We start from the raw sequence: 144179 nt of genomic DNA on the forward strand, positions 1-144179 counted from the left end.
ATGTAACAAGTGCGTCAGACACTTTTTGTCTTATGCGGGCGTTGCCTACCGCAGTGACGTGTTCTGCCTGTTTATGTACCTCTGTATTTGAATACGCTTGCCTATACAAGTTTCTTAGGCGCTTCAGTGTATAAACCATTTATGCAGGGTTCCGAGGAGGAATAGACAATATTCAGGGATATTCGAAGCAAAAATTCTAATAAAGATGGCCTGTAGAATGCATACTTTAAAGCTAAGAGCACTTTTTCATCTTCGATAATGTGAAACAAATCTGTTCTATTGCCAGCTGTTTGCTTTCGTTAGTTTGGTAGAAGGTAGTGTGGGGCAAAACAAGAAAAAATAGTCTAGTAAACATAGGCTCTAAACTGCATAGTTTAAGAGCCATGAATCCTGGGACAGTAGGAGAGATGTGTTTCACAGTATCGTAAATAAAAAATAGGCCGTAGCTCAGAAGGTATGGCATTCTAGAACCATGATTACTAGAAGAAGTGCTCATGTCCCTTAAGGTACGCATTTTAGAGCCAATGTTTCCTGGAACTATTTTTCGAATTATCATTCGTGTCATATATCTGAATATTGACCTTTACTCCTTGGATAGGACATTTGTAAATATGTGGTAAGATTCTGTGGCACCAAACTGCTGAGGTTGTCGGTCCCTAGGTTTACACACTACTTAATCTAACTTAAGCTAATTTACGCTAAGGAGAACAAACACACTCATGCCTTAGGGAGGACTCGAACCTCCGCTATCCGTGCAAGGCGCCCGAGACAGCGCGGCTACCCCTCCTGGCACTCCTGGGATATGCAGACATATAATGTACTCTATGAAAATATAGTATGGCTGCTACTCCACGTATAGGGTCGATAGAATTGAAACTAAAGGATCTCAAAAGCTGGAGGCAAATCCCTCTGTGTTTAGGAGGCAAACATGCGCCGATGGAAAAGGTGGAAAGAGTGTGGAGAGCGCGCCAACTGAACTCAAAGCGCCAGTCAGTACTCAGTCGTCAAAGCGAACATACCTCTGACCGTACACGAGGCTAAAATCTATACAATTCCATGGAAATACCTTCTTGTGTGGTCGCTGGCTCCGGTATTGTAGGTGTGGAACGTTTCAACAGCGCTCCTTGTAATGTGTTAATTAGAAGTGCTATGTGTGAGCCTTGTAAAGGCTGATGCTGAAACTACACAATACTCGACAAAGCCGACATATTAATTTCACATCAATGCCTCCAGCCAACGCACTGGTTTCTTTAGTATTGCAAACAATGTGGGCTAGTATTTATTGTGTATTCTTCTATCTATATAGTGCAATTTGTATTTGCATACAGGCTGTTATTGGCCAAAGTTATACTGCCTGCAGTAGGTTCCTGGCCCAAGTCGTAAAAGTTATCTTAGTGTCATAATGTTAAAGAAAAATTGTCTTACTTTCGTAATGAAGACTGTCAGAAATTTGATTTATAATGAAAAACAACTTAAAGGTTCAGTCTGCTTTAAAAAAATCACAAATTTTATCTGTTGCGTCATGCTGTAATAGGATCAATAACCCTACAGTAAATTAATTGCGACAGTTTTATTCAAAAAATAGTCAAGATAAAAGAATATTTCCTACTGCTTAATGTTTCATTATTGCAGCAACGTTGGGACAAGCATTTTCCGTTTATTTGTACTTGTGTTTAAGAGGCATATATGTAAAGTAACGTGGGCTGCAGCGACCGTTAAAGTGTGGGGAGATTTGCTGAATAGTGTTTCACAGTAAAGCACATAATCAACATTACACGTAAAAGTTGGTTCAGGACCTTCCTTAGTAAATAGTTAATGCCTACAATTAACTATTAATTGATGATTTGGTTTTAATTATTGCTATTTCTTTTACTTGCTGTAAAGTACGTCAGAATAGGACCGGCGACCATTATTTTAAGTTGCTGCAACACGTAATTACAGCTTTGTGTGACATAAAATTAACGATTTGCAATCCGCATTGTTTTGTACAATATTTGTAGTGACTTTTGGAGAAGAAAACTTAGTCTTGAATGTGGTAAATGAGCCATTGTCAATACGATCACAGTCATACTTCAGTAAAATAAGAGCTCACGCGATTTATAAAATGTTTTCTGTGAATGTGGCTGTTGTGCCACGATGTGAACCTCGTATTCTCGTGTTACGTCTGTTGACAGTTCAAGAACTGTGAAATGTGTCTTCACTGGAGGACACAATGTTCCAGAGAAAGTTCTGTGATAGCCATTTGTCCTTTTGACATCCTTGTGTTGGTTTGAGATAAACGCTTCAAACGCTCTTTGCAACTCTGTGGTTGACGAAAACTCGGCATGTTGGTGTACGGTTTGTGATTGTTCTTGTAAATATCCAGTCTTCGTAACACACTTCGTAGGTTGGCCAACGCCACAGAAACGTAACAAAACAAGCGCAAACACACATAACAGATCTATTTGTTTCAATGATTGTTTATACGGTGGCTGGTAGTGATGTGAAGCGTGTAAATTACTCACATACCTGTTAACATTCATAATTAAATAACGCTCATTCACACGAACAAGCACGCACCCGCACACACACACACACACACACACACACACACACACACACACACACATACAAACACACACACACTCACACACTCACTCACAATCACACACACACAAACACACACACACACACACACACACACATACACACACAAGCGCGTGCGCGCACACACATGCAGACCGTTTCCTTACCTCATTCTCGTTTTATCCTTACACAAACCGGCCTCTAGTTAAATCGTCTTATTGACATAATATTATTTATTCGTTATTTCCTTCTGAGTTAGTTAGTTAAATGATTCACGGCTCATTTGAACGATTCTTTTATCAAAATGATCTAGAACGAGCCACTTTAGTGGATATGTACACATGTTTAGTGTTAACATTAACGAACTAAATACTTTTAATCCCACTCGCTCACCTTTTAGCAGTAGAATCAAAGTTAACTCTACACAGATTAAATCTTTTTATTTCTACGGCATTTGCTACTTGCCTCTCCCCCAAGATTCCGTGACAACTGGAGTTACGTTGAACAGACCTTGATCAGAGTCAGAAGGACCTTTCGGGCTGTGCATTAACTCACCTTTTAATCACAAAAGCGTACAGCATGAGCGGAAGTACTGTCACTGTTCTTATCCGTGTTAGGGTGTAGGCCAGTGATTTTGAAACAGTTTTTTTGTTGTTTTTTTCTGTACTTGATAAGTGGTGCAGAATGTAATGGAGAGTTCTGCGGTATCACATATCCATACCACTCCACAGGTGTCAAAGTTGGCAATAGAATTTCAAGTTTCCATCAGACGCCGATGGCGGTCGTGCGGGTTCTGGCGGACCCAATGGAGCACGCCGCCTCACCCACACCTCCACCGCTCCGTACTATGAGCGCCCTCTGCCGCCAGTGGCAGCCATACGGTCCAGTCTCACTTGTATCCTCCTCGCTACGTGACGCTATGCTAACGCCACCCAGTGACGGCTCGAATGCCATGCTTCATGCTTTGGTTCAGAGAGCCTCATTCTTGTTGACATTGAGAGCTAGACTTTATTTCTTGCTCCATTATTTGTAATGAGTACTTACACACTTGGAGAAACACAAGTTATGTAAATCTTCTGTTTACTGTGATAACTTGTTCTATAATCACTTCTACTGCAGTCCAGCTTCCCTCGATGACAGTTGCCACACCACTCTGTGGCCTGCCTCTCCTTATCGCTGTGTAAGAAACCGTTCACAACACGTCCGACGTTGAAAGTCACTCTGGTCGACATCGGCTGTATTTCAGTAGTACAGAGGGACACACATTGTAGTATCTAATTCACTGCAGACATGGAAGAAAATGAAGCCTACCATTAGTGGGTATTCAGATGAAGAAGAATCTTGTCACTGCCGAGGGAACTTCTCTACACAGGAGTGAGACACTCATGGACCTGTTTCTCCATCTGGCACACCAAAGTACTGACCTTACCTTCCTGGTGCACATTAACAGTTTGGACTTCCTGCCAAATGTAAGACAAAAGAGCATGTTCCACCCAACACGCATAAAAATTGTAATTCTTGACTCCATCAAAGAACTAGTATAACGTGTACCTAGCATTCTTTAATCATATTGTCTGTGGCGGGACGTTAATATCTAATGTTCTTTCCCTCCTTTGTCTGAAAATCACATCATATTACACCTTGAACGCGACTGTTATCTCGGCTTCACCATATACTCTATTCATAATGTTCTTCACGTCCGTTAAACCTTCCCTGTCCTACACTTCTTTTAGTTGTTGAACGTAATTCATCATAACATCCCTACCAAATACAATACCATTATTGCGATTGAAAATGTTACTATAGGAACATACAGTAGCAGTTTAGCGTCACGGATTTTGTCGTATTCAGAAGAAGTATCCGTTTGCACCAAAAGCGTTAAACTGCTTTACTGTTTAGCGAATCTCTTAGTTCCATTTCCTTATTGCATGAAAATGTTATTTTAAATTGCGGGAAACCGCAGCCGAATTTTCACATTTTGAATGAAATGGTCCGCTCTGGCTGTAAAATACTTTTTATTAAAAGTCACGAACTGTTTCGCGTCAACTGAAGATGCATCCACAGGCGATCTGTACAAAATAATAAGGAAAGGAAAAAATTGCAAACAATTTTTAAAAATAGTCCTAAGAATAAAGGGATGCTGGAAAGTAGTATTATGAACAAATGTTTTACGAGTACTCACAGAGATCCTTTTTATCAAGTCATGCCGGAAAGGCCTTAGAGTCACTCTCCATCATTCACGTCAAGTTGTAACAAACACTGCGCTAAAAGCGGTAGCCCACAGTTAATATAAAGGGGACAGCGTAAATTATAGAAATGAAACTTGCATAAAAACCAAGCGGGCCAAATAAAGCTATTGACTAGTAACGCACCCAGACATTTTCAGGGTATGAACCCAATAAACGAAAAGAGCATTATCGTGTCACGAGCGGGAAGATGGTTGAGGGGCAGCATTGAAGACAGTTTTGGCCGTTCTGCAATGCAAGAGGCGTTTACTGGTTGCGTCAGAGTCAACGGTAACAAAACCGTCACTACAAAAGGCGTGATGCTACACATGTGTTGATCTACTAAAAACCATGTAGCACAGTATACAAACGATTGAGCGTATTTCAGAGATATACTAAATGTCGACATTTAAAATGTAAAATATTAATAGAGCCTGGGTGATAATAAAAATTCCCTCTTTCACAAATACAACTCAAAAAAATACTGTTAGTGGACAATTAAAATATAAAACATAAATGAAGCCCAAGTGGTAAATACCAATTTCTAGAGTGAGATTTTCACTCTGCAGCCGAGTGAAAATCTCGTTCTGGAAACATCCCACAGGCTGTGGTTAAGCCATGTCTCCACAACAGCCTTTCTTCTAGGAGCGCTGGTGTGAAGTTTGAAAGGTAGGAGACGAGGTATTGGCAGAGTTGAGACTTTGAAGACAGGTCGTGAGTCGTACATGGGTAGCTCAGATGATCACCGGCACGGTAGCTCAGCGTGTTCGGTGAGAGGGTTTACCTACCCTCTGTAATAAAAAAAACTGAGTGAACGGATTAACGAACATCTGAACGAGTGTCATCGGACGTCCGCCAAGAAACAAATAAAAAAAAAAAAGATGGTAGAGCACTTGCCCACGAAAGGCACTGGTCCTGAGTTCGAATCTCGGTCCAGCACACAGTTTTAATTTTCCAGTTAGTTTCAGTATAAATTTCGTTTTTCCCAAAAACAATGCCATATTAGTGGACAAACGCAAAAGGCTAATCTGGGAAGCTACAACATGTAATGATAAATAGTGGGCTATAGAAGTACTGCTTATCTGATCAAACAGTCGAAATTTGCTACGCGCTTCGTGCCAATTACGAGCTGGAATCATTGATGTGCTGTATATTTAGTATTACAGTTATCATAAGTGATACTACATATTTACGTCAAGTTGTAGTCCCCCTATGCCTTGATTTCTGCCTATTATTATTTGGGATGCAAATAGCCTGAGTTGTATATTTAGAGGTGAAAAATTTGCCAATTTAGCTGGATATATTACCACAGAACTGGTAACCTATGGAATTTATTATCAGCAAATGATCTTCTTACAAAGGTGAGGAGTGTTAAAGCCAGGCATGAGCGGTAGTGTGCTTTGCAAGCAACTTTTGTATACATACACTAAGTGATCAAAAGTATCCGGAACCTGGCTGAAAATTACTTACAAGATCGTGGCGCCCTCCATCGGTAATGCTGGAATTCAGTATGGCGTTGGCCCACCCTTAGCTTTGATGACAGCTTCCACTCCCGCAGGCATACGTTCAATCAGGTGCTGGAAGGTTTCTTGGGGAATGGCAGCCCATTCCTCACGGAGTGCTGCACTGAGGGGAGGTATCGATGTCGGTCGGTGAGGCCTGGCAAGGAGGTCGAAGCTCCAAAACATTCCAAAAGTGTTTTGCAGGATTCAGGTCAGGACTCTGTCCAGGATACTCCATTACAGGGATGTTATTGTTGTGTAAACAATCCGCCACAGACCGTGCATTATGAACAGGTGCTCGATCGTGTTGAAAGATGCAATCGCCAGCCCCGAATTGCTCTTCAACAGTGGAAAGCAAGATCGTGATTAAAACATCAATGTAACCCTGTGGTGATAGTGCCACGCGAATCAACAAGGGGTGCAAACCCCTCCATGAAAAATACGACCACAGCATAACACCACAGCCTCCGAAATTTACTGTAGGCACTAAACACGCTAGCAGATGACAGATAACGTTAACCGGGCATTCGCCATACCCACACCCTATCACCGGATCGCCACATTATGTGCTATGATTCGTCACTCCACACAATGTTTTTATACTGTTCAATCGTCCAATGTTTACGCTCCTTACACCAAGCGAAGCGTCGTTTGGCATTTACCGGCGTGATGTGTGGCTAATGAGCAGCCACTCGACCATGATATCCTAGTTTTCTCATCTCCCACCTAACTGCCATAGAACTTACAGTGGATCTTGATGCATTTTGGAATTCCTGTGTGATGGTCTGGATAGATGTCTGCGTATTACACATTACGCCCTTCTTTATCTTTCGGCGGTCTCTGTCAGTCAACAGACGAGGTCTGCCTGTACGCTTTTGTGCTATATGTGCCCCTTCACGTTTCTACTCACTATCACCTCCGAAACAGTGGACATAGTGACGTTTAGGAGTGTGGATACCTCGCAACACCCAATCGCCTGACCACGTTCGAAGTCTGTGAGTTCCGTGAAGCACCCCATTCTGCTCTCTCACGATGTCTAATGACTATTGAGGTCGCTGATATGAAATACCTGACAGTAGATGGCATCACAATGTACCTAAAGTAAGAAACGTATGTTTTTGGGGTTGTTTGTATATTTTTGACCACATAGTGTATATTCATTCCAAACAAACAGTCATTGCATGATTCTGTTTGTATAATATGCAGATACCTTCTTAAAGGACTCATCTTCCTTTCTGACAGTGCAGAACACATTCATAGGAAGGCTCAAAATACGATTACGATTAGCAACGTTTGAAACTTCCCCTTAGAAAAATTATTGAATATCTGTGCTGATAAACCCCTTACGTTATTTGCTTTTCAAACAGCTGAGCAAAACTGAACGTTCTTAGACATTACTCTCTTTACTTATTCTGATCAACATTAAACTGACACACAATATTTTTTTAGCGCAACGCAATCTGAATTTCAGTAATCCCTACAAGAGAATGGCCCTGACTAACATTAACCTATACCTTTCACAAATCACTTACCTCACAAAAATCTTCGTTCCTCGAACTACTGCAATACAGCGAGCGCCACTACTGCCAGCTAAATAAAAGATTCTAACTACGGAAGGCACTAACTACTGATAGGCATAGTTAGCAAATGAAAGATTTTAGTAGAGAACAAACAATGTATTTACCTTAATAGTCATAATATATATAGCAGTTCATGACATCCATTCTTACAAATGTACTGTCTCTGATGGACACACCTCCAGATTATCCATTCTCAAAAATCCGCCATCTCACTTCCCCACATCCACCAGTGCTGGCGGCTCGCCTCCAACTGCGCTATGCTACGCGCTGTTAACATTCAGCTGCCCAACACTACAATGGCAGAGAACAATGCAAACTAGCCACAGACTGCACACAGCACAGCCAGTGATTTTCATACAGAGCGCTACGTGGCGTTACCAATAAGAAAACCTAAATAGCCTACTTGCACGTTCTTTGAGCCAATTTCTTCTGAGGGTTACAAGATATTACCTTTGTTGAGCGATTGTTATTATTAAGAAGAACAAGTTACCACGAATGATTAGAAGAAGTGTAAGTTGAATTAGGTTGTTACCCGCCTATTGAGCAAGCCTAATACAAATGGACACGGTAGGTGCCGCAGAAGTTTCCTGCTAACAATTGTTTTCCTCTAACAGATATACGTCCCATGAGCAAGTAGCACACCTTGAAATTCTCTCTAGAGTTACGTACTATTCGTACAACAGTGAAACCAAGACATCTGTTCTCTGACAGAAAGTTCCACAGTCATACCCTACGGTGCTTACTGAAATATGAGCAGAACTATCGGATGTAAACAACCTTCCCGTGATCATGGAACAAACTTTTGGGGATGATGAAGAATAGCAAATGTATAAATTCGAGGCAATAAACTGAGTCGAAAGCCACGAAGCCAAACGCAAGAAACTTTTGTTCGTAGGATAGAATTAGTTGATTTATTATGCAGATAGTTAATCACTTCGAAGTTTAGGCAAACCCGATCAAGAATTAGGCGTACAACATGAGGATGTGGGACAGGATACTCCAACTCGTTCACCGGATAGGACCCCACTTTAATCTGTTCTTGTGGCTTCAAATGAAAAGTGTTGTGATAAAGACCAGTGTCGAGACTTGGGATTCTTAAAACGGGCTCGAGAAAAAAGAGTGGCGATAATATGGCTACACTGAAGTGAGGGGACGCCGATTTGTAGCTTTGTTGACCATGAAACACCTTGTAAACTTGTTATAATAATCTGTCTTCTCTAAATTTTATCATAGTCAAAGGCCAACGGCATTTCAGAAATTTCTTCGTTCTTGGTTAGAGTCGTTTCCAGGCCAGGGACGTCTGTCTGAACATCGTTGTTCAGGTTGGCAACTGAGGGTTCACTGATCATACACCCAGCCAAGTCTGGCTAACGTCACTGAGGTGCACGCGATTTGCTGTTACCGACGAGTGGCATGTAGCTTATCGAATGGCATGGATTACTAACTCCTTTCGAAGTAAACCGAGTAGCCTCACTGCTTGGTGGTGCAGTTGCACATTTCAGAAAATGACTCATCGTTAATAAACTATCTTAATTTATTTACTTCAACGAAGAATTTTCGAATATAAATTTTTTGCAAGATAGAACAAAATATTTCTTTCGATAAAAAGCAGTTGACGAATAGACCACTTATGACCATTAAAACGTTATGTTATCTCTCTACTTTAGTTAAAAAGTAAAAAATGAATATATTTTTCTTGGTATGGTGTAGCTGTATTTTTTTTCTAACAGCCGTTTTAATTAATAGTGTGGTCTGTTAGCAATATAATATTTCATTAACAATATTTTATATCTGTACTATGAAGTAAAGTGTAAATTAAAGTTCGTGATATTTATACAGAGTGGTCCATTGATCGTGACCGGGCCAAATATCTCACGAAATAAGCATCAAACGAAAGAACTACAAGGAACGAAACTTGACTAGCTTGAAGGGGGAAACCAGATGGCGCCACGATTGGCCCACTAGATGGCGCTGCCACAGGTCAAACGGATATCAACTGCGTTTTTAAAAATAGGAACCCCCATTTTTATTACATATTCGTGTAGTACGTAAAGAAATATGAATGCTTTAGTTGGACCACTTTTTTCGCCTTGTGATAAATGGCGCTGTAATAGTCACAAACACATTGCTCACAATTTTAGACGAACAGTTGGTAACAGGTAGGTTTTTTACATTAAAATACAGAACGTAGGTACGTTTGAACATGTTATTTCGGTTGTTCCAATGTGATACATGTACCTTTGTGAACTTATGATTTCTGAGAACGCATGCTGTTACAGCGTGATTACCTGTAAATACCACATTAATGCAATAAATGCACAAAATGATGTCGTCAACCTCAATACATTTGGCAATACGTGTAACGACATTCCTCTCAACAACGAGTAGTTCGCCTACCGTAATGTTCACAAATGCATTGACAAGGCGCTGACGTATGTTGTCAGGCGTTGTCGGTGGATCAAGATAGCAAATACCCTTCAACTTTTCCCACAGAAAGAAATCTGGGAACGTCAGATCCGGATAACGTGCAGGCCATGGTATGGTGCTTCGACGACCAATCCACCTGTCATGAAATATGCTATTCAGTACCGCTTCAACCGCACGCGAGCTATGTGCCGGACGTCCATCATGTTGGAAGTACATCGCCATTCTGTCATGCAGTGAAACATCTTGTAGTAACATCGGTAGAACAGTACGCTAATCATTTCTTTTCGATCACTGCATTTGTGCCTACTTTAATTACTGCAGCTGCATGCCCAAAAGACAATAATGAAATAAGAAATGGGAATGTGAATGTTTGAAAAGAAGAACGACTTATTCCATATTAAGTTATTCTCTAAAATCCGATATCCCTTGCAGCGAAACGTTAGTTAGTAAAGTGTAGGGGGACAATGTTCAAAACATGACTGAAAATACGTTCACTAAATAGAGATAAGAACGTCGAAGATTGACATATCTAAAGTCGACGTACAATTTTAAAATGTTAGAAATGACGAATATTTACAGGGTCACAGAGAAAGCATCCTAGGTTTTGGAGGGAAAAGCCGTAATTATAATGATCTGCACTACAACAGAAACAACAAGCACAACTTAAGGAAAAATAATGTAATGTGTGTTTCAGCTCAAAAGCAACATTGAAGGAGATACTTCCTGTGACTTAGTATGGGCAGAGGTTATATTTGACAACCGAAATAAATTAATAACTGGCTCCTTTTACCGACCCCCAGTCTCAGATGAAACAGTGGCTGAACAGTTCAAAGATAACTTGAGTCTCATTACAAATACGTACGCTACTCATACAACTATAGTTGGCAGTGACTTCAATCTACCTTCCGTATGTTGATAAAAATACAATATCAGACCATATTGTAGATAGAAAACAACTTCCGTAATTGTTCTAAATGCTTTTTAAAAAAAATTATTTTGAACAATTATTCTACGAGGGCATTCAAATTTTAAATGTTTACGAAAACACACCTGACCTCTTAGCCGCAAATAATCCTGATCATCACGACTAATACAGGGATTATTGAACACACAGTCGTAGCGAGGCTCAATTCCGTAGCAAAGAAATCCAGCAAAACCAAACACGAAATATATCTATTTATAAAAGCAGCTAAAAATTCGGTTGACGTCTTTCTAAGAGACAGTCTCCAATCCTTCCAAACTATGTAAGTGAAGACCATATGTGGCTTAAGTTCAAAGAAATAGTATCAACAGTACTCGAGAGATCCATATCAAATAAATTAATAAGAGACGGAACTGATCCCCCATGGTACACAAAACACGACAGAAAGCTGCTGCAGGAGCACCGAAAAAGTCACGTATAATTTAGACGGACGCAGAATCTCCACGCTTGGCGAAGTTTTACTGAGGTTCGAAATTTGGGGCGGATTTCAATGTGCGATGCATTTAATAATTCCCACAACGAAAGTCTCTCTAGAAATGTGGCGGAAAATCCAAAGAGATTCTGGTCCTATGTGAAGTAAACCAGCGGCAAGGCTCAGTAATTACCTTTACTGCGCGACAGTGATGAGGAGGAGGGGGAGACAAGGGACCCAACCCCTCGGAGCAGGTAAAATCGTGGCAAATGTCCGGCGTGGCAAATGTCCGGTATTCCCGTTAGTATACGTCGGACCCGCGTATCGCCACTATCAGTGATTGCAGACCGAGCGCCGCCACACGACAGGTCTAGTCTAGAGACTCCCTAGCACTCACCCAGTTGTACAGCCGACTTTGCTAGCGATGTTTCACTGGCTACATACGACGACAGTTTAGCATAGCCTTCAGCTACATCATTTTCTACGACCTAGCAAGGCACCATATTCAGTTACTATTGATATTGATATTGTGAATCATGTACCTTCAAGAGCGACGTTCATTATTAATGGATTAAAGTTAAGTATCAAACTAATTAAGTCCGCTTTCTGAATTCTGATTCCTTGTCATATTCCAGACCTCACGTCAGTATAGTTCTTCCCTCCTCACGCCAGCCTGCGTGAGCTAAAACACGTGCATTTCGGCCTCCTCTAATAACACGGTGTTGGCTCTTCTGCCAACACACAACAACCAGTGTGAGCTAACATCCCAAAGATGTTCGGGTTCACATGCGGTTCCCCTTCGTCGAAATGTCTTGGCTCAAACTCGTCTACGGGTTGAGCCGCTCGTGTCACGTTACACGCCATACATTAGACACTTGTGAGCTTTGGTTAAGTTGTCTGTCTGATGGCAAGTTTGAGAAATACAAAGTTAAAATAACATATAACAACAGTAATAGTAATATCCGGAGCTAAATTAACGACCCATAAATGATTTAGGCCACATAGTGGCGATCTGGTTAGAATAATGTTTATTCAGAAAGAAAACTAATAGCGAAAGTGGTCGTATTTAGAATTACTATTACACTCGATCGCATATCCATTTGACACAGTTCGATCATTCACAATCTAATCGCGAAATACGGGTCTAATATTCCACCTCGTTATCTTCAAGAAAAGTTAGAGCTCACACCAGGTGCGCGGCTGCTCACCGCTCAGAGACTAAGTCCTGCGATACCACACGACGCGAAATTTTCTAAGTCGTTTCACTTCCTAGCTACCTAAAGACAGACCGTCCGCTTTCGCGTCTCTACAAGCACTGCCTCTGCCCGCCCCTGGCCGCGTTTTGCCGCGTGCCGAACATCTTCAAAACAAAAATGTGTGTGAAATCTCATGGGACTTAACTGCTAAGGTCATCAGTCCCTAATTATCCTAAGGACAAACACACACACATCCATGCCCGAGGGAGGACTGGAACCTCCGAACATCTTCGCTCAACCGACTAGAGCAGTTACCTTTCCTGAGGCCGTACATCTGATTGGCTACAGCTTATTCTACATTATTTTACATTTTAACATATTTAAATAATCAATGCTTGACCACTTTCGCGTTCTAAATAACGTAACAATAATATCCATTACATAATAAACGTTAAATTCTTTTCATAAAACAATACAATTTTCTGATTAACTAAATTCTTTTACATAAAACCAATACAATTTCTTGTTAACTTTGAATGCCACCGCCAGTAGCATTGTACCAATGTGCTTTCTGATAAATAAATAAAGAACAAAAGTAACTATTATGCACTAAACTTTACAACAAATATTCTATTACCTAATGATTCAATAAGGCGTCATGCCGTCATCGTTCAATGTGTTTTGTGTGGAGTAAATGATGAGTTGATGCTTCACTGTAAATACTGATAATTTAAAATTACTCTATCTTTTAAACAAATAATGTTACAAAATGGTAGTGGTTGTTTTGGGGGAAGAGACCAAACTGCGAGGTCATCGGTCTCACCGGATTAGGGAAGGACGGGGAAGGAAGTCGGCCGCGCCCTTTCCGAGGAACCATCCCGGCATTTGCCTGGAGTGATTTAGGGAAATCACGGAAAACCTAAATCAGGATGGCCGGACGCGAGATTGAACCGTCGTCCTCCCGAATGCGAGTCCAGTGTGCTAACCACTGCGCCACCTCGCTCGGTACAAAATGGTTCAAATGGCTCTGAGCACTATGGGACTTAACTTCTGAGGTCATCAGTCCCCTATGACCTAGAACTACTTAAACCTAACTAACCTAAGGACATCACACACACCCATGGCCGAGGCAGGATTCGAACCTGCGACCGTAGCGGTCGCGCGGTTCCAGACTGTAGCGCCTAGAACCGCTCGGCCACCCCGGCCGGCAAATAAAGTTACAGACTTGGTATTTACAACGTTTGTCATTTTAATGATGCGCCTCTATATGAAATGCCAATCGTTAAAATCGACCAAAGCGATTTTAGCATTCAGGTCTTTGTTAAAAAACTTGTTAATTTCAGAATAACAGTAAATCCTAACTATTATAGATATGATTAATATTCAAGTTTTATTGGGATCACCATGAAATTTGATGAAGGATAGTAGATTAAAATTACTGTGGCTTTATTCCCTGCACTACTACAGAATTAAATATTTTTCGTAAATGTTTCCCTTTATATCCGATGTTAGGTCCCCCATATTTAATACTGCTACGTCTCCTTGGCCACAAAAGCCTTCTACTGGAAGTCCCTATGACGTAGGTTCTCGTCTGTCTCACTCGCACAATACAGCACTTAGGCCTCAATAGACAATAGACGCATATGAATTTCCCCATCTCGTGGAGAATCTGCGCCATTTGTGGCACTCGGTCCTGGACGACAAGGTTCGTTTCACAATTCCTGAAGGCTAACCATTTCAGCCTTATACTTAAATGAGAGCTATGGGACTTAACATCTGAGGTCATCAGTCCCCTAGAACTTAGAACTACTTAAATCTAACCAACCTAAGGACATCACACACATCCATGCCCGAGGCAGGATTCGAACTTGCGACCGTAGCGAACGCGCAGTTCCGCATTGTAGCGCCTAGAAACTCTCGGCCACAACGGCCGGCTAAATGAGAGCAAAATGATCTATTGCGAATGGTCGCAGACACTTTTACGAAGTCAATATGGACCTTTCATACTGAGCTAATTGCACGGACGCTTGTCTGTTGCTACTTTCAGTTAGACTGGTAATTAGGACCGCTTTTGACAGTTTTCGTAAACACCATACTATTTCTTTGTTTATTTAATATGCACCCACCGATGAAGATGACAAAGTGACAAGACACTAGACACGTATTCCGGATGACTGAGGTTAGAATCCCTATCCGACCATCCAAATTGAGATTTTCCTTGATGTTTCTAAATCAATTAAAGTGAATTGTGGGAAAGTTCCTTTGAAAGGCAGTGGCTGATTTCCTCCGGATCCTTCCCAAATACTCGCTAGTGCCCCGTCCACAATGGCTTCGTCGTCGACGGATATTATGTCTTAATCTTCTTTCCTTATGTTCTACATAAGCAAAATGACTACAAATGTTGTGGGTTTAATGTATAGCGTTCTAAGATCAATGGTTGATATAGATGATCGATCCTGTAAAGTGTAACGAATGTACAATGGTCAGACACAAACTGCGTGAGAATGAGCTTGCCTAGAGGAAGGAACAATATAAAAATGACACCTAAAAACTGTTGGGTTGAAAGATATTATTTGGAAATTTTAAACTCATTACAACGAAAAATTCTGTTGTAAGCGACTTTTACAAAGGACAGATTGTAACTGGGTGATGACTGCGATCGCTTATCCGGAAACTGACGATGTTTGTCATATATTCTGTAGCTGCCGTCATTACTACCTATCGATAGTGCACATATTAAGATGATGTCGCTAGTGGACTAGTGTGCGTTGGATCTAACAACCTCGATCATGAATATGTATTACAGTAACTTACCTTCAGTGTTGTATTAGACTATGTTGTACAACGCTGAAGAGGAGACGTGTGTTTCGAAGCGTCGTTTTTACAGTAGTCTCAAATGGGCTTTCGCACCACATGACCCATAGGGATGTTCTTACTGAATGAATATGGTCAGGTTACGAACGCTTCTTGTTGGGCTACGTTAAACATCTTGCGAGGATATGGTGTCTTTCAAGAGAGCAGCTACTCAAGACGTACACTGCCAGAAGTAGAGGTCGGTGATGGCAGGACATCTCTAATGTTACATTCACTTTAAACTGCTTGTCATGAGAGTATTAATAATAATTTCTTGTGGCTCAAAAGCCTGGTGCAGATATTTTAATTGGACACCACTTCGGCAACTTGCCTGACACTTATCTACCCCTGTTAGGCAACAGGGGAAACGGAAGTTACTATTAAACGTGGATTCCGAACCAAGTGTCTTTTCTGGCAAATCTTCATATTATTGAGTGATGAAGTGTAGGTTAAAGGCAGACCAAAAAATCCATGGACCGGAATTCGCTACCATAACTTTTCACTTTTCAGGCATGCACTCTATTGCTAGACGACGAGGTCCGACGTAAATGCTTTATACGGACTGAGTTACCTAAAACTTGCACTGCAAGTGTTTCCGTAATAGAAGGAGCCATTGATATGCAGATTTCACAGATAGAAATGCAAGGCAGGGGTCCGCCTATGCTGCCCATACACAGAGTGTTATGAGTTTCACAGGTATGTTTACTTGAAGCAGGTACAAATATTTCAATGGAACAGTGCCTGTTGACAGTACCTAAATAGAAGAAGTCTAAATTAGAACGTCAATGGTTTTTCTTGTACGAGTCAAGTGCAAGTAGCTTACGAGATATCGTAGTTTGAACACTGTAAACACTGACGGTTGTTTTTTACATTTTGTAACACAGACGAATGTGAATTCCACATTGGTGCGTTTGTGCAGCCATACACAAATGTTAATAAGTCCTCCGGAGGTATCGTATTATAAAATGGGACACTACCTATGACGAACGAAAGACAGAACTTAAGTCCGCAGCTCGTGGTCGTGTGGTAGAGTTCTCGCTTCTCATGCCCGGGTTCCCGGGTTCGGTTCCCGGCGGGGTCAGGGATTTTCTCTGCCTCGTGATGACTGGGTGTTGTGTGCCGTCCTTAGGTTAGTTAGGTTTAAGCAGTTCTAGGGGACTGATGACCATAGATGTCAAGTCCCATAGTGCTCAGAGCCATTTTTGACAGAACTAAAGACCTACTTCACATTTCTATTGTACCTCTGCGAGGTCTGACACGTCAAGAACCAATGTACCCTCAAAGCCTGTGCTCAAAATGATCACCACCAGCGTCAGTACAAGCTCGTAGTCTGCCACGTTCTAGCATTTCAGCGGTAACTATGTGATCAAAAGTATACGTAAGTCATAAACATACGTTTTTCATATTAGGTGCATTGTGCTGCTACTTACTGCCAGGTACTCCATATCAGCGACCTAAGTAGTCATCAGACATCGTGGGCGAGAAGAATGGGGCGCTCCGCGCAACTCACGGACTTAAAACGTGGTCATGTGATTGAGTGTCACTTGTGTCATACATCTGTAAGCGAGATTTCCACACTCCTTAAAATCCGTAGGTCCACTGTTTCCGAGGTGATAGTAAGTGGAAACGTGAAGGGACACGTACAGCACAAAAGCGTACAGGCCGGCCTCGTCTGTAAACTGACAGAGACCGCCGACAGTTGAAGAGGGCTGTATTGCGTAATAGGCAGACATCTATCCAGGCCATCACACATGAATTCCAAACTGCATCAGGATCGACTGCAAGTACTACGACAGTTAGGCAGGAGGTAAAAAAACTTGGATTTCATGGTCGAACTGCTAAAAAAAAAAAAATGGCTTAACATCTGAGATCATCAGTCCCCTAGACTTAGAACTACTTAAACCTAACTAACCTAAGGACATCACACACATCCACGCCCGAGGCAGGATTCGAACCTGTGACCGTAGCAGCAGCGCGGTTCCGGACTTAAGCGCCTAGAACCGCTCGGCCAGAACGGCCGGCTGTCGAGCGGCTGCTCATAAGCCACACATCACGCCGGTAAATGTCAATCGACAGGTCGATTGGTGTAAGGTGCGTAAACATTGGATGATTGAACAATGGAAAAACGTATTGTGAAGTGACGAATCACGGTAACACAATGTGGTGATCCGATGGACGGGTGTGGGTATGGTGAATGTCCGGTGAACGTCATCTGCCAGCGTATGTATTGCCAACAGTAAAATTCGGAGGCTGTTGTGTTATAATGTGGTTGTATTTTTCATGGAAATGCTTGCACCCCTTGATGATTTGCCTGTCGCTATCACCACAGGCTTACATTGATGTTTTAATCACCTTCTTTTTTTCCACTGTTGAAGAGCAATTCGGGGATGGCGATTGCGTCTTTCAACACGATCGAGCACCTGTTCATAACGCACGGCCTGTGGCGGAGTGGTTAAATGACAATGACGTCCCTGTAATAGACTGGCCTGCACAGAGTCCTGATCGTATCTCTATAGAACACCTCTGGGATGTTTTGGAACGCCGATGTCGTGCCAGGCCTTACCGACCGACATCGATACCTCTCCACAGTGCAGCACTCCCTGAAGAATGGGCTGCCATTCCCAAGAAACCTTCCAGCACCTGATTGAACGTATGCCTGCGAGAGTGGAAGCTGTGATCAAGGCTAAGGGTGGACCAACAACGTATTCAGTTCCAGCATTACCGTTGGAGGGCGCCACGAACTTGTAAGTCATTTTCATCCAGGTGTCTGGATGCTTTTGATCACATTCTGTACATTCAATATGGCGACCCAAGTGAGCGAACGTTAGGACAATTTTGAGACTATCCCTGTCAGTGTTGCTTAAGTCCAAGATTATGATCCAAGATAGCACAGCACTACTATGGCATAATGCAAAACGGTGGACCTTTGCAAAACATGTCAGCATGCATGGTAACCAGGTCGACTGTTCTAAGTCTACAATACAAGATGGCAGATGAGGAGATTTCAGGGACGCCACATTTCCTCCCGCCCTGTGACACCAAAATCCAAGACGGCGATCCTATAAGGCGCACTTGAAGATATGAGGCAATCCTGTATGATGACAGAATGAAATATAATTTTCTACCATACTGTGTTCTTAGTTAAGAATCCTATGCTAAGTGCAAAATGCAACGTAAGTTTAAGTTCACTATTGCCACGCGTATGTTTTGTGTTAAAACAACTGTCATGAGTGCTGGGATAAGATCAGAATGTTTGTCTTCATGTAACAAAATGGGGGTAGAGAGCTCCTTTCCGTGGTCGGAGCATCTGTGCATGCAGCCATCCCATTGTACCGCCCTCCAGGTCTTGCATCGCACCACTTATGCCTCTGCAGACCACACTGCCTCCACCAGCTGGCTACATGCTTGGAGATTGGTCCGACTGCTCTGGTGCTGGAAGTGTTAATGAGCGGTGTGCACATACACCACTACAGCATCGATGTCACACCAAGACTAAAGTGCAATAGCTCTTGCTGCCACTGCCTCCATGGGTGCCCGAGGACTGGGACCGCGTGCTGGTGCTGTGATGGTCACGGCACAATGCGGACCGACTCAACAGTGCTAGTGCTCCCCTCCACTTGGCGCCACGCACCGTGTGGTGTCACAGCAAGGACCAGCGAGCCACATGGTTTGAGAGACACGTCTCTCTAGCAGGCACCAATTGCAAATTATCCTGCACGGCGCTGGCTGGGGCCACCGGGCTTAGACAGCAGGCATTCACATATGCAACCTGCTAGGCAAGAGGTAGTCAGGTCACGTTTATAGTCATGTAGGGGCCTACGTTATTCATAACTGAGACAAAGATGTTTTACCATGCAGTTGTAAGCCTGTTCTTACGTGTCTGTCAAGTATTCGTATTTCTAGGTACTCATTTAGGCGACGTAAAGATGTTATTCACTCATAAGGAATGTAACATAGAGACTAAGATGAGCTGTTTCTGGTCCACCTTTCTAATCATGCCTTTTCATTCATCAAGAATGTAACATAGAAACTAAGACATGCTATTTCTCGTCTACCCTTTTAAACGTGCCGGGTATTTGTAGCCACTGACTTATGGGACGTGAGTATGTTCTTCAGTCACCAAGAATGTAACACAGAAAATCACTACCTGTCTAAAACTGCCAACTATTTATAGGAACCCAGTAAGGGAAAATATACAAATTAGTCGTTCATCAAGAAAACCACTCAGGTGTGGTACTTTGGTACTAACTTGAATGAACATACACTGTATATATAGCTGATCTACTTTCCGCAAAAGGAAAAACCTCTTAGCAGACGTAAACATGTTTTCCCCCTTACAGATAGAACCCTATTATTCACTCACCAAGAAAAGCACTTAGATATGTAATTTTGGTACTAATCTGCCAGGACTTGCAGCACTATTTATAAAATAACCATGAACATTCGTTCATTAGTAATGTGAATTCGTAGCTTCAGTTTACGCCATACACATGCATTATGGATAGGTTTGGTAAACGTCAACGCAAGGAAGTTCGCCAGATAATAAACGAAGGTCGCACACCTTCTAATTTTATATCTAAAGAATATATAGATTCTAAATTGGTGGGACTCAACCAACAAAATTAAGAAACATGAAAATGATAATTGTACAGTTGTAGTTGGTATAGCTGCAGTTGTATGTTCCTTCCATAGACTGAAACAGTAGGTCACACAATCTTCCATCCTACTGAAGATTCAGTTGGAAGTGGGACTCATTTCTGAAGACAATTCTTCTCTAGTCAATGAGATTAAAGGCCGGAGACGAGCGTGGAGTCGCCCTCAACAGCAGTGGGATACCAACATGACCGTCACCTGCCCTGCGGCCTGACTACCAGGAGTTAAGGTATGGGGTGCCATTTCATACCAGGACCCTTTGGTTGTCATCAGCTGCTACTTTGCAGACCAGTGGTACGTCGACGATATTCTACTTTCGATTTTGTTGCCCTTTATGGCAAGCCATTATGGATTTGTATTTCAGTAAGGTAATGCCCGCTCGCACGTTGTGAGCGTTGCTACCGCTTGTCTTCGTGCTCCCATACCCTGCCTTGCGTAGCAAGAGAGCTGGCTCTCTCTCCAATTGAGAACGTTTGGAGCAGTATGGGCAGAGCCCCTTAATCATCTCGTGATTTTGACGCTGTAACTCGCCAATTGGACAGAATTAGTCACGATATCCCTCAGAAGAACATCCAACAACTCTGTCGGACGGCCCTATGTTTTACCAACGTGTGTTCTTTACCTATGAATCAACATTTACCAACAAGGGGAACGTAAATTTTGCGTAACATGCATTACTGAGCAGCCGAAAATCCACATTGTTTTCGTCATGTGCAACATCAACAACCATGGAGCGTAAACATATAGTGGAGCATCATAGGAAATTACATTGTGGGACCTTACTTCATCTCAGGCTTTCTAAATGGACTTTCATACGCATACTTTCTGATGAACATACTACCGGCTCTTCTGGAAAAACACGGCGGATATTCATCTCACTCGTTCCGTATTGCAACGCAAATACTGAAGAGAACTTTCCTGGACGTTGGATAGGACGAAATTCTGTTGTCAAATTACCTTCGTGGTCTCCTGATTTGACTCTTCTTGATGTCTTTCTTTGGGGAGCGCCCAAAGTTGGAGTCTATGGCGAGGTTCCAACTACGCCAGACGATATTGGTCTTGGAATCGCCAGTGCATGCTTTACCATACCATATGCTTTAACTTCATTTTTTCATCGTGCTTTCAAACGGAATGTGTCTTTCAGTCCATCGTCAACAGCTAGAACACAGAATGAAATAATTTTTTTGGAAAACAAAATTTATGTTACGTGAATTGGGTGGTTACCAAATCATTGTTAGTAAATTGTTTATTTCATTGCAATATGAAATAAGTCAACAGCGTGTACTGCACGTACCTGGTAACATTGTCATTACGCGCTTACGTTCAGCATGATATGACATCTCGTTGAGAAGAACATTTATTTTGCGGTTTACAGGCGGTCACCGACGTAATTTTAGTAAAATGTTTAGTTCAAGGAACGCATCTCACATGATACAACTTAGAGCGGTGTAGGTAGAAACAGTTGTCCAACAGCAGGTATTTCACCTCACACAGCCACATACAGGAAAAGATGGGTCACATCTTTCTTCTGACATTTAGATATTTAAGACAGTAGTTGCTTTTTGCAACGTGTAAGTCCTCTTTATTTTTGAAGAATGGGCTGTTGATTTCTCTGTTTCAGTTCACGTAAATCTGGCAGGATACGCTAATGTGAAATAGTATTCCTAAACTTTTTGTGATACGCTAGATTCTAGCCTGTGTCTTATTTCCATATGCAGCATTCGTAGGTGAACCTGCATCTAGATCGTAAGTTGGTTCAAGAGGGAATAAAGCTTTATTCTTGTAGCGCCGGTCTACCTTCCGGTATATGATTGCGCAGCCTGGCCTGAGATGCCTGCGTAGCAGTGTTTTCACCGCAAATGCTGTTCCCGGCCACCGTGCTCTCACGTTCTAGGACATTTTTTACGACAGGTTTCAACGCCAACATTAACAAACGCTTTATCACTGTTACTTTCTTCTCAAAAGCTATAAACGCCGGTATAAAAGGTATACGGCTTCATTTTAAAAAATCGTACTTACTTCAGTATCTCAGTTGATATCAGCGCTAAAAAAAATTAACCAAAGAGAAACACACGTGCCCCTCGACGCTCTAAAATTTGCCTAAAATCACGTCTCCGTATGCGTAACCGTTCCCGAAATAAAAGGTGTGTTACGTCTTACGTGAGTAGCCCTGTATATTCAGAGTGGTCAGAAACAGCCTGAAAAGGTTGATCGGATTGATTTGCACTGGTGGTTGTGCTGAGGAATACTTGTTAAAAAAAATCCATATGTTGTGCCGTTTTTGTGTTACTTAACACTGAATTTAGCTAAACAATCGTTGTGTGGGAAAATTGAAGCACTTGCTTTCCTTAAAATGCGGTAATGCATAGACATTTGAGGGTCTATGACATACCATTTGTTCATATATTCATTACTAGTTGTAATGTGTTTTTGTTTCGGAAGTGATAATTTGTAGCTAGATGAGCTAAGGCTACGTTTGTTCGCTTTAAGGACACCGAACGAAAAATAAGCTCGGAGACAATGTTTCAGGTAGGATGCTTGAATCTGCACTCTACGCTGATTGGCTAACTTCAATGCTAAATAACTCGAAAACAGCGCAACCCACCCAATTTATTTCTTAACAATTATCTCTCAGCACAGTTCCTTCTGCGACACCCTAAGTAATTTTTCAGCCTATTTTTGACCACTGTGTGTATACGGGGTCTTAGACGTATAGGCTATGGGCAGATTTTTTGTGTTTGTGACTAAGAACAGAGTTTTCAACAAGATTACATCACTGTTTACTTAATTTGCAGACTAATAATTGTGCGTTGATTAGCACCTTCAAGAGCACATGGCACAGCAAGTCATTAATGTTCATTTTCCCCTCGGCAGCACATTAGATACTGAAGTGTGGATGAGTGAACCCAAACAAATAATCTATACTGACTGGCATAAATCACTTCACAAAGCAGCTATGACCATGTAGAAATCATCAGGTAGTAAATTAGTAATGTGTTTGTGGGAAGACTATTATATGTACATCTACACTCCTGGAAATGGAAAAAAGAACACATTGACACTGGTGTGTCAGACCCACCATACTTGCTCCGGACACTGCGAGAGAGCTGTACAAGCAATGATCACACGCACGGCACAGCGGACACACCAGGAACCGCGGTGTTGGCCGTCGAATGGCGCTAGCTGCGCAGCATTTGTGCACCGCCGCCGTCAGTGTCAGCCAGTTTGCCGTGGCATACGGAGCTCCATCGCAGTCTTTAACACTGGTAGCATGCCGCGACAGCGTGGACGTGAACCATATGTGCAGTTGACGGACTTTGAGCGAGGGCGTATAGTGGGCATGCGGGAGGCCGGGTGGACGTACCGCCGAATTGCTCAACACGTGGGGCGTGAGGTCTCCACAGTACATCGATGTTACCGCCAGTGGTCGGCGGAAGGTGCACGTGCCCGTCGACCTGGCACCGGACCGCAGCGACGCACGGATGCAGGCCAAGACCGTAGGATCCTACGCAGTGCCATAGGGGACCGCACCGCTACTTCCCAGCAGATTAGGGACACTGTTGCTCCTGGGGTATCGGCGAGGACCATTCGCAACCGTCTCCATGAAGCTGGGCTACGGTCCCGCACACCGTTAGGCCGTCTTCCGCTCACGCCCCAACATCGTGCAGCCCGCCTCCAATGGTGTCGCGACAGGCGTGAATGGAGGGACGAATGGAGACGTGTCGTCTTCAGCGATGAGAGTCGCTTCTGCCTTGGTGCCAATGATGGTCGTATGCGTGTTTGGCGCCGTGCAGGTGAGCGCCACAATCAGGACTGCATACGACCGAGGCACACAGGGCCAACACCCGGCATCATGGTGTAGGGAGCGATCTCCTACACTGGCCGTACACCACTGGTGATCGTCGAGGTGACACTGAATAGTGCACGGTACATCCAAACCGTCATCGAACCCATCGTTCTACCATTCCTAGACCGGCAAGGGAACTTGCTGTTCCAACAGGACAATGCACGTCCGCATGTATCCCGTGCCACCCAACGTGCTCTAGAAGGTGTAAGTCAACTACCCTGGCCAGCAAGATCTCCGGATCTGTCCCCCATTGAGCATGTTTGGGACTGGATGAAGCGTCGTCTCACGCGGTCTGCACGTCCAGCACGAACGCTGGTCCAACTGAGGCGCCAGGTGGAAATGGCATGGCAAGCCGTTCCACAGGACTACATCCAGCATCTCTACGATCGTCTCCATGGGAGAATAGCAGCCTGCATTGCTGCGAAAGGTGGATATACACTGTACTAGTGCCGACATTGTGCATGCTCTGTTGCCTGTGTCTATGTGCCTGTGGTTCTGTCAGTGTGATCATGTGATGTATCTGACCCCAGGAATGTGTCAGTAAAGTTTCCCCTTCCTGGGACAATGAATTCACGGTGTTCTTATTTCAATTTCCAGGAGTGTACAAAGATACTCTGCAAACCTACATCTACAACTACATCTACGTGAGTACGCTACCATTCACAATAAAGTGGCTGGCAGAGGGTTCAATGAACCACCTTAAAACCTTCCAGCTGTGTCTTGTGTCTCTACCGTTCCACTCTTGTACGTAGACGGGGGACGAGAAATTAAATTTTTCTGTGCGAGCCCTGATTTCTTTTATTTTATCCTGATGACCATTTTTCCCTATGTAGGTGGGTGCCAACAGAATGTTTTCGCAACCGGAGGAGAAAACTGGTGATTGAAATTTAATGTGAAGATCCCGTCGCAACGAAAACCGACTTCGTTTTAATGAATGACACTCCAATTCACGTATCATGTCTGTGGCACTATCTCCCCTATTTCGGGATAGTACAAAACGAGCCCCCCTTCTTTGAACTTTTCCAATGTCATCCGTCAGTCCCATTTGATGCGGATTCCAAACCGCACAGCAATACTCCAGAATAGAGCGGGCAAGAGTGGTGTAAGCACCCTCTTTAGTAAACCTGTTGCACCTTCTAAATGTTCTGCCAGTGAATCGCAGTCTTCGGTTTGCTGTACCCACAACATTATCTATGTGAGCGTTCTAATTTAAGTTATTTGGAATTGTAATCCCTTAGTGTTTAGTTGAATTTACAGCCTTAAGATTTGTGTTTCTTATCGCGTAATCGAAATTTAGCGGATTTCTTTTAGCACTCATGTGAATAACTTCACACTTTTCTTTATTCAGGGTCAACTGCCACTTTTCACGCCATACAGATATCTTATCTAAGACTTTTTGCGATTCGTTTTGCTCATCTGATGACTTTACGAGACGGTAAATGACAGCATCATCTGCAAACAATCTAAGACGGCCTCTCAGATTGTCTCCTATATCGTTAATCCATTACTACGAACTGTGAACTTTCTGACAGGAAATCACGAACCCAAAAAAATTTCAAATGTGTGTGAAATCTTATGGGACTTAACTGCTAACGTCATCAGTCCATAAGCTTACACACTACTTAACCTAAATTATCCTAAGGACAAACACACACACACCCATGCCCGAGGGAGGACTCGAACCTCCGCCGGGACCAGCTGCACAGCCCGTGGCTACTCCCGCGCGGCTCACGAATCCAGTCGCACAACCGAGGCGATATTCCATAGGCATGCAGTTTGGTTAGAAGACGCTTGTGAGGAGGGGTGTTGAAAACCTTAATGAGAATGGCAGAGTGTTCATCGAACCACCGTCACAATAATCCTCTGTTATTACGATCTCGAACAGCGTGCGGAGAAAACGAACACCTATATCTTTCCGTGCGAGCTCTGATTTCCCTTATTTTATTATGGTGATCGTTTCTCCCTATGTAGGTCGGCGTCAACAAAATATTATCGTATTCGGAGGAGAAAGTTGGTGATCGAAATTTTCGTGAGGAGATTCCGACACAACGAAAAACGCCTTTGTTTTAATGATATCCACCCCAAATCCTGTATCGTGTCAGTGACACTCCTCCCCTATTTCGCGATAATACATAATGTGCTGCCGTTCTCTGAAATTTTTCGATGTACTCCGTTAATCATATATGGTAAAGATCCCATACGGCGCAACAGTACTCTGAAAGAGGACGGGCAAGTGTAGTGTAGGCAGTCTCCTTAGTAGCTCTGTTACATTTTCTAAGTGTCCTGCCAATAAAACGCAGTCTTTGGTTTGCCTTGTCAACAACATTTTCTATGTGTTTTTTCCAATCTAAGTTGTTCGTAATTGTAATTTCTAGCTATTTAGTTGAATTTACGGCTGTTAGACTTTACTGATTTTCTTTCAGTTCTCATGTGGATGACCTCACAAATTTCATTACTTACGGTCAATTGCCAATTTTCACACTATAAAAACGTCTTTTCTAAATCGTTTTGGAATTTGTTTTGATCTTTTGATGACTTTACTATACCATAAACGACAGCATCATCTGCAAACAGCGTACAACGGCTGTTCAGATTGTCTCCTAAATCTTGTCTTGGGGAACGCCAGAAATCACTTCTGATTTACTCGATGACTTCCAGTCAGCTACTATGAACTATGACCTCTCTGACAGCAAACCACGAATCCAGTCACACAACTGGGACAATATTCCATATGAACGGACTTTCACTACAAGCCGCTTGTGTAGTACAGTGTCAAAGACCTTCTGGAAATTCAGAAATACGGAATCAATCTGAAATCCCTTGTCAACAGCACTCAACACTTCGTGTGTGTAAAGAGCTAGTTGTGTTTCACAAGAACGATGTTTTCGAAATACGTGTTGACTCTATGACAATAGACCGCTCTCTTCGAGGTAATTCATAATGTTAGAACACAGTATATATTCCTAAATCGTGCGGCATATCGAAGTTACTGATAAATAAAATGCCGTGTGACTAGGGCCTCCCGTCGGTTCAAAAATGGTTCAAATGGCTCTGAGCACTATGGGACTTAACTTCTGAGGTTATCAGCCCCCTAGAACTTACAACTACTGAAACCTACCTAACCTAAGGACTTCACACACATCCATGCCCGAAGCAGGATTCGAAACTGCGACGGTTGCGGTCGCGCGGTTCCAGACTGTAGCGCCCAGAACCGTTCGGCCACTCCAGCCGGCCCTCCCGTCGGGTAGACCGTTCGCCAGGTGCAAGTCTTTCGATTGGACGCCACTTCGGCGACTTGCGCGTCGATTGGGATGAACTGATGATGATTACAACACAACACCCAGTCCCTGAGCGGAGAAAATCTCCGACCCAGCCGGGATTCGGACCCGGGCCCTTAGGATTGACATTCTGTTGCGCTGACCACTCAGCTACCGGGAGCGGACGAAGTTACTGATGTGGGCCTGCAATTTAGTGGATTACTCCCATACCTTTCTTGAAATTCGTGTGACGTGATCAACTTTCGATTGTTGGGTACCGATCTTTCGTCGCGCGAGAGGTTGTATATGATACTTAAGTATGAAGCTTGCAACCTAACTACTTTCATTTGAAAATCATCACTTTAATAAAAAAAGGCAAGGAACTGTTAATCAGAACACTGGGAGAAGTTGCGATCTAAATGACACTAGATTTATTCATCCTCAACACCGCAAGACAACAAAAATGACTAAACAAACGTCACACAAACATTTTTATTTGACAAACGCTTTCACTAACATGGACAAAGTGATCAGCTGCGGATCGACCCACGACACTAGCCGGAACACTAATCGTTTTATCTCACTTCATGCACGTGAATCCTGGTTATGGCACAAAAACTACGCCACCATCAACCATCTATAGTCTACTATTTCAAAAAAAGAAACATACGGTTCGAAAGAACAGGGTGCTGAGAAACATATATTGGAGCAATACGCCGTAGCAGCGAATACTTGACCCTCCTGTGGGTCAGGGCGGCACATCACGATGCATTCAGCGACTGAAGTCATGGACGGCCGCAGTCTGTGGTTAATGGCTCATACCCTTAAGGAACCTAACTGGTATACAACCTGAACTGGAACACTTGCTTTTATTAACTCATTTAAGTTGCTTCTCTACTCCAAGGATGTATTTCTAAGATATTCAATTTGGCAGCTGTTCTTGATACGATTTCTGGAATATTTGCTTCGCATTTTTTGGTGAAGGAATTTCGGAAGGCTGTGTTTTGTAATTCTGCTTTAGCATCACTGTCGTGGGTAGTATTTCCTTGCTATATTGCAGAGAAGGCAGTGACTGTGTCTTTCCTCTAGCATACTTAACAAAAGACCAGAACCTCTTTGGAATTCCTGCCTGGTTTCGAGACAAAGTTTCGTTGTGGAGACTATTATAAACATCTCGCATTGCTGTCTGCGATAAATTTCGAGCTTCTGTAAAGGATCGCCAGTCTCGGACATTTTGCGTTCGTTACAATTTGGCATGCTTTTTTCATTGTTTGTGCAACAGTGTTCTGACCTTTTTTGTGTATCATGGGGGTTCACCTCTGTCTCCTGTTAATTTATTTGGTATAAATCTCTCAACTGCTGCCGATCCGGTTTCTTTGAATTCAAGAAACATCTGGTCTACACTAACATTGTCAATTTGGAAGGAATGGAGTTTGTCTCTCAGCTAACAAAGCGTCAGGCAGATTATTGTCAGCTGTTTTCGAATAGGTATATTTTTCGTTTATTTTTGGCGGATTTGGGGGTTACCATACTCTATCTCGCTACCACAAGCCTGTGTTCACTAACCCCTGTATCCGTTTTAATGCTCGTTATTAGCTCAGGATTATTTGTTGCTAAGAAGTGAAGTGTATTTTCACAACCGTGTACTATCGGCATGAACTCATGAACTAACTTCTCGAAATAATTTTCAGAGTGTGCGTTTAGTACAATTTCCGATGATTTTTTACTCGTACCTCCGAATTTAAACATGTATTTGCGCCAACATTGCCAACTCAGCTTAGCCTATCCTTTCGGAACACCGGTAGGTTCTTCGCAAAAATTTTGTCTGAACTTATCTGTGGCTTTAGCCAGTTTTCAGTGCCTATAACGATTTGAGCATCAATACTTTCTATTAGGGCTTGGAGCTCTGGTACTTTTCCAACAGAGCTGCGACAGTTTCCAAGTGTTATACCTATGGTTTTTGTATCTACGTTCTTCCTGTGTTTTGCCTGCACCCTTTGAAACTGAAGCCGTTTTTGTGTTTTGCCGAGACCCTCTAACCTAAAAAACCGCCCAGGCCCCGCGACACAGCCCCTGCTACCCGTGCAGCCGCCTCCTGGGTGTAGTGGACTCCTGGCCTATTCAGCGTAACCCAAAACCAACAACCCTATTGTTCAAGTCGACGAATCTGCAGCCTACACGGTCGCAGAACGGTCTGCGCCTCTGATTCAGACCCTCAACTCGGCTCTGTACCAGAGGTCCACAATCAGTCCTGTCGACTATGCTGCAGATGTGGTGTCCTGCCCATTCGTCGACTATAGGGCGCCTATGAAACCTGCTTTTTCGGATCGCTAGACAACAATTCAGGCAAATCATATTAATAAAGTATATTGCAAAAAGTGAATGACAGTACTTAACTTTGACAATTTACAATGGTGTCACAAGCAAATGGCGACAGACAAATAAGAAGTCACTTCAGTATATAAAGTTCCAATACAGTGAAACAATACATTTTCTAAGTCGCTGCTGTAGCGTTCGTAGAACGACTCGTCTTCAACTTGGCCGCAGCCAGGTGGCGCGGTGCTTATGTCCTCTTCGTGTAGATGCCGCTGCTGTCTTGATGTCGTCCTTGAGAGGGGTCGGTGAGCTCGGCATTGGCTGACGTCGTCTCACAGCCTTCTCTGCTCTAACATTCTTGCCCGTCGTGCCGGTGCTTGACTTTACGCCGGAACAGCAAATGCTGAACTCTGCTTTCATCTCGCAAGCAAGACGGGCAGCCTTTACCACTTCTGTCAGCCGCTCTAAACCAGACAGAACCTCTTCCGATCCAAAGTGGCGCACATCATTGGTACCGACGTGAGTCACCACCTGAAGTTGGCTGCACCCTGTGCTCTTCATGGCATCCGCAAGTAACTGTTCCACGTCTGGAATGACTCCTCCCGGTATGCACACGGAATGCACATTAGCTTTCTTCCTCTGCTTGGCAGCCATGTCCCTAAGGGGTCCCATAATGCCCATAACATTGGAGCTCCCAACTACCACCAGTCCCACGCTCTGTGACTGCACACATCTTGCAGGCTAAGAGGTTTCCTCTGAAACAGGACAGCCGACTGCATCTGGCTGAGCGACAGTGTTAGCCTCATACAGCACCTGGAACCTGTTTGTTAGATTAACTGGAGAGGACTTACGTTTGGCCCCCTGCGAAATCTTTCGCCGCCAGCCACGCCCCGAGGCAATCTCCTACTCGACCACGGGTGAGGGGTCAACCTCAGTGCGAGCAGTAACTGGTACGGACCGATCGGAGGACTCAGACGTGCTGTACGACCATTGGATCCCAACGGCTGGCCCACAACAGTGATGCCCATCTACTGCAGCTTCAAGCTGTACAACCGAACTCATCACAGTCTGGAGTTGAGAGTGAAGTGTCACCAACTCTGCTCGCATCCGCACACAGCAATAACAGTCCCTAATCGTACTAAAGACCGTGGAAAACTACACTAAACAGACAAACGGACTATTGACACGTGCTGCGGAACCCTGCTGTGGACGCTGATGAAAACGCAAGAACTGTGTCTAATAAATTAGATTAACACGCAGAGATTCAAAAACTGAATTACCAAAGCACTCACATGAGACTAAATAATTCGCACCTGATTAGGAACTTGCAATATGTCACAAAAGCGATGAAAAAGAAAACGAAAGAACTGTGTCTATTAATTATTAAATTAACACGCAGAAACTGAAGAAACTAAACTATCAATGCACACGGAATAAACTATACAATTCAGCAATTCACTCCTGGTTAGGAACTTGGTAAATATCGCAAAATCGATTACTTCCCTGTTGCTGCCCTTGTCTCGGCCGGCTGCTGCTGGCTGATCGTAGAGAAAAAACAACTAACACACTCAAGTGGGTACGTGTTAAAGTACCAGTTCCCACAATATCTGTACCTATCCCCTAACACTAAATAAATAGACGTGTGTGTGTCTAGTGTCTCTCAAAAGAGTCGTCACAAGCAGTTTCTCTTTGTTTCGACGGATATTTGCAGTTTCCTTTCTCCAGTATATACACGGTATCAGCTGAAACAAATACTGCTCATCACATCTTTCATGCGATGCCCAATGTCGACGGAAAGCATTCGTTTGCTTCACGTTACAAAGAAAATTATTTTCAAAGTGGAATTTTAGATGCCCATTCGATAGAGAAATACCATTTTAATGTAGACCAATGTCGTTTTATCGATAAGTATTAAGAGAGACAGTAAGACACAAAGAATAACAAGCAATCCAACAGCAACAGTACTACCATGGCCAACGCCGACTGCTACCGCCAAGCACGCAACACTACTGTGTCACTGCTGGGATGTTGTTTATTCTTAGATGTTTAGTGTTCAAAATGCTCTGAGTACTATGGGACGTAACATCTGTGGTCATCAGTCCCCGAGAACTTAGAACTACTTAAACCTAACTAACGTAAGGATATCACACACGTCCAGGCCCGAGGCAGGATTCGAACCTGAAGCGCCTAGAACCGCACGGCTACACCGGCCGTCTAGATGTTTACTGTCCCTGTTAATACGTATCGATACAGCTAATATCGACCTAGAGTAATTTGGAAGCCTTCTATTCAATGGATACGTAAAATTCCGAATTAAAGGTACTTTTTTTTTAATGGGAAACAAATTGACGCTTTCTGTTGTCACTGGGCGTCGCATGAAACATGTGATGAGCAGTACTTGTTTGAGCTGACTCCAGCTACACAATGAAAAAACTAAATTTCAGATATCCGCCAAAACACCGGAGAAAATGCCCCTGATGACCCGTCCACCCACAGTTAGTTTGAGATAGGTAGTCAGAACATTCGTCTGTACGTTGACACCAAATTCATACACTCGATGATAGTATAAAATATCATACTGTTAAACTTGAAGCACACGGAAAAAGCATCATGGAACCAATTCCCATACGCGGGTCATTTTGAGGTTCACCAATGAATCAGATCCAAAGGTTGATGGAACTGAAAAGAAAACAAACAAGAGTCTCTTCTATGTAAGTAGTATATTGTTCCAAAGTCTGCTTAGTACATAACGAGTACACAACAAGTATATCGGAGACAAACTGTTATTTCTGTGGTTAGGGCATTTGGAGACAAGCCCATCAGTCAGGCCTGTTACAGAGTCTCCTGAATGACACTCAAAGTCGGAAGATGCTGTTGCAGGTTTCAATAAAAAAAGCATACAGTGAGAGTCAGACAGATAAAAACATGGAGTAAGCAGAGAGAAAGCATGTGTTTCAGGTACTCATCCTAAAACTTTTACCAAGGATGCAATGAAGATCGGTGATAGAGAATCTGGAAGCACATCTGGTTTACTGGTTCTAATATTCTTAAGAACTGCAAAACTCGATAACTATTCATCGAAAGATATACGAATGGTTGACGAGATAATATGTATGACAAAAGTACGCAGAAGAGCCAAAGAAACAGGTACACCTGCCTAATATCGCGCAGGGCCCCCGCGAGCACGCAGAAGTGCAGCAGCACGAACTGCCACGGTCTCTACTAATGTCTGAAGTAGTGCTGCAGGGATTTGACACACTGAATCCAGGAGGACTGTCCATAAATCCGTAACAGCAGGAGGGGGTGGAGATCTCTTCTGAACAGCATGTTGCGAGGCATTCCAGATATGCTCAATAATGTTCATGTCTGTGAGTTTGGTGGCCGGCGGATATGTTTAACCCCAGAAGAGTGTTCCTGGGGCCACTCTGTAACAATTCTGGACGAGTTGGGTGTCGCGTTGTCCTGCTGGGATTGCTCAAGTCCATTATAATATACATTGGACGTGAAAGGATGCAGGTGATCAAACAGGATACTTATGTACGTGTCACCTGCCAGAGTCGTATCTAGGTGTACCAGAGATCGCATATCACTCCAAGTGCACACGCCCCACACCATTAAAGAGCTTCCAGCAGCTTGAACAGTCCCTTCTGACATGCAGGGTCCATGGATTTATGAGGTTATCTCTGTACACGCACACATCCATCCGCTCGATACAATTTGAAACAAGACTCGTCCCACCAGACAACATGTTTCCCAGTCATCAGCAGTCCAATGTCGGTGCTGACGGGTCCAGGCGAAGCTTAAACCTTTGTGTCGTGTAATTACTTAGGGTACACGAGTGGACCTTCGGCTCCTAAAGCCAATATAAGCCCATATCGTTCATGTCTCGTTGAATGGTTCGCACTCTGACACTAGTTATTGGTCCAGCATTGAAATCTGCAGTGATTTGCACTTCTGTCACGTTGTCGATTGTCATCAGTCGTCGGTGGTCCTATTCTTACAGGATCTTTCTCCCGCTGCAGCGATATCGGAGATTTCATGTTTCGCCGGATTCCTGGTATTCAAGGAACACTCGTGAAATCTTCGTAGGGGAAAATCCCCACTTCATCGCTACTTCGGAAATTCTGTGTTCCATCGCTCGTACGCCTACTGTATCACCACTTTCAGACTCTCTTAAATCTTGATAATCTGCAATTGTAGCACCAGTAGCCGATCTAACAACTGCGCCAGACACTTGTTATCTCATATAGACGTTGACGACTGCAGCTCCGTATTCTGCCTGTTTGCATATCTCTGTATTTTAATACGCATGCCTATACCAGTTTTTTCGCCGCTTAGTGCATATACGATAGCTAAGACAATGTATTCAGATGTCACTGATGGCAGTTAAAAGAGCTTCAAAAGGAAAACTGATTAAACTGCATAAGGTATTATCAGTGACTAGAACATCAAGCAAAATCTTCCCATTCATAATTACAGCTCGGGAGGAGAGGGCTTTCCATGATTGGGTCTTTAGTAAGTAGCACTGCAGCTGTTGCCAGAACAGTAAAAAACGCGGAAAACGTGCTCAGCATCTTGAGGAAGTGAAAATACATACAACTTTAATGGATTCTATGGGTACTAAGTCTAAAACTATACAGCAGAGGGATTGGCTTCTTCCTTAAAAAATAGCTACTACGTATACTGCCGCATAAACTGCTTACGTAAATCAATCTCCTTAAACTCCTCAAAAACTTCTCTATTTCAGGATTTAGTGGATTACTTACACGGGAGACACTACCTAAGACTAACTGGAGATATAAGAGGTAGTCACGTGAAACCGAGACAAATGTAAAAATGTAAACCTTTTGTTATTTCAAACGTAATCGCTATAAATCTTAATACGTTTATACCACTATGAGACAAGAATGTAAATGCTTTCATGGAAAAGTGTCTTCGGTTGACTACAGAACCATGATTCTACCTAGGCGTGCACCTCTTCGTCCGAGGCAAATTGGTGGTCACAAATGACAGTGCTCCAAAAATGATAAACAGTTTACTTACTTTTGCTCCATTTGTCTTGTTTTGATTTGACTACCTCTTGTATAATGAATGCACAATTATAAATTGAAATGTTGAAGGAGAACCTGGAACTTACTAAATGATATATGTTAGAATGAGAAACTGAAGTCGCGTCTACTACTTTCATTCATTCGATGCCTAATAGCCACCGGAAGAATTACGCAATTACTTTACCGGTAACCAAGTATTCTACAACGTTCAGTGCTACCAGAAGTTCAGCACAAGCCTTTATGGACACTGTAAGTTGGTCTTACACGTCCACCAACTCAAATGTATTAGAATTTCGTTACCAGGATGGAGAGTGTGGTCTGAGACTGGTGTTGGGAGCTGCGCAACAGAGGATGTGGACCAAATGAACTTTAGGAAATGTAATTTGCATATCACGATTTGGTAACAATTTGGTAGCAGCTATATGCTCTATGATTGATTTGAAAAAAAAAAAAAAAAAAAAAAAAAAAAAAGACCTCGGACTTCTTTTCTGAATTATTGCAGGTTCCGCACATATAAGGAATAACAATGGACATTATAAGTTAGTAATAAAATCACATCAATGGCAGATTGGTAGCACACCGAAGCTTTGCGCCTTCCCTGCTAGAAATGCTGAAAACTGAAACTCTTGACACAATCAATAATGAAATTAAACATGTGTACTGGAGAATTTATAATAAAACAGCACCGAAGTAAAGCAAGACGAGCTAGTATATTTCGAAATCACTACATGTACAGCACACGGTGCTTACATTACGAAGGTAGACAGCAAAAGACAAGGGTGAACGGTGAGGCTTCTCCTACTTGCCCTCAAAAAATTTGAAGGCTGAGCCTGCTTTTATTACACAGATAACACAAAACTGAACGTGGACTCTGTGGTCATAACCTTTATACAACTGTCTTACACGAAACACAGTTTTTTAGAAAAGTGTTATTACAATGCCCCCTGAATGAGTACGACAGTTGGTTACTGTGTTGTGAGTAGTCATTCAGCCTCTACACATCGGAAGGAAATGTTGATATGTACATTTGTTTTTCTTGTTCGATAAAAATAGTTTCAATGAATGTTAAGTTTAATCATTGTTAAGTCCTTGGCACAGACTTACCCTTTATCAACATCACATATGAACGACACAATGCTTTGGGGGTGAGCGTCGATTCCAGATACTTGTCGACTGGCTACGAGTCTGTCGGAGAAGTAACATCAGTCGAGGAATGTGACGTCTCCAGGTGGTGCCAGGCCGGCAAGTACAATTTCTCTTCGAACGTTCGCAAAGCACGCACACAGTATTATGCTCTTGATTCTCACCCTAGTGTTTGCTCCCATACGTTACCAGTGGCGAGGCTCCATGATTCATGAAACATTTGTACACAGACGTAAGTCTTTTGAAATGATGGACTTCTATGGTGCATATACAATTAATATAGACAGAGAAATAGATTCACGATTGATAAATATCTCAGATTCATTTCTTTACAATAGGTAACAACATAGCATTATAATATATAGCTTTTCATCTTGTACATATTTTGTCTGCTGGAAAGACCTGGACATTCTTCATGGCCTAGGAATAGCATGACTTCATAAAAATTGAGACAAAGCTGAAAGTCCGTTGTTTGGAGAATGAATCGCTTATCTACAAGAGTTAAAAGTTGTTGAGTTCACACGAATATCAAGTGTCCATCAGTTTTGTTTTCTCGTACTCTTATTAATGTATACATTTTACACTGAAGTGGAGAAGAAAGTTGTATAGGCATGCGTATTCAAATACAGAGATATGAAAACAGGCAGAATACGGCGCTACGGTCGGCAACGCCTACATAAGACAACAAGTATCTGGCGCCGTTATTAGATTGATTACTGTAGCTACAATGGCAGGTTATCAAGACTTACGTAAGTTTGAACGTGGCGTTGTAGTCAATATATAAGCGATGGGCCACAGCAGCTCCGAAGTAACGATAAAGTGACATTTTCCCGAACGACATTTTCATGAGTGTACCGTGAATATCGGGAATCCGGTGAAACACCAAATCTCCGACATCGCTGCCGCCGGAAAAAGATCCTGCAAGAATGGGACCACCGACGACTTGAAGACAATCGTTCAGCGTGACAGAAGTGCAACCCTCCCGCAAATTGAGGCAGATTCCAATGCTGGGCCATCAACAAGTGTCAGCGTGCGAACCATTCAACGAAATATCATTGTATGGGCTTTCGGAGCCGAAGGCCCACTCGTGTACCCTTGATGACTACACGACACAAAGGTTTCCAACCCGCCTGGGCCCATCAACCCCGACATCGGACTGTTGACGAGTGGAAACATGTTGCCTCGTCGGACGAGTCTCGTTTCAAATTCTATCGAGTGGATGAACGTGGACGGTATGTAGACAGCCTCATGAACCAATGGACCTTGCATGTGAACAGGGGACATCCCTGCAGGATTCATGGTGCCAATTCCCTCCAGCAATACTTCAGACATTAGTCGAATCCATGGCACGTCGTGTTGCGGCACTTGTGCATGCTCGTGGGGGCACTACACGATATTAGGCAGGTGTACCAGTATCTTTGGCTCTTCAGTTGTCATGGTCAATAATGCACACTGCGGAGAAGTAAGTTTTACTGCTGGCTCGCTGCGGCGTAGTTCAGTCGTGACCGTTGGACGCGTCACATCGTGTTTACGTAATGTGGAGCATTTTCAGCGAGAACTCGTGTTGGAGATGCATTTGGAGTTGCTACGCATGGAAATCCGCCGACACCCTTTCAGTAGCTCACCCTCTTGAAGGAAGCAGCTTCATTTCGTTATATCCGGCAGGAATGGTGTTTTGTTATTATGTTCGTTAAACACCCCACCAGGCATCGATATTACACACGAAGCACCCAACATACGAGTGGTCATTGTTCATCCGACACACACCGCTAGTTTGTTTTTCACTACAATTAAAGTCTGGGTACCTCCGTACATAATTTCTTATATACTGTGTGATTTTATCTTTACAGTTTCTCTGTCCAAGTCATTTTATCTGCTAATATTATTGTAATTACCTATTCACACGTTTTTACAAAGTTCTAACATATTTCCAGCCTTTTAAAGTTTCTGGGTTCAGTATTTACATATCGCGAAATTAGAACTTCAAGTAATTATGTTCACGTAAAAGTCAGGTTAGAGAAAAGTCACTACAACACATCAACATCGAAAGTACAGAGTGCAAAATAGCAAATTACCTACCGTGAAAAACAATTCAATTGCAAGACAAATAGCCCACAAAAAAAGAAGCATAAAAAAGAACCTCTAATTACAAGTTTTTCGTGAGCAGTACACTATCATTGATGTTATGTAGCCATTCTTTGTAAGTGTAGTCCAGTACATTACGTACATGTGTGTGACATGTAACACATATACGTATACGTGTCTGTATGAATGTTTTCATTTACTGACAGGACGTCATGGACAGGCTTTTACTAATACACAGTTTTTTTTATCGGTTCACGACCATCATTTCTTCCTTCTCAAGGTACCTGTCATAGTATTCAAAGGCGTTAAGCATACGATGTATTCAGCAAAGTGACTCTGGACACAGAGAAAATAATATTATGACTACACACGTGAAAATACATTACATTCTAACAAATCATAAAAAAATATAGATAAACGCTAGTTGGTGCTACTGCATATCTTCTTCAAATCAATGCGTGGGTATGTATACAAACAGATAAACACGGTACCAACTAATGTAGTCCACGTATCACTGACACATATGCGTGCTGAAAATGTAATGCTTGCTCTAAAACAAGGTCAGGAGGAGTGATGTTCCATGCTTTCCAGTTTATTTGGCTCTCATTACGACGAATATTCTCGTACTTATTACTTATCTTCCATATTTTTTATTTATTGGTTTTGCGTAAGATGAAACTTCTTCAACTCTTTGTGTCGGTACAAACCTTGAATTTTATTGGTTGTAGAATTTGTGAGCAAATAACAACCTGGGTGAGGAATGGGTGTGAATGACATACGGTCCTTCATAAAGTAGTGCCCACTTACAGTTTTTTTCGTTTTAGTATTCTATACAGACAGTCGACAAGATTACAGTTTTATGAGATAGTACGGTGATTCTGGTAGTCCGTTCAAGTTCCACTTGGTGAGATACTACGGTGAGTTCTATATGAATGAGAATTTCTTTTAATCCCTAGTGAATTTTCAGTTACCTCGTACACTATGGACACATATTGCCCTCTCTTCATGTCCATCTCCTGAGGAAAGTTTCCCCAATTGTTTTCAGTACGCTTTCTTAATTAGTCTTACTACTATTGTGTAGACTGACAATTATTGAAATCGTCATAACTTCGAAACTGTTTGCGTTTTCAAACTGCATGGCTGGCCGCTGGGCATGATGAGAATTCGAATGCGCAGTCGTGGTATCGTTTAGCGATAAGGCCCACTTTCACTAGAATGGGTTCGTCAATAAGATAAATTTGCGCGTTTGGGGGCTGAAAATATGCTTTTCGCGATCGAGAAGTCTCTTCACGCTCAACGGATGACTCTGTGGTGTGCAATTTCCACTCACGGTACAATTGTTGTGATATTCCTTGATCGCAGGGTGACTACCAAACGGTACGTGAAGGTTTTGGAAGATGATTTCATCACCATTATCCAAAGTGACCCTGATTTCGACAAGATGTGATTTATGCAAGACGGAACTCGACCCTGTCGAAGCAGGAGAGTGTTTGATGGCCTGGAGGAGCCCTTTGGGGACCGCATTCTAGCTCAGTGGTACTCAGAGGCCACTGGCATGGGCCTCGATTTGCCACCACATTCTCTGAATCTGAACACATTTGACTCCTCTTTGCGAGCCTGTATTAAAGATAAGTCGTAAAGCAGTAACCATAAAACCACTGCTGAGCTGAAAACAGCCATTCAGGAGGTCATCGACCGCATCGATGTTCCTACACCTCAGTGAGTCATGCAGAATTTCTATATTCGCCTGCGCCACATCATCGCCAATGATGACAGGTATTTCGAATATGTCATAACCTAAATCCGAATATATATAATGACGTCTACATGTTGAATAAAGTGTGTGCATGCCGTAGTTCGTAACTAATTAAATTTTTTTCGTATAATTCACTATTTATCAACCTGTATGTTCGCCTGTGGGTGCATAGGTACGGTATTACTATCTTCATTATGATGACACTTTAATTCAAACATTCTTTTGCTGTGTAGACCATGGGAGTGAATGTGTTCCTTCATACACTACATAATTAGGGGAACTAACTTTCATATACTGTGTAGTGTATGTTGAGATGATACTAATTCCTTTTATTGGTTGAATAGGTGTTAGATAACAGTAGCTGTCGTTATTACTTGCTATGAGGATTTTGACTGATGGAGGTAGAATTGAGTGTAGTATTTAAATTCAGTTTGTTTAGGTCAATTTCCGTGTTATACACGGGTGAGCAATGATTGTAAACCGAACGAGGGGGCGCAGTGGTTAGCACACTGGACTCGCATTCGGGAGGATGGTGGTTCAATCCGGTGTCCGGCCATCCTGATTTAGGTTTTCCGTGATTTCCCTCAATTACCTCAGGCAAATGCCGGGATGGTTCCTTTGGAAGGAGACGACCGACTTCCTTCCCCATCCTTCCCTTATTCTGATAAGACCGATGACCTCACTGTTTGAAACCTGCCCCCAACTCAACCAACTACCAATCAATGATTGTAAGTGCTTCACTTGCAGGTATTAATCATGTCCTCACATTTTATGTCAGTTTATGCTGTATTGGTTTGCTACCTTGGCCTTATTCATCACAATTTCCTCGCTATCTGTAGTCGAGTAGGGGTTTCTTCCGAGGAGAAGTCGTCTGTTACGTCCTACACTCTACTTACACAATAGTTAGTATTCAAGTACTAGGAAAGAGCATTTTCTTTTACTCCGTTTTCCTGGTTACCTTTCACTAAAGGTATACCCCAACCTTGTGAAACTAACCTAACAGCACTGATATTGCAGTATTCCTAACCAGGCTATCTTAGTTCGGCATTAATCCTGAATCTGTGGCACAAAAATGTACATTATAATATATCATAATTATAATAATTTACTTCTGTAAAATATCTTGGACTATGCGTGCGGAACGATTTTAAGTGGAATGATCATATAAAATTAACTGTTGGTAAGGCGGGTACCAGGTTGAGATTCATTGGGAGAGTCCTTAGAAAATGTAGTCCATCAACAAAGGAGGTGGCTTACAAAACACTCGTTCGACCTATACTTGAGTATTGCTCGTAACTGTGGGATCCGTACCAGGTCGGGTTGACAGAGGAGATAGAGGTGATCCAAAGAAGACCGGAACGTTTCGTCACTGTGTTATTTGGTAAGTGTGATAGCGTCACGGAGATGTTTAGCAAACTCAAGTGGCAGACTCTGCAAGAGAGGCGCTCTGCATCGCGGTGTAGCTTGCTGTCCAGGTTTCGAGAGGGTGCGTTTCTGGATGAGGTGTCGAATATATTGCTTCCCCCTACTTATACCTCCCGAGGCGATCACAAATGTAAAATTAGAGAGATTCGAGCGCGCACGGAGTCTTTCCGGCAGTCGTTCTTCCCGCGAACTATACGCGACTGGAACAGGAAAGGGAGGTAATGACAGTGGCACGTAAAGTGCCCTCCGGCACACACAGTTGGGTGGCTTGCGGAGTATAAATGTAGATGTAGATGTAGATGTAAAATGATTTATGTAGCTCTACTCAAAACTGCTCGTGTCATGGCTTAAACTGGTTTACTTGAGAATTCACTACACTTCGTTTTTTCCTTAGCTAAAACGTGACATAGATATGTGTCATCGGTTCAGTTCAATATACTTACATACCTTACTATATCATAATTTCTCTAGTTCGTTTCACTTTAGCACATCCAGATATGTTGTTGCCCCCGTCAGGTCCTTGGTAAAAACTCATGTTATACTGGACCCATTTAGTGTTGTTTATTTGTTATTAACTGGAGATTGGCGACTTTGTCTGCTGCATATCGGTGTGTCGTATGGGTATCATGTGGTTGCTACTTTTGTTTATACGTTACCTATGACATTGCTAAGTCGTCGTAAGACCCCTAATGCAGGCAGTTATTTTTTTCTTTCTTCTCTTGTAGTTATAGTTTCGCTACGACTGCAGAATCCTTTGGCAATAAAATTCATTGAATAATGCCTCTGATCTGAATAATGAGCTGTTCGTGTTTGAGAAAAAAATCGCAGAACATGAAAATATGTGATATTTTCACTACCACTAGCGTATTATACAATAGGTGGTAGGACAATGCCTTGCTGTGCATTGTGTCTGCATATTACTACGCTGCCTCACGTTTTGCACACCGTTGTCAGAACATGAAGTTACTGGAAAAACAAGCGCTGCACCCAAATTGTAGTGCTGCTGTGACAAGATACCTTTCTGTACAGTATATTACTACACTGTTTAGTTTCAAAACGGTCGTTCGTTTTTGGTACAACATCACTGAAATTTGTATAGACGTTGTCGAACAGACGTTAGTGAGGAGTTGTACTAAATGGGACAAAATTCAATTCAAGTTGCGTCGTGTTCATGCTTGGCGTGATATTTTAAGGCCATTTCGGTGTCTTTTTTTGTGTAAGCTCTTCTAACTACCCTTGCAAGAGTGACACAGCACACATATCTAACAAAACTATTATCTGGCAGTCCTTCACTTGCTTACTGTTTGACTACGGATACTGAGTCAACATTTTCACTTGCGCTGAGAAAATCGTCGTCTGCAAATGGCAAGAAGGAAAAGCAGTTTCCTAATTTGCCTGCATTATTGCAATAATCGATCATTCTGGTGTGTCAAAGGGTGGTTAGAAAAGTCGTTTCTATTATTTTCTACGTTATGTTCATCTCGTTGTACAACATTTGCAAATGATAATAAAGAGAAATCGTATTCTGTAGTTTCTTTCTACTTGCAAACGTTTGAAATCTACGATGTTTTTTCTTTTGTTCACAGAACACTGAAATCATATTATCAACTTTAGTTCTCATTACATTTTTGATTTCATATGTGAAAGTGGACATTTGGGTGGTTATCATACTAGTTAATATTTTCTGCAATATTTGTTTCATATCGAGTCCGAAAAAAACTTGAATTGGCTGAAATGCAAGGTCGGATGAAGGTCGAACCGCTGCGTTCGTGGTTTGTTTTTTGCTAGTGAATGGTTGCACATCTTGTAGTCCTGTGGCATTTTCGAAAAGCAGCGTTAATATCCTCCATATTTACGTTCATTTCGACCTCGTTACTTCCTTCGTCTGACGATGATGCACTAAAATTGGTCTCTGACGTTTTCCGTTTCCTGCAGTTTAAACCATAATAACAAAAGACTGATTAATCTCAATAAAGCGTGTTTTTGTTCATGATACGGTACATTTGAAGCGAAATGAACAAACGGTTTCAAACCAGCACAGCCAACCAACAGCACATTGCTATAAGCCGACTTACGGTAACTTAACAGCAAAGAACCATCAATTCCTGTCGTCGTTGGGCTTGAAACTGCCCACGAACAATGTCATCTCTCAACACAACGACCTCGATCGAATAAGAGGAACAAATAATTCACGAGGAATACTTCTCACACAAACCTTTTGCCTCAGTGATGTTCGACAATGACAACTATATCCAGGTTATAATCCACCACCAAGATTCTTTGGCGATTCCAAGCCGGAGTTTTCTATACCAGAACGGGATATTCATGAAAAAGAGCGATATACCATCTTACACATAATACATTCACTTTCTTATATCAGGAAATAAGATAGGATCTGGATTGTATTGTAATTGACTGCTATCATAATACTGTATCACATCAAGCTTAAAAACATATACTTCAGTGTCAAAACATGACATCTGACTTGAACAGATTATAAAATGCAGGAAGGTTTGTAAAACTTTTAGAACCACTTGGTGTTAGCATTCAGTTGTCTATAAATTTCAAATCATGGGAGCTGTTTCAATATTCTCTACTATAAAGCTCATCCTGACAATCATGTACTATTAAAACACTACTTCGATCAGAAAGAATACCATCTATCATACTTGCATTTCTAACCAGTTGTGGTTAAGTCGAAAATTCAATGCATTTCTTTGGGATGAAGTTGGATTGACTTTAAACGACATGGTCGCAGTACTTCTAAGATTTGATCTGATTAACTCGAATGTTTACATGAAAAGCTGTGAAAGATTATTGTAGATACATGATATTTACACAAATGTCACAGTTACAGATCTAGAAATAAATGGCTGTCTATTGATGCTTTTCCTCAGGTTGAAGAGGATAATGATGATGAAGAAGTGTTTTGTGTGTTAGATAGTGTAGGGCTGCCATTGAATTTGGTGACAAATAGATTAAAAAAAAACGGTGTCTTGTATCTTCTTATATCAAGAAGGTGTTCAGAGTTTTCACCACTAGGAGCCGCAGCAGCATGTGTTCACCCACAGTGGAATTTGCACCACTACTGGCTATAATCTAGCCCAACCACCACTCCCCTTACCATGGCTCTATTACATGGGCAAGTACTCAGTGTTTTACTGCAGTCTGTTGATAGCATTCCTGCGTGTTTTTGGTATTGGCAGCAGCAGTGTTAGTAGCAATGGTAGTAAACACCCTCATTTTAATGAGGACAGGGTGCCAAGACATGTTTGTAGTTTTAGTGGAGCATGTTTCAGAGGAAGATCTTCCATATAAGTGCCAGTTATTCTCTCTCTCTCTCTCTCTGTGTGTGTGTCTGTCTGTGTGTGTGTGTGTGTGTGTGTGTGTGTGTGTGCCTGTGTGTGTGCGTGTGTAGGTATTTTTTTTTCACATTTTACTTGCCCAGTGCCATTATTACCTTATTGATGAATGATGGTTGTATACCAAGCCTGGTCGGAACTTCACCAGCATCAGAGGGATGGCACCCTGACATGAATCTGTGTGCAGATATGCTGGCCACACCATCTCAGGGTGAGTATTATGTGTATGCGTATGTGAGTGTCTGTATTTTCTTGCATTTTACTTATCCACTGTCACTGTTGTTTCCGAATCAGTGAAGGCTGGCACCCTGACGTGAAGAGATATATAACAATGTTGGTCAAACCATCCTATGACCCTTATAACGATGATGGTATATAATATACATACATATGTGAGCACTGTTATTTTAATGTACACTTAACATATGATGATTCTTTTTGTTCTAGTGAGTCAGGCACAAGGCATATGATACGTCATGGGTCATTACATCCCAGTGCTGCAGTTCACACTGTCTCAGAACCCTAATGATGATGATCAAGTTTTGTTAGATGGTAGCACTGAAGAGTGTATGCACATGCTAGAGGAGAAACATGAGGATGGATGTGCACTTCTCCCTTCATAGATTTGGGTGAAGCAGAGATTGTGTGTATCTATCTGTCTGTCTCTCTGCTTGAGAATTGGTGTATGAATTTTTCCCTTGATACTTACTGACTGTTGTGCAGTATCAGAAATGCTGGATGAATTGCCTGTACCTTGGCCTTCATCATTAGTCATGCTTGCGTTGGCACCACCAACGGCATCACTGACACCTGCACAGACAGCCTCAGTGCCAGTGGTCACAACACGGCTCATGTCCATACTACAGCAGCTGGAATCACCACCAGCTCAGTGATGGTCTGGATTGTTAGGAGTGTGAGTTCTGTCATGTGCACCATTGATGTCTACACGACCATCACCAACAGCTGGACCCTCATGAGCAGCATTACCATCACTGTCAAATGGGCCATCTGGGTGGAGTCTTTGTAGTTTTAGTTATGGTCAGCTATTGGACAGCAGCAGCCTTTTTTCCTGTTATGATAGTCAAAATGAGGATGATCGGTATGTCACACAGAATTACCATATTCAGCGTTTGGATGTGCACTTGGGAATACGATATTGATTATACAGCCAGGTATCAAGAGTCAATCCTTTTCATAAACATGCGCCTACTCATTTTTGAAAGAGAAATTTCCAAGGTCGTGAGTGATTTGCAGTTCTTTACTAATAAGTGTAGTGGTATGATATGCTGTGAGTTCACTCTACAGTCTACAACCAAGGGAGTGTGTGTCAGGAAACAGTGTTGTACAAAAGCAGAGTAATAATGGTGTGATATTGTGGGGCACGTCAGTTGCTGACTGATTTTAGGACTTTATCCTTAACCACCCATATACTCTGCTCTCTCAGTTTCAAGAAAGAGAGTCAGAGAAACCTGTTAGAAGAGGCCTGTGTTTGGATATTCACATGTTTGTGTGTCATTCTATATATTGGGTCTTCATAAATCCCTCATCCAGAGGATGTAGCACGAAATGGGCCGTTGTTAATGTTAAAAATAGTGACAAATACCGCATTTTATAGTCACTTCTTGCTTGTGAATTAAATTATAAGAAATATACAGAGCATAGAAGTGAATATAAAATGTATAATATTCAAAATTATTATAAATGCAATAGTACCGAATTCCTGACTAGCAAATTTGAGACCCCGAATCACCATACATTTACTCACGTATATGGCCAGATGAAATGCTAGTCAGTGATGGCATGCATAAAGTCGTTGATCCCCTACACTTCCCCGCATTTGCTGGTCGGAGTGTGACGCATGCACAGTTGTTGTTAACGTGTCAGGGTGAGGAAAACAAAAACATTACTGCCGTATCAAAAACATGTCCAGCCTTCTTCCCCCCCATTTCTCAAAACATGATGGTGCACTGCATTTTTGGCCAAGGTACTTCAACGCATGTGAAATGAGCAAGTGATTAATAGAGCAAACATTGGATTGCTCTGTACAGGACCCAGCAGTGTAGAAAGGCTTACAGAGGTGAATAAATTTTTAACGTTTACGAATTTTCCTTGCAAGGAGCAAGCATCCTTCTTTATATGCCAACACTCAATACCTTCTCTCTCCTTCAGCTGGTTGTGTGGGTGACCTCACTACCTCACATATTACTCTCGCATAATTGCATCTATCTTGTTATGTAGCATATCAACTTGTATGTGCATACAACTTGCATTGCAGTCATTTTGACTTGCACATTGGGGAAGATCCTTGCAAGGAAAGTTGATGTGGTTTATTGCCCCAACATTGCTGAGACGAATGCGCAGGTAGGAAGTTTACTAAATTGCGGTGGATTGCTATGTTTGCGGACAGCTATAAGCAAATAAAGCTGATTCACTGCATAGGGATCATTTCCATTTAACCAGCAAATAGTGCATCGGTGCACACAATTCAAACAACTTGAATTATAAGCTCCCATGACACATACACTATTTCATGCAGAATTTAAGTGAGTATGATTCGCACTTCTTTATTGGGCCACTGGCTGATTTCTGTCTGTGCCATGATCAGGTTAGTGTCCTGCTTCCTTTTTAAAGACAATAACGTGGAATATTACGCTGCACTTGTAGACTCACTGAGAGTCATGTTAGAACCACTCCACAAACTTGCTGCACTCTAAGACAAAACAGAGAGAAACAAGAAGAAATTTTCAGAATGAGATAGAAATTGGTAGATATAACGCACATGTACAAACAAGCTAATGATTCCAGCTGAAGAAAAACTGGATGATTTAATGAAGAGAAAGAACTTCACAAATTGGGCATGTCAGTAACGCTTTCGTCGATCTGTGGCCCTTGTGCAAACAATTATTCTGCTTGTCACAGATTAATCAAGTTTTTAAGTGTCCTTCTGAGAGATATCGTGCCAAATTCTCACTGACTGGCACATTACATCGTCAAAATCCATAGCTGGCTGGAGGGATCAGCCCATAATGTTCCAAACTTCCTCAGTTGAGAAGAGATCCGGTGACCTTGTTGACCTAGGCAGGGAATAGTGAGCACAAGGACAAGCAGTAGAAACTCTCCCCGTGTGCAGACAGGCATTATCTTGCTGAAATGTAAGCCCAGAATTTCTTGCCGTGAAGAGCAAGGAAACTGTGTGTGACAGACCGCTGTACTGTAAGAGTGACATGGATGACAATCAAAGGAGTCGTGTTATGAAAAGAAGTGGCTTTCCAGACCATCACTCCTGACTGTCGGGCCATACAGCAGACCACAATCAGACAGGTACCCCACTGCTATCTGGGACGTCTCCATACATGCCTTTGGCCTGGAATCTCAATGACTGGAGTAGATTTGGAGTAGAGCTGCCATATGGGATGCAGTATTGAGCATGTAGTTACTTATTTAATTGTATGGCTCAGGCACCCCATCAGGCAGACCGTTCGCCGAATGCTGGTCTTTCATTTTGACGCCACTTCTGCGACCTGCAGTAAAGGAGGATGATAGGATGTGGATGAGGACAGCACAACACCCAGTCCCTGAGCAGAGAAAATTCCCCGATCGAGCCTGGAATCGAACCCAGGCCCAGAGGATTGTCGATCCATCATGCTTACCATTCAGCTACTGGGGGCAGACAGCATATAGTGAGAGCTTGGCGAAAGTTATACATTTCTAGTTTAAGGGACATGTGAGTCATTATTAGGACGCAGATATATGGTCACTTGCCTACATTTTCGAACGATTTCCGAGTGTATGCTGGGAAACATACATTCCAGATCATTCAACCATATAGTTCCAGGCTTTTTGTGGGTTGCTGTGCTCAAACTCACATGTATCAATACTGAACTCTTAACCGGTAATGACAGTGTGCTATTTTTTGGGCGTAGGACTCACTTTTGGCTTTGTGATTGTGTACACAGACACACTAAGGCAAATATTCGGCAAATGCACGAAGTGCAATAAAGCATTCGGTGATTTAAGTTTCATTGTGTCCTTTGATGTAATCAAATTATACAGGCATACCATGCAAAAATTTCTACCTAATGGAGGGATTTAGATAGCTGTCACATGACAAAATCGTCGGATTCGACATTTGCTCGTCTCTGCCTGCATTTTCTGAAACATGATACGTTTTATAAGTAGATTTAACGTACTCTATTAGTTTGCATGGCATGGAGAACGATATGTCATTATGTCCAGAATGTCGAATTCAGCACAGTTGTTCCCACTCCAAGCTGTTGACAATGCTGGAGAGAGAAACAAGTTACGTAATAAATTATCATTACCTCTAGCAATGTCTCTAATTGGGGCTCAAACTAGTTAGATTCATCTGTGTAATTTACCTCAGGCAGTGCTCCTGGTTAAAGTAATATATAGATGTAAACACCGAAAGAAAGGCTTCTGTCACGTGTGATTTTGAAAGATTTTTATAAACTTACTAACAATGCAGTTTTCGGCAAATGCATGGAAACTGTTAGAGATAACCACTAAATTCACCTAATCACCCACTGTGAGAAGCGTTATGGCTCAGAAAAGTATACTGCCAGTTCAAATTTTAAGTGGTCTGCAATCCTCGACAAAGTATTCATCTATCTGAAAATGGAGAATGTTTCGGTAAAGTTCATGAAATCTTTTTATGTAGATACATGTGTATTATACCTGTATAAACTCCATATGCACCTGTTTCGTTATGATTTTGCAAGAACTCATTTTTCTAAACTGAAATTACTGTATATGACACAGACAGCTTCATGGATTGGATGAGAGTTGCATTCCATATGAAGTAATGAAGTGCCACCATGATGCATTAACACACCTAGATATGCAGCCGACAATCCTTACAACACAAAACTGATTAACATTAAGGTTATCAGCTTTACGAAAGGTGGTACGACTGGGTGGCCAATAAGAGAGTCGGTAGGTCTTCGCTCAAAAATGTATGCATACTGTACACATATTGCATGCTGATGCTGTGCAATGTGTGGCGTAAACTGCTCTCACAGTTGAGAATGATTTGAAGTTCCTGTGCAGCGGTATTGTTAGTGCTCTAAATCCTCCTCTGTATATGATGCACCAAGTCAGTATTCAGTCTTGACACTAAGTGCAAGCGGTATCATAACTGAGAATTGACTGTCACTTCGTGATGACAAGCATGTCATTTCTATTGATGCAGCCAAGCCCTATCATACACACAGAACTTACTTTTGTGATAGAGTGTATTCATGTAAGTATGCATTGTATGTATAGTGCATGTATATAGAATTGTATGACCAAATTATCAAAGGACATATGTAGGTGTGGATATACTCATATGTATATTATTGTGGGTGTATACATGAATGCATTTGTGTGTATGTGTATATGACAACCCACAATGCATATGCAAGTCATGTTGTTTGCATATGATGTGTGCGAATGCATACTCTGTGTGCTAGGCAGACTATATATTTTCTGTACACTATGTGTGAGCTAGAGTGCATATATTTTCTGCACACTATCTGGGTTAAGTTTCACTGTTGCTGGTCATGTAAAATGTATAGATCATTAAATGTCACACATATATTTTGAAATATTAAGTTTCTAAATTAGTCCAACACATGGAATATATATTTTGTGAAAAAGCGAATTATTAGCTGAACTATGAGTGCCAATCAAATGTAAACCTAACACCTGCAAAAATGCGACAATGGAATAGCTCCAGTCAAAAGTAATCACCACACACGTTAAGAAATTTTTACCACTGTGAGACGAGATGATCAGTTCCATTTTCTGTAGATCACAGTCAGCTGCTGGCGGGTTCAGATCATACCCATTCATGTGCTTCCTTGCCCAATTGACACACATGTCCATCCGCATCTTTCTTCAGATCGCCAAAGATATGAAAATAACACATTGGAAGACCTGGACTGTATGGAAGATGTTGCAGTGTTTCCCAATCAAATCGCTGAAACTTAGACTTCATCTGATTGGTAATGTGCAGCAACAGGGTGATCCCACCCGACAGCATAACTGGGCATTTTTACTTTATGGTGTGTCACTGTCTCTTCACTGTGTCTTCACAGAATTATGCACTGATTGTGATTCCATTCTTGAGTAATTCGATGAGCAAGGGAAGCATCTTGATGCACGATAACATCCATCCCTACACTGCCAGCTGGACTAAGGCTACGCTTCAGTGATATGGTTGGGAAGCATTGCAACCTCCTCCATCTTTCACCATGTGATTTTCACATGCTTAACAACCTGAAGGAAGACATACGTGGACATCACTTTCAATTACAAAAGTAAGTGCAAAAGCGGGTGCGGTTGTGGATCTGTCAGTGGCCGACCGCTTACATAAAGTAGCTGAAATGTTATGTGTAAGCCGGCCGGAGTTGCCGAGCGGTTCTAGGCGCTACAGTCTGGAGCCGCGCGACCGCTACGGTCGCAGGCTCGGAACCTGCCTCGGGCATGGATGTGTGTGACGTCCTTAGGTTAGTTAGGTTTAAGTAGTTCTAAGTTCTGAGGGACTGATGGCCTTAGCAGTTAAGTCCAATAGTGCTCAGAGCCATTTGAACCACTTTTTTGTTATGTGTATAATAAATACTTGGGAACAAAAATGATAGAACAGGTATATCTAATATCTTAGGTTGTATCAGTTGTTTTCTTTCTTTCTACCTTAACCCTGTGAAATAAAGGTTTACTACATGACGTTGCTAGACCATATAGCATGCAGTTACATTTGGACTCCACATGTCTTTCTCTACAAGAACAGACACATTTTATCTTCATTCATAGTGTTCACTTCAACGGTGGACAGGTACAACTGCTTGCATTTTTTTATAAGAAGAGTTTCATTTACGCTGGAAGTTTCTGACAGAAATAACATAAGAATGATGTGTCAGGCTGTGCATGCTATGCAATATACACCATGTAGACCCTATGTAGTGCATGCATACTGGTCTGCAGCAGGTGGTATTGGTCTGATTAAACCCATATTTTCATGGTGGTTGCAGCAATGTTGCATGCAATTGGCGACGAGGCTTGTTGGCATTATAGCTAGTACTAGACTACATGCAAGGTACATCTCTCAGACACAAGCATTCGCCTGGCACCACTCATTTCCTGCCGGCCGCGGTGGTCTCGCGGTTCTAGGCGCTCAGTCCGGAACCGCGCAACTGCTACGCTCGCAGGTTCGAATCCTGCCTCGGGCATGGATGTGTGTGATGTCCTTAGGTTAGTTAGGTTTAAGTAGTTCTAAGTTCTAGGGGACTGATGACCACAGATGTTAAGTCCCATAGTGCTCAGAGCCATTTTGAACTCATTTCCATGCAGCAGCCCCCTGATAGACCTCACAACTCAGCACTTCTTCCTGCTTCCATGGCAAGTCCTTCAGTGCACCATGTACATCCACCGATTTGGTGGACAGCCACCAAACCGAACGCTGTCAACTATGGGCTACATTGCTTCCATTTTTACTGGTGGACATGGAAATTCTTCCTCTAACGGGCAAAAATATGTGACATGCTGGAGACACTCCTTCAGTTCCAAACTAGCAGTTAGACAGTTCAGTTCACTACCTGCGGCCAGCATAGGACAGATCCGACTTATCAGTCGCTAATAAACAAGATTGTTTGCATCATTAATATCAGTTAGAGTGACCAATTCTTCACTGTTAAGCTGAAGTGTATAGATATTGCTCAACAAAGCATAGTACATCAAGTGACATGTATGAAGATACACCAAAGTTGAACAGCATTTTGTAACTTATTTCTTGTTGCATTCCCACATTTCTGTTGTTGTGCCATCCTATCAAGCGAGTGATTACGTCGATAATTAGTAAGTGCACAATCAGCCACTTTTAGACAACTGCAGCAGTAAAACCACTCTTCTGCTACAGACTGAAACAATAGTAGAATTCACTTTCAAAATTACCGATACATTACTATCCTACCCTGGAAATAATAAAGGTTACTTAAATATAAGCCTAGCACAAGTGGATTTAAAGTTAGATTGAATTTTACACTTAGGATTTGATGTTAAATTTAGAAGAAAAGAAATCGGTCAACCATACTGAATTCTGACACTGTAGAGAAGGGCCTTGTACCTCCATATTGGGGAACTATCTGGGATTATGACGTCATAGGACTGAAGGGAAATCTGACAACCATGCCAGCTGGCCACACATCCTCAGGTCAACGATATTGTGTTTGATATTTAGGACAAGCCACCCGCCAGCCATACATGTTAGTCTTATATACACAAATCCGCCATACTGCATTGTGACTTCTTTATTTTTATTTACGCGTCAAGTTCCGTAGGACCTAATTCAGGAACAAATCTCCAAGGTTATGGAACTTGTCAGAACAAGAAATTACAATATAAAAGTAGTAACAGATAAAAATAAAATGTTTATGAACCCAAAAATGTCAGTCCATCAGTTTAAGTAAACGCAGTCAGCAATACAACAAGAATCAGCTTAATTTTCCAAGGAACTCGTCGACAGAATAGAAGGAGTGACCTATGAGGAAATTCTTCAGTTTAGATTTGAAAGGGCGTGGAATATTGCTAAGATTTCTGAATTCGAGTGGTAGCGTACTGAAAATGGATGCAGCACGTACTACACACCTCCCTGCACAAGAGCTAAGAAAAGTCCGATTCAGACGCAGGTTTGATTTCTGCCGAGTATTAACTGAGTGAAAGGTGCTTATTCTTGGGAATAAGCTAATATTGTTAACAAGAAATTGTAGTAAGGAATATATATATCGAGAGGCCAATGTCAAAATACCCAGACTCGTGAACAGGGGTCGACAAGAAGTTCATGAACTTGCACCACTTTTTGCTCGAACTGCCTGATTCTGAGCCAAAAATATCCTTTCCGAATGCGAAGAGTTACCCAAAAATATAATACCACACAACATAAGCGAATAAAAATAAGCGAAGTAGGCTAATTTTCGTGTCGAACGATCACTCCCTTCAGATACCGTTCGAATAGCAAAAATGAAAGCATTAAGTCTTTGAACAAGATTCTGAACGTGGACTTTCCACGACAGTTTACTATCAATCTGAACACCTAGAAATCTGAACTGTTCAGTTTCACTAATCATGTGCCCATTCTGAGAAATTAAAAAGTAACGTTCTGTTGAATTGTGTGTTCGAAACTGTAGAAACTGAGTCTTACTGTGATTTAGCATTAGTTTATTTTCTACAAGCCATGAACTTAGGTCACGAACTGCACTATTTGAAACCGAGCCAATGTTGCACACAACTTCTTTTACTAGCAAGCTAGTGTCATCAGCAAACAGAAATATTTTGGAGTTACATGTAGTACTAGAGGGCATATCATTTATGCAAATAAGGAACAGGAGTGACCCCAACACTGATCCCTGGGGCAACCCTCCCACCCCCCCCCCCACTTGACCGTACTCCAAAAAAATGGTTCAAATGGCTCTGAGCACTATGGGACTTAACATCTGTGGTCATCAGTCCCCTAGAACTTAGAACTACTTAGACCTAACTAACCTAAGGACATCACACACATCCCTGCCCGAGGCAGGGTTCGAACCTGCGACCGTAGCGGTTACGCGCTTCCAGACTGAAGCGCCTAGAACCGCACGGCCACACTGGTCGGCGACCGTACCCCGTGAATAATGACCTTTTGCTGTCTGTTACTAAAGTAAGAGGTGATCAATTGTGAGCTACTCCCCGTATTGTGTAATGGTCCTACTCCTGGAGCAATATTTTATGTTCAATACAATCAGACGCCTTAGTTAAATAAAAAAAGTATACCTAGCGCTCGAAACCTTTTATTTAAGCCCTGCAGTATCTCACAGAGGACAGAGAATATAGCATTTTCAGTTGTTAAACGACTTCTAAAGCCGAACTGTACATTTGTTAGCAAATCTTGTGATATAAAATGATCAATTATCCTTACATACACAGCCTTTTCAATAACTTTAGCAAACACTGATGGCATAGGAATAGGTCTAAAGTTATCTACATTATCCTTTTCTTCCTTTTTATAAAGCGGCTTTACCACTGAATACTTTAATCGTTCAGGAAACTGACCATTTCCTAAGGAAAATTACAAATATGTCTACGTACAGGGCTAACATATGCAGCATAGAACTTTAATGTTCTGCTAGGCACTCCATCATAACCATGAGAGTCCTTAGGCCTCAGTGATTTAATTATTTACTCAATCTTCCCCTTGTCTGTATCACAGAGGAGTATTTCAAACATCAACATCGGAAAGACATTTGCCAAGAAAGTTATAAGATTCCCTGTAGAAACTAAATTTTTATTTAATTCACCAGCAAAGCTCAGAAAATGATTGTTAAATACTGTACATACATCTGATTTAGCAATAAGAGAAATATATTTACTACGAACTGACTTTATATCGTCGACCTTGTGCTGCTGACCATACACTTCCTTCACAACTGAGTATATGGTTTGAATTTTATCCTGTGAATTAGCTATCTATTTGCATACCACATACTCTTTGCCTTCGTAATAACATTTTTAAGCACCTTATAATACTGTCTGTAATGAGCTACTGTAGCTTGATTGTGACTACTTCTAACATTTTGATATAATAGCTTCATAGTGCTGCACATTCTTGGACTGGCAATTTTAAATTAAGCGATACTGATTTGGATAACCTCACAAACTGCACTAATGTCAGCCATCTAGGATCACCATATTGAAGTTAAGTGACAATGATGTATACAGTGTCTAAACTGCACTAAGTTCCGCCATCGTGGATTTTATACATAGCACAAATCGGACAGGTCCTCAAGCTTGGATTTTTCGAATTTTCCTCTATTTTATACTGGCTTATCCCCCCTAATGGTGTCATCAATGACGTCATTATAATAAGAAGGAACAGTGGCTGACTTAATAAACAGTTCATACTATGCCGAAACTGGCTCATCTGTACCACTGACATGTGCATGGGCAAACGCATTTTGTAAATTACACTGTAGGAAATATTGCAGTCAGCTCGGCCACAAGTGGCATGTTGCAGTATTTCAAACAGTGGCATATATTAAAACAGCTGCGGCGGTCTGTAACCAAAAGGGATAAATGATAAACCCAGTTCGAGCTCTAGCTCTGTAGAGTCAGCTGTTCGAGCACACCTATTGATCATGTTTACTGCAGAGAGATTTTTGTGCTACATGTTTGTGGCACAGTAAGCCTGAGCATGAAGGACCCGCCAGAAAGTGGTTGACATTTTATTGTACATTCAACACAAGAAAATCTCTAAATTCTTATAACGCATATAATTCATATATACCAAGATTTGTTTTGAGCACAAAGTATATGGCTTACCTCTGTCTTAGTCTATTCCGTAGGCATTTTAATGGCTGTTCACGTATTACACTGACTGATGTGACTTTTTGCTCTATCTACTGCAGCAGCTCCTGTCAATTAATTGAGAATATCGACTGAAACGACGAATACTGATGTGTCAAAACATCATGACCGTTGCCCACCATGATAGTGGTTTTGCGAGTGCGTGATGCAGTTAGGAAAGTATAAGTTGTGTGATTAAATGAGTTTGGACACCTGTTAGTCGACATTGTGAGGAGGTATGTCCACCCTCCGCCTTTATGATGTCACGAACTCTGCTGGGGACGCTTTCAGTGAGGTGTCTGAGTATCTGTAGAGGAATGGGAACCCAATCTTCCTCATGAGTCGAAACGATAGTAATGTTAGGGGCTGGGATCTGGAACAAAGTCGACGTTCTGACTCATCCCACAGCAGTGCTTTCAGGTCGGGCTGTTAGTAGGCCAGTCTACTTCAGGAATGTTGCTGTCCACGAACCATAGCCTCATAGACGCTGCTTTGTGACTGGTTGCATGGTTATGCTGACGCAGACAGTCATTGTCCCCAAATTTTTCCTCTAGTGTACGGAACACAGCGCTGCAAAATGTATCCGTAAGCTCCCGCATTCAGCGTTTTCTTAAGCACAACAAGGGGATCCGTCTCTAACCACGGAAGAAACCTCCATATCGCATGAGCACCTCCGCCATACATCACTGTCAGCTCTACAACATATGGCAGGTAACGTTCACCAGGCATTTGTTAAACTCAAGGCCTTCCATCGGACGTTCGAAGGGTATAGTGTGATACAGCACTCCAAATTACTTGTGTCCAGTCATACACTGCCCAGTGCCGTCGCCCTTCATACCAGCTTAAGAGTCGCTTAGGACTAACTTCAACTGACTACAGAAACGTTTGGTTCATGACGAGCTGCTGGACCTTCATTTTATATCCTTGCGCACAGTCTTTGTGCTAAGTGAATTCTTGTTGCAGTTCGGAACTCACGAGTGATTACTTCTGCTGATTTTACACGAATTTTTACAACACCTCACAATGCTCGACGGATTCTGGTCGGGTGTCATAGTTTGGCTTTGGTTGTTCTTTCGCGTTTCCATTTAACTCCTCACCACCAACAGTCGACTTGTGTTGTTTCTGAATGGCTGAAATGTCCCTGTTGTATTTATTACTGAGATGACATTAGTGACGACATTAGTGGTCGAGAAAGATTTGAATGTCCACGCGTCACACATACAAAGCGAAGATAGGAAACTTGCCCAGTTGTAAAAACAGACGCTTGCCGTGGAACTGAAGGCAGAGTACAATGGTGGTGCAGGCACACGTGTTTCGGACAGCAGATTATAGTGCACATTGGAAACGTGTGTTTCCGCAGCAGTCGACCCCTACTTGTTCCCATGTTGACCCAACGATCACTTAATTGAATCGTATTTTTTTAAAGAGGGCATCAGTTCGTCATTTGGTATATTTTGAGTTTTGCTATTGCTATTGATACTCCATTTGTAACTGCACAAGTTGGCACTGAAATGGCACCAGTTCGTCAGGTGGTCCACATTCTATAGGATTCTGAAAAAGCAGTGTTATTTTTACTATGGCATCAGTCAGTGAATCGCAACCTCTTAAAAGCAAAATGGCATCAGTTGTAACTTAGTACTTTGAAGAAAATAAAGCTTAAATAGTAACACTGACCAAACTGAGTATCATTTAACACTATCTATTCGTACCACTAAAAGGCATTATTAGTAAGATTCACAGGCAAAATACATGCTGCAATTGATTCGTCTGTTGCACATTTTTGTCTTTGTTATCTACGCAGTTACACGTTCATTGGATTACAGGTTGGCAATAGTGTTTACGGATAATCTGCAGTACAAAGACTGCTCCAAAGGCTGTCATACAGGAGCACACCAAACATCATATGTTCTCAGAAAACTGCTCATCTCAGAACAAAATTCATACTCTTTCTGTTGTATCTAACTGATTGTGTGAAATTCAACATTAATTTCCATTGACAGGACACTGTTTCCTTTTTACACTTTGATAGGGACTTCGGCCTTATAAAAAGGAAACTAAGGAAAGAGGATAGATAGTTTACCGTAAGCGACGTCACAGAGCTGATTCTTACGAGTTAGAAACCAGGTAGATTTGTCGATAGAGAGGTTGCTTCTGCTGAAATATAATATTAGACTTGAAATAATTGTGGCAGCCGAGCTGCAGGAAAATCAGAATTTCTGAAGAAACTCAAAGTATTGGACGATAAGGGAAGGTGACACTGTCTGTCAGATTTTTACATTTTGCTTTTCACAACACAAGAGAAAGGTTGTATGACTGCTTCCACAACGATCAATAGATTGGTTACTCACATTTTTCGCCTGGGCCTCCAACGTAATCGGTCGACTACTCCAAAAAATCAGCTGATCCAGGAAAGGTTACAGTTAAGTTTAATACGGTCGAGGACTTGGAAAGAACCCGACGTCATCTGCCTGACGAACACTTCCTTTCTGTGAAGAAATTTTAAAGTAACCTTAAAGAATGACAGCCAAGACGACGAGTGAATGGAATGTCAAACACCGGTTATTGTTGTAGAATGATATATTATTACTGCGAAATGTAGAACTGTACAAACAAGATAACATTAATGTGAATAAAAAGGAGTGGGTGATTTCCGAATCTTTTACGCGTAAGTTTTTAAAAAGGCATGAGTTTCAAGCTTTTAATGAGTAATTACATTACTAAACTATGACATTAGAAATTCAGTCTCTTGTCAAACACATTTGCGTCATATAACACAGTAATGCCAATAAAATGTACCTATAAAGTTATTATAAAAATTAAACAGTTTTTTCTCAATTTTCTACAAATGTGTGTCACTTGACTTGAGCCCCTTTAAAAACATACGCTTCAGTTATGGCAACAGTGGACACTGGATCATCGACACTGCTAGCACAGTAGCTCAGCGTGTTCGGTCAGGGGGATGCGTGCACTCTGTAATAAAAAAAACTGAGTAAAGGAATCAACGATCAAATTGAACGGATGTCTTATGACGTCCGCCCAGGCCAAACGCAACGAACTATATCGAAGAAAAAAAAAAAAAAAGAAAAGGCTAGGACGTGGCTGTGAGCGCTATTGGACTTAACAGCTGAGGTCATCAGCCCTCTAGAACTTAGAACTACTTGAACCTAACTAACCTAAGGACTTCACACACCTCCATGCCCGAGGCCGGATTCGAACCTGCGACCGTAGCGGTCTCGCGGTTCCAGACTGAAGCGCCTAGAACCTCTCGGCCACACCGGCCGAGGACGTGAATCGATGGAATTATGTCTAGCGACGTTCCATGTCTGGCCCGGTCTCCCTGTCGTTCCATTCCTCTCATTCCTCGTTATTTTTTTCTTCTTTTTAACTGGCTTGTAATATATGGCTGTATAGCCATCCCAAATTTACTTGTAGTAACTATTGTCGGTTATGGGTGATGTCTATGTCGAACGATGTTAAAATAAAAATAGCAATATTACTGCCTTTACAGAAGAATAAAATAGCCTACTTTACAAAATATGTAGTATAATTTTCAGAAATTTGAGGTAACGTCACACGTACTTCCGTCGTATTATGTAGTTGGAGTCACTCTTCCAGATGATGCCTTACTAGGTTCGACTGTTCTCTCTCGTGGTGCAGAAACCTCAGAGTGGTGTACTTGGGTGACGTCTCATGCTGCAGGCCTCCTGAGGCTCATTTTTCTTCCAAAATACTTTTCTGATGATGTTTACAGCAGAAAAATACATCTACACATCTAATTTTCTTTTTTTGCCTGGGTGTATGTACAGACGTAACTCTGCTGTCTTGCATCTGAAACAGAGTTAGAGGTGTTGAATTTTCAGTAAGTAGTCAGATGGTGCATTCCACGGTCACAGAAATAATACAAGACGCTGCGTAGTAATTCAAACGTTTTGTCTTTCTGTAGTTCTATAGGCCCACCTCCTTCCGTTCCCGTTCAGCGATTGTGCTACCACATAACGCCAGTCTGCCATGTCAACTTTTTCTTTTTTTATTAATGTTAATTCTGCGAGCGAATGCACTTGCTCACGACCTTGCCGTCAGTTAGCATGCATTAAAGGCAGGAGAACCGTGTGTTCCATGTGGACTATGAGATCAAAAGTATCCGGACACCCCCAAAAACACAAGTTTTTCATATTAGTCGCATTTTGCTGCCACCTACTGGCAGGTACTCCACATCAGTGACCTCAGTAGTCATTAGACATCGTGTGAGATCAGAATGGGTCGCTCCGTGGAAGTCACGGACTTCGAACGTGGTCAGATGCTTGGGTGTCACTTGTGTCATACGTCTGAACGCGAGATTTCCACACTTCTAAACATCGCTAAGTCCCCTGTTTCCGATGTGATAGTGAAGTGGAAACGTGAAGGGACACGTACAGTACAAAAGCGTACAGGCCGACCTCGTCTGTTGACTGACAGAGACCGCCGACAATTGAAGAGGGTCGTAATGTGTAATAGGCAGACATGTATCTAGACCATCATACAGGAATTCCAAAATGCATCATGATCCACTACAAGTACTGTGGCAGTTAGGCGTGAGGTGGGAAAACTTGGATTTCATGGTCGAGCGGCTGCTCATTAGCCACACATCACACCGGTAAATGCCAAGCGACGCCTCGTTTGGTGTAAGGAGCGTAATCATCGGACGATTGAACAATGGAAAAACGTTGTTGCAGGGGCGAATCATGGTACACAATGTGGCGGTCCGATGGAAGGGTGTGCGTATGAAGCACCTAATCATAACGCACGGCCTGTGGCGGAGTGGTTACACGACAATGATATTCCTATAGTGGACTGGCCTGCACAGAGTCCTGACCTGAATCCTATAGAACACCTTTGGGTTGTTTTGGAACGCTGATTTCGTGCCAGGCCTTACCGACCGACATCGATACCTCTCCTCAGTGCAGCACTCCGTGAAGAATGGGCTGCCATTCCCAAGAAACCTTCCAGCACCTGATTGAACGTATGCCTGCGAGAGTGGAAGCTGTGATCAAGGCTAAGGGTGGGCCAACACTATATTGAATTCCAGCATTATCGATGGAGGTGGCCACGAACTTGTAAGTCATTTTCTGTCAGGTGTCCGGATACTTTTGATCACATAGTGTGTGAATCGTGTAAGCTCAGTTCTGTGCATTGTGTGATTCGTATTGTTCGACAGTGTGCGTTCAGATGGCTCTGAGCACTATGGGACTTAACATCTGTGGTCATCAGTTCCCTAGAGCTTAGAATTACTTAAACCCAACTAACCTAAGGACACCACTCACATCCATGCCCGAGGAAGGATTCGAACCTGCGACCGTAGCTGTCCTGCGGTTCCGGACTGAGTGCCTAGAACCGCTCGGCCACCGTGGCCGGCTCGACAGTGTGCCTGTGCTTCTTTGCTGGTATTCACTACACTATTATTCCTTAGGTAACACGCTGCTCTTACTGTTTCAGTTCATACTGCTAATCTACAGATAAGTTTCTGTAACTGAAATGATCGGAGCAGTTGAAAAACGTCGTCGTAAGTGTTTGTACAGTTTCCATGAACATTACACAACTTCGTAACATGCGCGTTATTTGACATAAATAGAAAATACGGAAAATATCTGTAAAGGCTTCTCACGTAGTTACATACATTATCGCAGAAGACTACAACATAGATTTGTTTGCCATGAACGTATCAATTTCCGTCTTTGTAGTGATAATGAAGTATAAAGAGCTGAATGTTTTTCAAAAACATTGAGTTTCGCTAACGTGCATGACAAAGATATTACTGCACGCTATTCAGCCAATTTTCCGCTTGATTCCCATTTCAAAACCACAGAACGATTAATTATTTTCTTTTTAATTGCATTTTAATCCACTCAAGGACACTCGCTTGTCACATTTGCAGAGACTGCGGAGAGCGTTCGAGAGGTGTTCAATCGGGACGAAATTCTGTTGTATGTGACAATTTTTGCAGCTTAACACAATTTCGACACGGGACCCACGTTAGTACGCGCGAAAAATACGGCACGCCATTTAAATTAAACAAGCTGCGGTTTTTCCAATTTACGGGAAATTGTCAACGCAGACGTAAGGTATACTGCTTTTATTGTGTTATAGAGAAGCAATTACATTTGGATTCAGATTTTTTTTCAGTCTTCTCGCGATGAACGACTAAATAAAAGTTTGGTTTTTATATTTTCCTGATTTTCGCAACGCAGCACTAGTCAGAAGCAGTTGGTCGAAACTGCCGCTTTTCTGGAGATACGGTGCAATATGATTCAGCGGTGTTAAACTCAGCACGCTTATTTGTTTGCGCTTTCGAGCACAGCGGAAAGGTAGGTAGGGACCTCGGTTGCTGCGCCCCTTTGACGCTTTTTGTTTTTCGAGGTGTAACTGCCTTGTTGCCGATAAATACAATGAGTCACAAACCAAAACGAGGACAAAACTCCTCAGCGCGGGCGTATATTATTGTCGCCTCGTAAATTTTTACGGTATGTGTATAATAATCCACGTGGGTTCCCGATTGATAAATTACCCCACGTTTTCGAGTATGAAACGAGAAACAAAACTAGCAGAGCCGTGAAATACATTTCGCCCACAGTATATACATAATCGTAAAGCTTTGAGACACAGGAACACGGGTCCGGTCTCAGCGCCGAGCGTCAACGCTCGCGCCTTTATACATTTATTCGCTCGGTATAATACGTAAAGCACGCTTGTGACGAATTTCACCGGCATATGCCTTGTTGAGACCGAAATTTAAAACTCTTTTCCGAGAAGTTAGTTTGGAGCATGTCATGTCGACACGAAAGCCTGGACAGGCCGACAGTGTACGTCCGTTCTGGGTGCATACACAATGAACCAAATTTAGGCGCTTTCCCTCGACTCGTTGTCAGTTAAAACCAAAGGAGCTTAATATGAAAATTATTTAAAAGCGTATGACGCTGCCGATGCTTACTACCCTTTAACTGCTGCCCACCCGTAACTCGCGAACTCTTCCCCGAGCGCGTTTGCTTATGAAATTTAATTACCTGGTCAGAGAAACGTGTTGGACAAAATGAAGAAAGGAAACCAGAGGCACCGAGAGAGAGAGGAATAGAGAGAGAGGGGAAGAGAGAGAGAGAGAGAGAGAGAGAGAGAGAGAGAGAGAGAGCAAAGCAGAGAACGAGTCTGCTCACAGCGGGGAACAGTGTCAAAGGTGCATGTTTCGCACCACGCCGTCTTTTACAATAGTAAGCCTGTCAGCGGAGCTGGATGGGACGTGACGCTCGTTCTAAATTACGCTTTGCATCTTCGATCTCGGGTACACCTGCCTGGGTTCGTCCAACCGTGCTCCAGGAGAATAAATAAATGGAAAAAGGAAAAGATACGATGGCAGTAAGTTCCGTGGGCGCGTTGCACCTGACACGGACACAAACGAGGCGTGGAATTTATTTGTCCTCGGCTGGTCAGATAGGGAAAGACGTGCCGCATCGACGACTGGCAGCGGCTGCTTCTCTTCATCAGCAGCGCGTGCTGCGGGCCGCCGGCCACGGTTGCCCCTTCGACATGTCGCTGCGCACACGACGGCCAGTGTACTGTCCATAAATTTGGCCGATTTATTTATAGAAGTCAATCTGCCAAACCTCCTTACCACGCTAATGAGATCGACCACAGTGTAGTAGGGAAGAATGGAGTAGTGAGCCGGTCGGAAATGTGAATAAAGTTAGTGGAAGATATTTGAGCGGAGATTGCGGTTATTGCCGAAGCAACCAGTTTTCGCTTGTACAGACGATCTTCATCTCCGGTTTAACCTGACTCCTAAAACCGTTCAAATTAAACGGTTTCAGAAATAGCCGATTTCCTGTACTTTTGATTGTTGTTATTTACAGCAGTTATGAAACGTCCCCTTAGAAAAGCGCAACGCAATCTGACTTTCAAAAATCCCTACAAAAGAATGGCCCTGACTAACATTAACCTATACCTTTCACAAATCACTTACCTCACCAAAAATCTTCGTTACTCGAACTACTGCAATACAGCGAGCGCCACTACTGCCAGCTAAATGAAAGATTCAAACTACTGAAGGCACTAACTAATGATAGGCTTAGTTTGCAAATGAAAGATTTTAATAGAGAACAAACAATGTATTTACCTTAATAGTGTTCAAAAGTCATAATCCAGTCTTACAAATTTCAAAACTCCGCCATTTCTCTCCCCACATCCACTACTGCTGGCCGCTCACCGCCAACTGCTCAATGCTACGCGCAGTTCACATCCATCTGCCCAACACAACAATGGCAGACAACAATGCAAACTAGCCACAGACTGCACACAGCACAGCCAGTGATTTTTCATACAGAGCGCTACGTGGCATTACCAATAAGAAAACCTAAACAGCCTACTTACATAGCCCCCATGCTCCCCACAAAAAATTTTACAAATTATTTTGGGCACTGGACAATACATATTTGTTAAAATTTTTTCACAATCACAATTACAATAAATCAAATGCACACATTTATTGATACAATGTTGGTCAAAAGCTAAAATTTTCTCAGAGTCTATAAAGACAGTTCTGATCATTCATCACAGTAAAATAGCAGTTTTTTCTCAAAGTCTGAGCAGTAAAAGAAAATGCACACGGAAGTAGTGGATTTCCATGCAGTCTTGAAGAGGTAGCGTTGTCCTTCCAACGGAAAGACAGTGCTGACTCTTGACAGCAGACAGGTAATGAGCCACAACAGAGCAAACCCACAGCAGAGTCAGTCGAAGTTTTGAAGAATACTGGTAGGTAGGTTATCACAGAGCAGACCTACTGTAGTCCTGGTAGAGATTACGGTATTGGTGGGCCACCAGAGGCGCAGACCTACTGCAGTCCTTGTAGAAGTAAAGGTACTGGTGACTCATCAAAGGTGTAGACCCATTGTAGTCCTTGTAGAAATAATGGTATTGGTGGGTCATCAAAGATGCAGACCCACTGTAGTCCTTGTAGAGATGGCCAACAGCCATCTGTTGTGACTGTGCAGGTGCACAATCACCATTTAAGAGTCTTGCGGATAATATAGCAAGTCCATAAACCACCATTTGTGCACTCACAAAGTTTTTTTTTTTTAATTGTCCTTTGAACCAGCAATGCTGTTATCCAGTCCCTTGCTGAATTATTAACACACATGCAAACACTATGAGTCCCTACTTCTCACATATTGTCCATATACTATGACCAACAGAAACGTGTGCAGTGAAATGGAACTTACAAGTTAATAATATGATGATCTGGTGTCAATTACAATTTTATAACATAAGAATATAATTACTAAGCACAAAATATATCATTAAAGAACATAACAATACAGATAACATTTGTGGTAATACGGGCTTTACAAAAGAATTGAACTAACATATACATCAGTGTTACAGGAATTATGACATAAGTAAATACATAAAAGATCAGAATAACTTTTGAAACATCAACTTTACACATGAGCATTAAAACAAATCAGAACAAATAATGTCTAAGCATATTTACAACGTAAATAACATATTATCAGAAAAATTCTACAACATGACTCTTATTAGCTAAACACATATAGAATGGAAAAACACAAATTCACATAGTGTAATAACACAAAAATACAGGATAGGGTTTGTTTTCAGTAACATTTGTTACTGCAGTCCAACCCAAAACTTCATTCCATATACCTTTCCTCTTATTTCAACATTTGTTTCCACCAAAAAATTCTATCCAAGCATGCTTTCTGTATTTATATGTTCATATATTTCTTACCTCATTATTTATTTTCCATTATCTTACCTCATCATTTACTTCCAAGAAAATCCTACTTAAAGCTGTTGTCCCTAAACCTTAGTTTTTTGTTCATATCCTCTTTCAAAATACTTGTTTGGCCATACCATTTTCTTATAGCTTCTCAATGCATTTCTTCCAATTCATCACAACGTGTTCTGTTATATGGCCTACCCCATCTTAAGCTAACTTAAATCTACTGAGCTCAGATGCTAATCTAAGGGACGAGGCAATGAAGCAGCACAAAACAATTAACACAAACAGTAACGACAAAAAATGCAAATTGCCAAAGCAAGCAGCAATATTACAACTAACATAAGGCAATGAGCAGCAAACAAGAAAAATAAATCAGTAGTAGAACCGGCTTAACAGAGTAATGTAAAGTGAAATTTAGTAGTACTATGCCTGGCAAACCGCAGCAGCAAATGCAATAACTTGTATCTAAACATGACAAAGCTCAAGCAGAAAAAATATTACAGTAAAAATGGCCATGTTTAATACCTATGTCACATGTTACCATTAGGGTGATGCATCACCTTAACTTACACTACTAAATAAGTTACCCAGTCATTGACAAAAATTACGTATGCAATTCCTGTGAAGGGAAATGTCTTTTAGTGCTCCCTCGTTTTTTTGAAGTAGATTATAAAATGGTTATTTACTGGATCTGTAGGTATAAAATATCTATATTAGTACATCTATTAAATTTTATTTTAACCAATGCTGCAGTGCAGCTAGAAACTAGATATCAAACAAAATGAGCAATCTCTCAACTAGAAAGACAATAGATGTGAAATGTTTCTCATCATTTCATTAGGCATTTTAGTAAATATCATAAATTAAGATCTCCACAGTGTAATCATATTTTTCAAGTTTGAGCCTGTCGTATTTGTGATGCTTTCTACAAAGAAATGTCAATAGCGAGGATAATGGCCTCCTTTTTTTTCCTCCACCTAATGGCTTTCTTTTGTCAGACGACTATCTCTCAGCTGGGCGCCCAAAACGCATTACGTCAAGGTCACTTACCTTTCTTACTGAAATATTTACTACAGCAGTTTCCGCTACAGTGATAGTCACATATAAAAATATTTTCACAGGTTGAGAATTTGTGTTACAAATGTGTAGAAAATAAAATCCTATAAATATAACAGCGTCCAAAAAATTTTCAACAGCATTTTAATACATTCACGCATGTACACACATTTCATAATTCTTAAAGTACGATTCTTGGTTTCCAACATCCTTTTCCACAAATCAGAGTCCCTAACCACTACTCATTGTTCCTTACCTTATTACACTTATACATATTCATCGACACTTCTTAAATAATTCATCATAAGAAATACGTAGCATTATCAAATTCTTCATATACAGTAGCATCATCTTATTGATCATAAACATATCTCAACAGCATAATACACATCGTCGTCGTAATAATACCATAACATCCCACTCAATTCTCAAAATCGTCATAGCTTCCTCCAATAATTTCAAAACCTAAAAAAAAATTATCTGCTCATTTCAGTAGTGTCATCTACCTCAAACGTACTTTAGAACTCATGATCTCATTCCAATTACATCCTTCAAAGCTCTCATAGTATCACAATGGTACCGAAAAAATATGAACAGTTCACAAAGTACAGACAAAATACAATTTCATAAGTGTGAAGTTACCCAACTGTGTAATTGCGTAAACATGTGTCACTGATGTAGTAAAAAAAATGTTTGTCTCTCAGTTAAATGATCAGATAGCTGTGTAATTAATGTGTTAGAGAAATATGGTACTGATGTGTAAAGTTGTATAAGCAAATACCATATTAGCTAGGGCTCCTTGCACTTGCCAAACACATGGTACACGAAGTAGGCGTGTACCCCCTGAGGATTAATGTAATTATACCCTCAGGTGTTACAGGTTACAGCAATGGAATGAAATGTATCACAGAAAACCTTTGTATCTTTGTATTTCAAATATCTTTAAAAATAAATGATTTAAGTACAAAATCAATCACTCAAACACGTGTACTGTAGCGCTAAACTGTGCGTCTTGTTGTAAGATAATCTCTGTGGAAGTGTCGTAGTTATCGTCCTCCGAAAGCTAAGTTCTGCACAAGCCAATGTACTTACCTCATGATAAACAAAAGTGATATGCTTTGCGTATAGATATCTTAGTAATTACGCTTATTGCCGTGATGAAGAAAGTACTGTGCTGTAACGTATTGTTGTGCTACGGAAAAGGCAGCTATACCACAAAAATTATTACTAAAACATGTTTCCCTTTCCAGAAGAATTCAGAAAAACTGTGCAGGTATAAAACAGAAACACTGCAAAGGCAACATTGTAAATTGTCACTCATTAGTAGCGTCGTGATAAAATCGTGTAGCTGTCACATAAACTAACCACCGTGTCATCTGGTTTCTCACTGAAAGTACTTTAAATCCAGAAGGTATTTTCAAGTAAACTTAAATGTAGCATTAAAATCTAATTAGCAGTACTGGTAAATGTTCTAAGTATGAGCCTTATAGTCGTTACGTAATGGTGCAACTAACAAGCAAGAATATACAAATAGCAACACTGTGTCGCCTGTTCACTACAACAATTCATTCGTAATTTCTGTTTAAATAAGTTCTCTTGGTTCTTGATTGGATAAAATGGTACAAATGGCTCTGAGCACTATGGGACTTAACAGCTGTGGTCATCAGTCCCCTAGAACCTAGAACTACTTAAACCTAACTAACCTAAGGACATCACACACATCCATGCCCAAGGCAGGATTCGAACCTGCGAGCGTAGTAGTCGCGCGGTTCTGGACTGCGCGCCTAGAACCGCGAGACCACCGCGGCCGGCAACTTGAATGGATATTTAACTTCAAACATTGTTGCATGGTAACAGTTTCTAAGTCTGACAATGCATACTAGTAATGTAAAGTGAAAATCTATATGGCAAAGACTAAGTTAAAAAGCTGATTATCTCTCAATAAACGGTTTTACATGTGAAATGTGGTGCAATCTGTTACTCTTCCTAGTACGCAGAGTTTCAGTTTCAACGCAATTATCATGTGGTTACGTCGGTAAGGAACACTGGAGTTTTTCTCAAGGTTAGCGTCTATGTTATTTTTCCCTGAGCCAGCGGACGCACGTGGCTGCCTGCGGTGCGAGTCATTGTCTGTTTCTTTGTTGGCGCTCGTCGTTACTGAGATTAGGAGACCTAACTGCTACAAATTCACCTTGACAAGAATGCCCTGCTCTGTTTGAATCTCGCCAGTTCTGGTGAAATTCAGGTCTGTCGTAATGATTATATCGTCTGTCGTCATGTCGGTAGTTCCTGTAGTTTCTTTCTTGTCGGTTACGTGGTGGAGAATTTCTCCCTGAATTATCACTGCACGGTGGACTGTTGCGTCTGAAGTTATTCTGTATCCCGCGATAATAATAGTTCTGGTTGCCATATTGTCTGTTTCTATGATTGTCTCTGTTATATTCATTACTACGGATTGCGATCTTTCGCTGTAACTCTTAGTACTGTGCCAACCGCTGTCATACGGGTGGTGTCTGCTTTGGTCACTATTTACATTGTAAGAATAGCCTTGTTGTGTCCAGTTATTATTTCTTTCATCGCGGAATTGCGACGGATGCGACATGTAATTGTTATGTTCCTATTTTCGCGTTCCGCGATTGTCAGTGTCAATTTCTAATTCTTGTAAGAGTCCCCGAAAAACATCAGTGTCGTCTTTGCAACGTCCTGCCACAATAATATGTCGTAAATGTTCAGGTAATTTGATTAAGCAAATGTGGATGAGTTCTGAGGGGCTGTATGAGTTTGACAGGAACTGATTCTTGTGCAACATGTCTTCAAAATATTTCACAAGACTGGAAAATTCAGATTGTTCTAAATGTTTCAACATTATGATGCTATGTTATACTCGGTCTTGTGTAGCTTGAGACCATTATGCTGAGAGGAAGTCATGGTAAAATTCTCCTTCACTGTGACAATCGTGAATAACCGATCGCATTCTTACAGCTGGTTCATTCTCTAAATAGCCACACATACAGGGTGTTTCAAAAATGACCGGTATATTTGAAACGGCAATAAAAACTAAACGAGCAGCGATAGAAATACACCGTTTGTCGCAATATGCTTGGGACAACAGTACATTTTCAGGCAGACAAACTTTCGAAATTACAGTAGTTACAATTTTCAACAACAGATGGCGCTGCGGTCTGGGAAACTCTATAGTACGATATTTTCCACATATCCACCATGCGTAGCAATAATATGGCGTAGTCTCTGAATGAAATTACCCGAAACCTTTGACAACGTGTCTGGCGGAATGGCTTCACATGCAGATGAGTTGTACTGCTTCAGCTGTTCAATTGTTTCTGGATTCTGGCGGTACACCTGGCCTTTCAAGTGTCCCCACAGAAAGAAGTCACAGGGGTTCATGTCTGGCGAATAGGGAGGCCAATCCACGCCGCCTCCTGTATGTTTCGGATAGCCCAAAGCAATCACACGATCATCGAAATATTCATTCAGGAAATTAAAGACGTCGGCCGTGCGATGTGGCCGGGCACCATCTTGCATAAACCATGAGGTGTTTGCAGTGTCGTCTAAGGCAGTTTGTACCGCCTCAAATTCATGAAGAATGTCCAGATAGCGTGATGCAGTAATCGTTTCGGATCTGAAAAATGGGCCAGTGATTCCTTTGGAAGAAATGGCGGCCCAGACCAGTACTTTTTGAGGATGCAGGTACGATGGGACTGCAACATGGAGCTTTTCGGTTCCCCATATGCGCCAGTTCTGTTTATTGACGAAGCCGTCCAGGTAAAAATAAGCTTCGTCAGTAAACCAAATGCTGCCCACATGCATACCGCCGTCATCAATCCTGTGCACTATATCGTTAGCGAATGTCTCTCTTGCAGCAATGGTAGCGACACTGAGGGGTTGCCGCGTTTGAATTTTGTATGGATAGAGGTGTAAACTCTTGTGCATGAGACGATACGTGAACGTTGGCTCTCATTTGGACCGCAGCTGCAACACGGCAAACGGAAACCCGAGGCCGCTGTTGGATCACCTGCTGCACTAGCTGCGCGTTGCCCTCTGTGGTTGCCGTATGCGGTCGCCCTACCTTTCCAGCACGTTCATCCGTCACGTTCCCAGTCCGTTGAAATTTTTCAAACAGATCCTTTATTGTATCGCTTTTCGGTCCTTTGATTACATTAAACGTCCGTTGAAAACTTCGTCTTGTTGCAACAACACTGTGCTCTAGGCGGTGGAATTCCAACACCAGAAAAATCCTCTGTTCTAAGGAATAAACCATGTTGTCTACAGCACACTTGCACGTTGTGAACAGCACACGCTTACAGCAGAAAGACGACGTACAGAATGGCGCACCCACAGACTGTGTTGTCTTCTATATCTTTCACATCACTTGCAGCGCCATCTGTTGTTGAAAATTGTAACTACTGTAATTTCGAAAGTCTGTCCGCCTGAAAATGTACTGTTGTCCCGAGCATATTGCAACACACGGTGTATTTCTATCGCTGCTCGTTTAGTTTTTATTGCCGTTTCAAATATACCGGTCATTTTTGAAACACCCTGTAAATTCTGATCTGTGCTCTAATGACCAGTTGGGAGGTAAACAATGAGAGAATTGATGGAGCCACGCTTTTGGATGAATGTCGTTGCCAGAATTCTTAAATGTTTTAAATTTACGTGTAGGAATGGACAGCTTATAGTCAAAATCATCATGTCGGCGAGTCGCATATCGGTCATTGTTACGTCGTTTCAGCGGTTCCATTTCAAAATTCGGTGCACCTTGCCAATTTCTTTCATAATTTCCGAAATATGCTGTGTTATTTTTTGTGGCTGTTCTGTGTTTCTACGTCCCTCTTCCCGCATTGGGGCGCGAATGTCCTCTGAAATACGTAATTCTTGTATTACCGGTGTCAGCTGATCTTGTACTTCCCGGATTTCTTGTGGTGTCACTTACTAGGTGGTAGCCTTTAAATCGGCCGCGGTCCGTTAGTATACGTCGGACCCACGTGTCGCCACTATCAGTGATTGCAGACCGAGCGCCGCCACACGGCAGGTCTAGAGAGACTTCCTAGCACTCGCCCCAGTTGTACAACCGACTTTGCTAGCGATGGTTCACTGACATAATACGCTCTCATTTGCCGAGACGATAGTTAGCATAGCCTTCAGCTACGTCATTTGCTACGACCTAGCAAGGCGCCATTACCAGTTACTATTGATACTGAATCATGTACAGTCATCATTAATTGATTAAAGTTAAGTATTCCACCAGCTACGTCCGTTTTTCTAAATTCTAATTTCCTTGTCCTGTTCCAGACCTCACGCCAGCCTGCGTGAGCTAAAACGCGTGCCTTTCGGCTTTTTCTAGTATACCGGTGTTGGCTCTCCTGCCAACCCACAACATTTCATTTTGGTGTTGAGTATTAATTTGATTCTAATTTTGTTTGAATTTCCTAATTTGTTCGCACTCTTCTGTGTCATTAAAGACTACCGGTTTTGTGTCATTCAGATTATCATCTACCTTCGTAGATAAATTATTTAGCTTCTCCGGAAGTTCAACTACTTTCTCTGATAATGAACTAATTTCCTCCAAGTGTCTTTCTGGACCAATTTTCAGAGTCTCTACTGTGTCCTTTAAGTTTTCCTGAGTTTTTGCAAGTTGCGTACCCGAATCGGTAGATGCAACTGAGTCAATTTTAGCTTGCAAGGTCTCATGATTTTAATGAACAATAGTTGGCAGTTCTTTTATGGCTGTTTCGAGATTCCGTAATGCATTTTCATGCAGCGAAAAAATAGGTTGAAAATGCTCACAAATTTGTGTTTTTACGTCATTACAGACTTTTTGACATTTCGATTCAATGTTATGTAACTCAGTAGTTAAATCTTCACGTGTTTGTTCAAGCGTGGTGTCTAACTTCCGAAGATTTTGTTCCATTGTGTCTAACTTTTGAAGCTTTTGCTGTGTTTTTCTCTGATTTTGTACCATTGTGTCTAACTTTTGAAGCTTTTGCTGTGTTTGTCTCTGATTTTGTACCATTGAGTCTAACTTTCGAAGATTTTGTTCCATTATGTCTAACTTTTGAAGCTTTTGCTGTGTTTGTCCCATTTGTTGTATTAATTGTAATAATAATGCACTGGTGTCTGAAACATGTTCCTCAGTGCTATTCGGCAATGCATTTGAACCGGAAATATTCGCATTTTGAAAAGCACGAAATGTGCCTTGACTTATTTGAGAAAACTTCCAGGACGCAAAACCTGAATCTACAGTATTTTGCAGGATTGTGTCCTGTCATTTCGGATTCCTGAGGCAAGCTGTTGCCGACCGATCGATCGATAATGTTTCCCTGTTCACTAATTGTTTCACTGCCTACACCATTATTTGCAGCCCGCTTCATTTACCAATGCACAATTACCAAATTACTACTTTGAACATTAGTTAATTCATTACACGGTGGAGCTAACACACTGCTTTCGTCTTCACTGTCATTTCTCAGTTTACTTTGGAGCCTAGTATTACGTTTTTCACACGCCATTATTGTCACAATATGTCACACGACAACACAGAAAAGCACAGTTTGAAGAGCAAAATAAGATAACACATTAACATAGCACTGAAAATAATATCTCGTTAATTGCAAGCGCAGCTGCGAAATACTTGGTGCAAATCTACATGCATGCCACAACTGTTTTACGATACAAGAATGAAAAACTACAACTACAAAGGAAATTCTCTCTACAATTACGCGCTAGCAATAGACAAATGCTGCACTAATTGCACAAACTACAAGAAAAAGTCAGAAGATTCCAGTGAGGTATCCTCGACTAAGGGTCGATATATAAAACGTCCCCTTAAAAAAATTATACATGACTGTGCTTAATCTGACACACAATATTTTTAGCGCAACGCAATCTGACTTTCAAAAATCCCTACAAAAGAATGGCCCTTACTAACATTAACCTATACCATTCACAAATCACTTACCTCACCACAAATCTTCGTTACTCTAACTACTGCAATACAGCGAACGCCACTACTGCCAGCTAAATAAAAGATTCAAGCTACTGAAGGCACCAACTACTGATAGGCTTAATTAGCAAATGAAAGATTTTAATAGAGAACAAACAATGTATTTACCTTAATAGTGTTCAAAAGTCATAATACATATAGCAGTTCATGACATCCAGTCTTACAAATTTCAAAACTTCACCATTTCTCTCGCCACATCCACCACTGCTGGCGGCTCACCTCCAACTGCTCAACGCTACGCGCTGTTCACATCCATCTGCCCAACACTACAATGACAGACAACAATGCAAACTAGCCACAGACTGCACACAGCACAGCCAGTGATTTTTCATACAGAGCCCTACGTGGCGTTACCAATAAGAAAACCTAAACAGCCTACTTACACAGTAAAAGGAAGAAAGATTCAAAAATTCTAATATTTCCTCAGACTTTTGCATTATACATATCAAGATACAAAGAATCAAAATATCAAAAGAAATATGTAAATAAATGAAAACTGAGTCCGTTCGCCTTTCGCTTCTCTTTTAGAAAGTAATGAGGAGTTAAATGCTACAAAATATTCACCAGTATTCTCCAACTGATTCTAATTATTTAAACCTCTGCTCAAACATTACGTTCTAATCGATTATCACACCACTATTTTGGCATTGCGAACAGTCAGTGCTCAAGGGTAAAAACTGACGTAGGAGAACTCTGTTTTTCGTGTTAAGTTCTCCGAATCCAGAGGCTACAAGGAGACCAAGGCATATTACGTAAATAAAGGCAGCAGATGAGCTACATTTTCATTTTTATTACAAACTATGAATGAACTGGTAAGTTTTTAATGTATTGCTGTTGCCCTAACTTACTTATTATTATTTCACAGAAATTACAGACAAGCTTTCCTGTAAAATTTGTAGGTTTATTTTACTTTAATTATTTAGAATAAAAACCCATTGTTACGCAAATATATATCATTATTATTTCCCATAAATTTAAATTCAGTTGCTTTTTACTGACAAAACAGAAAAAGCCCTTTCAAAAGATGCAAATGAATATTTTAGTAGGCAAATTTTATCGTTTGCCATGAATAATTACATGACAGTAGTTAAAATTTCAGTAACTAATTAATACATTGTCCAATATATAAGGGTCAGTTTATTATAAATACTCGTTGCATTATGTGTTACCATGTAAGTTGACTTCTTTCATCAGACACAATATCATTCAAATACGACACCAGTCTTTCCTAACAAACAAGATTTTTTTTAAAAAAGTTATGTTTAAAAACAAAACAAAAATAACATGTCTGCTAAGACAAATTGATATACCCGGTTATCAGTAAAATAAGTACCTGTAAAGCGAGACAAAAAAATACTGAAAAGTACCACTTATTCAGAACTAAAATACCGGTATAGGTTTCAACCCGTCGGTTTTCATGCGCAACTGGCCAGGAGGGTATGTAATCGAGCATCTTGGGTTTTTCTGATGCTTCACCAAAATGTTGTGTTAGTGGATTTGAAACGTTTGAAAGGTAACTGTGAAGGAAATAACGGACGAAAATAATTATAGGCGCACAATTCTGTTCCCAGTTTATCCAAGGATTTTTTTCCTAGCAGTTAAGATGATCTTCGAGTGAATTGTTGCGTATTGGATTCCGTAGAAATGATGGAACACGTGAGGCAATACTGACTCTACAGCTTATCTTAGAAAATATATTAAAGAAAGGCAAAACTACCTTCCTAGCATTTTTAGACTTAGGCAAAGCTTTTGACAATGTTGACTGGAATACTCTCTTTCAAATTCTGAAGGTGTAAGGGGTAAAATACAAGGAGCACAAGGCTATTTAAAAATCAAATGGCTCTGAGCACTATGGGACTCAACATCTGAGGTCATCAGTCCCCTAGAACTTAGAACTACTTAAACCTAACTAACCTAAGGACATCACATACATCCATGCCCGAGGCAGGTTTCGAACCTGCGACCGTAGCAGTCACGCGGTTCCGGACTGAAGTGCGTAGAACCGCACGGCCCTCGCAGCCGGCAAAGGGTATTTACAATTTGTACAGAAGCCAGATGGCACTTATAAGAGTCGAGGGGCATGAAAGGGAAGCAGTGGTTGGGAAGGGAGTGAGACAGGGTTGTAGCCTATCCCCGATGTTATTCAATCTGTATATTGAGCAAACAGTAAAGGAAACAAAAAAAAAAAAAAATCGGAGTAGGAATAAAAATCCATGGAGAAGAAATAAAAACTTTGAGGTTCACCGATGACATTTTAATTCTGTCCGAGACAGCAAAGGACCTGGAAGAGCAGCTGAACGGAATGGACAGTGTCTTGAAAGGAGAATATAAAATGAACATCAACAAAACGAGGATAATAGAATGCAGTCGAATTAAATCGGGTGATGCTGCGGGAATGAGATTAGGAAATGAGACGCTCAATGTAGTAAATGAGTTTTGCTATTTGGGGAGCAAAATAACTGATGATAGACGAAGTAGAGAGGATATAAAATGTAGACCGGCAATGGCAAGGAAACCGTTTCTGAAGAAGAGAAATTGGTTAACATCGAGTATGGATTTAAGTGTCATGAAGTCGTTTCTGAGGTGTATGAAGTGTAGCTATGTATGGAAGTCAAACGTGGACGATAAATGGTTTAGACAAGAAGAGAATATAAGGTTTCGAAATGTGGTGCTACAGAAAAATGCTGAAGATTAGATAGTTAGATCACATAACTAATGAGGAGGTATTGAATAGAATTGGAGAGAAGAGAAATTTATGGCACAGATAGACTAGAAGAAGGGATCGGTTGGTATTGCATTTTCTGAGGCATCAAGGGATCACCAATTTAGTATTGGAGGGCAGCGTAGAGGGTAAAAATCGTAGAGGGAGACCAAGAGATGAATACACTAAACAGGTTAAGAAGGATGTAGATTGCAATAGTTACTGGGAGATGAAGGAGATTGCACAGGATAGAGTTGCATGGAGAGCTGCATCAAACCAGTCTCTGGACTGAAGACCACAACAACAACATGTAAAAACAAAGTTGCACTAATGTAGGCTTTCACGACCGGTGTTGTCTTCAGTTGAAAGTTCTGGGCTGAGAGGCTGTGGTCGACGTATAAAATTTCCACCTAACGTTTCGTCTCCATCTGCGGGAGACATCTTCTGGGGTCGTCTGGCTACTGCGCATTAGCCGGACGACCTCAGAAGATGTCTCCCACTAATGAATCGAAACGTTAGGTGGAAATTTTACACATCGACCACGGCCTCTCAGCCCGGAACTTCCAACTGAAGAAAATTGCACTGCTCTTCGGAAACCATGTTAAAATTTGAAACTCCCTATATCTGTGGCGGTTCACAGGTACTACATACTACAGGGTGTGGTAGATAAGTAATGAGACAGTCTAGAAAAACAAATTTAGTGATCCAATTTGTACAAAACGTTAATATTCTTCAAAGTACTCGCCTTGGGCGTCGACACAACGTTGCCAGCGCGTTTTCCAAGCTTCATAGGCCCCACTGTAGTCCGTTTGAGTTATCCCAGTTAGTGCCTTCGTGACAGCACGTTGGATGTTCGGAATATCGTCGAAACGATGACCCTTCAGGCAGCTTTTGTCCTTCGGAAATAGGAAGAAATCAGGAGGACTCATGTCAGGGCTGTATGGTGGCTGTGGCAAAACTTCAACTCCAATTCGGGTCAAGTAGGAGGTCACGAGGAACGCTGTGTGCGCCGGAGCGTTGTCGTGGTGGAGACGCCAGCGTTGAGCAAGGTCCTGTCGCTTCCGTTTGACGGCTCTGTGCAATAGCTGAAGGACTTCTTTGTAGAATTCGGCATTGACAGCCTTCCCCTGAGGGACAAACTCTTTGTGAATTAACCCCCGCTTGTCAAAAAACACAATCAGCATTGTCTTGATGCGGGACTTTGACATTCTTGCTTTCTTCGGCCGCGGGGATGCCGATGTGTGCCACTCCGAGCTCTGGGCTTTCGTCTCCGGCTCCTACTGGAATGTCCACGATTTGTCGCCTGTTACTACGTTGTCTAAAAAGTGTGGATTATTTTCCAAATCATTCAACATCTCACGGCAATCGTCCACTTGTTGTTGCTTTTGTTCGGCGGTGAGCGCTCGGGGAACCAATTTTGCGCAAACTTTCCTCATCATCAAATCTTGCGTAACAATTTGGTGAACTGTAAATTTATTCACGGAGACCTCATCGGCGATCATTTTGAGACTTAAACGACGGTCGGAGTCCAGGAGTTCTTTCACTTTGGCCACCGTTTCATCCACACGACTCGTTGAAGGGCGTCCAGATCGTTCCATGTCTTCAACGGATTCCCTCCCGTTTTTAAATTCATTAAACCACCGGAACACTTGAGCTCTTGATAGGGAGTCTTCTTTGTAGGCCTCCGTAATCATAGCAAAAGTTTCCGAAGCAGTTTTGCCCAAGCGAAAGCAAAATTTGATTGCATACCGCTGTGCTATCGAGCGATCCATCTTCAGCGTTTTCACAAGTGTCACGGGCACACAAACAACGTAATACGCGAAGCTCGACCCTCACTGCACCAGAGCTCCGACGCGACTGCGAACCGGTTCTATTATTAGCTCAGATCCCCCACCACGTGCACCACGTGACGTACAGGTGGAGACCGCCCTGCGAGCGACTGGGGCGCCGCGCGGCGGCCAGTCTCATTACTTATCTACCACACCCTGTATACTACTACTGATAATCCCTAGTTCTGTGGTATCCAAACAGCCTTACCTTTTTAAAGATTTTATACGTACCTAGGGTATGAACCTTAAATAAGCTATAAAGAGAAGTTGTATTTCTCTACTCATTTCATTGTTCATTTATAGTTAGATCCTCAACACTTACAGGGCATTGATGCATAATTAAAAAATTTCGTCATCCTCACTAGTGTTCGGGAGTTGAACATGTCACAAGAAGTGGGACAAGGGCAGTGTGGCGCCACTCTGCATTGTTGCCAGATTTATTCAAGATTGCAGATCCAAGATGGAGGCGATAGATATGGCATGGTCACAATGACGTCATGGAGGGAAGTTCTAATTTTTGCGGGAAAATAGGTCGATTTGGCTAACTCCAGTAACCTAACTCCCTCCCTTTCCCTCCTGCCTTGTGAATGTGTGTCAAATCTTATGGGACTTAACTGCTAAGGTCATAAGTCCCTAAGCCTACACACTAGTTAACCCAAATTATACTAAGGACAAACACACACACCCATGCCTGAGGGAGGGCTCGAACCTCTGCCGGGACCAGCTGCACAGTCCATGACTGCAGCGCCTTAGATTGCTCGGCCAATCCCGCGCGGCACCCTCTCGTCTTCCCCCTCCATAAGAAAATGTTAGAAAGTTCCAATTTTGGCATAAAAAAGGTGAATTGGGCTTCCTCCACTAACCAAAGGAATCAGTGGGAAAAATAGGACACTCGGGCCACCTCCGTTAACCTAAGTTATCGGACTGCACCCTCTTCCATGAAATTGATGGGAAAAGGACTCAGCTTCTGCTGGGCTGCTGGATAGGATGGACGTAAGTCTTTATTTTTCATGCAGTGTTAACTTAAACAATTTGAGATGTCATATGCTCCATCCAGGTTGTTCACCATCCATGGTATTCACCATGAGGTCTTGAGTCTAACTGCCCTAGTGCACAGTACTGCCACCAGAGAGTGCTATGAACTCATGGTGGTCTGGGGAAAAATGGCAGGAAAAAGACTCAGCCTATTCTGGGCTGCTGGAGAGAGGAATGAGTGTACTTTATTTATTTTGGAACAGTTTATTTAGGGTTCGATTTCATGTAGTTTGTTTACTACAAGACTTGGAAAATACTCATAAATTATCGAAATAATGCAGTACGCTGATGTACAGACACGCAAACATCTCGTTAATTACCGAATAATGCAGTACACTGATGTACAGATTACCGAAATAATGCACAGCACAGCCTACAGACCTGTTCACAAAATAGTGCTACAGACACGTTCAATACACGTAAAATTGTCAAAATAATGCACATATAATGCTCTGCCAACATGCTCACAACGCTTAAACAGCCGAAAATAATGCAGTGCACAAACCCTTATTCCACGTAAAATTGCTTTCAAACAATCGTTAATAATTTCGACCGCGACATTTTAGCAAACTGTTCCCTACAGGGGTTCCAACACGCGCGGGCGCCGACGCCGTTGACTCCGGAAGCGTGCCACCGCCGGAGAGACAAACGCAGGGGCACAAGCCATTGCTATCACGCCACTGCCTCCTACAGCCAGCAGGTGAAAGTCGCATCTATTTTCGGGTATACAGCTACAGTTCTTCGAGTGTTATACTGACATCACGTGTCTATGTAAATAAGAGCCAAGTCTCCCTCTGGATGCGCACATGTTCACCTAACCACTGTGGTTGAGGCATAGCTGTGGGTCCAGCGCCGAGAGAGATGTTTGTGTAGCGGCTCACCCTCGCAAACGCTGCTAAAATGTTGTCAATATTATACTGACATCATATGTCTATGTAAATATCAATCAGGTCTCCCTCTAAACAGGCGATACAAATCAGTTGCAGTGCTTCCCAGAATAGCACAGGGTGCATTCTCCCTAGCGATCCAGCAGGATATGCGAGACGCCTCAGGCTGCGTATGTATTGACCCAGCCACTACACATAACTCCTGGTGCAGCACAGGTCTAATTGAAAAGCGAGAGATGTCTGCATAGCTACTCACCCACACAGGCGCAGCTAAAATGCTGTCAGTGATATACTGATGTCTCATGTATATGTAAATAACAGCCATAGCCGGCCGTAGTGGACGTGAGGTTCTAGGTGCTGCAGTCTGGAGCCGACCGGCCGCTACGGTCACACGTTCGAATCCTGCCTCGGGCATGGATGTGTGTGATTTCCTTAGGTTAGTTAGGTTCAATTAGTTCTAAGTTCTAGGCGACTGATGACCTCAGAAGTTAAGTCGCATAGTGCTCAGAGCCATTTGAATCATTTAACAGCCTAGTCTCCCTCTGGACGTGCTATAGAGATCATCTGCACTGCTCTCAGAAACTGTCAACCAAAATAGTCCAAAATAACACCGAATGCATTCTTCCTCATGCTACTAATGGCAGAGCCCGTCCATCACACATCAGTCGCTCAGAAATCGTAAAGTGTCGCAGAAATAGTTAACTGCAGCTTTTGTTGTTGTTATAGGAGCTTTCGTGATGTCTCAGCTTGTATGCATGGAAATTCTTGTCCTAACTGGATATGTTCGCGAAAATAGCCCAGAAAAACACCGACTGCATTCCTCCTGATGGTCCTAACGAGGCATCACGTGTTATCCTTCCTGGAAATCGTAATGTCCTGCTTTCAACTCACATCTCAGAAACGGTAAACTTCTCACCGCTAAAAGCCTTCATCATGTATGTGCACGCTTGTGAAAACATCGTTAGTCAAAAATCATTCTTGTTATTTGGAAAGAGAGGTGATTGTCGCATCAGAAGTGACGCCCCATAAAATCATTTCATTGGCTGTACATTCAAATGAAGCTCTCTCGTTGGTCGCCTCAGTCTATAAAGAAACCCACAACCAACCTCCATTGTCCTCAGTCCGCTGCTGTCCACCTTGTTGTGCATACCATCATCTCTGGTACAAATGGCTCTGAGCACTATGGAACTTAACATCTGAGATCATCCGTCCCCTAGAACTTAGCACTACTTAAACCTAACTAACGTAAGGACATCACACACATCCATGCCTGAGGCAGGATTCGAATCTGCTACCGTAGCGGTCACTCGGCTCCAGACTGAAGCGCCTAGATCTGCTCGGCCACATCGGCCGGCCCATCTTCTCTATGTGTACGTGTTTTTTATTTTCTTCTCAATATGAAGAGAGGTAGCAGCAGCAACGATTCAGAGGGTAGCGGCAAGAGGCGTAGAGTTCCGGAGACAGCATTACCAAGTGAGTAAATAATTTGTATTTTGAGTGTAAAATTTTGTGAGTATGTTAAATTCGCCTTATTAGTTCCATCTCCTCGTTACAGTACAACTACTCCCCAAAGCGGCTACTGGTAAGGCTCGCATCGCCTGTAAGGACGCCACTAGTTGCAACGCAGGAAGCCGCCACTCTGGCGTCCGTGGGCCAAGCAACGAACCGCCACCACTCAAGTTACTGGGTCGGGTCTGCAGCAACAACAACAGCAGCATTGGGAACCATCACCACAGCCCGGAGACAGGAGGGGGCTGGACCCTTGCAGGCTCTCAAAGTCCACCCTCCTATAGTCGGTTCACATCCAGGATTGCCATATGAGTATAATTTTCATTGTAATTTGTTCTTGTATAGTGGAGATTTAAATTTTTCTTATTTCACACTGCTTATTTCGGTTTGTATGATTTGTTTGTTGTTGTTGTTGTTGTTGTTGTTGTTGCAAGTCAGACTGAGCAATTGCCAGATGTCGATTCCGATGGGGTCAATGACATGCCTGAATGGGTCAGACAAAGGGCCACAGAACTAGAGGAGGAGGAGGAAAGGAGCTGTGATCTGGCCCTACTACATGATCATTATGGTGGTGACTTCTTTGAGGGCGTGGTGGAGTCAGCCAATGAAGTGTTAATGCCTTGGAGCAATAGCGAGAAAGGTAAGCACTCACTCTAATTATAACCTTGTGATCGTCAGAATTTTTTCTTTCACTGCGCCAGCAGCGGTAAGCAATGAACTTAATTTTTGGTTTGTTTATCACTTCTTCTACAGTGATCGTGTCTCCACAGCCTCAACACAGTGTTGCTCGCATACCGGTGGTGGCTAAACGTTCTTCCTCCCCAAAGCGGCACCCGGCAAGGCTCGCATCGTTTATAAGGGCGCCGCTAGTTGCCACCTCTCTGGCGTCCGTGGGCCAAACAACGAACTACCACCCCTCAGATTACCGGGTCAGGTCTGCTACAACAGCAATGGGAATCATCACCGCAGCCCAGATATTCCCATCGGTCTGACCCAGCATCACTGCAGTATCCTCCTCCATCATCATTACCATCATTATCATTGTATCAGCCTCATCAGAATCGGCATAAACACAAGGTATGTGTGCCTTGGCGCATACCGATTTACCCCTCCCCATCACAATCATCAATGTGGTGGACTCAGAATAGCATTAATAGTAATAGAGAAGATCCTGTGGCTAGTGGCCGTTCTCTCTCCCGTCCTTTTAGTGAAGGACATCAGATCAGTGATACCATAACGCAGTTAGAATACTCGGTGATTGCAGACGCCTTTGAGGAGCGAATCTCGTCCACTAGGACCGAGAATCCAGCAGGAGGGTACTGCGATCCTGTTGGTTTTCTAAGGGCCTGCCTTTGTGTCGTGGAAATGGAGCTTCTCAAAGAAGTCAATGATCCACAGTATTCCACCATTAAATGCAGTGTGGAGCTCTGCATCGAATTATCGCACCCCCCCCCCCCCCCTCCCCAAAGTAGATTCTGTTGATTCTGGTGTTGAAGAGACAACTCTTCATTACCTTTGGGAGGGGGGGGGGAAAAATGGCATGATAGCGCGGAGAACGTCAACTGTCGTGTGGTTTCGTAAATCCAGCTTGTGTGCTATACTGGCTCCGTTTTCCACGATGGAAGTCAGAGGATCGGCTAAAGCACTCAGCCGTATACGGCACCTGGACATCCATACACATGTCTACGATCCAGTAATTGGAGGGTCAACCTATATCAAGCTCCCTAAGGATATAGCTAACAAGAGGGCATGCATTAATGTCGAAAATAAAACCGCTCAGGCTTGTTTCGTATGGCCAGTCATGGCTTGCGAAAGAAATTACGGTAATAGAGATCATCCAGAGCGTCCCAGTACATGCCATGTAGGTGGCAACATTCGTGGATGTTATAACTTTGATGGTATCGGGTTCCCCATCAAGATCCAGGACATACCGAAATTTGAGGCATAGGATATCAGAATACTGGTTCATGTTTGTGGCCTGGAGAAGAAAATCAAATCAGATGAGGAAGACAAGCACACTGTAATTGGTCCCGTCCAGTTCTCCAAATTTGCCAGTCAGTGAGAGTTGCTTGTAAACATGCTGGTCTTCTCTGAAGGCGATAATTGTCACTACGTTTGTAACAAAGACATGTCCTGATTCCTTTACAGCCAACAGTCGAAAAAAGAAGATAAAGAACATATTTGTTTAAGGTGCCTGAATTATTTCTCCTTAGACAGGTTGTTAGCAGTGTATCTAGTAGATTGCGCTTCCAAGGACCTGGTACATGTTATTATGCCTACTGAGGAAAACAAATTCATAAAGATCAAGACTGCTCACCACTAGGAGTGATCCCCGTTTGAAGTATACGCTGACTTTGAAGCCTTCTCGCTTCTACGATCCGCTGTGAAGATGACCCTACAGCCTCACACACCACCATTACAGAGACACACGTACCAAATTGTATCGTCCTATGAATCCAGTCTTAACTGCTACAAATGTTATGTTGGGAATAATCCTGTGGTTTGGCTGCTCAATGAGGTCGAAAATCTTTCACGGAAGGTTTATAAGCTTTACAGCGACAAGGTTCCCATGACCAATTTCAAGGACAATAAAGATTTGTACAATAACACGGTTGACTCGCTTGACTGCCATATCTGTGGGCTGCCATTAGACAGAAAAGTGGAAACTCATGGTTCAGACCACTGTCATCAAACTTCCGTGGCATTGTTAACAATGAGTGCTATTTGAAGTATCAGCTACCAAGACACATACCTCCCTCCCAGCTAGCTGTGCTGTCTAACGCACTACTTTCCAGGCGGGAAGGCACCCCAGACCTTGACACGAAACAGACCGGCTGATTAGTGTCGAGGTCTGGTGTGCCGGCCAGTCTGTGGATGGTTTTTAAGGCGGTTTTCCATATGCCTCGGCGAATGCGGGCTGATTCCACTTATCGCGCCTCAGTTACACTATGTCGGCGAATGCTGCGCAACCACTTTCTCCATATACGTGTATACCATAATTACTCTACCACGCAAGCATTGGGGTTAAACTTGTCTAGTGAGAGACGTTCCCATGTTGGGAAGGGGGGGGGGGGGTGTTGACCGCACAGTAACCCTGGGTTCAGTGTCGGGTGTCGGTGGGATGAGTAGACTGCTGTAGCCTGTTGTGGGGTTGTGTAGCACTGCAGGCTACAGTGGGAATGAAGAAGCCTCTCCGTCGTTTCTAGGTGCTCAGTTCCATGCAATACAGTACAAACCCGCTTTCTTCCACAATTTAAGGGGGTATGACGCTCACTTTCTAGATGATCACTTAGCTACTTTCAGTTTAGGGAAAGATCAGGCCAGTGTCCTACCTGAGAGTGTCGACAAATACATTTCATTCTCCAAATGAATGACGCCAAGAATTACGCTCCGATTCCTTGATACACTACATTTTATGCAGGCACCACTCCAGAAACTCGTTAAAAGTCTAGCTCGGGAGGGAATGCATATCACTTGAGCTGTGTCTCCCAACAAGGAAAAGTCTGAGCTTGTGACTAGGAAAGGAGTTTCCCCATATGAATATGTGGACAGTATGGCGAAACTCAACGAAACCCGACATAACCGCATTCTCCAGCAACGTTACAGGCGATGCCATAACAGATGTGGTGTATGAGCATGCCGTGAATGTCTGTCGGGAATTCAATATCTCCACTTTAGGAGAGTATGCGCAGCTTTACTTGGACACAAATGTGCGCTTTCTTGCCGACGTTTTCGATAAAATTCGGAGTCTATGCATGGCTAAATATTCTCTGGATCCTGCCTTCTATTACATGGCACCTGGGTTGTCTTCGGACGCAATGTTCAAGGAAACGAAGTGCAGCATTGAATTATTGACTGATACTGACATGCTGCTTCTCTTTGAATGAGGGATCCATGGGGGACTTCGCCAATGTGTCCATCGGCACGCGAAGGCAAAAAACCCGTGGATAGACAACATGTTCAGTGCATCCCTTGAATCGAGTTACATGAAGTACCTGGACGTAAATAACTTATACGGGCACTCCATGGAGCAATCACTGCTGATTGGTGAGTTTCGATGGGCGCCCGAAGGCGAATTCAAGGGATTAGGTAGAAAAATAATGGGCGGGAGGGGGGGGGGTGGTATGACAGCTGATTCTTTTGATATAGGGATGTAGGGTATGTGGTGGAGGCAGAACTCACATAACTTTGCATGATGCGCACACCAATTTGCCCCTGTGTTCACAGCAACTAGTCCCACGAGGTGGCTCCATGCCAAAACTGACGACATCCTGGGGGATAAGTGGAGATACATTATTAATGATCGTAATCGCCAGAAGTGTCTCAGCTTGGGTTTGGAGCTGATTAGAATCACCTGGGCTATATCCTTCAAGCAGTCCCCCTCGCTGAAGGAGTATACTGATTTGAATGTGAGACAGAGTACATGGGACTTTGAGAAAGATTTTTACAAACTAATGAATAATTCAATTTTTGGCAAAACAATGGAGATTTTGAGAGAACTACGTGAAATTTTGATTAGAACCGAATTTGATGGGAGTTATGGCGCAAGAAAATGCGTTGCCAGACAATATTTTAAGCAGGTTACCATATTTAGTAAGACCTTTGTTGCTGTGGAGACGGCGAAGACTGCAGCAGAGTTCACGAAACCTCTTTATGTGGGGATATGCATACTAGACCTGTCCAAACTCCACATGCACCGATTTCATTATGAGTTTGCAAAAACGCATTTTGCAAATCCTAAATTACTTTATATGGATACAGTAGCTTCACCTGCTGGGTGAACAGCTGGTCCCGGCGGAGGTTCCAGTCCTCCCTCGGGCATTGGTGTGTGTGTTTGCCCTTAGGATAATTTAGGTTAAGTAGTGTATAAGCTTAGGGACTGATGACCTTAGCAGTTAAGTCCCGTAAGATTTCACACACATTTTTTGTTGGGTGAAGAGCTGCAATCCATATGAGGTCATGAGGTGCCACAGTTACGAATCCGACACGTCCTCATACACAGCCGATAATACTTCTGCTAGTATTCCACAGAACAAGAACGTTATTGGTCTTATGAAGGACAAGGCGAATGGATTGCCGATTGTGGAGTTTGTAGGTCTACACTCAAAAATGTATGCGTGTCGCGTATTGGAAGGTACCACCTGCGGCGGGCTAAGGGTGTGCGTCGCATGGCATCGAGAGCCGTCTCTATCGAAGACTATTTGCGGTGCCTGTACAGCGGTGCTCGGGGTGCCGTCGCCGCATATGGTACGGCAGACCAGCATTCGATCGAGAGTGCATGAGGTTTACACTGTGCTGCAGTCTAAAATGGGCCTGTCACCTGATGACGATAAAAGGGTCATTTGTGATGACAGGATTGAAACTCTCCCATACTCACTTGTAACGAGAGAAGGGGTGTGGGACTCTGATTGAATGAGAGTGAGAGAGGGTGAGAGAGAGAGAGAGAGAGAGAGAGAGAGAGAGAGAGAGAGAGAGAGAGTCTGCAGAGTAGTAATATAAGCCTTTTATCATAATACATGTAATTTGTCTGTGTGTGTGTGTGTGTGTGTGTGTGTGTGTGTGTGTGTGTGTATGTCGTGTAAATATTTATGTGTATTATGTACGCATGTACATACATACATAAAGATCATGTGTGCGGAAAAAAGGATAAAAACAGAAAAAATGGATGTATAGATGCACACCATGTGTGTGAAAGAAAGAAAGAAAAAATTAAAAAAGCTAAAGAAATATTAAAAAGCATAAATAGCAAAAAAAATTGTAGATTTATACATTTGTTCATACGCACCGTATGTGTAGCCTGTAAATATGTGCATCTACACAGAATGTGCGTCTTGTAAATAGAATAGTTTTTAAATTTTTCACGGCTGAGAAAAATGCTTGGAGCATTTATTCCACCATCTGAGTGTGGCCTAAGTTGATTGCTCTATTATGGGTTTAAAGGAATTTTCAAATACACTTGTGTCCAAAATTAAAGCAACAAACCGCTATTTCCCCGTCCTGTGTCTGTCTAATTATCGATATAAACTGTCAACATATGTCCATAGGATCGTGTTCTGCGTGGGAGATGGCAATCAGGTCAACGGACAACCATAACAGCGGTGACGTCAGGGTAACTATCAAATGGGGTAGTGTTTTGCAGGTAATACCACATCCACAGTCGCTGTGTACACAGTCACAGATTGTGCAGTATGGCTCAGAGAAGACGCTTACCAGACTATCCCCGGTGGAGGAGCATAGGAAGAATGTAAGCAGGACACTCGCAAATTGATATTATGGCCCGATGGCTTACTATGAATCATTTTGTTGTTTCTCGGATGTGAAGACAGTTTATACAGTCCGAAACTGTATCCCGAAATCCATGGCAGGCCCAAATACATGTGACGTCAGAAATAGAGGACCATTATTTGGCTATAAGGGCACGACGATACCACCTTTGTATTGCACGGCAACGGGCATCTGATCGCACAGCATCCACTGGACATGTATCGAGGCAAACGGCATACAGGAGGATTAGGTAGAGTGGCTTTTACTGTCGGAGACCTGCTGTACGTGTGCCTCTTGGGTGTCTTCACTGAAGGGAACGTCTAGAGTGAAGTTACTAACACGTCACCAGGACGGTCGAATACTGGACCAATGTTCTTTTCACAGATGAGTCCCGATTTGGTCTTCACAGTGATTCTCGACGGATTCTCGACGGATTCGCATCTGGAGAGAACGTGGTACACGATTTCGGGACCCAAGAGCTGTGGAAAGAGGCCGATATTGAGGAGGATCCCCTATGGTGTGGACAGGGATTATGTTGACACCTCTGCATGAAATTGTATGGGTAAATCGGCAAGGTTTAACTGCAGTAAGGTATCGTGACGAGATCTTAGGAATTCACGTGCTGTTGTTGCGAGGTGCTGTGCGCCCAGTCTTGGTACTGGTGAGCGATAATGCTCGACCTCATATTGTATGGGTGGCTGATATTTCCTTAGAAACGAAAGATATTGCACGCATGGCGTGACGTGTTCGTTCTCCCGATTTGAATCGCATGGAGCACGTCTGGGATGCACAAGGGAGACGGGTTGCATCACATCATCATCCACCACCCACTCTGTAAGACTTGCGAGCAGCTCTTCAGGAAGGATGGGCGCTATTCCCTCAGCATAAGACTCATAACATCATTCACAGCATGCCCTGTCATTGTCTGGTCCGTATAGTTGCCAGATGTGGTCACACAACACACTGAGAACGTTAGCGAGTTGTTGGAATGTGTGTGCAAATCTGTTAAGTGGAGAAAACGAAGAACATTTTTGTCTACCACTATACATGTTGCAGTTGTTTAGATTCTGTATTTTTTGCGTTGTGTCTACTTTACTATCACCTGTTCAAACTGTTTTGTGGCAAAATAAACGCAATCTTGCAATAATTTTCGTTTGTTGCTTTCATTTTGGACACCAGTGTACGTCGGCAGCGGCGTTTGCCTAATTTGCTGGAGTGTAAGCCTGTCCATCAGGAATTGTCAACATTAGTAATACGGTCGGTGTGCTGGTGAAGAAGCGGTAGGGATCCCATAGTGAGACGTTTAACTGAATCGAAGTTACGCATCTGCCCATCTACCAGGGTCCTATTTGGCTGCTGGAGGAGATTTTCTCAGTCCTTCACTTTTCTGCTTATCGAAAGGCGTCGTTCATTACAGAGCCTGTTTTCCTCTTATATGATTCAGAGAATTAGTTTAAAAGCTATGCTATTCTGCGCTGAGTAATGCCTTCGAGGGAATTCTGCTGAAGCTGCTTGATGTACCGCTGAAAAGAGAAGCTCTGCTTCCGGACGAAAATTTCGGGTTCCACAAAGCATATTCCGTACCTCTCGGACTGTTCCGAGTGGTAGAACACGCTATTTTGTCGTTTGACTACAGAGAGTACTATGTTTCTGTTGCATTTGCTAGTGTTTGGCACCAGAGATTTATAAACTTCTCACACTGAGAATATCAAGTTCCATAATGCAACTTCTCGCCATCTACCTGGTACGCCGCTCCTTCATCGTTGGGGTCGGAGATGCCATGTCGACTTTCAGAGGCGCACTTACAGAAGTGTCTGTGGGATCGATGATAGGCCCTGCCTTGATTACACCACAAAACTACCTTCGTCACCTGGTGTCAGAAATTACATATGTGGTGATGATACCGCACTCATTTGCCAACACAGAAAACAAAATGTGGTCAGAAGAAGACTTCAGGGTGCCTATAGATATATCAAAATATGGGCTACAGACTGGCGTATTAATTTTAATGCTGCCAAAGGTCAGGCGACTGTCCTGAAGAAATGACGACCAGGAACAGTAGGTGACACCATCCCGTTCGACCTGCCAATTCCATGGACACTGAATGCAAAATATTTATGTGTAAGACTTGGGCGCCAGCAGACATGAAATATCAAGCAGATAAAGGCTGAAGAAAATCATTTACCCTTTTTGGTGCTCTATACCTCAGTAATGATTAATGAAAGATTTACAGCCTCTGAAATATGTGGACTATTAATCTTCAGGGCTTCACTTCGGTCAGTAATACGATATGCCAGTCCCATATGGGGAACTGTAGTCAAGGCACTCACAGAAAAAGTTCAACAAATCCAGAATACATCTACATCTACGTCATTACTTTGCTATTCACAATAAACTGCCTGGCAGAGGGTTCAGTGAACCACCTTCAAGCTTTCTCTCCACCGTTCCACTCTCGAACGGCACGCGGGAAAAACGAGCCCTTAAATTTATCTGTGCGGGCTCTGATTTCTGTTATTTTACCGTGATGATCATTTCTCCCTACGTAGGTGGGTATTAACATAATGTTTTCGCTATCGAAGGAGAAAACCGCCGATTGAAATTTCATGGGAAGATCCCGTCGCAACGAAAAACGCCTTTGTTTTACTGATTGCCACTACAACTCATGTATCATGTCTGTGACACTATCTTCCTATTTCGCGATAATACAAAACGAGCTGCCATTCTTTGTACTTTTTCGATGTCATCCGTCAGTCCCACCTGATGCGGATCCCACACCGCACAGCAATAGTCCAGAATAGGGTGGACAAGGGTGGTGTAAGCAGCCCCTTTAGTACACCTGTTGCACCTTCTATGTGTTCTACCAATGAACCGCAGTCTTTGGTTTGCTCTACCCACAATATTATCTATGTGATCGTTTTAGTTTAGGTTATTTGTAATTGTAACCCATAAGTATTTAGCTGAATATACAGCCTTCAGATAAAGCGGTCTGACGCATCTAACACAATCCAAGAAAGCTTCCAGCATCCTGCCTCCGTGGATCTGCAGGGTAAAGACAAATGCTCTCACATTTCAAAGAACACACCGCAAAACTATATTGCAAGTCACGAAACTCGGTAGATAGATACCCTCTGTGGTGTACTGAGGTATCACACAAGAAGTGTTTGTGACACTTCGTACCAGAAGTACCACGGACGTCCGTCCGCAGCAGGAAAATCGCTCCGCTCAAACCAATTACGCTGCGCGGGAGAATCACGTACCCCGGAGCGGCCGCGCCACCATGAAGAGAGACGCGCTGTAAAGTAAGCGTGGAACCAGCAGGAGATGCAAATTGTCGGTCAGTTCGGTCTTGCTGAGGAGTTCCTGCAAAATGTTCGTCGTGTCGTCTAGTCGTCAAGTCGTCGAGTGAGACAGAAACAGTGGCGGGTAGATAGACAGTGGTTAGTCTTCGGTAGAAACAGAACAGTGAATAGAATTATCGTGTATGGACCGAGACCGCCTGCCTACAAATTTAACTGAGTAGGCCTACTGTTAGTTTGGAGCTGTTCTTCGAATAGCGGATCAAGAGAGAATATTAGTTTTCCTCCGATTCTAGTTCAGAGAACGTTATTTAGTTTTAGTTCATGGAACTGTGGTCAACTCAGGACAGATAGGCTAAACCTGCATTCGGCATTTTGATGTAATCAGTGGCACTAAAGGTGAGTGATACAAAATTATTTTACTATGTAGTATTCTGTGTTACTTTCATTGTGTGTGTGCCGCCCTAGAGCTCACTCACCCGTCCTACAAGGACACCTTCATCAGCCTTTTTCAGGGGCAGAGAATTTTCATCAACGTGGACGCGCTGAGCCCACTACACTCTCACCCAACACCTACGAAGACACCGATGACGCCTACGAAGACACCGATCGCTTTAAGAGGACAGTGGCCCTGTCGGACAAGCAGTAGACTCACCACAGATGAGCTAGCACCAAATGAAATCGGCATACAAAACGACATCAGAAACACCAAAACACCAGAAGTTTGGAGAAGGCGACCGCTACAGGAATTTGGAAGGGGAGGGGGGCAGATCTTCGGTTAAAATACTGCACATCATTATGGAATATGTTGAACCTATTCAGAAGAAGCCAACGGTGTGGAATCATTTTAGCGACGATACTGGCCGTAAATGAGGAAATCCACTGGCATAAACGAGTCTGGCAAAATCCAGATTGTTATGGCGCAGCGACTGGGAACGAGCATTTCGGAAACGGCGAAGCTAATAGCCTGTGCGGGTGCTACTGTCGTGAGGGACAGTGAAACCATGAGTTTATTAACAAACAATGGAGCTGATCCTCCTTGGTACAGAAAACGGGTTAGAACACTGTTGAAGAAACAACGAAACAAACATGAGAAATTTAAACAGACGCAAAGTCCCCAAGATTGGCGATCTTTTACAGAAGCTCGAAATTTAGCACGGACTTCAATGCGAGATGCCTATAACAGTTTCCTCAACGAAACTTTGTCTCGAAACCTGGCAGAAAATCCAAAGAGATTCTGGTCGTATGTGAAGTACGCTAGCGGCAAGAAACAATCATTGCCTTGTCTGCACGATAGCAATGGAGATACTATCGAAGACAGTGCTGCCAAAGCAGAGTTACTAAACACAGCCTTCTGAAATGCCTTCACAAAAGAAGACGAAGTAAATATTCCAGAATTCCAATCGAGAGCAGCTGCAAACGTGAGTAACTTGAAAGTAAATGTCCTCGGAGTAGTGAAACAACTTCAGTCACTTAATAAAAGTAAGTCTTCTGGTCCAAACTGTATACCGATTAGGTTCCTTTTGGTGTATGCTGATGCATTAGCTCCATACTTAACAATCATATACAACCGTTCGCTCGACGTAAGATCCGTACCCAAAGACTAGAAAGTTGCGCAAGTCACACCAATACTCAAGAAAGGTAGTAGGAGTAATCCACTAAATTACAGGCCCACATCGTTAACGTCGATATGCAGCAGGATTTTAGAACATATATTGTGTTCGAACATTATGAACTACCTAGAAGAAAATTCTATCGACACACAGTCAACATGAGTTTAGAAAACATCGTTCCTGTGAAACACAACTAGCTCTTTATTCACATGAAGTGTTGAGTTCTACTGACAAGGGATTTCAGATCGATTCCGTATATCTGGATCTCCGGAAGACTTTTGACACTGTACCACACAAGCGGCTCGTAGAGAAATTGCGTGCTTATGGAATATCGTCTCATTTATGTGACTGGATTTGTTATTTCCTGTCAGAGAGGTCACAGTTCGTAGTAACTGACGGAAAGTCATCGAGTAAAACAGAAGTGATTTCTGGCGTTCCCTTTGCTGTTCCTTTTCTATATAAACGATTTTGGAGACAATCTGAGCAGCCGTCTTCGGTTGTTTGCAGATGACACTGTCGTTTATCGACTAATAAAGTCATCAGAAGATCAAAACAAACTGCAAAACGATTTAGAAAAGATATCTGAATGGTGCGAAAAGTGGCACTTGACCCTAAATATCGAAAAGTGTGAGGTCATCCACATGAGTACTAAAAGGAACTCGTTAAACTTCGGCTACACGATAAATCAGTTTAATCTAAAAGCCGTAAATTCAAATAAACACCTAGATATTACAATTACAAACAACTTCAGTTGGAAGGAACACATAGAAAATGTTGTGGGGAAGGCTAACCTAAGACTGCGTTTTATTGGCAGGCCACTTAGAAAGTGTAACAGACCTACTAAGAAGACTGCCTACACTACGCTTGTCCGTCCTATTTTAGAATACTGCTGCGCGGTGTGGGATCTTTACCAGAAGGACGGGCGGCGTACAACGAAAAAGTTCAAAGAAAGGCAGCACGTTTTGTATTATCGCAAAATATGGGAGAGAGTGTCACAGAAATGATACAGGATTTGGGCCGGACATCATTAAAAGAAAGGCGTTTTTCGTTGCGACGGAATCTTCTCACTAAATTCCAATCACCACTTTCTCCTCGAATGCGAAAATATTTTGTTGACACCGACCTACATAGGGAGGAACGATCACCGAGATAAAATAAGGGAAATCACAGCTCGTACAGAAAGATATAGGTGTTCATTCTTTCCGCGAGCTATACGAGATTGGAATAATGAAGAATTGTGAAGTTGGTTCGATGAACCCTCTCCCAGGCACTTAAATGTGATTTTCAGAGTATTCATGTAGATGTAGATGTAGGTGACAAGTTGTACGCCTCATCGCAGGTCGTGGTGATCGGCAGTTTACTCCCTCTGTAGAGCAGGCTAGGTGGTAATCTGTGGCAGATATGATGAAATACGATACTGCCGCAGGGACAAGTGCATAGGACCGTTAATTGTTCCCATGTAGACACAACGATATCGTCAATTACAATATCTTTTGTTACGGGATCAATGAGATTTAACCTGGTTTCGATGGAGAAGTGTTACCTGGTCGGATGAATCGTGTTTCTTGTTAAATGTAGTCATTTCCAGATACACCGTAATCCAGACGAATGTTTGCTCGAAAAATGCGCCATGAAAGTTGTGGAATATGTTAGCTTTATTGCGGGCCATTTTCATTAATTCTTGCGTGATGTATTTCACGACGGCGATGGCGTCTGCCAGCAAAATAACTGTCCATGTCACAAGGTCAATATCGTGCAACAGTAGAATTAGCAGCATCATAGCGAACTCATGTCGATGCCTTTGCTATCAAATTCGCCTGATCCGAACAAGATATTACCCGCCTGGGACGCTACTGTGTGTCGCTCAGTGCCCAAAAATTCCACGGCCGTGATTTATTGGAGATGCACGACCAATGTGTGAACATCTTGTGTCAGATACATGTCGGAATCTACCAACGACTTGTCGAATCCATGCTCTGCAGAATCACTGCTGTATTTCGTTCCAAAGAAGGACCGGTACGCTATTAAGCAGTAGTTGAAGACTTTGCTTGGTCAGTGTATATTGTGATACACAAACAAAGCCACCTCTTTGATGATATATGGATTTCAAAGTTACTGAATGTACCAGTCGAATCATATAGCTTGAATTCGGTATCATGAGCGTAAATATACAAATATATATATATTTTTAATTTTATATGTCGTATTTCATGAGACTAAATTGAGGAGCAAGCCTCCATGGTCATTAGTGTTTAAGTAAACATAATCAACAACACAACACAGGAATTAGCGTAATTTTTTAATTTTTCCTGGATTTCCTCGGTAGAATAGAAGGAGTGCACCATGTGGAAACTCTTCGGCTTGGGTTGAAAGTGCGTGGATTACTCTTAAGGTTTTCGAATTCTTGTGGTGGCTTTTTGAAAATGGATGAAGTAGAATACCGCACATCTTTCTGCATTATAGATAAGGAGCTGCTTTCCAAATACAGATTTGGTTTCTGCCTAGTATTACCTAAGTGACAGCTGCTAACTCTTGGAAATAAGCTGATGTTGTTAATAAAAACACATTAAAGAAAGTATGTATTGAGAGGCCGATATCAGAATTCCCAGACTACTGAACAGGGGTTGACAAGAGGTTCGCTACATTACATCACCTATGCCAAAAGTTCCCTTTCTGATCCAGAAAAAATTAAACCATACGTCGTAAGCGAATTAAAATAAGCAAAGCAGTCATTTTTTCGTGTTGAACTATCACTTATTTCATTCCTTATAAGCGAATAAAAATAAGCAAAGTAGACTACTTTCCGTGTTAAACTATCACTTACTTCAGATACTGCTCTAATGGTAGTTAAAGTAGCATTTCATTTTTAAACAGATGCTGAACATGGGCTTTCCACATCAGCGTACTATCTTTCTGAACGCCTAGAAATTTGAACTGTGAAGTATCAACATCGTACGACCATTCCGTGAGGTCAAAATGTCAGTTTTTTGTTGAGTTGTGATTTAGAAACTAAAAACTGAGTTTGTGATTTAGCATCAATTTATTTTCTGCAAGCTATGAATTCAAATCTTCAAAAATGTTCAAATTTGTGTGAATTTCTAAGGGACCAAACTGCTGAGGTCATCTGTCCCTAGACTTACACACTACTTAAACCAAGTTATTCTAAGAACAACACACACACCCATGCCCGAGGGAGGGCTCGAACCTCCGACGAGAATGGCCGCGCAGTCAATGACATGGCCCCTCTAACCGCGAGGCCACTCCGCGCGGCCTTAAACCTTCAACTGCATTATTTATACTGTGTCAATACTGCATACAACATCTTTCACTACTACACTGGTGTCAGCAACAATGAGAAATATTTTAGAATACTAGAAGGCATATCATTTATATAAATAAGAAACAGTAGCGTCCCCAGTACCGACCCCTTGGGCACCCCGTACTTGACTGTGCCCCGTTGGGGCGGCACGTCGTAGCCATTCTCAGTAATGTGGACTATGACCTTCTGCTGTCTGAGCTTAAAGTAAGAGGTGAATCATTTGTGAGCTACTCCCCTTATTCCATTCACATATATGTACACCCACACACACACACGGACAGACACGAATAACCATTCTGTTTAATCACAGTGAAGTCAATGTTGTGCCGGTATCGAAATCATGACCTGTTATATGTGGTTCTGTAAACGTTTTATGATTCTAATGGTTGTCAATTTACCCAATGGAAAGTTGAATTGCACATCCATTTAACGTTCAAGCTCTTTTCTTCCTGTGAAGGTAATCGTCGCAACCGAAACCCGTAAAAGATAGTGAATAAGTTTCTGTAGGCCACTGCAAACATGCAGTTCTTCGTCACGTTGTTACTTGCATCATAGTAGGTATTTAAGCAAGTATGGTCTCCTTAAATTAAACCCATGTTTTTTCAGACTTAATAAGAGAACTCTTGAAAATACAAATTCTATATATAACGCTTCTTAATATTAGTTTCCAGAAGACCACGTTTTGATGTCTCAAAGCTTCCTCTGAATGAAGCGGTTGTCATGTGTTAAGCGATTCTCACTGAGTAAGCATCCAAGTAATGGAATTATATCAAGAAATATGTAGCTATCTGAAGGGCAGGCAACAATTCATCTGCCGTCACCCTTAACGTGTATTTGTAAGAATCTGGACACAGCGAGTTGTTCATTGTGGCAGCCCACCAGTTGGCCTGTCGAGGTCGTTTGGACAACATTCCAGATCCCTTGTTTAAATGCAAGCGGTGGACGAAGTTTTTGCCTTGGAATACATTTCGATTCAGTTATCTACTGTATCAAATACGTCGGAATCCAACAGGTTTTGTATTTTTACAATTGCGTTATGATTAATTGTGCGTTCCCAATTACAGAAAGTGTGTGGGAACTTCGGAATTCATTATCAGAGAAGCAAGTCTTGACCAATAAATACAAAGGGTCTTCAAATAGTAAGTTACGCATGTCATCCCACCCTAACACCATTGCACAACGAGAGTTGAACATTGTCAGAATAGAGTACGTATTCCAGGTTTCCTGCAGAGTCAGTTCTGATGTAGTAAAGATAACTCGTGCATTACAGTATGGTAGTGAAATGATGTGGCAAATCGAAACGTACTCAAAAGTTGAAGCAAGGGGAACGGTATGATTCTTGAGGGCAAAACGTCTAAATTTGCGCACAAGTTCACCGTGAATGCTGTGTGTGGACCAAATGTAACGTCGCAACCAGTCGTAGTTAAATGGAGCCAAGAATTTAATCGCGGCCTCACAGACGTGGGTGGCGCAGATGGAAAGGAAGGGGGCACGTTACGTTCTGTTGGCCCCTTGGTGCTATTTGAGAGGAACGGTCTATGTGCCGGCACCAGTTTTCAACCTCTCACTGCTATCGTCACCATCATTCAACACAAACACAACATTAAACTATACACTCAACTATTACACTCACCTACACTCTACAACTCCTCATACGGCACATCTCTCACACATCTGCAAGCTAACAGGCCAACGTACATAGTCCAAGGAAACCCTTCACGACAGGTGGCTGAACACATCTCGTAGGATGTCTCTCACAAAAACGTCATACGGTACTTACATTTTATATCGGGAGGACGGCCATCGACATCCATCATACACGACAATGTCCAGGAAATCCCGGAGCTGATTCACAGCAATCACAGATTTTCCGATGCTCTATGACAAGGAGCGGATATGTATAGTTGAGAAATTAATCAATTGCAGAACCTTTCGAACATTGATTACAGAGACTTCGTGACTATGTTGAAAACAGTGCCACTTATCAGCATTACTCTGAAGTGTTGTACAACAGTGAATAAATGTTGCGTGCCCCCTCATAATTAATGCCTAACTTGCTTTTTGAAGTCCTCTCTAATATATGTTCAGACATCGCAATCCGATCTGTATACATTTTTGTCATCACACAAGTCGACACGTAACGTACAGTCCGATTCTTTAGAAATCAGTGACTGGATAGTTCATACTTTTCATGTTACTTCGGACTATGTGCAAACCGCCTATTTTGATACTGAGAATTACGTGTTCTGTGTGAAATTCGTCGATCCCCTACAAGTATATAAGTTCCTATAAATGCGTAGTAATCAGGTTCCCTTCCGTCATAGAGATGGTTCGGTTCGAATGGTGTCGCTTGCGAGTGCGGTCACTGGATATACTAACGTTCGAATATTCAGTCTTCCTCCAGAGGTAGAGCATATTTATCTTAAGGAAGTTAAGGTGCAATGTGGTGACGTGAGAAGCATTCGCCGTGAACCTTGGTCAAGTCAACACAAGCTACAATGTCATAGCGGCATACGTTCGGTGGAAATGCAAATCAAAATGAACATTCCGTCTCATTTGCACGTTTGTTGCTATCGTATTCCTATTACGTACAGCGGACAGGTGTTGACGTGTTTTCTGTGCAACGAAAGAGGCCATTTCCGAATTAGCTGCCCGCAGAGAGTTTTTGTTTTACAGTCCTCTTTGGCGTTACTGGAGATCATCCGACAGTTCCCACTATCACGAAGCTGATTTTCCACCGTTGCAAACAAAGCCCGACCCCGTTCCTGCTACTAATTGTGGGGAGGCGCGCGCGATTCATAACAAGCGCCGCCGCACTCAAGATCGAGATGAATAATAGTGCCTTTCGCTGTCCCACCTTCCCCCGAGCCATGTTTGTCAGTCACTCCTACCAGTGGTGAGGTACCATTTGGCCCTGGCGAGGTGGAGATCGGGAAGGTACTCCTGCCGCTGCAGGGGTGGCTCCTATGGAGCAGCATTGGAGCGAGCGTGTGTCGGAGTCGTGTCCTTCGCAGCCTCCACCAAAAGTTCAACCGATAATACAGCAATGGCCTCCTGTTCCTCTGTCTGCTCTCGGTGAAGGAGATCGTGATTTGCCGCTTATTGTAGCTCCTGTCGCGGAAACTGTTACTCGAGAGTTGTCTCCCGCTGTCTCTGAGATTCACAGATTGCCCTCCAGCAGGGAGTCGGTATGCCTTGCAGCATGACCCTTCTGTAGGGCAGGCCTCCAACGCTGAGCAGTCCCGGATTGATATGGATGTGGTGCAAGATCCGCCTACGACACCTACTGCACAGGCTGTTAAGCCTCGCAGCCGCCTTGAACAACATGTACAACCAGACCGTGTAGCGGCGCGAAAAACGATCAAGGGTACAGATTCATTTGAGCGCAATAATGGTGCCCCGCTCTCGGATTAATTGTTGGACTCCGCGATGGATTGTGCCGGGCAATTGGTGGAATACTCATACTGCTCTGTTCTTCTTTCTGTGGTTTTTCTTTTGGCTGATTGCTCAGGCGTACATATTCGTCATGCTAAATGTTACCAGAGTGGTAAAAGCTGCGCCTAGCTTCACTTTGCCAGTTTACGAGTATATATGACTCCTGTGCGAGTATAGTGTTCCTGCAAAAGGTTTTATTTACCACTTTCCCTCGTCCTGGATTTCGAACTGTTTTTACTATGGCGCCCGAATATTCGACGGGAACTGCCTTATTCTTTCGAGAAGGCATTCTCATTGATGGGGTAGAGGTTCTTGATTCTGGCAGAGGAATAGGCTATAGACTTTTCGACCTAACCTTGATAGTTTTATATGATCCGTCTCGTTCTGGAGGTTGTTTATCTTTTATCTAGGAGTTCTCGGGGTCTGTTGTTGGATGGTGATTTTAACTGTGTTCTGTGTCCCGTTGCCCAGTCTCCCCATTTTAATTATTTTCAAGATTTAAACGAGATTATACCCTCGATGCACCCGATAGATAATTGTGAATGTAAATATCCGACGTTGGTTAAATTTACGCATTTTACTACGTTTTCTAGTGGCAGGATTGACCGATTCTATTAATCGGGTTGGATACGCTATCGCATTCTTGTAGTCGACGTAATGCCTGCTAGTTTTCCTGACCACTGCGCTTTGTCTTTTGCCCGTGGATGTTAATTATCGATCACTTGACAGATAGTTCTCTCGATGACGAGATACACAGTGTGTGGGAGGGTTGTCTTTGTTTTTCTGGGAGGTTCTCTACCACTTTAGAATGGTGGACTGCCCTGGATAACCGAAGCTCCGTCAAACTTTCTTTACTTATTACGCAGTCTGTTCCCTTCAATTCTCCCCCCCCCCTACCCCAAACCAACCAACTAGCCAACTTATTGTGCTGCTAGTGCGACCAATTTTCGAAGATCACTTGAATTTTATTATTCTATCTTGCGGGATTTGCATGACGGTGGGGATAGCGCCCTGTGCGGAGTGCAGATGTACGATGTATAAAAGCAACGTTGCTGCAGTTGCAGAGGCGGCAAATGGAAGTGTTGCCGATATGATCGATACTAATATCATGTGGCGGAAGTATTGGCTTCGTTACACTATTTGGTTGGATAATAATCTAAGCTCTTGCATAACTTCTCTTACAGCAGCTGACGGCCGTCAGCTAACAGGACAGGCTGACACACTTCACGCCTTACATTAGTACTAAATAGTGCTTTACGAAGTGGATACCCCTAACGACCTTCCCTTCGACCCGGCTATTAAGATCTTACGTACGCCACTCACGTCCGAGCGGATCACCAAATTCTTGGCCAGCTTTCACCCAGATTACGTACACGATCATGTTGTTACTTATCCTTCTCACACATCGCCAGGTATAGATGGACTCCCCATGGACTTTTATGATTTTTTTGGCCTCTGTTAGGGTTAAAACATACGTCCATGTTGAACGAATTGATAAGGGGGCACTTGTACCCGCTCCATTCAAGGTAGGGAGATTGTGTTGATTCGTAAACGTCTTGGTCTTAATACTGTTGATAATTTTCGTCCTCTCGTGCTACTGAATTTGGATTACAAGATAGTGGAGAGGGCGGTAAATGGCAGTATGTCTGTTGTAGGCGAGTATCAGAGTTGGCTCCCCAGTCGCTCTATTCTTATCCCTGTGCCCGAATACTGCAATGTGGTTCCGGTTGCTGCCGTTACTTATGTTTGGATAAAGCTTTCGATTGTATAAATCATGACTTTCAGCTTCGGATATTGGAAATGAACGATTTTACTGTTGAGGCTCGTAGAGTGTTATCGAACATGTTCACGGGTATTGTAGCTTCGGCAGCTGTGAATGGGCAGCTAACGTCCCCGATTCCCATCCGTCGGGGATTGTCACAGGAGACACCGCTTTGGATGTCTTTGTCCTATACCTGGAGCCGCTGCTCCGGATGGTTGCTTCCTAGCTTCAGGATTGGACGCTTTCTGGAAGGACTCTCACTGTCCACGCGTACGCTGATGATGTGATGGTGTTACTTCGTGGACGTGCAGAGATACCTCTGCTGAAGACGACCATCGATGATTATTTCCGTGTCCCGGTAGCGCGATTTAACGAGGGCAAAGGTAAACTCCTTGATTTAGGGGTTCTCGATGGAGCAGTAATCACGTGGGCCACTGCTGTGGATCGTCGCACATCACTAGGAGTTGTTATTGATCGTTGTCCCCTCCAAATGGCGACTTTAAATTGGAAATCGGTTAGTGATAAGATTCAGGGGGTACTACTGGAACATGAAACTACCTTTCTTACCCTTCTTCAGAAGGTGCAAACTTTGGATACGTTTGCGTTGTACAAGGCCCATTACATAGCACGACTTTTTCCGCTTCCCTCTGTGATGGCTAAGAAAGTGAAGCTGTTGTCTGGTTGCTTTTTATGGAAACATCTTATCTTGAGGTTGCGATACGAGACTGTGATGAAGTCACCTTCCCTAGGCGGATTGGGCCTTTCTGACATTAAGGGGCTCCGGAACGCCCTATACTTGCAATGTTAAAATAACGCTTATAAATTACATCTTTCCTCACAAAGTATTTTAAGTAGGAAGTTGAACTTTTTACAGATTATTTATTGGAATATGGGCTACAACTTAACACAGGGATTTTACAAAATTTTAGTTCAGTTATTAAAGATGATTTTTTTTCAATTGTAATGAAAATTCACAACTTTTTTTGCAATTTTTTATTTATATATTCAAAAATATACAGTTTTTTGGAAAAAGGCTGTGTTAAATTATGCAGAAGGTACTGTGTAACATTTACTGAAAGTTTGAAACAAATATGTTTGGAAGATCCTTAGAAAACGTGTAATTAGTATGAGAAAATAAAAGTTTTGGGAATCGAGCGACAAAGATTGGATTAACTTTTTAGTGCATTCCAGGTCCATAGGATGGATTATCTTCATCCTCTGCAAACTCCTCCTCCATCTTCCTCTTGTTCCTCCTCCTGTTTACTCTTGCTTATATTTCTAGACTCTTTACAGCCCTGTCTGCAGCCCGAAGGCGTTCCTTATCTAAAGCAAGCATCGCTCGTTGTTGTGTTCGTAGATTTTGCTACCATTTTCTTCAGTTGCAGTTACTGCAACACTGTTCCAAAAGGTGGTCATGTATGAAGACTTATCACATTTCAGTTGTATTTCACTAGCAAGTCCTTCGTGCTTTATTATGGAGAGTTCCACACCAACTTCACTACAATGAATACATCTTACACAGTTTGAAAAAATTCCTTTGAGAACCGACATATCAAATATTTCATTCACATCCGATTCGCCCATAAACCATTCATAGTTTTCACTCATTGAACCAAGCTTCTTCTGTGAAGTATTTTCTTTCCCACTTTGACTGGTATGGGCAGGTGTACTTGAGAGGTTAGGTTCACTCACTTGGTTATCGTCTTTATTGTTTACAGTAATAACACATACCTTTGGCTTTCCAACATTTCTCCTTTTCTTAAAAGCCTTCAGAGGATTTCTAATAACTTTACTTTTACTCATTATTATACTTCAACAAAACAGAGACTCAAGAAACAGAATTAATTACGAATATTTTCGAGATAACGACAGAGTAAATAAACATGAAACAATCGACAATCACACCAGCGATATATATTGAACCATCACAGGTTAGCCACAACACATACTTTATCTGACATCACTAAAATGTACCTGATGAACACGGACGTTAATAATAACACCATTTGACATCAGTTTAACAGCGCCACAGTGGGTCACGCCCATGTAGAACACATTTCAAAAAAAAATTAAAAATAGTTGTAGTCTTCGGAATTGAATAAATTATATATCTATTAAAAGGTAATAGTTTGCAGATTCAGAAAACGCAAAAATGTAAAAATTGAACTTTTCATGATTTTGAGCCTTTCCGGAGCCCCTTAAGAGGAAGGAGCACCATTTTGACGACTGCTCAGTAGTAACATACCCTTACGCCTCGGTTGTTCACTTTAGTGCGTCCACCGAGTCTTGATCCCCTGCTGATGATGGAGGTCTGAATTTTAAGCTGAGACATATTTGAGAATTCTATCTAACCGTGAGCTATTTGGGAGTTAACGTGGTGAAGCGACCGGTGCTCACGACCAAGTTTTTGTTGACCAACTGGGAAGCGGTTCCCTGCCCCAATCCTGTTGAAAACTTATCACCTCATATTTCTTGAAAAACTGTGTGAGTCAACATCAGCCTCCCAGTTCTATTAACGGAAGCGACCTCCTACTTGGAGCGTCTGTATCGTATGGGGTTTAGTGACACGGATAAATGCAGTTGGTGTGCATCCCTAGATACGCTGCTGTTCCGGTTTATTGTCATGGCCACCTAGCAAACTGGTCCTGGCTCAAGAAGCAATTGTCTCTCCTCACTCGCTCTGTTGAAGCTGCATATTCCACGGATATCATTTTGCAGCTGGCTATTTCCTTTTTTCCTAGGGCAAAGACTAATATGGTAATTTTCATTTTGTACATTTTGTCGTTGCTGGTGACACATGATGTCCATCTGGATTTTCATCATTTTTTGTGTACAGCTTATTAGTCCTGATTGTAATTGCCTCGATTTCGAGAACTCTTTGCCAACATGCTGAATCTTACCTTTCAAAGATAGGGCGTTGGATAATTCCAGCAGCAGCGGCTGCCGTCATTGTGCTTTTGTTTTCTCGCCTGCTTTTCCTCTGTGTTCCTTTATTTCGCGCTATTGGTATTTCTTACGGAAACGGACAAAACACCAAATGAAAGAAGAAGATGTGAAACCGTGAAGCTAAATTCCCGTTATTAAAAAAAGATGCCACTGAATAGAGAGCTGAATGGTAAGCTCAGCAGCTCAGCAGAATCCCATGCGAGGGGCCCGGGTTCGATTCTCGCTCAGGGATTGGGAGTTGCGTTGTTTTCATCATCATATCATTTTCATCCACATGCAAGTCGCCGAAGACTTGCACCAGGCAACCGGCCTACCCGATGGGAGGTCCTAGCTACACGAAGTTGTATTTCTCACCTCTTTATAATGCAGTGCGACCGCAATTTTTGCTCTCGTGTACAGGATGGAACCACTAGGACCCGTTCAAAATCATTCGAATGTAAACGTGTTCCAAAGCAGCGAATGGTGTTTATGCTTTTTAAGCCTTCCTGTTTCGCACCTTCCTGTGGCGTGATTATGTTGGGTTGCGAACGTAACGCATGGGTGATTAAAAAGGCAAAAGGTCCCTCTAAAACCGCCCAGTTCGGCAACGCCCTCGGTGCCAACCGCCCATCTTTCTTGAGCACTTTAAAAATGTTCCTGAAGAGAGACATTTCGTGATGGAGGTACAAGCAGCCAGGCTGACACCCCTCCGATTCCGCATGTCCCCTAACAGGGGCAGCAGCAGCAGCGTATCCTGCGTGCAACTGCCTAGTTCTCCATACCACTGGTTTCGGTACAGGTACATTTTGAAACGGCTCAAGGAAGGTGAGCAGTTTGCACCGAGTATGTTGTCAACCCGGGTGGTCTTAGAGGGACACTTTGCTGTTTTATTCACGCCATGTATCAATTTCGCTAGTGTATGAATTGCGCCTTCTTCCAGTTTAGCGTCTGACAACACCTTTACGACTCAGTGTTATATTTGATCTGAATTAACCATACAACACAGTATGAGTTTTCATCGCCATTGCGCTACATTCTGCATATTATCTCAAACATGCACTCACTAAAACTTTATGAGTTTGTGATTCACACAAGCCAAAAAATTTTCATAATTATTACAAAGTTGATATGCATTAGTACATTAAACTTATTAATTTACATTTGACGTCCCATGTACAATGAGTCAGTCCAGATGTGAAGCTTCTACATCGAAAGAAGAAATGACAAAACTGTAAGGCAGTCTCCAGAAGTACTAACAACAACCTGAAAGCAAGACACTAATTTTATGGTTTGTGAGTCTTCAGCAGTTTTGAATCCGTGAACTTTCTGAATGACAACATGGTTATATAACTGGTTTAAATTATAACATTTATTTGTGTTACTGCAGTTTTGGTTGTTAGACAATTTTTAAACACCTGCAATTACGCAACGGAATAACCCTTCAGTTTAAAGAACTACAAGGGCAGCAGACAACGATATAAATACTGAAACATTCTCGAACTGCCGCAGGTTTTGTTAACATATAGGTTTGTGCAATCCACAGCGAGTCAAAAATGAATACCCTACAACATCAACTACATGCTAACCATATGTAGGCATTGTGAGAATCCATTGCCCGTAGCTCGTGGTCGTGCGGTAGCGTTCACGCTTCCCACGCCCGGGTTCCCGGTTTCGATTCCCGGCGGGGTCAGGGATTTTCTCTGCCTCGTGATGACTGGGTGGTGTGCGATGTCCTTAGGTTTGTTAGGTTTAAGTAGTTCTAAGTTCTGGGGGACTGATGACCATAGCTGTTAAGTTCCATAGTGCTCAGAGCCAAGCCATGAAAATCCATTAAACCTACATATCTATTTTTTCAACAAACAGACGTGGAAACGACACACTACAACGTTTGTGTACTGACCGATACCACTGCACAGATGATATTGAACTTTTCTGCGTTGCTATTTGTCAGTCAAAGAGTGAACTTCTACGAACGACGTCAATGTGACAGCAAGAATGTGACGATAAGGTGTATTATGTTAGAATTTATGAGAAGACTGGCTGTAGCCACAATAGAGGTCCGCTGTACAGTAGACCAAACTGAAAGTGAAAATATTTTTATGAGGGTTATGTGTGAACATATTACATACCGCCTAAAATAAATCCCGCAATGTTATGAATCACCCTCAGATTTATTAAATGAACAAACCGTCCTTAAGAAAAAAATGTGCCCTGGAAACTTTAATTCTGTATTACATGTATGATAACTGTGTGTGGTACACCATTTCTTTTAGACACGTTGGACAGTGTACAGTGATACATCAACAAATTAAATAACTTAATTCACCGTGTAGTCATCGGCACCTTCAAACACGATAAAAACTTTCTTCCACTCTGTCACTCTGTCCTACCTTAGTGCACTGATTCCGTACAACCGACTGGAACATACACATTATTTTCAAAGCCACGACTCATGTCAGCAACGGAGTGTTGTGGGATCCACGTCTACACCATCAACAGCACTCCAAAGCAATCAATGTGCTGTTTTATGAGATCATCTAACATTTTGCTCGTTATGCTTATAATGTTATTCGCTTGCTCATACGTTGTTTGCAGCAAGACACTGTGTTGTGGTTGGCAGGAGAGCCAACACCGTGTTACTAGAGGAAGCCGAAAGGCACGCGTTTTAGCTCACGCAGTCTGGCGTGAGGTCTGGAACAGGACAAGGAAATTAGAATGTAGAAAAAACGGACGTAGCTGGTGGAATACTTAACTTTAATCCACTGATGGTGAACGATGCTGTTGACGGTACATGATTCAGTATCAATAGTAACTGGTAATGGCGCCTTGCTAGGTCGTAGCAAATGACGTAGCTGGAGGCTATGCTAACTATCGTCTCGGCAAATGAGAGCGTATTTTGTCTGTGAACCATCGCTAGCACAGTCGGTTGTACAACTGAGGCGAGTGCTAGGAAGTCTCTCTAGACTTGCCGTGTGGCGGCGCTCGGTCTGCAATCACTGATAGTGGCGACACGCGGGTCCGACGTATACTAACGGACCGCGGCCGATTTAAAGGCTACCACCTAGCAAGTGTGGTGTCTGGCGGTGATACCACATTCCTCCCCCGCAAATCGGCGTACGGTTGTGGCATAAGGCTTCCGCCCGCCGTGGGGAGGACCCCATGTTGACGTATGAGACGAGGTGGGGAGCCTAACAACAGGCAAGGCTGTGCCACCCGCACCTTGCCATTGGACCGCGGGGAGCTAGGAAACGCATGAAAACCTGCTCCAGGTTGCACGCCAACATGCGGTGTATGCGCCCGCAGAGACAGGAGGGGCCGAAGGGTCGACCTCCATCGGGCTGGGGCACCCGACGGGCGAAGACGACATATGATCCGGAGCGGGCAAGAGTTCCATGTCGGAGGACAACTGGTCACGGGAAGCGATCGGCGGCGCGTGACCCAGGGAGGTACCCGGCGGTTGCAGCGACGCGTCCACTGCTGGCGGCGCCGGCGGGAGAACAGGCGGCGGCGGCGGCGGCGGCGGCGGCGGCGGCGGCGGCGGGGCGTCGCCATGGGGCAAAATGGAAGGCAGCGTCGGTAACACCTGGGGCCGACGTCAGCCAGTAGATGGGTCCCCAGGGCGCTGACCGGATGGCACCGTCGCTGAAAGCAGACGGGGAACGACAGATCCCGTTCGACGACAGAGGCGCAGCTGACTGAGATGGCGATGCACCTCACCAGAGGCCTCCAAAACCAGATACATAGCGCGGCCGAGGCAGCGAAGAATGCGCCCTTCGAGCCAACGCCGTGAAGCTCGATAGGGCGGTAGTAGACAACGTAGCCTGGGGCAAAAGCAGGTGTCTGCCGCTGCACAGGAACCTGATGCGGCGAATGTAGCAAAGACATCAAGGTTCGATGAGGGCGACCGTGGAGCAACTCAGCCGGCGAGCTACCATCTCGGGGCTGAGAGCGATACGAGGACAAAAAGAGCAAAACTCGTCCTCCCGAGAATGCGACTCTTTCAACTTCAACATCTGTGACTTGAAAGTCCTGACCAATCGTTCAGCGGCACCGTTTCACTGTGGCAAAATCGGCGCGGACGTCAGATGTTGAATGCCATTGGCCTTGCAGAATGACTGAAATTCTGCGGACATGAACTGTGGGCCATTGTCGGAAACAATAGTCTGTGGAAGACCTTCAATGCAAAAGATAGCAGATAACGCTTGGATGGTGGCAGATGACGTCGTGGAAGACATCTGGAAAACAAAAGGAAAATTACTGAATGAATCTACCACAACCAACCATCGAGCATTCCAGAATGGACCAGCAAAATCGATATGTAAGCGTTGCCAAGGGGAAGTGGCTTTTGTCCATGAAAAGAATTACCGCAGTGGTGCTGATTGTTGCTCGGCACACACCATGCAAGAAGAGCACATATTCGTAATCGAGGCATCGATTCCGAACCAAGTACAGTGCTGACGAGCAAGTTGTTTCGTTCTCACTATACCCCAATGTCCTTGGTGGAGAAGCTGTAGGACAGAGGACTGTAACGAACGTGGGACCACGACCCAGGACTGATCATTATCAGAACGCAACTGCAAAACACCACGTGGTACAAAAAGTCTCTCCTGGAGAGCAAAAAATCGGCGAACCAACGAATCCCCGATCCGTGACTTTGACAAGGGCCATTGCGTAGCAACAAAACGCAGAACGGTAGCAAGGACAGGGTCGGCAGCTGTGGCTGTAGCTACACGACGAAAATCAATCGGAAATGATTCGACCACGTCATAATTTTCCGAATCAATGAACATACAAGCAAATTCGGAGGAATCGAATGCTCTATCCTCAGCAACAGGCAAACGGGATAACGCGTCGTCGATTCCGTGCTTATACAAGATATCGTAGCGGTACTGCGAGAGGAAAATACACCAGCGAATGAATTTCAGCGCTGTACGTGGAGGTAGAGGCTTGGTCGGATGAAAAAGCGATGTCAACTGCTTGTGGTCTGTGATGATGGTAAAGTGACGACCACACAAGAAATCATGAAACTTTGTAACACCAAATACGAGAGCCAATGCTTCTTTCTCGATCTGTGAATAATATCTTTGCGCAGACGGGAGCAATTTGGACCCAAAGGCAATAAGGCGATCGTGCGAACCATCTTTGTGCGCAAGCACAGCACCGATCCCGAAATCCGATGCATCCACCATCAACAAAAGGGGCTTCTTGGGATCGAATGGCGTAAAGCAAGTATTGGAAAGCAACGCCGATTTCAACTAGCGAAAGGCGCGTTCGCATTCCGTCGCCCAGACAAACGGAACACTTTACGGCGAAAGCGATGAAGCGGAGCTGAAATGGAAGAGGAATGTGGAACATATCTGTGATAACAGTTAATTTTTCCCAGCACACTCTGTAGCTGCTTCAAATTCTGCGGCGAAGGCAAGTCTTGTATGGCACGTAGGTGCTCGGGACTGGGATGTATGCCTTGGGCATTGAGTACATGTCCCAGGTAGGGCAAGGCACGAGCAAAAAACACACATTTGTTCTTCCGCAAGCAAAGACCATTTTGTCGCAAGACCTGAAATAATGTTCTGAGATTGGCTAAATGTTCTTCTTCCGTCTTTCCGGAGATCACAATATCGTCCAGATAGTTTGCTGCAGTAGGGACCGACGCACAAACAGTTTGTAGATATTGCTGAAACAATGCAGGGGCAGATGCACGCCCGAATGGCAGTCGTTTGAATCGATACAAACCAAGATGCGTGTTAACCACCAAAACGCGCTGGGATTCTTCGTCCGCCGGTATTTGTAAGTACGCATCTGCTAGGTCCAACTTCGAAAAATATTTACCCGGGCACAGTTTGTCAAAAAGATCTTCCAGGCAGGGTAAAGGAAAAGTTGCAGTCACTAGTTGTGGATTCACTGTTGCCTTGAAGTCCACACAAAGCCGCAATTTTCCCGAAGGTTTTGGCAAAATTACTAAGGGTGATGCCCAGAGAGAAGCCTGCATACGTTCAATTACACCTTGTGATTCCAAATCATGTAATGTTTTTGCAACCTCATCACGCAATGCGTGGGGAACATTGCGCGCTCTGAAAAATTTCGGTTGCGCGTTTACTTTCAGTTCCAAATGTGCTTTATAGTTCTTAGCGCAACCAAGGCCCGGTGCAAAAATGTCTGCAAATTCTTCACATAGACGAGAAACACTGTCGGAAGGCACAGTCTGGTTCACTGATAGGACCTGATTTACTATATACAAGGTAAACAACTGAAATAAATCGAAACCAAACAAGTTCACTGCAGAAGGAGAACGAAGGACGTAAAGTGACACAAGTTTTGTTTGTCCCTTGTATATTGCAAGAAGGCTGCACTGTCCTAACACAGGGATCTTTTGACCTGAATAGCTAGTTAACTTAATTGTTGCGGCACTCAACGGAGGTGTGCCCAGCAGTTTGTAAGTGTCTTGATTGATCAGTGAAACTGCAGCCCCGGTATCGAGCTAGAATGGTATCACTTTGCCGTTAATGTCCACGTCCACAAAAAGTTTATTGCCCTGCTGACGACAAGAGCGACTCTCTCATGCCACGTGAACTGACACTGGTACAAAATCACTTGCGACTTGACGGGAGGTCCAGCGATGTCGACGCACACTATTTGTGGGACAAACACAGTCACTGTTACAGAGAGTGGCACTAGGCGGAATGGAATGAACTATATGAATTTCCATGGGCAAAGTTTCGCAAGCCTGAATATCGTTGGTTCGATTCCGATTCTGGCGTGAAGCAAAGGGCCTGGAATGGTTTTGAGCTTCCGTTCTGAGCTTTTTCTGGGAAACACTTTGAACATGTCCTTTTTTATTACAGTAAAAGCAAATAGCTTGGCGCGACGGGCAATTCTCACGCGAATGTCTAGTAGCACACCGTGGGCATGATTTTAGCACTGCATTTGCTTGCCGGCGTGGTACACGTGGCTGAGAGCCTGGCGGCAGCGGCGCGGCCAGGCATGAGGACTGTTTACTGTTCAGTGCAACTCGTACGGCGGGGCGGTCAAACTGACACACGGGTGGCGAAGTTGCAAATGATTCCTGAGCAAAGTCAAGTGTGACCTGCCGATCCAATATCTCCATCACTTGTTGAAGGGAGGGATTGACTGGTTTCAAAATCTGTTCCCTTATACGAACATCAGAAACGTTCTGTGCAATTGCATCACATGCCACAGTATCTGAATAAGGGAGTCCACATTGACACTCAAAAGCACAATCCCTAGTAAGGCCTTGCAAGGTTGCAACCCACTCCCGATTAGTCTGACCTGCCGTACGTTTTGTACAAAAGAAGGTATACCGTTTAGCAACTACATTGACTGAGTCTTTGAAATATGCATCTAATGCAGACAGAATTCCGTCGTAGGGCAAAGTTGCTACGTCGCGTCGGGGAAATAATTTGACTATCACACAGTACGTTTGTACGCTGACTGAAGACAACAAAAATGGCTGCTGCTCGATACCTTAAATTCTGTAGGCGGCGATATGGAATCCAAATTGGCGTGACCACTCTGTCCAGCTTTCCAGTGCAGCATCAAAAGGACGAAAAGTTGGTGCAATTGCATGTTGTGGCTGCGTTAGCGGTGGAGCGGCGGCTGCCGCATCGTTTTGCATCGCATGTTGACCCTGGACAAGCTGTCCAAGGGCATCCAGTAACGCCTGCGTCTGCTGATTCTGTAAGCGATTAAATTCGGACAGTACGTCTGGAGATGGTTGCGAAGCCATTACACAAGTAAATCAGGGCAGTGTAGTTAAGAACACAGTGTTGCCTCGTCGCCAATGTTGTGGTTGGCAGGAGAGCCAACACCGTGTTACTAGAGGAAGCCGAAAGGCACGCGTTTTAGCTCATGCAGGCTGGCGTGAGGTCTGGAACAGGACAAGGAAATTAGAATTTAGGAAGACGGACGTAGCTGGTGAAATACTTAATTTTAATCCATTAATGATGAGCGTCCCTCTTGACTGTACATGATTCAGTATCAATAGTAACTGGTAATGGCGCGTTGCTAGGTCGTAGCAAATGACGTAGCTGAAGGCTATGCTAACTATCGTCTCGGCAAATGAGAGCGTATTTTGTCAATGAACCATCGCTAGCACAGTCGGTTGTATAACTGGGGCGAGTGCTAGGAAGTCTCTCTAGACCTGCCGTGTGGCGGCGCTCGGTCTGCAATCACTGATAGTGGCGACACGTGGGTCCGACGTATACTAACGGACCGCAGCCGATTTAAAGGCTACCACCTAGCAAGTGTGGTGTCTGGCGGTGACGCCACACACTACATCTTAAAGTACCGTAATTCTTCCATTAACATGGCTCGAAACGTCTGGAACGTGTCAGATATCCATGGCGTTTGGTCGAGCCCAAGCAATCGCTGAAATCTGTACTATCGGCCTTACGTGATTTGTATTACATAAAGTTGTTAAATTTCCTGTAAACTAAATCAGATTCTCTCAACAAATCTAAACAGTTTCTTTCTGAGAAATGGTATAAAACGTTAGGTAAACCCATTTAGGAATAATATACTTCGAAACCCAAGTACTATAAGACCGTCTGGAGGTAACTAATGCCCCTATACAAATTACAATTTGAAGTGGATATATACTTGTTTCCGAGATAGAGTACGAAACCGAGAGTGTAGGAACGTACAGGTGCACGATCTCGAAAGTTCGCAGACGTTTTGTAGATATTTGGTCGAAATGATGCAGAGGGAGGAGAGAAAATTACATTGTCAGCTCTGGAGAGAATCTCGGCAGAAACCGTGGGTGGTTTTGTCAGTAGGATTTTTCTCTTACCCTGGCACCACCCAGTTCGGATCTCAAATAAATATTCGTTAGGTGCTACATCTACCACACTTTGTCACTCTCCATCTGAATACTGTGTAATTCGAGGATGAAGTCCATCGTTCCGCTCGTTGATTGATCATTAACAGACGCTGTCATTTGTAGCAGTTACCGGAATTTTCTATCGTTTATGGCACCATGTAGCCCTTAACTGGGCAGTACGCATCATTCGGACATGTTTTGTTTCTGCAGCATGATATTTTGATGATCAACAGAATATCAAGACAGTTACTTATGAATGGCTGATCACCGTAAATGTCATACATACAACTGAATGCAGATGCAAATCTACTCTGTAAGACACTATCAGTTTCCCCCTTCTCTGTTCAGTTCGAAAGTGGTGCGTTGGAAGAGTGATTGTAAGTAAAACTACTAACACACTTCAGTTCTTTTTCTAATTTTGAGTAGTGGTTATTTCATGAGACATACATGGGAAGAATTAGCATGGGCCTGACTCTTCTTGGAACGTACGTTCTCAGAGTTTCAGCAGTAAACCTCTCAGTAATCCACACCGCATCTCTTGTAGCTTCTGTAACTGGAGTTTTTGAGCACCTTCGTTACAATGTGGCGCATTTTATACGATCACCTGACGAAACGGCCGCTTTATCTGGATTTTCTTCTTCCCTTCTATTAACTCTGCCGGGTAAGAGTCCCAGACTGATAAATAATACTCAGGAATCGGTAGAACAAATGTTTTGTAAGACGCTTCTTTCGCAGAGTATTTACAGTTCCTAGCGATTCTCCCAGTGAATCTGAGCCTGCCAATTGCCATAGATACATTTAATTTTAAGTTGCAATTTAACTATAGGTAATGCTGTACGTTTTCTCCTAAGTATTTTACGGAATTTACTGTTTCCAGTTATTAATAGTCAATAGTATAATCAAATACACAGTGCCTGACATTTATGTTTGTCCAGGGTCAGCTGTCGGTCCCTGAAACAGTCGTCGATCCTCTGAAGCTCTTCGTGCATTTCGCTATAGTATTTTGGTGTTTTAACCATTATACACACAACAGCATGATCTGAAAAACACTTCACGAAACGTCCAATGTTTTCCACCTGTTCACTTATGGAAAGGCACAATAACAGTCAATAGGGGACTCCCAATAGTGCTTTGGACATCATGAACGATTAAGGCAAATTTAGTGGAACAAGCATTTGGTAGCAAAAAATCTTCGTTTATTCGTAGTATGAGTTCTAAGATTAACTAAAATGTGACAGGTCTAGGTGGCATCAAATATTTACATACAGTTCAAACAGTTCATGTACAGAAGATTGAGAAAACCTGGTTTGTGATTTCTGCAGTAGCGCTCAGAAGTGTCACAGCTTGATAACAATTGCCTAATTGTAGGTGATGGCGAAAACTGGAACACATAATCATTTTGTCGAAACTTCTTTAGTAATGTTACTGCTATTTTGGTATAGACCTATGTTCTGTTGGTAAATGCCGTTATCGAATTTCATATTTATAAGCTTTGGGCTACCTCATCAATGCAGTCAGCACTAATGACATTTTAACATTTCTGATGTAAACATTAAATTAAATTATGCAAATATAAAAACTGTCTATGGCATTAATTATGTATGTACACTGACGAGTCAAAACATTATGAGCACTGCTCAGGTAGCAGAGCAGAGCTTTGTGGGTCACTTTTCACACCGCCTATGCCTGCTTCGTCAGGACAAAGAAGTCCAATGATCCCCGTATGTAAACTAAATGGCCAAGTAGACCAGTCACTTGGATGACGCCCTCATGTAAACAAAATGCACTCCAGAAAACAAATTAGTTCTTTATTTAAGCAAATTTATCACTGTAAGAGACAAACAGGGTAAAATTGGGTATGTATGCTCTTAGCTGCGCTTATGCAAATCTAATATATGACCAGTTGGTTTTACCTTAAACTAAGGAAACATAATTTATGACCGAAAATGGCCGACTTCCTCCTCCCTCAATTCTCTAGAGAAATTCTATGAGTTACTATATTTTAAGGGCATCAGGTAATTTTACGTTTCTGTGGAACTGTGAAAATGATGTGATATTATCCTATAGGCTGAATTATCACAATTTAGTGATATCATGGCTGTCCAATGTATTTTCTGCAAGTACACCAGTGTACCACCACCTTTCATTTCTACTTAGAGTTTTGGGTCAATTTGTTACAGTTCTTGGGGAATTCGTTTCGATTTACTCAATTTTCTTTCCCTATTACAAACATCCGACTTCCACGATCGTCTTCCAGAGACACACATAGATTATCGTAAATATGAGACTTCAAGTGTCTACCAAATACCACAGTATTTTATTTACGCAAATAAATTCATTCTGCATACAAATTAAACTCTTATCTGGCATTTAAACAATTTCCACAATCTCTTATTTCAACAAATACACACTACACACTAAGTCTATTTATGTAGCAACATTTCAATGTAGGGAACTTGTTCTTATTTTATTAATGGGTAACAAACAATGGGTGATTCATTATGATGTAACAATCCAGCCACCTAAATTACACCATAATATTACTGTAGACCGGTAAAAAATATCTACATACTCAAAGTTTTAACATCTGAATAGATCACTGGTGCAATCTCAAACAGTGATCACTGCCGTGTGAAATGGTCGGATTAGAATGGGAGAGGTATGAGCTTTATTAAAACAAAATTGCTATCGACAAAAACATCGTCAATGAATATTTTACATTACTTACTTACAAAGTAAGAGCGCTTACGTGGGTTAGCAGTGACTTACCACTGGTTACATGCTGGGCGAATTAACGAAGCTTCGCTGCGAAACCTCTCAAAAACACAAATTTAAAGGGTCCTAATTGCTTCACTGTTTGATACTAAGATTTTCATTACCAATTTTTTAATAATAAACCGTAATAATATCAATTTTGAATGTATAACTCAGCACTATGTAAAATCAATGTTAGTAAGCTTCTTACTACAGTAGGTAAACAGTGTTAAGGATGGCGCTTAACATTTGTACCATAACCCTGTAACGCAAGTTGGGGAGCACTGTGGTGAGGGGAGAAACTAAAAATGTTGACTTGCTTAAACAGTTACTCACATTTATCTGATTAGCAACAACTTGTGAAGCACATTGGCGTTCAGAAGTATATTCAGGATCTTTATCTTTACATTCGAAAAATCGTCCCGGAAAAGCGTTTTTATAACACGACCGCCACATGATTACTACTATTGGCAATCATGTTTTTTGTACTTACCACTATTTACATGTATAAATCCTGAATAGCTGCTATTAGCGAGAATCTTAAATTTGAGATAAGGCTGCCATGTCTCGGCTTATTTTGAAACTTTCAACTAATATCAATAAAACACATCATCTGCTATGTTTTGCATGCATAACTGTGTCTCTCATCAACTGACACTTTTACCACTGTTTGCAAACGAGGTCTTTGTATAAAATAGGCTATTTTGAATCCATCGTAATAGGCTTTTGGAAGAACAAACTGAAAAACCTAAAATTTTTGTGTATCTCGGTTGTTATTAACGTAAGTTTGCAACTATAATTCAAAAATATAGTATACAACGTCTCTGTGAATAACTGAGTTTCCAGCCATTATCCAGGCGGCAAAACATCGATTACTTTGTGCATTATTACTGGTATAAAACCGTGCATTTTTGGAACCACCTCTGCCGTACATGTACATCCTCACACTTTTAAGGTTATCATAATATTCTGTATGAGCAATGCATTTTTACAACGCTTCACCTTGTGTTACTGAGTTTCCAGCCATTATCCAGGCGGCAAAACATCGATTACTTTGTGCATTATTACTGGTATAAAACCGTGCATTTTTGGAACCACCTCTGCCGTACATGTACATCCTCACACTTTTAAGGTTATCATAATATTCTGTATGAGCAATGCATTTTTACAACGCTTCACCTTGTGTTACGCGTAATTACGGATTTCCGCAGTTAATAGTTTTTCAGTAGTTGTGAAGAGTGAAAGAATGACAGAGGGATCAATGGGTGGAAGAGGGAAGAAGACAAGGGCAGGGAAAGGAAGGGGAGGAATAGAGGGAGGGAGAGCACAGGCGGAACTTGCTGTAAGACAGAAAGGAAGCTGCACACAGTGCTACAATTGATAGTGGTTAAACCTCAGCTGCTAACTCTAAAAGCTACTTCCGCCAAATATTTAAACTATCGAATAATTAAATAAAGGCTGTTTCACTGTTTCAAACCTACGACGGGCATTTAACAAATAATGCAATATCATTCTTTCTCGGCAACTTTCAATTGAAGAACTACGGAATCTAGTGTGGGGCGTCGTGGGATATTCCCTCTCCAACCTGAATAGTTTCATGTAGTTCCGACAGATGGCCAGACTATACGTAGTCTTCAAAATGGCGTCTTCCAAGCAAGGTCCGTTCCAAGCAGGTCGCTCTCACTGAGTTTATTTTGGCGGAAAACACAAGTACCGCAGATATTCACCTGCGCTTGAAGAATGTCTTGGAGACCTGACAGTGAACAAAAGAACTGTGACCCGTTGGGCAGCCGGCCGCGGTGGTCTCGCGGTTCTAGGCGCGCAGTCCGGAACCGTGCGACTGCTACGGTCGCAGGTTCGAATCCTGCCTCGGGCATGGATGTGTGTGATGTCCTTAGGTTAGTTAGGTTTAAGTAGTTCTAAGTTCTAGGGGACTGATGACCACAGCAGTTGAGTCCCATAGTGCTCAGAGCCATTTGAACCATTTGAACCCGTTGGGCAAGGCGTTCGTCATCATCGCAAGAAAGTCGCCCAAACCTGTCTGACCTCCGGCGTGCCGACTGACCGCACACAGCTGTGACTGCTACAATGTTGGAACGTGCGGACACTCTCATTCGAGATGATCGACGGATCACAATCAGACACCTCGCTGCACCACTCGATGTCGCTGTTGGTAGTGCTGACACACTCGTCCACCAGCTGGAGTACTGAAAGGTGTGTACCCGCTGATTTCCTCGCCACCTACCGGAAGATCATAAAGAGGAACGAAGGACCATCTGTGATGAGCTGCTTGCGCGTTACGAGATTGATGGTGACAATTTTTTCCCGGTCGTCGTCACAGGCAATGAAACATGGGTTCATCACTTCGAACCGGAAACAAAACGACACTAACACAGAGTGGCGGCACACCACCTCTCCTCCGAAGAAAAAGTTCAACGCCGCGCCCTAAAACGGTAAAGTCATGGCGACGGTCTTCTAGGACCCTGAAGGGGCTATTCTGTTTGATGTCCTCCCTCATGGTGCAACTATCAACTCTTAATTGTGTTGTGCTACGCTCAGGGAATTGAAGAAAGGACTTCTGCCTGTTCATAGCCACAAGAATGCAAACGAACTTTTTCCTTCTCCATGACAACGCAAGGCCTCACACAATCCTGCGCACCCGAGAGGAGCTCACATAACTTCATTGTACTGTTCATCGTCAATCACTCTACATACTGGATCTCACACCTTCGCTCTGTTTGGCCTAAGTGGCAACGCAAAGGTACAATTACTGCTAAACAATGACAATGCAGCGCTCATGTAGGGGAGTTTTGCATCCGGAGAATAGAGTACCTAGGAGCACAAACTTATGTGCTTTATAATATATCAAAGGTATTTGGGGTATATTGTTAACTCTTCAGCTACAGATTTTTGTAATTAGTGATATTCAATATAATTTTAAAACTAATTTAGTAAATCGTGGACGGTTCAGCCATACATCGTCGTTCATGGTCCATCTGGTACCTTAAAGAGGAAGAAAGTCTTTCTCATGGAACACGTGATATTTGCAAACTAAATGAGTTCCTTTAGACTTTATGTACATGGTGTCTGTTCTTTCGGACATGACCTGGTGCCGTCTAGAACGAAATTAGAATTTTACAGTACATTAATACCTTCATCTTCTGACGGGTGTTGATTTATATCAATGGGAACAGGTGAAAATGTGTGCCCTGACCGGGACTCGAACCCAGGATCTCTTGCTTACATGGCTAACGCTCTATCCATCTGAGCCACCGAGTGCAAAGAGGACAGTGCGACTGCAGGGACCACATCGCGCACGCCTCACATGAGATCCACATTCTCACCTTACATGTCCACACACAACATTCGTAGCGTCCCTACCCAACACACCCATTACTCGTGGAAGACATTCTTACCAAGTCCCGTAAGAGTTCGGGTAATATGTGTGCATCCGCACAGAAGAAGAAGATCATGGCCGGTATTGCCAGAACTAAATACTTATATGTATATAGTGTCTGTTCTTTCAGACATGTCACTCTCAAACCTTTATGTGTACCAAATCGGGTTAAAATTGTTCCAGGGATTTAGGACGAACTTTTTACCACTTACTTTCCCACGTCCGTGCATGTCAAATATATTTCACTCATATTTAACATATTTCACATGTATATGTACACATATTTCACCTGCATCTCCAGCGAATTTCGCCCTGCAATTTCAATTTCTCATCTTCTGAACTGTGTGTTGTACAGTGATATAGTCTTGCAGGTACATCGGGTAGTGTATGAGGCTACTGTCTGTGAAATACGATGTGAATAGAGTTAGGAGTAAATAAGTAATAAATTTGAATATCATGCATGATGTGACAGTTTTTCACACGTCTCCGGGTTCATTGCGCCATATCTCCTAAACTATATCTTGTACAATGGTATATTTTTCTAGATAGATTCAGTGGAGTATGTGGATACGTCTGGGAAATGTTTTGCGAATAGAGTTAGCAGTAAAGAAGAAATAAATTTAACCGTCGTACGCGACGCCGCAGTTTTTCATGCATCTCAGTATTTGACACCGTATCTCCTGAAATATGTGTCGTACAGTGATATAATTTTCCTGGAATATTCAGTGGTGTGTGGAATACTGTCAGCAACACGTGCCGGGAATATAGTTTGTGGTAAAGAAGTAAAAAATTAAAACGTCGTGCTTCATGCGGGAGCTTTGCTGTACGGTCAGCGAAAATCTAGTAAGTGATAAACTTTTCTCGTTGCAACATTTTGTGGGGGTGATCAGGGAGAAACAGTTTCGTAAAGGTTTGAAATTACGTGTAATGTTCGTTGGAAGTTACTATGTGTTCTCATTTTCAATCACTGGATGACTAAATTATGAGCATTCGCGCGTTGTGGGCTACACTATTTTTTCATCCCTGCCCCCACATCTTTGATGGGTAGGTAGTTCCTACTCCCAACAGCAATGATTTCTAGATAGTGTGTGATATTTGTATCAAGTCTGCTTGATATCTCTTCAGTGGTTTAGGAGGAGATGTGAAACATACATACATACATCTATTTTTACAATATGCAGTGATTTAACTTAGACACGTAAATCTACACGTATATCTCACGTTGTGCGAACGAACTGCATAATATATGTATCCAGTAAACGAAAGATCGTTTACTGTCATATATACTCAACCTTAAAAGGTCAACAAGCATTCGTATTTAAACACAACTATGATATCCTGCAAATGCATCGTTTCACGTCATTACGTTGTATCATACAAATGATGCAATCTGTTGCTAATTAAGTAATTAATTCTCTCCAAGACCTGTGGACAGATTACTTTCTTCCGAATTACAGGAACGCTGACGTAGCAGGCACAGGTAAGGCAGCACACGGCCAGAGGAGTTCCTGATGGCGAAATTTACTTGCTCACCTAGAATGCTGAAATAACTGCTGGCTCTGAGCACAATAGGACTTAATATCTGAGGTCATCAATCCCCAAGAACTTAGAACTACTTAAACCTAACTAACCTAAGGACATCACAAACATCCATGCCCGAGGCCGGACTCGAACCTGTGACCGTACCAGTCGCGCGGTTCCGAACTGAAGCGCCTAGAACCGCTCGGCCAACACCGCCGGCCTGAAATAAGCATACCGGTTCATTTTCAAGGTAACATGAACGAATCGGCACCAGTCTTCATACGGGAAACACTCAAGAACAACACAGAAATAACTTCGGCCTGAACTAATCTCTCAACAAATTGCGGGTTAAACGCCTCATTGGGCTATCTTGTATCATTCCAAAAGAGAGCATATCGTGAGTCGGTGGCCACACTATAAGCCTCCATTAAGCTACCGTCCGGTTTCTGTATTGTTTGGCACACTGAAGACTTGCAGCGTTTTGCGCCGCTGTGAGAAGTGGCCTTTTGCGTAATACCTGACTCCTACTGTCCACAGCATGGAGTTCCTTTTCGCTGGGAAATTCGTTCCGAAGAACGAGCATTCATTGACACTAGCAATCTGTGTCGGTTACAAAATCAGTTGTCTCCGACAAGGCAAGATATCCGTCTCCAGAGCCCATCAGTTAGCATCTTACAATGTCGTGTTCCATGACTGTGAAAGGTGCAACACTTCTTTCTGACACGTTGGAAAGTTCGAAATGATACACTAAGACATCGGCAAAGCTCCAGAGCTACCGATGTGCTCTTTCGGGAGATGATCAATATTTTGTCCAGTGAGTTTAAGAACGCATTGTTCTTGTATTCATTATCTGACATCGAATTCTTAAAGACAGCAGAAGTCCCTTATTCTGCACATCGAATTACGTGCAAACTTATTTACAACAATAATTTTGTTTTAGTCATTACCATCCTCTAAATAAGCCTAGTCGTCGAATAAGCATTGCTGAGGCATTTTTCGGAAACACTAGGAGCAAAGTGAGTGCCGCTAGTGCCTCTCGGATAAGGTTCCCGTTGCCCTCTGACCTGTGCATGCGTCAAACGTATAGCTGCGACGTAGTAATCACCATGACATGTGCTTACTTTCTTGTTGTTATGAATGAATGCTGAAATTCACTCAAGAGCGTCGGTGGAACGCACTGATAGAAAAATTGTTTCTTGGACACGACAGTAATTCGGTTTAATTTTCAGTATGGCTCTCTGAAGTGCATGGTACGTATATTATTGCGCTCAGCTGCTTGATACTTCATGACAGTTCAGCAGAAGAATATACTACCTATGAGTTAAACAATCTACATTATCAGTTAACGAGTCCACTCACAGTTTCGTCTGTCGCTGGAATCTCTAATGCGTGCTTCACAGCTTAAATATACATTTCGCGATATAGAAATGAGGTTAGGATTATAACTACATTTGCTTTGAAATCATTTAATAAAAGGATAAAAGCATCAAATCTGATCATAAATTCGATAAATGTGCACGTATAGCTCTATATTTATTCGTTTGTTTGGTGAAATGTCTGCGCCTCCCGCTCCGTTCAATGAAATACGAGGCCGTGCTGAAAAGCAATGCCTCGAATATTTTATGCGAAAACAATTATAACATTTTAAATATAACAAACTTTATTAACATTCCACGTCTTTGCTATGCAGCCCCCTGTCACTGGAGGGCTCCGAATTCTATCGTGTAAAAGATGGCGCTATGTAAAGCAATCATGTCGGTGTCCGAGAAAAAGCGCTCTGTAATCGAGTTTTAAATTCGAAGAGTTCGTCAACACATTGAACACCGTCTCCTTCAGCACGTAAATGCCAGACCACATACGAGTGCTGCGACACCTCCAACAATCTGACTCGTTGGTTTCACTGCCATCGGTCATCCTCCATATCGTCCTGATTTGATATCATTTGATTTTCATCTTTCCAGACCTTAAAGAACACCTTCGATGACTTTACTTTGGTAGAGACGAAGTGGTGAAAGCAGAGGATAGGTTGTGAGTGGGGGCACCTGTATCGATGAGGCAAAGGCCAAGATGAATTAGTAGATCGTTGACGTCTTTACCATAGCCAGTGATCTCAGTTCCACCCCAAAAAGGGTTATGGACGCTAAAATCACCCCGAAGTAGAAAAGGTGGGGGAAGTTGGAAAATCAGTGCAGTAAATAGATGGTGTGGCACTTCATCATCTGGAGGGAGGTAGATGTTACAGATGATAATTTCCTGGGTTGTCCTCGGCCTGACAGCCACAACTTCCAAAGGTATTTGAAGGGGCACAGGTTCGCTACAGACGGAGGTAAGAACATAGATACAATCTCCACCTTACAGTCTGTCACAGTCAGTACGATTTTGTAGCACCCCCGATAGCGAGGAAGGGAGGGGATCCGCATCGCAGGAAACCAAGTACCCTGAAGAGCAATGCATAAGGCAGATGTAGCATATAAGAGTTGTCATAACTCAGCCTGTTGGGAGAAAAAGCCGCCGCAATTCCATTGGCGGATGACGCCTTCTGTTGTCTGGGAAGACATGAAGGGTCCTAGGACGCAGAGTCCGCCTCAGAATCATCTGCCACCACTGGTTAAGTGTTCGCATCTAGTACCATTGCGTCTGAGGTCTCGGCCAGATCAAGGTCCTCTGGGGGTTCCGGAATCACCGTCTCGTCCTTGGATGCAGAATTGTTAGAGAGTTGTGGTGCAGCCAGAGTCTCCCATTTCGTAACAGACTTCTTCTTTGTTTCTTTGCCATTTCGCTGCTATTTAGGGGCTTGCTGGGAGGGCTTCTCTGAAGTAGCTCCAGGGACAGAGGAAGAATGTGAAGCTCTTTGACCAGCAGCCAGTCGTTCCTTCAGCCACTGGTTGGTGTCCACTTGACTGTGTGAAGAGACCATGGAAGGTAGAGTCCCAAGACACCCCTTCCACACGAGAGGAGCTGGAGGAGGCTGTTGATTCTGTCGCTGGGGGGAGGGAACCAATGTCCACAGTTTTTTTTTTTTTGGGGGGGGGGGTGATGCTTGCAAAGTGGAAGCATTGGGAGCAACAGAAGGAGATGTGCTCCCAGCCCCCAGGAGGGGGGATGAAGGCGGGTGGCCCTGAGGGCCCACTGGATAAAGCTTAGATGAGGGGCATGATGGCATCAATGAGGGCAACGTCGCCGGCCGCGGTGGCCGGGCGGTTCTAGGCGCTACATTCCGGAACCGCGCTGCTGCTACGGTCGCCGGTTTGAATCCTGCCTCGAGCATGGATGTGTGTGATGTCCTTAGGTTTAAGTAGTTCTAAGTCTAGGGGAGTGATGACCTGAGATGTTAAATCCCATAGCGCTCAGAGCAAGGGCAACGTCGTCGTAGTGACAGCGTAAGACAATAGAATTTGAATGGGGCTCAAACTTTCCAATTTCAGTTTAGCCTCACAGTTAGGCAGCCTGTTCAGGGTCTTGCACTTCATAATTTTCCACTCCTTTTGAAGTACTATGCAGTTCAGGGAGCAGTGGGAGTGGAGTACTCCACAGCTGCCACAGGTGGGAGGAGGGCTACATGGAGTATTCCGATGCACTGGAGGTTCACAATCTCGACATGTGGCAGTGGAATTGCACCGGGAGTACATGTGCCCGAATTTCCAACACTTAAAGAACCTTGTAGGGGAGGAACGTTTGGCTTTACGTCACATCAGTATACCATCACCTTGACTTTTTCAGGTAATGAATCATCCTCAAAGATCAAGATGAAGGCACCGGTGGCCATCCTACTGTCATTAGGACCCCTACAGACGATCTGGATGAAGTGAAAGCCCCATCGTTCTAAATTGTGGTGTAGCTCATTGTCGGACTGCAATAGGAGGTCGCGATGAAAAATAATTCCCTGGACCATGTTGAGGCCGTTATGTGGAGTGACCGAGACCGTAATATCACCCAGCTTCTCAAAGGCGAGTAACGCTGGGGTCTGGACTAGGGATTCCTTCTGAATAAGGACTGGCCCACTGCACATTTTGGACAGCGCTAGCACTTCCCCAAACTTATCCTCCGGGTGCTCAACAAAAAACAGAGGCTTCGTATCCGCAAAGGAGGCCCTATCGGTTCCGATTCACACTAAATAAGCAGGCGAAAATGGCTCTCTTCTTTCCATAGCCGTACGTTCCTCCCGTGGGGTAGCTAGGTAGCATTGTATTCTTCCTTCTCTTTCTTAGAAACTGCTGGGGCCATTTTGTCCCCAACAGAAGTTGACTTTGTCCGTTTCATTGCGGGTCATCCACCATGCTGCCATCCACTCTGATCCGGGGCTCTCCCCATGGGCGTTACCCAGTCACAGCAAATGCCACCTGGCGCGATGGCTGTTGCCGGAAGTCCCGATACTCCAAGACTACGAGCACATACTCCTTGGTATACGTAGGAAGGTTGCTGCTCAGCCATCAGTAGTGTGACCCCTGTGTAGTCAGGCGGCTACGACCAAGAGGGCACGTGACGATCCCACCACGTCGGACTGGCTATCATGTTGGATACTGGGTGCGTACTGTGAAGTTTACCTACGACTATTTGCACTTACCCATTGAGGGCCTTTTTGTGTTATATTACAAGCAATCTTCCAGACTTCGTGAATACGGTACTGTCATGTGGCAAAAGAGGACAGTGGACGATGGATGGATATTATGCATGACGTAAGTTGTCTTCGCCAAAATAGCTGGAATACTGGTGGAGTGGCAGCGCAATGACAATAATAGGTGCAGAAGATCTTAATGCATGACGGATATAGGATGCACCACATAAGGCGTCATTCGTCAAATACCTTGCACTTAGGAAAATTTGGACAGTGTGGAGCTCAAACCCTAAAAGGGGACCATAACGTATTAGGTCGTGAAGTGGAAGACTCCTCTTAGCCGCCTCTTACTACAGGCAGGAATATCTCGGGCCCGTTCTAACCCCCAGACCCGCACGGGGTCAATATAGTCTGATGGAACTGAACTGGTAGTGAAGGTTTAAAATCCTGCCGGCCGCGATGGCCGTGCGGTTCTAGGCGCTGCAGTCCGGAACCGCGGGACTGCTACGGTCGCAGGTTCGAATCCTGCCTCGGGCAAGGATGTGTGTGATGTCCTTAGGTTAGTTAGGTTTAAGTAGTTCTAAATTCTCGGGGACTGATGACCTCAGATGTTAAGTCCCATAGTGCTCAGAGCCATTTGAACCATTTTAAAACCCTGGCGATCGATGAAGTTTTCTTCTCAAGTATTAGGTAGAAAATGGAAAGAGACTTGATGATGCAGACATCTTACAGAGGACCTGTTGGTTTACTTTCCAACAGGTCCTCTGTAAGATGTCGTGAATATTAGAATGACTAGCGATGGAGCAGTAACTAAGTGGCTTTTCACCTTTGATCGTTAATGTTCGTCACTACTTCAATAGTAAACTTTTTCAAGATGTGCGAGTACTAGAGATATGGCATAGTTTTATGTACATAAAATTTTCGAAATTAATATTACATTGATTTAATAGAACAAAGCGGGACCGTGAAACAGAGCGAACCTGAAACGGTTTTCTTTATCGTCGTTGATTGGTACAAAGTAACTATTTTTTTTCCAGTAATAGATAAACATCTGAGAAATGAAAATTTTGCCGACCAGAATCCTGAATATTTCACTTGCCCAAGTTTTCCGATTTTCAAAGCGGTCTAGCTCAAAAAGATATCGGATAGACATGTTTACCGACGGAAGCAGTGCACTAGTCACATGCTGGCCACGTGGTTGCGAAGGATACGACCTAAGGTTCAATGAAATGTGCCACAAAACGAACCATGTGGCTCAGTGATCAAACGTTGATCGGCCTTTTGGATTTATGTTTTCCGTTGTTTCAGTCGCTTCAGTCGCTTCAGTTGAATGTTGTGATGGATCAATTGAAAGTGATACGCCCGATTTGCTTACTTTTCACCACAAAACCAGAGTTAGTGCTCAGTCTCTAACGGCCTCGCCATCAATGCGGTGTTAAGTTTGTAAACCCTCGTCGCCATTTTTGTAAAAGCCTCATCGCTGCTACTCTACTATGGAGGCCGGGTTTGTGAGTTCGTGTAACGGCTTCTGGTACAGTACACCGCTAAGTCAATTTCTCCCTGGCACTATTACACAGCTATGCCCCAGGGTGAGCTAAGAGAATAAGAGAACAAAGTTCTATAACACTCCAACAAATTAGCAACAAAGTCACACAACTGAGTTAAAGGGTTTACTTATCTTTCTGACTAGTTGGCTCAAAATGGCTCTGAGCACTATGGGACTCAACTGCTGAGGTCATTAGTCCCCTAGAACTTAGAACTAGTTAAACCTAACTAACCTAAGGACATCACACACATCCATGCCCGAGGCAGGATTCGAACCTGCGACCGTAGCGGTCTCGCGGTTCCAGACTGCAGCGCCAGAACCGCGCGGCCACTTCGCCTGACTAGTTGAATCATGAAGTCTGAAACACTGCTTGAAATATAACACCAAAAAGATCCTCAATGGCTAAGCCGAAATAGTCGTAGGTAAACTTCACAATACATAGCAAATGCAATTTACAACAACCGTCTGTTCGCTTCTAAGAGTTCACTAAACGACGTTCCCGGTCTAAGTCAACTCTAGACGATGATCCGTAACCAAGTGGGCTAGAACTGCTCTTCTGTCTTCCGAGTAGGCTTCTGTGCGTTGTCGTCCAGGTCATTGGTGGATTGTACTCGCCCGGCAATTGACCGAGACGAGGTCGATATCTTCATCCTCAGCGCCGCCCGTGGCGCTGGTAGAACCCGCGTAAGTGACAAGGCTATAAGGCACTGGAACCAGCTATCATCTTTGCACCTCTCGTTCTTTTGCCCTGGCTGTGTTTTGTTCGGACGTCACAGCAGTTAAACCTGAATATTCCTTTCTTCAGACGATCATACGTGAATTTTTCCTTACTTCTTCAAAAGTCTACTATAGTTTCTTATCAGTACGGAACAAGAGCTCAGATTTCAATTATTAGCTGATTTTCATGCCACAGTAGATCGTCTGCATATGCAAGGTCGGTAACTATCTTCTGTAGACTCCCGATAAGCTAAATTTTTCAGTTAAATTTGGATTGCACATACCATAGTTCTGACAACACCTTAAATTTTCTTCTAATTTTCTGATCTGTGTGATAACAGACACATTATATTCATATACTCGTGTGGGTACCTGAGAGTCAGTCTTATATACATATTCAATTCTCGGTTTACTGTACACGTTAATGTGTGCTATCATTTATTGACAAACATGAATACACGTAGTTAAGACTGCAGTAATGTGCTTTATAGGGAGCTGCTACGTTTCATTGCTCCTCCATACGTGTTATACTGTGAATAGGCAGATCATGCTGGAATATTTTAATTAAATCAGATGTCAGAATGAGTGTGCCATTGCAGACTACGCAGGTTGTCGAACAATCTCTGTACAGACAATCCAAGTAACGGGCTAAAATTTAATTAGCACTGAAGTGCTTTACATAACCACATTAATTCCGTAATTACTTTATGAATATTCATAGCGTTAAGATTTTAATACTGGAAACCACATTTCTACACAAAGCGCAGGTAAATAAAATGCATCAGCCAATTATTATCAACCAAGCCGAATTCTTCTTGCAACCCAGTTTGATCAAATAGTTATGAATAGTGATCCCATATCAAGCGAATTGCTATTTTGCGAGTGACATCATTTAAAATTGTAATCTATTACTCTTTGCTTGTATTTGGACTTCACAGATATACTGCCTGACTGTGTTACACAAATGCTCAGAGACCTGCAATGGGAAACGTCAGAAAAGAAGTGATGAGCTCCGAGCAGAGCCTTATCCACAACGTTCCGAGAGCCTACGTTCCCAAACATGTTAAGAAACAAATTACTCTCCCAAACGAATATGACCGAGATGCTAAAATGAGAGACGTTCTGTCTCATACAGAGAGCGACTTTCTTCACGTGTACCACCTGCGAATGTAATAGAAAGAATGCAGAATCAGGTTTCCCACACCACGTACTCAATGTCAAACACAGTGCAGTTGCGCGCAGATTATTAATTACATTTAACTGTAAATTTTGACGTACATACTGATGTTTTCAAACAGAAGCGCTTCAGCGTTGAGCTTTCGTGTCTACCAGGCGTATGTCTACGAGTTCATTTAGGAAGTTGAACTAGGCTACATGTTAGCCATTTTGGCTTGTAAACTAGTTCAATGTTTCTTTATTATTTTAACAGAACAAATACATCGTAACTTCACTGGGCTTCTTTCAGTTAATAAGTTAATATCCAGTAAACTAGTAATTTTCAAACTATGAGCCAGTGGTCTTTCAGCCCTGGACTCTGCATTCGATTATAGAGGTATACTGAAAAGGACATTTCTGTATGCGTGACATTTACCAGAGAGAGTCATATCTGGTCAAGAACGTCACAAAACCTAAAATTTTGGCATCTTAAGACAAGATTTTCATAAGCTACGCATTAAGTGTGGAGCTCACATTCACTTAGCATTTCCGTTACCAGTACCAATAGGCCTATAGGCCTATCGTATTTTTATTTGTGACTGATGCAGTCAACATATTCATTCTGAGCGCTTTGTAGTCTCTTCTATATTGGTCACGATATGCGTGCACGAGATACAACAGTTCGATTCGTACACCACTTAAATGATCTAGTGGGAAAAAAAACCAGCCAGGGGAAATCTGATTGTGGTGTTAAGGTCTTCATCACACGGTTACTATAACGGTTTAAAACCGGAGATTATAAAAACAGTCCTCAGTCTCCCGTTCAGAAGTTCGGTGACTTTCCTTTCGTTCTAACTGTGCTCAATACTTTTCTCACTGACTCATTTTACACTGCTGTAAAGGGCAGGTGGATTTGTGGACACCATAATTTATCAGAATTTTGGCGCCTTGTTTGAAGCAGAAAGATTACTCTCTTCCCGCAGTACAAACGACGATATTCCATAGTCCATTGTATGATTATGGTGATGCATCAAAGAGCCGGAATACAGCCAAATGACGGTAATTCTTCTGAGAAATTTGTGGCCAGGTTCGATGCTTTAGAAAGCAAGGGGTTTACTGTGACAAATTCAGTGTCATGTTTTCTTCCATTTATCGCGACATTTATCTGAGACTTTTTGTCACGGTTTTCAGACTTGAGTGTAAGAAAACCGTCCGAATGTGTCGAAGGATCTTAAACCATTTTTTACGAGACGCGCTGGCTTATTTGACAAACCGGTTCTGATCGGGCCTGACTGGAGCCGGCAGACAACGAGCCTCGGCGGTCACCTTCGACCTCAGCGCAGCGCGGGCGGGCCTTCTGGGAATCCGAGTCGCCGAAGGTATTTGTCTCAGTTTGTCAGCAGCTACTGATGGATACCTCCCACGTAATAACCTGCAGGCGGTAAGCAGTAAATCCTGAATAACAGCCAATGCTTTACGGACGTGGCTTGTTACAGCCACTTTGTACGCGCCGGCGAGGAGATCGCGGTTTGCCCACAGCTCCTGGTGTCATGAACACGATATATGTAATATACGCGGGCTCATATGTAACAGTCGACATAAACCCACTGTAAGTTTGTTTTATTGTTTTTTGCTTACCAGCCTGGTGACATTTAGCTCATTAAAAATAAACTATTATGGTAATGGCTAAGCGAATTACATGGTACTATTTGAAGCTGAACATGCCTTTTTCTGAATGTTTCTTCCACTAGACAGCAAAGTGTGCAATTCGGACATTGAAAATCGCCTTTCACGAGCAATACTCTTACGGGCAGAGCTTCTCAGGCATGATCAGGACCAATGTCATATTTTTCAGTCTTGCCAATTCCTCTTCTCCTTTGTTGCAAACTGTACAGAGTTTCTCCCGTTTACATTTTTGTACCAACATTTCTGGAACAAGAGATACTGAAGAGACCGCAACTTATCGGTTGCTTCCAGAATGCCGCTACGCAGCAGAATGTGTGCTGTTTTGAAACGTCCTTGCAGATTTAAACTAAATTATTTCTGATTAACGGGAATGACCGTCATATTACATATCTCGTGCCATAGCATGTAAGTTCGAGTCTGAAACTCATCCCACACTTTCTTAAAGTAAACAGTAAGCCGCCATCAAACTATGACACTGAAGTTGGTCTGCAGATATCTCTATCCAGAAATACAAAACGAAATTTTGACTAACGTCAAAGCAATTTGACCATATTACGAATCACAAAGCATACAGGGTGCATCCAAAATACCATTACCTAGTTTGTGAGCTTGTTGTTAGGAGCCTGGCACACTGTTTTGAACAGAACAGGCAAAGACGTAAATTCAGGAACCGGTTATTCGAAAAAGGCTGTGTAACAACTCTGCTTCCATCGCATTGGTCCCGAGCAAAAAGTACAAGACTCTGTAAGGTTCATGCCGAGGCTAAGAGATCGAGCGTAACAGGCATTCCTTTTCTCTTCGCTCGATACGCTAACGGAATAGCATAGTGGCTAATATTGATAATTAGTAGCCAACGCTATACAACAGGTGTACGTCTGTATAGGCAGATACAAACGCTTGTGGAGTACGAGAAAACACCTAGCATATTTCTCCTTTTAATGTGGTCTACATTAATTCCACACACCTTCTCTTCTTTCGGCCTTTACCCTTTTCCTGTTTCCTTTAATTCTCACTCTTTGCAACCTTCTTTGCTTCTCTCTTGGTAATGTTATCATCCTGAGCCAGTTTCCGTCCTCGGAACCTGTTGCAGCTTCGATTTTGTTCTGTTGTAAATCTATGTTTCCTGCATTCACATTTCTTCCATAAACCTTCTGTGGATCTTGGAGAGTAGTTAGCGATTCTTCCCCACAAACAAATGCAGTACCTTATAGGCGAATCTCCCCTCATCCATTCCATGAAGTGTCCTCCGAACGCCAGCCGGAGTGGCCGAGCGGTTCTAGGCGCTACACTCTGGAACCGCGCGACCGCTACGGTCGCCGGTTCGAATCCTACCTCGGGAATGGGTGTGTGTGATGTCCTTAGGATAGTTTGGTTTAAGTAGTTCTAAGTTCTAGGGGACTGATGACCTCAGAAGCTAAGTCCCATAGTGCTCAGAGCCATTTTTTTTACCCTCCGAACAAGGTCCTTCTTTACTCATTGGTTCTCTCGTCTTCTATATGAATCATCTTTCGCTTTTAACTGTCGTAATAACTTCCTACGAGTCTCTATGTACACAAGTTAGAGCCTCCTATGAGTATATATTATTGCAGCCTATAGATTTTCTAGTGTGTACAATGTTTCAGATCGGATCACTGTCTGCTAATCTCTTAATTTCGAATTGTTCGGAAGATTATTCTAGTTGTGGATATTCGTAATAACTTTATGTACTCAATTTATCTTGTCGATTCGTGCTCCCACAACTCCTTTCTGTGCCATTTTCATATGTATTTAGTTATCTTTAACTTATGAACTTTTCCTCTTCCTAATGTTATCAACCTAGGAACTGTTTTTTTGTTGTTCGTTATATACTGCGTCTTCTTGATTAAGGTCAATCCTACTTCAACACCCCCCTACCGCTCCTCTCCGCCCCCACTCCGTCCCCCAAACCGTCCTCTGTCTCTTGAGTTGGTTGGCGTGAATAGTTTCTCTATAAAGATATTGTTAAGAACACACTATAATAGACAGTATTTTCTTTTTCTCAAGTGAGCATGTACAGCTTTTGAGAAATGAAACGAGGAACGGATTGTAAGGCCCGCTGATCGGGGATCTTGGCGCAGTAGGCGGCGAGCGTTCGCCGCGACTGTACGCACGGCATGGCTAACGTATGGTGTCTTGTCCTTATTTGCATAACGGAGTGTAGCTGCGGCGTGATGGAGCACTGAGAGCGCGCGCCTTGTCTGATTGGAGCCGAGCAGCCGCAGACACTACACTGATCTATGGGGTGCGCTCCGGCCGGGGTATTTCTCAAATTATAATAATCATCCATTGTCTGGTTGCAATTTTCACCACGTATTCTCAGGATACTAATGCATTGTTTTGTTAAACGGAGCTTGCAACGTATTCCCCGGTGTTTCCTTCCCCATAAATCAAATCGTGAAATGTTGGTTTGCGCGTTCGTACGAGTTTATTACCTCGGGAATGTTGCTGCGAGCATGAGTGTGGGTCGCGCATGCAGTGCGCCAGCGGAACATTGTTTACACACAGCTGGCGGCCTCCTATCTGCCGCTCTGCGCCATTACCGTGCAGAAATTTAATACGCATTGTCTTCCAGCTCTTAATTTATGGGCTCTCGATTGTATCTCGGGACGTCTTCTCTTGTAACGCAGTGCAAAAAGTCACGTCTGTCTTGCGAATGATGACTCTTTTGTCTAGCGCCAACAGTCTTATTCATGTATGTGGGCGCTGCTTTGGTGCTAAGCGAGGACCCTCCGATTTTCCAGACGTAATATACGTTTCAACACGGAAGACAAACGGTCTTCAGTTTAAAAAACAATTTGTCAAACCGAGTAATGTGGCCGTGAATGACAAAGTTTCTTTTCAACCTTCATGTAGTCGTTAATACATAATATACACATGGTCCTGTGCTTGTACTGTCTTCTTTGTTAGTGGATTGCATTTCACCACATTTCATACGTTACAACAAGAAAAAGCCTTACTTAATTGTATTTCAAAGTTTCTTACCTGCTATAAGCGTGAAGGTAGGTGGAGATAAAAGTGTGCGTGGAGCAAGAGTACACATCAAGTTTCCAAGTCCTTACAGCAATTCACCTTTCTCCCATCAGGCAGTACATATGTCACCACCTCCTCAGTTCTATTCTGGAACATCGTGCCACTCGGATGCATGTAGCTGCAGAGAAATCTTTGAATGTTTTCGATGTAAAATTTGCATAGTTTTGATTGAGTGATATGTGAACCTAAATATGTTTAATAAATTTGATAAATTCGGTATCCGAACTAGCGGCGCTAAGCTTCCAATATCCTCCTCCATCTCCATGAGTTTACTTGTGTCTATTACCTGTAAATTGACGAAAAACAAAATAGCGGAATGGGGTAAAAGTACGTAGGTTTGTTGGGATATAAGTTTGCAGAAACTATTAGCGAACTTTTACCCCATAACCCGTACTTTGACTTTTGTAGTCCGTTTTACCGTATTCAAGTTGCGTTGTTTGGGGAAGAGACCAAACAGCGAGTTCATCGGTCTCATTGGAGTAGGGAAGGAAGTCGGCTGTACTCTTTCAAAGGTACCATCCCAGCATTTGCCTGAAGCGACTTAAGCAAATCACGGAAAACCTAAATCAGGATGGCCGGACGGGGGATTGAACCGTCGTCCTCCCAAATGCGAGTCCAGTGTCCTAACCACTGCGCCACCTCGCTAGGTCTCGTATTCAAGTATTTTTTTGTTAGCGCTTATTTACCTTAGGTGCATTATTATTCACCTTAGAGAAATTAGTTTAATTTTTCTTTTCTGTAGTGTCTTTTCGTTGGGTAGTGATTTTTTAAACATATCTAACTCTTTAAATACACTTCGAATTTAATCACGTATTCCATAGCGTTTTTTTTCAGATACGGACAGCGAACGTCAGCTCCACATCCATTAATAGAGTCCCTCCATCATGAAGCTCTTGACATTATTGAAAATGGATTTCAATACGGCAAGCATACAAAGCTAGAGTGTTCTCAGAGGCTGCGTTAAGAACACGTCTTAAAACCGGCATAAGTTGTGAGCACCTCTGCCGATTCACATAAAGTTTTTCATTGCAGGAAGAACAACCAACAGTTCAGTACTGCGTTTCCCTCGACAACGTTTTTCGACCTTACTCTCAGATCATTACATTTACTTTTTGAATTCTCCGAAAAATAAAAAGATCCTAATTTTTTTTCCACGTATTTTTTTGTAATCCTTTATATTTTCTTCAGTGCTCACTGCCTACCCCTGCTCCAGGCCCGCGTACCCTTACCCTACAGTTTGAGGTGAGAGTACGCAATATTATTTATTAGGAAAACTTTTATTACCCCTCTAATAATTATTGGATGACAATGAATCAATTATATAATGTTACCAAGTTGTCAAACTAGGTGTTTCATGCATAATTGACATAATACTGGTGGAAGATTGTTTTAAATTTTTAGTTAAACCTAAAATCGAGCTCATACCCCCCAACTGCCCTTTTTAAATTTTTTAAATAATATCACACATTTTTCACCGTTCTCCATTTTTAGGCACTTGGTACCATCAAATAATAAACATTCTTAATGATCGGAGCTGCATATCGCAACCGTTGCTTTCTGGTGCTAGTGTTACACTTTCCTTGCCAACTCACTGAAGCTGTTCTACATCCTCCAATATTTATCCAACTATGCTAATGCCATGTCTTTTTACTTTCGTCTCTCATATATTTACACGCCTCATGCTTGTATCAACTCCATGCTCTAAAATTCAACTGCTTTTTTCCTTCATTGGTCCCTGTTTTGCTTTCATTTAATGTGACACACCTTATCCACTATTCAAGAAAGTTCAGTATTAAACATTTCTATTTCTGTATTTCTTTCTTCTTTTTTTTCGTGGGGGGGGGGGGGGCGGACGGGGTGTGGAGGCTTTGCTGCCGTTGTCTTGAACGCAGACGCACCACATACTTACATAAATTTATATCCAAATACACCAGATTTCTTTACCTTCCAGCAATTGACATTTTTGAATGATCTTTGCATATTCCATCAACGTTTATTTCACTTTGAACGTTATTACTTTGCATTATGAAAAAACTACAAAACATCTCGTTTACGTAGCGCTTCTGTTTCTTGGCTATTAATGTTTATTACATTTCAGTAATTGTGGTTCGTACGAACAAGTACTACCATATTTGGATTGACACTTCCCCTGCATCACTGTATTACACTGTTGCCGAGATCATGAATGCACATTAGTATACAGTCTTCTGTGCACTATTCAAATACAGCGGGTTCGAATCATGGTGGTTAGAGAAAATTCCGTCTCTATCATTTATTCGCCAAGTAGGACGAGGTGAACGTGAACAGTTACTGACCATCAGGTTCCACTTACTTTCAGTAGACAGGACTATATGTGATCGCAATCTGAGGTAACTCTTCTACGTGAAGGATTGTTTTCAGTGTGAAACACAGTGTCGGGAGAATAATATGATGTTCTCACTAGCGAACATGTCGTTGACAACTGTTCAAGGAACAAGCCATTCGAACTACAGCTTCACAGAATGTATATTTTCCCAGAAAATCTTTTGTAAATACTCAACTGTAGCTCGGGAGAAATGACGATGTCCATAAAAATAGATTGGCTCCAATTATCTTTCTTTAAAATTCACATGATCTAGGAAAAGGAATCAAGCGTGCTACTTTATAATTATTTCATAATGAACCAAATGAACTCCCATGCCTGACCACAGCCAAGTTACACTTAAAAGCGAACTGAAAATTATCTTCTGCGCACCCCATTCAGTGCTACACATTTTTTTACCGAGAAACTTGTAGCTATGTACTAATTTTTATTGCTATAAAACACATCTATAAATCGTTATAATGGACCCCCAGTTTCATAAAACTTACCTTGTATAGTCTTTAAACTAATGTGTTCCACATTTTCACAATACATCGTCCGAATGACCTATTATACACGAAACTAAACTAAACAGAATAAAATCCGAGCATGTTGCAAATATCTTCCTTCGATGGCATAACATGCGACCAACGCAGGCAGTGCGTGACAACTTCAACGTTTGAAAGACTTACAGGTTCCCGAATATAGGGTTTCCATAAACATGATGACCATGTGTAGGCTGCGATATCGAATCGGTTACGAAACAAAGACTCGCTCGTGGCACTTGGCTTTTGGAGAAATACGTTTTTTGCAACTCAAATAACACGTTGAATTTTTTTAAATAGATTGTTCACTACAGGAGGAACGGTGATAATTACACTAAATCTTAAGCGAACAAGAAAGGCTTGAGGTGCCAGGTGGTACACATTCGTCCTCTCGATGCACAACCAGACAATTTTGGAAGAAGAATGTCTGTTCGCGTGGACGTAATTTTCGAAGTCTCGTTTTCTTTAAATGGTGTGATTAACGTCGTCTTGAGACAGAAAATGATTAAGGAAGAAACGTTTGAAACGCTTATGAAAGCCGAAATTTGAAGAAACCTAGTGGAAAACTAATGATATAAATCAGTAACGAATTGCACGGGTTGGGGCAAATAAAAGTGGTGCGAACGAGCGCATACGATTGCGCGTGAATTTGTGACAGCATTAATGGAGGAGCTAAAGAACTACAGTTACTTCCAACAGGATGGAGAAAGTGCCCATACAGCCGGCCGAAGTTTCTAGCACATTTACACAATCTGCACGCCTGACAGAGTTGTTAGCAAAGGTCAGTCTAGTCGAGGCCCTAGCTGACCATCCACGTCACCTGATCTGTCAGTGTGCGATTACTTTGTGTGAGGAGCCTAGTCTAAGATGTATCACAACAAACATCATAGTCTTAAAGAAATGCAGCAGAACATTTCGAATGAGGCTGGAGCAATCCCATCAGTCCAGATTCGATCAGCCTTCAGGAACTTACTGGACAGTGCCCAGAAGTGTCAAGAGATGAATAGTTGTCACATTCTACATCTGCTACTGCAAGTTTAGTACTGTATTTGTACCCTGGAACTCTGTTCTCTGGGCCACTTTTATTTTTCCACCCTGTATAAAGCCTTTTTCCGAAGCAGGTTCAGGTTTTTAGCCAAAACCCAAACACATCTATGACGATAAAGTAGAAACAATATAGTTTCGTCATTAAAAATAAAACACGCATTTTTTTCATAACTTCCGTTAATACCACAAAGTAGCAGCTGGCACGTAATAGGAATTTAAGATCCATAGAGACTGTGTTAAAATGTCGTACAGTAGCCGCAAAAAGTCATAATTTAGAAAACTTGCTTTGTTTTTTATTGATTATGTATGTGATATAAGTGCAGCATAAGTCGTTAGCCACCAGTGCGTATAGAAAACCTGACACAGTCATAGAGAAGTCCTGCGGAATTCAACACACTCTTACTCAAAGCCCATAAATCACCCCTAACTGAAGCAGACCGTATAACAGGTATTAAGTATATCACGTCAGTTCTACAAGAATATGGTTATCATGAGTCCTATGTATATAATGGGCAACAGCAATGATAAAAATCGAAATGCGACCACTCGCAAACTCGGCCACAACTATACCACAATTAGAGGTTATTTTAGACAAACTTGCTAAGCAATTTCAAAACACAGTGATTAAATTAACTTTCACTGCCATCAGTAACAACCAACTCGTGCATGACATCTCCCGCCTAACCCAGGGGCTCAGGCTTATGTAGAGCAGCTCGACATCGAACCTATAATCGTATAGTGATATAAAAGACGGAAATTTCCTACATGACAACATGTGTTTCAAATTCAAAAGTTGTAACACATATGCGTTAGCAGAACATATGGGACAAACAGTCTATGGTGGCACAACAGAAGGTGACATGCAACTACTACGCACTTAGAGAACAGCTAGAAAATGGTTAGAAGTGAAAACATATGTGTCAGGGCAGTATATGAAGGAACTAAATCTTGAGTGAAATGACGTATTTCAAGAAAGGAAGGGAGGTGAGTGTTAAAGTTCCGTCTGTTTAAAAATTTTTGTGGTAAGGTCTTATGGGACCAAACTGCAGAGGTCATTGGTCCCTAAGCCTACACTCTATTTAATCTAACTTAAACTAACTTGCGCTATGGACAACACAGACACCCATGCCCGAGGGAGGACTCAAACCTCCGACGGGGGCAGCCGCACCGACCTTGAAAAGGCGCCTAAAGACCACGCGGCTACTCTGCGCGGCTGTCCCGTCTGTGACAAGCTCTTTACACACTTAGTACGAGCTTGGATTGGAGAAGGATGTGGAAGAAATCGTCTGTGCCCTTTCGGAGGACTGAGAGATATGAAAACCAAAATCATGAAACTCGTACAGGGATTAGAAAGGCCATGCTCCGTTTGTCTTACCACAGTACCATCTCGCCTGGCACAGATTTAACTATCACACTGCTCAATCGTCCGAAAGGAGAAAAGTAATAACATGTAGTACATCTATATACGTATATAACTGATAACCATATTCTCAAAATTTTAGAGTAATTGTAGTCATGCAAACACATACCATTGCTTTTCAGAAATACTAAACATTTTATTTTCTCCATGAATCCCAATCACCAAACAGTTTTGCTCGAAGCTCCAAGGGAGAATTCTCCTATTATACAGAAGTTATTATAAGAAGAAGACAGATCACCAGAATTTCCATATCGAGACAAGCTGTCACTGAAAAGCTATAAGCTGCAAGCTACAAGCTACAAGCTGTAACTGAAAAGAGTTTATTTTGATCTGTCATCTTAGTTTTAGTGTTCAGTGATGCTCTGAGTAGTTAACAACGTGTTGGAAGACTGCATACAGACAGTAATCCCCGAGATTAAATCAGTTACAGTAGGGGAAAACACCAAAAAGAAGACATCAAATTCAGGTGGACACAGTGACTTGTTATACATTCACGTTAACACCAAATCGGCATGCTTTGCCCTTCTCCCTCTCCAGGCGTTACCCGCCATACGTCAAAGAAGGACGCCATAGCAAATTCTTTGTATACTGGAGATACATGTTCCAATATTCTCGTAACTATGCGACCTCGATGCATGTAGCATTAATATCAATCAAAGTGAGATATCACAAAATTGTAACTAATATCTATTAAAAAATTTTATTGTGTTTCAGAAACATACTCAGCACGCCGCTAGGCAACAGAACTGAAGTGCGAAACAAATTCATGTTTCACATTACTCTTCGAAGACTCTATGTTACGGGCGTCCTGTCGGTGAAGTCATCGTTTACCTGAGCTTTAATACCGCGTCCTTTTGATCAAATCAGGATCTAAAGCTTGACTTTGTGACGTTCTGTGTCAATTCTGACAATATTTGTGGCTGAATGTATGTGGCAAACTTAGTAACTGCTGTAATGTCGATCTTCGCATCAGTAAAGAAGCTTACGATTATACTTGAACGTTCACAGTTTTACTGTTTGTAGAACTACTCGTTTATTAAATGTTGTGCCACTAATCTGAAGAAACACTGTCGCTTTCGAAAACCTTTATATCGCAAAGAGAAACAGTTACAAGCCTGCAGGGCTAATGTGTTGCCAACCTAAAAATGTTACGAGGAAAGACACGTGTAGACTGCTACAGTGCTCACACGTCTAAATGTTACAAGATCTCAACGACAACAACTAAGTGTTCTGTTTAGTTATCGTTGTTTACACAAGCAATCATTCCGACTAAAATTTTTTCGCCTAGGGATGAAACTCAAACGTAAATGAATACAGAACAATTTTAAAGGATGTACCTTGCATTAAGCCCGTTCTATTGTTTTAGGGATAATAATTTGATTGAACAGGATTTCCAAGAAGAAGGCAATATGGGTGACAATCAAAACTGAAATCGATCAATTTTCCTTAAAATACCATACCATAAAATAACTCGCTTATCAATCTCATCTACTTGTATTTTGTGTGTAAAGGTTGTTCCTGTCATTAAAATCTTCGACCGTTGTAAGTTTATAAGGAAGTGAATGATTTAAGGTAGCTATTTGAATTACTCTATTTCAATAAAAATTACATTATCCTTGTTTTCCATTCCATTTACCGAGATAGCATGACGCCCTGAGAAAAAAAAACCATTGTGAAAGGTGATATGGTCAAAATGATGCTATTCAACCTATTCAAATGATCACATATCATATGTCATGGATCAGTGAAACATAGCACATTATTAAAATAATATATTGTGTAACTATGAAATGTGTGCCACCCCACTTTTTAATAAACGTTAGTATTATTTGGTGTGTATACAATACAGAGAACCGTACGTGTATTTTAGATACACACACACACACACACACACACACACACACACACACACACACACATAGATAGCCATACGAGTTAATATATTATATGAGTTGATATCAAATAAATTAGAAATTTAGGAGCAAATATTAGGTGATTTCAGAAATATGCTGTGTGAAATCGACATCTAATTGCAACATTACGTAAATTTAGGTTATGATACAAAATAATTCCAGTAGGCATGGGTCAGCTATCGACCTTATATATGCTATCGATCTGTTACACGAGAATCACAACAGGTATTTTGAGTTATATGACAAGCTGAAGTACTACTGAAAAGAGAATTCCGATATGTTCAAAATGTAATGGATAAGCAAAGAAACAGTACGATTTGGTAGACAAACTTAGTAACTGAGTTCGATAGTCTCGCTTCTACTTTACTTCAGAGCACTATGTGACCACGTTCGTAACATAGGAACTTTTCGGGCATCTGTTTTAAAGAGGACACAAGAGTCCAAATAATGTAGATCAAGAGTCGAGAAACAGGGCAGAAGAGAGACTTGTGCAGTGAGAGATTCTGCTTAGCCCTACACGCGAGTGGGAGAGGCAGCTGGGCGGGACACAACTCTACTAGCAAGCTGCTCTGGCTTTACGAGTCTCAAAGGCATCGCTCGAGGAGTCGGCTGAATACACTTTCTGCCACAATGAGGATACTCTGGTCTTCAAGCTTGTACGTGATACGTACATGATTATCGCCGCAGGAACAGAACTTGGAAAGGAGCAAAGCAGCGTAATTCACTGCTCTTCAGCAGTAGAGCCACCATTCTCGCATTTCGTACAAGCAAATGCAACGGCCGCAGGTGATGCGTAACAGACGGGTGGATGAATTTTCAGTCGATAGAGCTTCGACCCTACAACTAGAAAAAATTCACATTGAGGCAGTGTCTTCATTGGTTTTTCAGTCTAACATCTAACGTATTGGCTCCTGAGACGAACTTACTGCGTATACGGTTAGCGTGGTCATTTCACAACATAAGTTGGAACTGAAAGGTCTTCGCACAAATTGGCTTATTATTCCTAACATCCATTGTTTAACTTGCTCCCAGTGGAGTTTTCCACACATTTTTATGATACATACTCATCAGTTTATTCCAAACTCTTTTCCTTTGTCCATTACATCATGGTGAAACCACAGATTCTTGTAGAACTCACATATCATTTATGTTCCATGACTCAAACATCCCGGGTGGTTATAATTACAGTGCAGCTGCTCAAGGAAGTCCAGTGCGGGCTGTAATAATCGTATGGCAGGGAAGCTTGGTAGATATGCTAATCCGTTAATGTGGAACCGATTTAGGCCGAAAAAATAATTAGTTCCCAATTTCGCCAGCAGGTGCAAATCTGGCACTGTACTGTATCCCGCTGACGTGATCTTTCTTTTGCTTGGGCCTTCTCCCGAACTGTTCGCACGGTTGGTTTGGTTACAATCGGATTTGGCATGGTTAGTTTGAAGGGGTGGCCGGATGCCCTTCCTGTCGTCTTCCGTACACCCCAGGACGGAATCGGTGTACCTCAGCTGTCTGAGTCTAGTGTAAATCATGAAAGAGCGCGAACGTGTTTCAAATGTCTGCAAGTCGTGTAACTGAAGCGGGTTGTGGGGACCAGCCCGGTATTTACCTAGGGAGATGTGGAAAAACTGCCTTACATCCACATCCAGGCTGACCGGTACATCGGTCATGGAAGGGAAGCATTAGAATTCAACGTTCCATTGACGATGAGAACTGGATAAATACATGAATATCGGAAGGATGGGGTGGGAAATCGGCCGTGCTCTTTCAAAGGAATCGTCCCAGCATTTGTAATAAGCGATTTAGTAAGGTCACAGTAAACCTGAATATTTATACGAGTAGAAGGTACCAACCACTGCGCCACCTCGCTCCGTGGGTCATGATCAAGCCTTCTAGATAAAAGTAGCGTGGAAAGAACACTGGAGATGTAGTTTCTGCCAAAATACATGGCTAAGTATTTGCCTTGTCTTTCAGGTGCAGAAGAACAACAATGGTAATAACAGCTTATTCGAAATGGTTAAATAAATGAGAAACCAATTAGTATGAGCAAAAGCAAAATCACCTTCCTGCTGTGGCTTATGTGAAGAACATGGGATCTCTTTTACAATACGAGCTGGTCACTGAAGACAGCATTAGGGCAAATTTGTGAGGCAATAAAATTAATTGTCTTCTGCTTGCATAAAAATGTCCCAGCAAATATGCATCATGATTTGAAGCTGGTAATTTATGCGTTAACGTAAATGTACAGAGAATATGAAAATATACCAAATCTGTAACCTTTTTTCTCGTTGTCCACAAATGAGGAATGTGTTTGCTCTTAAGAAGCACTTCTTTTACTTTTTCCTCCAAATATATCTTCATCCTTTCACTACATATCTCCCTTCGTTTCTCCGCCCATCCTGAAATTTGTAGAATGCATTTTTCAGCCAATTTATGGTTGCTAATTAGTTCATGCTGATCTGCCATGAAAAATGTCTTCATGTGTACCATTTTACGTCCTCATATACAGGGCTATTACAAATGATTGAAGCGATTTCATAAATTCACTGTAGCTCCATTCATTGACATATGGTCACGACACACTACAGATACGTAGAAAAACTCAAAGTTTTGCTCGGCTGAAGCCGCACTTCAGGTTTCTGCCGCCAGAGCGCTCGAGAGCGCAGTGAGACAAAATGGCGACAGGAGCCGAGAAAGCATATGTCGTGCTTGAAATGCACTCACATCAGTCAGTCATAACAGTGCAACGACACTTCAGGACGAAGTACAACAAAGATCCACCAACTGCTAACTCCATTCGGCGATGGTACGCGTAGTTTAAAGTTTCTGGATGCCTCTGTAAAGAGAAATCAACGGTTCTGCCTGCAGTGAGCGAAGAAACGGTAGAACGCGTGCGGGCAAGTTTCACGCGTAGCACGCGGAAGTCGGCGAATAAAGCAAGCAGGGAGCTAAACGTACCACAGCCGACGGCTTGGAAAATCTTACGGAAAAGGCTAAAGCAGAAGCCGTACCGTTTACAGTTGCTACAAGCCCTGACACCTGATGACAAAGTCAAACGCTTTGAATTTTCGGCGCGGTTGCAACAGCTCATGGAAGAGGATGCGTTCAGTGCGAAACTTGTTTTCAGTGATGAAGCAACATTTTTTCTTAATGGTGAAGTGAACAGACACAACGTACGAATTTGGGCGGTAGAGAATCCTCACGCATTTGTGCAGAAAATTCGCAATTCACCAAAAGTTAACATGTTTTGTGCAATCTCACGATTTAAAGTTTACA

Source organism: Schistocerca piceifrons, chromosome X, assembly GCF_021461385.2.
Source record: "Schistocerca piceifrons isolate TAMUIC-IGC-003096 chromosome X, iqSchPice1.1, whole genome shotgun sequence".
Lineage (NCBI taxonomy): Eukaryota > Metazoa > Arthropoda > Insecta > Orthoptera > Acrididae > Schistocerca > Schistocerca piceifrons.